General features: G+C 42.9%; 8 protein-coding genes and 1 non-coding gene across 22 annotated transcripts in view; 3 read left to right on the top strand and 6 right to left on the bottom strand.

Moving 5' to 3' along the window:
* The window catches only part of LOC139573918 (ubiquitin carboxyl-terminal hydrolase 5-like), an 11,400-nt gene extending 11,086 nt beyond the window's left edge, over positions 1–314 (bottom strand). For 2 of the 3 annotated variants that reach the window (XM_071397906.1, XM_071397908.1), the window contains exon 1: positions 24–314. In XM_071397906.1, the coding sequence (XP_071254007.1) occupies positions 24–131 (108 nt within the window). In that variant the 5' untranslated portion in view covers positions 132–314. The remainder of the gene's footprint in view (positions 1–23) is intronic. The other variant, XM_071397907.1, reaches the window with a different exon arrangement.
* Positions 315–1,121: 807 nt separating this feature from the next.
* Positions 1,122–13,139, top strand: LOC139573919 (prolyl 3-hydroxylase 3-like). The gene is made up of 16 exons (XM_071397909.1): positions 1,122–1,530; positions 1,818–2,002; positions 2,420–2,578; positions 3,108–3,300; positions 4,259–4,390; positions 4,621–4,763; positions 5,277–5,366; positions 5,541–5,593; positions 5,706–5,785; positions 6,009–6,136; positions 7,964–8,059; positions 8,172–8,322; positions 9,215–9,332; positions 10,995–11,070; positions 11,509–11,649; positions 12,512–13,139. The coding sequence occupies exons 1-16, from the start codon at positions 1,218–1,220 to the stop codon at positions 12,689–12,691; spliced, it is 2,238 nt and encodes a 745-aa protein (XP_071254010.1). The 5' UTR covers positions 1,122–1,217; the 3' UTR covers positions 12,692–13,139.
* Positions 13,140–19,420: 6,281 nt separating this feature from the next.
* LOC139573924 (guanine nucleotide-binding protein G(I)/G(S)/G(T) subunit beta-3-like) lies at positions 19,421–28,829 on the top strand. Of its 2 annotated transcripts, none has more exons than XM_071397917.1 (9): positions 19,421–19,648; positions 23,329–23,451; positions 24,705–24,850; positions 25,996–26,059; positions 26,268–26,430; positions 26,624–26,690; positions 27,192–27,393; positions 27,663–27,879; positions 28,119–28,829. In XM_071397917.1, exons 2-9 carry the CDS (start codon positions 23,395–23,397, stop codon positions 28,223–28,225), a joined length of 1,023 nt encoding a protein of 340 aa, XP_071254018.1. In that variant the 5' UTR covers positions 19,421–19,648; positions 23,329–23,394; the 3' UTR covers positions 28,226–28,829. The 2 variants fall into 2 exon arrangements, with proteins under 2 accessions (XP_071254018.1, XP_071254019.1); XM_071397918.1 differs by lacking the exon at positions 19,421–19,648 and adding an exon at positions 22,174–22,285.
* Positions 28,830–29,393: 564 nt separating this feature from the next.
* On the bottom strand, positions 29,394–43,502 carry LOC139573923 (cell division cycle-associated protein 3-like). Its single transcript, XM_071397916.1, has 6 exons — positions 43,422–43,502; positions 42,898–43,055; positions 35,036–35,153; positions 33,168–34,088; positions 32,995–33,074; positions 29,394–29,748 (listed from the first exon to the last, which is right to left on the bottom strand). The coding sequence occupies exons 2-6, from the start codon at positions 43,033–43,035 to the stop codon at positions 29,656–29,658; spliced, it is 1,350 nt and encodes a 449-aa protein (XP_071254017.1). The 5' UTR covers positions 43,036–43,055; positions 43,422–43,502; the 3' UTR covers positions 29,394–29,655.
* A 10,454-nt stretch (positions 43,503–53,956) lies between these two features.
* Positions 53,957–71,493, bottom strand: LOC139573917 (peroxisomal targeting signal 1 receptor-like). Of its 7 annotated transcripts, XM_071397905.1 has the most exons (18): positions 71,201–71,407; positions 70,297–70,413; positions 69,066–69,222; positions 67,972–68,010; positions 67,686–67,806; positions 67,279–67,428; positions 67,036–67,120; positions 66,424–66,514; positions 65,889–66,011; positions 65,027–65,140; positions 64,435–64,518; positions 63,263–63,382; positions 62,074–62,217; positions 61,836–61,906; positions 58,171–58,383; positions 57,768–57,933; positions 54,608–54,765; positions 53,957–54,323 (listed from the first exon to the last, which is right to left on the bottom strand). In XM_071397905.1, the coding sequence occupies exons 3-18, from the start codon at positions 69,177–69,179 to the stop codon at positions 54,083–54,085; spliced, it is 2,034 nt and encodes a 677-aa protein (XP_071254006.1). In that variant the 5' UTR covers positions 69,180–69,222; positions 70,297–70,413; positions 71,201–71,407; the 3' UTR covers positions 53,957–54,082. The 7 variants fall into 7 exon arrangements, with proteins under 7 accessions (XP_071254006.1, XP_071254002.1, XP_071254000.1 ...); XM_071397901.1 differs by lacking the exon at positions 65,027–65,140 and having other exon boundaries at positions 71,365–71,493; XM_071397899.1 differs by lacking the exon at positions 65,027–65,140 and having other exon boundaries at positions 71,333–71,443.
* Positions 71,494–71,945: 452 nt separating this feature from the next.
* On the bottom strand, positions 71,946–106,367 carry LOC139573916 (calsyntenin-3). Of its 3 annotated transcripts, XM_071397896.1 has the most exons (20): positions 106,139–106,367; positions 105,953–106,042; positions 104,851–104,917; positions 102,180–102,302; positions 101,061–101,271; positions 100,627–100,835; positions 99,178–99,327; positions 95,095–95,280; positions 90,168–90,467; positions 87,724–87,836; positions 86,618–86,777; positions 82,424–82,483; positions 82,158–82,306; positions 81,596–81,744; positions 79,224–79,450; positions 75,733–75,894; positions 74,960–75,105; positions 74,581–74,716; positions 74,072–74,256; positions 71,946–73,929 (listed from the first exon to the last, which is right to left on the bottom strand). In XM_071397896.1, exons 3-20 carry the CDS (start codon positions 104,915–104,917, stop codon positions 73,780–73,782), a joined length of 2,883 nt encoding a protein of 960 aa, XP_071253997.1. In that variant the 5' UTR covers positions 105,953–106,042; positions 106,139–106,367; the 3' UTR covers positions 71,946–73,779. The 3 variants fall into 3 exon arrangements, with proteins under 3 accessions (XP_071253997.1, XP_071253996.1, XP_071253998.1); XM_071397895.1 differs by having other exon boundaries at positions 105,953–106,367; XM_071397897.1 differs by having other exon boundaries at positions 90,180–90,467; positions 105,953–106,367.
* A 688-nt stretch (positions 106,368–107,055) lies between these two features.
* Positions 107,056–128,500, bottom strand: LOC139573915 (lysophospholipid acyltransferase 5-like). Of its 3 annotated transcripts, none has more exons than XM_071397892.1 (13): positions 128,359–128,500; positions 124,047–124,154; positions 114,758–114,867; positions 114,322–114,415; positions 113,939–113,976; positions 112,721–112,899; positions 112,505–112,613; positions 112,287–112,373; positions 111,841–112,007; positions 111,391–111,538; positions 110,616–110,771; positions 110,216–110,346; positions 107,056–108,932 (listed from the first exon to the last, which is right to left on the bottom strand). In XM_071397892.1, exons 1-12 carry the CDS (start codon positions 128,441–128,443, stop codon positions 110,227–110,229), a joined length of 1,401 nt encoding a protein of 466 aa, XP_071253993.1. In that variant the 5' UTR covers positions 128,444–128,500; the 3' UTR covers positions 107,056–108,932; positions 110,216–110,226. The 3 variants fall into 3 exon arrangements, with proteins under 3 accessions (XP_071253993.1, XP_071253994.1, XP_071253995.1); XM_071397893.1 differs by having other exon boundaries at positions 114,758–114,864; XM_071397894.1 differs by lacking the exons at positions 124,047–124,154; positions 128,359–128,500 and adding an exon at positions 115,057–115,165 and having other exon boundaries at positions 114,758–114,864.
* A 2,203-nt stretch (positions 128,501–130,703) lies between these two features.
* Positions 130,704–130,759, bottom strand: LOC139574883 (U7 small nuclear RNA). Its single transcript, XR_011674841.1, has one exon. It is a non-coding gene; the product is annotated as a U7 small nuclear RNA (small nuclear RNA).
* Positions 130,760–131,373: 614 nt separating this feature from the next.
* On the top strand, positions 131,374–136,117 carry LOC139573944 (triosephosphate isomerase B-like). The gene is made up of 7 exons (XM_071397949.1): positions 131,374–131,596; positions 133,461–133,584; positions 133,742–133,826; positions 134,126–134,258; positions 134,801–134,886; positions 135,150–135,237; positions 135,427–136,117. The coding sequence occupies exons 1-7, from the start codon at positions 131,488–131,490 to the stop codon at positions 135,543–135,545; spliced, it is 744 nt and encodes a 247-aa protein (XP_071254050.1). The 5' UTR covers positions 131,374–131,487; the 3' UTR covers positions 135,546–136,117.
* Positions 136,118–142,808: the final 6,691 nt, after the last annotated feature.

The following is a 142,808-nucleotide window of genomic DNA, read 5'->3' as shown; positions in this document are numbered from 1 at the left end:
CGATGAGAAGATGGGTTACTCACCGGAGAAGAAAATGACAAGGCGCATTCGTCTTTATGGACACGGTCCCCGGGCCTCGGAACTCGAATTGTGGACAGAACCGACATCAAAACCTCGCTTACCTCCGCCATCTCAAACTAACTAATTCTGCCTTCCAATCGGACACTTGTTCCTGAGTTTGGACCCCAGCTTTTGATTCCCCAGCTTTGAATATTGTCTGCTTGTATTGCTCTTCCCCTCTCTCTGTCTTCCTCCCAATGAATGGCTTGATGCCCCCCTGTTTGTGTGGACTCAAGGCCGAACGCGTATAGCACGCACCCGGTATCGTGGTAATCGTAATATATAGAGTATAACTACCGCACAATTATGCGATGTTGTGTTTGAAAGAGAAACATGAATTAAGTATGAATTCAGATCGCCAATTAATCAAATCTATATTAAAACGTTATTTAACATCTAAAAAAGACATACAATAAAACGCACAGGCAAAATACACAACATCTGCTTTATATCACACATAACCTTTTCAGTAATTACGGTCATGTTTAAGGGCTCGCCACCTCGACGATGAGAAGGCGAAAATGTCAGGGTTTTAACGCACCGAATGAACTACTGCCACCGCGTGGGTGGAAAGAGAACTTCACACAAACCCCAAATATGTAAATGAAATTGTCTATTCATTGTAATTAATAGACTATGGAAAAAGATACAGGATTTGATGTGTCATATCAGCTGCCACCTTTAATGCTGATGAACAAATTACTTTGTAGTCAAACAGGGTAAAAATGTTACATGTTGCATGTTCAGACCTGCCATGATTGATGTTTGGTGAGTGGGACGTTGGTAAAGTAGGCCTATATAGCCTAAATAGTTTGATTGAAGAAATTCTGCTATGAAAAAAATAGGAGACTATGAAGAATGGAAACAATGTTTTTTTGTGTGTAGCCTATACAGTGTTATGAATGAGTTTGTGTAGACTGTAGGCATGTACACTAAGCTAGACTATAATAATATTTTAGCATTATTTTAGTGCTTCCAAACACTGTTATTTACTGTGTCAATAAATCTCCTTTCAAGTGTACTGCCTCTCCTTTTCTCCACCCATCCCACTCCTTCTCCCCCTCTCATCACTACCTAGCACGTCTTTCCTGCCTTTCCCCACTTTACTCTGGCCCTGTTCCTCCCCCTTTCCTTCTCCAAAATAACTACGGCATGCTATGGCGCTTTTCGCAAATCACAACTCTGTCTACGTGGCGCTGCACATCTCTCTTATTCACTATCTTTTCTCATTCTTCGATTTCACCTCTCCTGTTGCAGGCATCGGGGCTTCTGTAGGATCTGCGTCCGGACTCATACCCTCTTACGATGTTTTGTATTATACCGGGGTCCGTGCATACTTTAGCGAGGAGTGGGAGAAAGCTGCGGAGCTGCTCGAAAAGTCGATGACGACCCGGGAGGCTCTGTTTCGGACACGACGGCAGTGCCATGAAGAATGTCTGCCAGCGGGACATGACAGGCTCCCAAAACTGGGTGTGTTTGTGTTTACTGTGTTGTATGTGGTCGATTCATAGGGTATGTGTGATAGAGAGTATGTCTCTCTGTCTCCACGAGTGTGCTGTGTGCATGCATGAAATATATTAAATCATAAGCTTCTGTTTGCCACTTACAATCACAGCTTGCATTAGGGCCTAGATTATCTCCCGGGAGTCAGTGATGACCCTATTTATCTATGGTCATGAGTGCAAGACAGTCCTGGTATGGTACATTCCAGTAATGTAGCATCTCTGCTGTGTGTGTGTGTGTGTGTGTGTCCTCAGACACCGAGAAAGGGAATGTGTGGGACCTATGGGCAGTGGACTGGGTCCAGCGGCGGGCTGAGTGTGTGCGGTTCTGTTTGGGACGGGCTGTCACTCCTGCAGGACAGCTTCCTGTGTCTGCCGACATCGAGTACGAGTTTAGCACCCGGAACCCCTATAACTTCCTCCAGGTCGTCTACTGGAATGTAACTATGAGTATATTCACCTGCTGTTTCATTATGTTCCTGTGCATATGCGTGGCTAACAGTTGAATTGTAGATCTGAAGTGCTAAATGCTGCATCATTGTATGCTAAAGCGATTACATTGGTTATTCCACTGGTAGTTAGTTACACTGGTAACTAGCTCACTTTACTACAATACTGTAGCAACAATACCCTACAACTACAGCTGTGGTCTTCATGCACTCTAGGTCATCTGTACTTAACTTTTCTTCCTCATCGTCTACCTCATCCTCCTGTTATTTTTTTCCTCCTCTACATCTTCTACCTCGTTCTCGCTCGCTCTCTTTCCTCTCCTCTCCGCTCTTCCTCCTTCTCTTCGTCTTTTACCTCATTCTCTATCGCTTTCAACTTTTCCTCTCCTCCCCTCGCTTCTTCCTCAGCTAGGGAAAGTACAAAAGGCGGCGTCAGCAGCCCACACATTCTTCGTGGCCAACCCCAGCCACCTGGAGATGAGGAACAACATTGAGAAGTATAGACGGATGGAGGGAGTAACAGAGGACGCATTCCAGGATAGAGAGATGGAGACAGAGAAACACTGGGTAATTTAAAAAAAGAGTGGGGGAGGGTTGTGTGTGTCTGAAAAATGGTCAAATAAATGCTAGATTGGATGCATAAATAAGTATTCATGAATCTTGTTGTAAGAAATATTCTTTGAAGATTCCCACATGTGGCCTGAGGGCTCAAATTCCTCTCTGTGTTTCACCTTAGGTACCTAACCAATCGTAAAAGCCCTTTGGGCTCACACAGTAACCTCTGCATGCCCCCACAGCATTCCTGATAACATGTTACTAATGGAGTGTACTATAATACATCATGTGAACACCACTGGACTTTTGATATCACTAAAGCCTAACAGTAAAGAAAAAATGCAGTTCATTTCACTGCTCTGTTTTGTTTGTCTCCAGCAAGTCTTCGTGCTTTCCGTACGTACTATGCCCATTGGGAGTATAGGCCATCGACGACTTCTCTCCATCGCACTCTGTTCTTGATGTTTACCAATTATAGCCAACCTTTCCAGCTAACATTCCCCCCTCTTACCCATAACCTCCATCCCTCTATTAACCACAGGCCCTGTACGACTCCGCCCTCACTTCTGAGGCCTCCTCTGATTGGACGCACGCCGTGGAGAAATGGAGGGAGTGTGTGAACGAGACATTGAGACAGACTGATGAGTGTAGGGCGCAGTGTGAAGTCGCCTCACAGCGGCTCCCTGAGAGCAGAGGAGAGGACGGAATGGACGGGGTGTTTGAGAAGGCTGCAGGTGAGAAAAACATGTTTGTTTGTTTAAAAATTGATATTTTTAAGGGTTTTATATATCCTTATTGAGATAGGACAGTGAAGAGGACAGAAAAGGTAGGAGAGATTGTGAGTCAGAAGGGCATGGGTCGGATTTGAACCCATGCTGAGATTGGAAGCTGGGCTGTACATGTGACACTAACCACTGGACCACACAGGTCACAGGAAAAACATGTTTGTGTTAATGAAGCTGGTTGTCTATGCAGGGCTATAACTCATTCATTGCTAGTAGGCTGAACCTCTAGTAGGCTGAAAATGTCTGTAAGGTAATAGTGTTATATAGCGTTATAAAGGCCTTATTATAGGGGGAGTGTTACCAGACAGCTGACTGTAAACAGTATAATGTCACGCAGTGCATATTTGGGTTGGTCCAAAACAAAGCAAAGATTGTAATTCTTATTTTTTTATGAAACTTTTTCTCCCCAATTTCGTGGTATCCAATTGGTAGTTACAGTCCTGTCTCATTGCTGCAACTCCCGTACGGCCTCGGGAGAGGCGAAGGTCGAGAGCCCTCCAAAACACAACCCAACCAAGCCGCACTGGTTCTTGACACAATGCCCACTTAACCCGGAAGCCAGCCGCACCACACCGTATACCAGCGTATAGTGTCAGCGTGCACTGCGCCCGGCCCGCCACAGGAGTCGCTAGTGCGCGATGGGACAAGGACCCTCCCCTAGCCTGGACGACGCTGGGCCAATTGTGCGTCGCCCCGTGGGTCTCCCGGTCGCGACAGAGCCTGGACTCAAACTCAGAATCTCTAGTGGCACAGCTAGCACTGCCTTAGACCACTGCGCCACTCGGGAAGCCTGTAATTAGTTTTACATGTATAGGATAGTTGTCCTACTATTTTATTCTATTGCTATTCTCTAATTTTCTAATCTTTCCTTCTCCTTATCATGTGATTTTTATCTCCCGTCCTCCAGCACTCTCCCTCTCCCTCCTGTCCTGCCATCAGGCCTGTGTGACCCAGGTGGCGACGCGACCCGGAAGGATTTCAGCCCAGGAGGACCTCCTACCCACACAGCTGGAGCATCTACACATCGCACAGTTCAAAGGTTAGACAGGGGAACGGTCATATCTGAAGTTACAGTAATGACCACATGATGACGCTAACGACAATTATGATGGTAACTCTGCTTCTACTGCAGCTGATGATACTGGCCAGGATATGGCACCTGAAATAAATGTATTATTTTAAATGGGCTCTGGTGCTTCATACAGGAGTTGACATATCTAGTGAACAACCAAAGCCCATCTCCCTCTCTCTCTCCCCTATTTCCCGCAGCGGGCGATCTAGGAGGAGCGGTGCGTTCTCTGCGGTCTCTCCTCCTGTTCTACCCCTCAGACAAAGACTCCCTCAGTAACCTGGAGCTCTACACAGAGACACTGGGAGGCGACACTGAGGCACATGGGACAAAGCCCTCCCAGGTACTACTGGTGCTCAGCCTCAAATCAACAACCCCTAGTCTGGCCCACTAGGGAGGTTTCATTTTATAAACAACACTCCTCAAATTTGACAGATACATTATTGTATCTTACTCTACTGTGAAGACCAGTATATTGGTTTTCTCTGTAGGCATCACTCTTTTAATTTAATTAAAAAACATATATATATATATATATATATTGGTCGCTTACACATATTTAGCATTTGTTATTGCGGGTGCAGAGAAATGCTTGTGCTCCTAGCTCCAACAGTGCAGTAGTATCTAACAATCCACAACAATACACACAAATCTAAAAGTAAAAGAATGGAATTAAGAAATATCTAAATATTAGGACGAGCAATGTTGGAGTGGCATTGACTAGAATACAGTAGAATACAGTATATACATATGAAATGAGTAAAACAGTATGTAAACATTATTCAAGTGACCAGTGATTCCATGTCTATGTACATAGGGCAGCAGCCTCTAAGCCTCTGTGTCTTTATGTTCTCAGGAGATAGCCAGGTATGTGAGCCGCTCACTGCAGGAGAAAAAGCTACTCTACTTCGGAATGGAAAACCTCAACTTCAATTTCACCGACCCGGTATGATAAAGTTGTTTATTGATTATCATTGGATCTGGTTTGGCCCAGAGCCATAAAGTAGCTACTGTATATCTAAGCTATATATGGCTCTGATTTGGTCACTCGCATTTACTTTCAAACTGAACGATACCGCAGTTTGTTCCTTTTGTGTTTTTTTCCCCCTCTCCCATATAGGATCTCTGGACTCCAGAGAAGGTTGTTCCTGAATTGCTAAGAGACACATGGAGGTAAGAGGATACGTGAAGGAGAAAGTTACTGCTCAAGAGGACGGGAGTGTGGAGAGAAAGGGCTTTGAAGTGCTATTGGGCGGTTGAAAGCCATTTCCTTTTTGATTTCCAGAGCAGAAAAGGAAGTGCTGAATGAGAAAATGAAGGAGGGAGAGAAAGAGGTGGAGATGGACGATAGTGGGTTCTACGCAGGTAAGCATAAACATTAGTGTTTGGCATGTTACAAGCACACATTGACGGATTGGTAATGACAACAAACATTATTGGCTCGGGTCTCTGAGGATTGGGAAACACTAATCTGATAAACATTTATTTGATTTAAATGTTTGTGCGTGTGTGTGCGTGTGTGTGTGTGTGTGTGTGTGGACCCTCTTCCTGTGTCTCACTCACACCTCCGTTCTGTTCCCTCCCCCAGGGGGTCCCGTACCTCAGGTTGGTGTCACCATCAGCATGGACGACAATTCTTTAAATGGAACTAATCGCGTCATGCTGGACGGAGTTCTAGATCAGAAGGAATGCGATACAGTACTGCGCCTAGCGACCGTAAGCTTGCATATGATTCGCTCAGGAAACAAGACTCCCTCAAACACAGGAAGAGAAGTTCAACAGAGATATGGAATTTAAATGAGCCCTGTCCCTTTGGTGTTTCCCATTGGATTGGAAATAATAACTAAAACTGCAATATAGTGATAATCACACCTAGCATATCAGGGGCCATATACAGTATATATATACAGTCAAAAGTTTGGACACACCTACTCATTCCATGGTTTGTCTTTATTTTTTACTATTTTCTACATTGTAGAATAATAGTGAAGACATCAAAACTATGAAATAACACATATGGAATCATGTAGTAACCAAAAAAGTGTTAAACAAATCAAAATATATTTTAGATTTGAGAATCTTCAAAGTAGCCACCCTTTGCCTTGATGACAGCTTTGCACACTCTTGGCATTCTCTCAACCAGCTTCACGAGAAATGCTTTTCCAACCGTCTTGAAGGAGTTCCCACATATGGTGAGCACTTGTTGGCTGCTTTTCCTTCACTCTGCGGTCCAAACCATCTCAATTGGGTTGAGGTCGGGTGATTATGGAGGCCAGGTCATCTGACGTAGCACTCCATCATTCTCCATCTTGGTCAAATAGCCCTTACACAGCCTGGAGGTGTATTTTGGGTCATTATCCTTTTGAAAAACAAATGATAGTCCCACTAAACCCAAACCAGATGGGATGGCGTATCGCTGCAGAATGCTGTGGTAGCCATGCTGGTTGAGTGTGCTTTGAATTCTAAATAAATCACAGACAGTGTCACCAGCAAAGCAACCCCACACCATCACACCTCCTCCTCCATGCTTCACGGTGGGAACCACACATGCGGAGATCATCTGTTCACCTACTCTGCGTCTCACAAAGACACGGGGGTTGGAACCAAAAATCTCAAATTTGGACTCATAAGACCAAAGGACAGATTTCCACCGGTCCATTGCTCGTGTTTCTTGGCCCAAGCAAGTCTCTTCTTCTTATTGGTGTCCTTTAGTAGTGGTTTCTTTGCAGCAATTCGACCATGAAAGCCTGATTCACGCATTCTCTTCAGTCTCTTCTGAACAGTATAACTCTTCTGAACAGTATATGTCTGTTACTTGAACTCTGTGAAGCATTTATTTGGGCTGCAATTTCTGAGGCAGGTAACTCTAATGAACTTATCCTCTGCAGCAGAGGTAACTCTGGATCTTCCATTCCTGTGGCGGTCCTCATGAGAGACAGTTTAGCCATAGCGCTTGATGGTTTTTGCGACTGCACTTGAAGAAACGTTAAAGTAATGATGGACTGTCGATTCTCTTTGCATATTTGAGCTGTTCTTGCCATAATATGGACTTGGTCTTTTACCAAATAGGGCTATCTTCTGTATACCACCACTACCTTGCCACAACACAGGTAGGGGGTGACTACCTCATGAAGCTGGTTGAGAGAATGCTAAGAGTGTGCAAAGCTGTCATTAAGGCAAAGGGTGGCTACTTTGAAGAATCTCAAATATAAAATATATTTCGATTTGTTTAACACTTTTTTGGTTTTGATTCCATGTGTTATTTCATAGTTTTGATGTCTTCACTATTATTCTACAATGTAGAAAATAGTTTAAAAAAATAAAGAAAACCCCTTGAATGAGTAGGTGTGTTCAAACTTTTGACTGGTACTATATATATATATATATATATATATTATACACTTTATGAATTTAGGCCCTGATCTTTATGGTTCTTAGGGATATGAGCCAGGGGTGGATTTGGAATTCAGCAATAGCAGAAGTATTCAAAAAGGGCTATGAGCTTATATCCTCAATGATGACTTCCTGTGTTGTTTCTGACAGGCTGCTGCATCCGCTGGGGACGGTTACCGGGGGCGACGGTCCCCACACACACCCCATGAAAAGTTTGAGGGCCTGACTGTCCTCAGAGCTGTCAAGGTGAGAACGATGGAATCTGGAGATGAAATCTATCTGTCTGTCTGTCTGTCTATCTCTCTGTCTCACATGGCCACATAGCTAATGAACAGTTAAACACTTTTCTGCTCTGCAGTTGGCTCAGGACGGCATGGTGAACCAATCAGACGCTAAGCTGCTGCATGAGATGGGGGAGAGGGTGAGAACCCTCCTGCACTCCTACTTCAGGAGCCCCTCAGGACTCCATTTCTCCGACACACATCTCGTGTGCCGCAGCGCCATCACAGGTATGGTCCGCTCAAGCAATGCCCTCTATTTCTTGAAATGATGGTTCCAAAAATGTTTGGTTTCACATCTTCATATTTCATGTTCATTTCCATCTGTTCTGTTGACCTCGTTATGTATTACATTTGTGGGTCTCAATGCAAAACGCTTTTCCCATTTCTAGTGTAACCCAATAGCTAACCCCTGACTTGTATCAGGTGCCTTATCTGCTCTGTGTCATGTCACCCGTTGTGTTACCTGGGTCGTGTTCATTAGGGCATGCAATGGAAAACTGTCTAAAACGTTTTGCAACGGAAAACTAAAATGATTGTTTATTATTGGACAACTCCAGGTTGTCCCTCTATTTCAGTCCATTTTCTTCCATTTGGTGCTGTTAGGTTCTAATTTTCAGAGTAAAAACAACTGACACTCTGAAAGCTCAAAAGTATATTCTTCCCAGAGGGTCAATACAGCTGCACTAGACAAAGACATGTTTACAATAGTTGTGGTATATGTACCCCACTTTGGGTGGAGTCTCCTCCTTCTCGCTACATTGTATCTTTATTACTAGGCAGGAAACTAAGTGATACGGGCCATAAACTTTTCTTTCTCCCTTAACGTGACCTGACCTGACCTTGACCCCCTTCATCGCTAATCCATGGCTCTCTCCCCTTATCAATGCCTGCCACATGTGATCGTTTTCCCTGCACTCAGCACATTCTAAGCTTAATTGTACACACCATATACCTTCCTCCTACAGATAACCATTCACTTCTGGTGTAGACCCTCTGAACCTAAGCACTCGATATTTCAATAGGATACCTGATAATTAACCCTATCTAAAGTTTATGAGTTAGTACCCAGAATCCATCGGTGCCTAATGACCATGGCCCTCGTGTTGTGTGTCCTGTCCAGGGGACCAGGAGGGGAGACTGGACCTGTCTCACCCTGTTCATGTGGACAACTGTCTACTGGAACCTGAGACCAGACAGTGCTGGAGAGAACCACCTGCCTTTACACACAGAGACCTGAGGTACACACACACACACACACACACACATTCATGCGCACACACGCATGCATACTGGCAAAACACATGCACCCACACAGAAGCATGCAGACGTGTGCACTGTGCATGCACAGACATGTAATTACACTTAAAATACACACACAAGACTTGGAAGTTGAGCTATATAATACCACATACACTCCCATGTGTATGCAATTGGACAGTGAAGCTAAAATTTTACATTTGGCTCTATACTCCAGCAGTTTGGATTTGAGATCAAATGTTTCATATGAGGCGACAGTACAGAATGTAACTTTTTATTTTCGGGTATTTTCATACATATCTGTTTTACCATTTACAAATGGAAACACTTTATGTATTTTGTCGTCAATTGGCAGCTTCATTAAATAGTACCCGCAAAACACTAGTCTCAACGTCAACAGTGAAGAGGCGACTCCGGGATGCTGGCCTTCTAGGCAGAGTTCCTCTGAACAGTGTCTGTGTTCTTTTACCCATCTTAATCTTTTCTTTTTATTGGCCAGTCTGAGATATGTCTTTTTCTTTGCAACTCTGCCTAGAAGGCCAGCATCCCGAAGTCACCTCTTCACTGTTGACGTTGAGACTGGTGTTTTGCGGGTACTATTTAATGAAGCTGCCAGTTGAGGACTTGAGACATCTGTTTCTCAAACTAGACACTCTATTGTACTTGTCATCTTGCTCTGTTGTGCACCGGGGCCTCCCACTCCTCTTTCTATTCTGGTTAGTGCCAGTTTGCGCTGTTCTGTGAAGGGAGTAGTACACAGTATTGTACGAGATCTTCAGTTTCTTGGCAATTTCTCGCATGTAATAGCCTTCATTTCTCAGAACAAGAATAGACTGACGAGTTTCAGAAGAAAGTCTTTGTTTCTGGTCATTTTGAGCCTGTAATCGAAACCCCAAATGCTGATGCTCCAGATACACTACCGTTCTTTAGACTAGTTGAGTATGTAAATGTGGTATTTCAGTTTTTATGTTTAATACATTTGCAAAACAAATGTGAACCTGTTTTTGCTTTGTTATTATGGGGTATTGTGTGTAGATTGATGAGGTTTTTTAGAATAAGGCTGTAACGTAATTTAAAAAAGGTTGAGGGGTCTGAATACTTTCCAAATGCACCGTATGTCCAAATACTTATGACTTCTTCAAATGGGGGGACTAGATACATACAATGCTTTTATTTCTAAACGGTAAAACAGATACGTATGAAAATACCCTCAAATAAAAGGTGACATTCTGTACTCTCGCCTCATGTGAAACATTTGATCACCAATCCAAAATGCTGGAGTGTAAAGCCACATTTGAAAACATTGCTTCACTGTCCAAATACATACGGAGTTGAGTGTATGTACATTACATGAACAAACTCAAACCAGTACGGCATGACATCTTAATCCTAACACTGTTTGATAGTCTCCTCATTCCAAGGTAAACAAACACAGCATTCAAACGAACACAGGTGCCATTCCACAGCCAGGTCTAAGATTATTGAATTTCAGGCAGGGGGGTGTGAGGAAATAATGTGATGTGCCTCTGGCAGTGTGCTATATAGTACCACAAGGTTTGTTTACTAAGCAATAAAGATGGCAACTGACAACTTTGACTAGACTTGTTAAGTGCCGACTAAGTCCATGTCTGATTCCATTCCAGCGCTGTGCTCTATCTGAACGATGACTTTGACGGTGGGGAGCTCTTCTTCACAGACAGGGATGCCAAGACTGTCACAGTAAGTCACTTGACATGATAACTCAAGTAGAACACTTTACACTGGCTGGTCTTCACATGACCTTTGACCTATGCCCCACCGTGACCCGGTCATCACTATCTGGCCATTGCTAGAAGGGATGGAAGCACAGCTTTCTAACATATGCAATTCTAACCTTAACCCGTTCAGTAACCGTACACCTAATATTATCCCTAATGCTAAATTAAGAACAAATAGTTTGTGTTGTGTGTACTTCTCAGTAAGTTCTGACAATATTGCCTCTTCTATCCATTCTAGCATGGCCCTTATAGAGGCTACCCTTTCTGACGCTCTCTCTTTTCCTCTCTCTCTTTTCCCCTCTCTTCCTCTCTTTTTCTCTCTCTCTCTCTCTCTCTCTTCCTCTCTCTCTCTCTTTTCCTCTCTCTCTCTCTTTTCCTCTCTCTCTGTCTCTGTCTGTAGGCCCGGGTGAAGCCCACCTGTGGTCGACTGGTGGGGTTCTCCTCCGGTCCTGTCAACCCCCATGGTGTGACCGCTGTGACCGCTGGCCGCAGATGTGCACTGGCCCTCTGGTTCACCAAGGAGAAGCAGCACAGGGATATGGTGAGAACTGTTATTGGATTGGTTGCTCTTTAAAAGCCTGGCCCAGATCAGATATGTTTGGCATGACAATGACCATAGGAGTTGGCAAGACAGCACAAACAGATCGGGGACCAGGCTAACGCTATAAAGTTTTTAAAAAAAGTGTTACTGTTGCCCCTAACCACTTTTTTAAATAAATATATTGTATTAATGGTTAGGTAGGCATATTCTTCCACTGCAAATCTACCATTCCAGTGTTTTACTTGCTATATTGTATTTACTTCGCCACCATGGCCTTTTTTTATAGACTTATTTTTCTACTGTATTATTGACTGTATGTTTGTTTTACTCCATGTGTAACTCTGTGTTGTTGTATGTGTCGAACTGCTTTGCTTTATCTTGGCCAGGTCGCAATTGTAAATGAGAACTTGTTCTCAACTTGCCTACCTGGTTAAATAAAGGTGAAATAAATAAATAAATAGCAACATACTGTACATAGCAACAAGATCAGCTGCAGACAAACAAACAGAACATACATGCAAATGTAATGGTTGTTGCTTTTTCATTTTCCCCATCTAGCGCTGACATCTCAGCTATTTTCCCTATGCTAATTCACTTTTTGTTTAGATATCGTTTTTGAAGAATAAGTCTACGTCAGTCAGGGTTGGCAGTCAAATAACATAGGCACTTCGATTTGACCGTTGGTCGGTTTATTAATAATCTATATTGTTAAGGTTGAACTTGAGGAAAGTTCTGGCACAATTTTCCCTGGATTTGAAAGGAGCACTTCTGTTTCTTACCCAGCTAGCCTGGATTTTGTCTGATCACGGCCGTGGCATGAACACTTCACCTCACATTACTGTACCTTCTGTGCCTCATGCAGGAGAGGGAGGAGGCCGAGGCCCTGTGGGCTGTGGATGGACAGAGTGTGACGAAAGGAGGAGAAGTAAGAGAGGAGGGAAGAGAGGGCACCGCTTCCCCTGCTCGGAGTGGTAGAAGCGGAAGCCAGTCGTCGAGGAGTAGAGGGAGGGGCAGGGTGACGGGGGGAAAGGACGAGCTGTGATGAGCTGCTGTGATGGATTTAAAGACTGAACCACCCACGCTGAACAACGGGGTAGTCCTGTTCACCTCCCCGTCCTACTTGGTGGACCGTCCCGGTCCAGCCACCAGTCCCCTTTCCCAAAAGACCATGAACTCTTCTCTATTTTTACACCAGGCTTTTCAATCCCTACCCACGCTCCTTCGCTCTCTCTACCTCTTTTCCTCTCTCTCTGTCTGTGAGACCATTTGTGAAAGAAGGTATTTTTGTCTATCTTTCTCGCTCGCTCTCTCACTCCCTCACGCTTTCTCTTTGAGACTGTGTTGCTTGCTTGTGTGGCCTTTCCACCCTCTCCATTGACAATCAGTTCATTTGTGTTACAGTGTATGCCTTAGTTTCTGCTATGTAATAATTGTTACATACCTGCTGGAGAAAAGTAAAAGAAATTGAATAAAAGGTATTCCAAATGGTGGAGAGAGTGGCAAGAGTGGGAATGAAAAAGCCATACCTGAGGTGCTTCCGAAGTGGAAAAATCTCTCATACACAACCCTGTAAAAGGTTAAAAGATCAACTCCAAACCTCCTGCATTATCAACTGTTTAACCCTTACACTCATACCCGTTTACGGGTTGAACATGGCAGATTTAGAACGTAGAGGCTGTACGGTAAAATGCTATCCGCGACGTCAGAGGTCTGGCTTTGCGCTTCACAGCGCTGTATGGGTTTTGACTGACCGCCGTTTTGGATTTGAGCACCGCGCACGACAAGAAGTTGCCCCCATCCCTCCTGGTAATTGGGCCACCTTCGCAAATGTTTTGTTGAATGAGTGAGCGAAACGCTGTAAATTACGATGGCTCAATGTATTTTGAAAGATGAGACGTTGAGGATTATATTAAATACAGCTCTGACGTCATACAAGCAAGCCAAATACCCATAGGGACCAAACGTGCACTTCACATTTCCAAATCATAAAACTCATGTCATATAGTGTCAACGTTTATGATCACTATGTTTGATGTACAGTTACAAGATGACATGGCATCATACCCTGGGTTGTTCTGAACAGAATAAGCTTACGTTTGTTTACTGTTAAGAAAATGTGCCGCGGCACACGCACCTGAATGCACTCGTGACTCCTTTCTATGCGCACCAAAATGACGATCTGTTTCTCTGAATTGCCTTGTGAAAGCCTAACACTAAGATCGTACAAAACTGGTTGGCAATAGAACACGCTTTCAAATCATGCTCGCCTGACCCAGATTGAGATTTATTGTTGGATTGCGTAAAAACAACACCAGTAATTGTGTGATGGCAGCGATGCAGGGTTGCGTTCCAAACTAAACAACCACAAGTGTGCTTGCTCTAGTTTCTCAACTGCACAGCTCGGAGAGCATTTTCCAGGAATATCTTTTCATAATACTGAATGTATCTAGATTCTTTTCTGATTTCGTTATCAGTCTTGTGTCAATTTAACTGTTGCGTACTCACTCACCTTTGGTCCAATAATTTCCCCATTATCTACAAACTTTTCCCTTTCAATTGCTACCATGGTTATGCATATGGTTTTCATATTTATTCTGGAAGAAACATTTCAATTTAGCCCTATCCATATAGGCCAATTCCCACGAGTGTAAAGGGTTAAAACATCAACTGCATGTGACTAGAGAGAGAGACTGAGGGAGAAGTGGGGGGTTGAGATAATGGGGATAGGTGTGGATTCGTAGAGTCCATTAAGTGATTACCTCAGTGCCAGGCTGCCCTTTAACTGTGTGGAGATTAAGACCATGAAACCAAGAGAGGGTTAATGTTTGAATGTCAGAGATGGAGGAGAGGTAGAGGAGGGGAAGGGAGGAGAGAGGTAGACAGATAAGAAGAAAGAGATATCACACCTGCTCAGGGATTAGATCCGGCAGTTCAGAAACACTGACATAGAAAGGGAAAGACAGAGAGGGAGGGGGAGATAGACCACGCCCTGCAATGCATTAAAAACTGATGCTTAGGGGGAAAGAGAGGGAGAAACAGAAAGAGACAGAGAGAGAGGTATGCAGAAGGGGGGAAGGATAGAAAGAGAGATTACCGTTAATCCCTCATAAATGAGTGCATTTGTTTATGAAGTTTAGGAAATCTCTCCCATTTAGAATATGGAATCATAATCCAACTAGAAATCATTTAATAATTCACATCCAGTCGGACACACTCACATCTTCTCTCCCATTAAAACACTCCCCAATTTATATCTCCCACCCTTCTCCCCCTCCTCGCATTACTGAGTCACGTTCAGTCAAGCACTGTTTACCACCCATATTAACTTTCTCACCCCCCCTCCCCCCGTGTGATAATCCGCGGGTGCTGCAGAATTGGGTCGACTGGCCTGTTAATGGACTCCTGGTTTTAACCGCTTCCCTCCCTTAGGCTACCCTCTCCAGCTGCTGTTTCCCTTAAAGGCCCAGTTAATCTGTGTTTGAGCAGGCGTACATCTATACCATGCATCTCAAGCACCCCACTTGTCTAGCGTCAAATGGTGTGTCTATACGTGGCTATGTGAACACAAGTGATGTACTGTATATCGGCTGTACTTAATCTGGTGAATATCACACGATTAGTAATAAACCCCCCCCCCCCCCAATTTTTTTAAATAAAATATAATTTAAAAGGAGTCATGGGTCAGATAGTAAACACATCACCACCATATCCTTTAAATGCGTAAAGGAACACAGCATTTAAATCAGAAGATAACCTCGCTCATCAACTCATCCTTGACCGCTGGCTACGTCCCTTCCGTCTTCAAGAGAGCGAGAGTTGCACCCCTTCTGAAAAAAACCTACACTCGATCCCTCCGATGTCAACAACTACAGACCAGTATCCCTTCTTTCTTTTCTCTCCAAAACTCTTGAACGTGCCGTCCTTGGCCAGCTCTCCTGCTATCTCTCTCAGAATGACCTTCTTGATCCAAATCAGTCAGGTTTCAAGACTAGTCATTCAACTGAGACTGCTCTTCTCTGTGTCACGGAGGCGCTCCGCACTGCTAAAGCTAACTCTCTCTCCTCTGCTCTCATCCTTCTAGACCTATCGGCTGCCTTTGATACTGTGAACCATCAGATCCTCCTCTCCACCCTCTCCGAGCTGGGCATCTCCGGCGCGGCCCACGCTTGGATTGCGTCCTACCTGACAGGTCGCTCCTACCAGGTGGCGTGGCGAGAATCTGTCTCCGCACCACGTGCTCTCACCACTGGTGTCCCCCAGGGCTCTGTTCTAGGCCCTCTCCTATTCTCGCTATACACCAAGTCACTTGGCTCTGTCATATCCTCACATGGTCTCTCCTATCATTGCTATGCAGACGACACACAATTAATCTTCTCCTTTCCCCCCTCTGATAACCAGGTGGTGAATCGCATCTCTGCATGTCTGGCAGACATATCAGTGTGGATGACGGATCACCACCTCAAGCTGAACCTCGGCAAGACGGAGCTGCTCTTCCTCCCGGGGAAGGACTGCCCGTTCCATGATCTCGCCATCACGGTTGACAACTCCATTGTGTCCTCCTCCCAGAGTGCTAAGAACCTTGGCGTGATCCTGGACAACACCCTGTCGTTCTCAACTAACATTAAGGCGGTGACCCGTTCCTGTAGGTTCATGCTCTACAACATTCGCAGAGTACGACCCTGCCTCACGCAGGAAGCGGCGCAGGTCCTAATCCAGGCACTTGTCATCTCCCGTCTGGATTACTGCAACTCGCTGTTGGCTGGGCTCCCTGCCTGTGCCATTAAACCCCTACAACTCATCCAGAACGCCGCAGCCCGTCTGGTGTTCAACTTTCCCAAGTTCTCTCACGTCACCCCGCTCCTCCGCTCTCTCCACTGGCTTCCAGTTGAAGCTCGCATCCGCTACAAGACCATGGTGCTTGCCTACGGAGCTGTGAGGGGAACGGCACCTCCGTACCTTCAGGCTCTGATCAGGCCCTACACCCAAACAAGGGCACTGCGTTCATCCACCTCTGGCCTGCTCGCCTCCCTACCTCTGAGGAAGTACAGTTCCCGCTCAGCCCAGTCAAAACTGTTCGCTGCTCTGGCACCCCAATGGTGGAACAAACTCCCTCACGACGCCAGGTCAGCGGAGTCAATCACCACCTTCCGGAGACACCTGAAACCCCACCTCTTTAAGGAATACCTAGGATAGGATAAAGTAATCCTTCTAACCCCCCCCCCTTAAAAGAGTTAGATGCACTATTGTAAAGTGGTTGTTCCACTGGATATCATAAGGTGAATGCACCAATTTGTAAGTCGCTCTGGATAAGAGCGTCTGCTAAATGACGTAAATGTAAATGTAAATGCGTAAAGGAACACATCATTTAAATGCGTAAAGGAACACATAATTTGAATGTGTTGAGTCATTTCCTTTATAGTTTGATGTGATCCACAGATATATTACTGTTCTATTTCTATGGTGTTTCCTCTAATTGACTAAGGATACACATCCATATTATATACAGTATATACACTTAAGTGTACAAAACATTAGGAACACCTCTTTCCATGACATAGGCTGACCAGGTGAATCCGGGTGAAAGTTATGATCCCTTTTCGATGTCAATCGTTAAATGCACTTCAATCAGTGTAGAGGAAGGGGAGGAGACAGGATAAAGAAGGATTTTTAAGCCTTGATCCTTGAGACATGGATTGTGTGTGTGCCATTCAGAGGGTGAATGGGCAAGACAAATTTTTGTGTATCAAAATGGTCCACCAGGAGGACATCCAGCCAACTTGACACAACTGCGGGAAGCATTGTAGTCAACATGGGCCAGCATCCTTGTGGAACGCTTTCGACACCTTGTAGTGTCCATGCCCCGACCAATTGAGGCTTTTCCTTCCTCCGTGCAACTCAATATTAAGAAGGTGTTCTTAATGTTTTGTACACTCAGTGTATATACATGTCCATATCCATATATCCTTTTCAGTATGTCCTACTAAGATTTAAGCAGACATTAGCTACTGTAAGGCCGGTTTAAATGTACCCTTTTTGATACTGTATAGTGTCAAGTCAAGTCGAGTGATCCTGTCATATCAATGTTGGTTAGTGCCGTCACACTATAGAAGCACATAGGTCAAAGGTGACAAATAAAGACAGGCAGATACAAGTATCACAACAATTGACCGAGACAGGGTAGTTTAGTATTAGGTAGGCTTTCACTTCAGTGTCTTCCCAGGTTGTTTGTCGATTGCTGATTCCTCTGGCTGTGTAATGTGACATTTAATCCCATCCCCCCCTTCCCTTTGTTTAAGACTGGGACAGTGGGGGGCTGCTAATGGCTGTACTATTAGTATTATGCTGTATAGCATCACAGAGCAACAGAAGGCTCAGTGCTCTTTCCTGGCTGTCACATCCCAACTGCAGCCAAAAGCTGCTCTGCTCTGCAGGCTCAATGCTGACGCGTGTAACTTAGCTGAATGTGCGAGACCAATAGAGACGACCACACAAAGCTTAACAGATTATAATTCTCGGCCCCCACGCTGGTTCGCTCACATTCCCCGCCATACCTCTTGCTCCCCCACTCTCTTTCTATATCCCTCTCTGTCTGTCTCCTGAATCCAGCGTCAGCGCTGTCAGAAAAAGGGGAGCGTCTCTTCGCTCAACGAGTCCTGTTGCTATTTGACCACGCGAGAGAGGGTGGAAGTACTGGGTTAATACTAACTATCAAAAAACGGGTCAACTAACTATCCACTAACCTATGATTATTTTACCATTACCTTAATGCTAACCAAACCCGAACAATCTTAGGCTACTGAGTCAGCAGTGTTAAGATACGTTCAGAAAGTCAAAGGGCAATGTGGTGAAACTTCTCTCCCTTTTTCACTCTGCCTGTCTCGCTTACTCGCTGTGTTTGTTTCCTCTCTCTCTCTCTCTCTCTCACACCCCCTGGACACTCTTTCTGTCTCGCTCCTTTTTACTGTGTCTCACTTTTAGCACGTTGCCTTTTTGATGCATATTGTGCAGTATAATGTAGCTCATCGAGACAATGAAAAGTGACACATATAAAAGTTCCGTAAATACAGCATTATGGACCACATCTATGAACCATGGTACGAGCCCGTGAAAGAGAACGTCCTTCTCAGAGGACAATAAAATCTATTCTATTCTTACACATTTGCTACAAAGCCACATGGGTATCTTCATCAGGTCATAGTCAGGCAGGTTGAGGTGCTGGCCTTAGAGGTTCATTCATGCAGTAACCTCTCTCCCCTGGTGGCCTGAGATGTGTGTGCGTGAGTTAACAACGTCGCCACTGTCCCCTCGTCTGGTCCCCATCTCTCTGTCTCTGTCTGTGCTGCTGGCTTTTCTTATATTATACTTTTCTCAAGTTTACAAAACACTGGAGCTCCCTGCCAGTCACAGGCTTTCACACCACACCATAAAAAGCCATGTCCAGGAGTGCATTTTTTACTGAATTTTTTATTAATGCAGGACCGGTTCCTGTCTTTTGACCCCATGACACGTTTGCCCACCTTGTTTGGTGTGCTTTGCTCGCCTCTCTCTCTCACTCCCTTTCTCTCTCGCAATGTCTCCCACTCTCTCTCTCTGTTCCTCCGTCTCTCTCTCTCTGTTTCTCTTTCTCTCTTCCTCTCACTCTCTCTGTCTCTCCCTCCCCCTCTCTCTTTGTCTTTCTCTTTATCTTTCTCTGTCTCCCTCTCTCACCCCCCCACCCTCTCTCTCTCTGTCCATCGCTGGATTTATCCCCTCATCCCTGATCTCTCTTCATCCGCTCCAATCCTCATCTGTTCCTCACAGGAGAGAGAGTGTGTGAGAGAGAGAGATAGAGAGAGAGAGAGAGCAAGAGGGTGGAATATCCATTCTGTGTGGGACAGGAAAACTGAATAAAAAACTGAAAGTCTAGTAACAGAAGAGGGGTAAACATATGACAACCAAACGGAGGGACCCTGAAAAGTGAGAATAGGTTAAGAAACCCACTGGAGAACTTCCTTATTTGGTGAGTGGGCAGCCATATAATTTTATTTTACACCTCAATTGTTGTTTTTGTTTGTTTGTAGTTTTTGATTGGATATGTGAATAGATGTGTAAGTGAAAACCTCTGGTCACAGTAGTGCTGTATGGAGCTCTTGGTTGAAACAGATTTGTACATTTTTGTCATTTAGCAAACACTCTTATCCAGAGCGATTTGGGTTAAGTGCCTTGCTCAAGGGCACATCAACATATTTTTTACCTATTTGGCTCGGGGATTAAAACCTGTGACCTTTCGGTTACTGGACCAATGCTCTTAACCTTTTACCGCAGTGGGCTAAATCAGGGTCACCCAGAGTGATTCTTGGTAGTCTTAAACAACTCTACTTTGAATCAAAAGTACACATCTCACACACATGGTTTAAAAAAATAAGACATCTGCACCATGTCAGATATAGAGTTGAAATGTATTACATTTAGAGTTTGCATTCCAATATTACACTTTATATACATCACAGAAGACTGAAACATAGCAGCACTGTTTGACATAGAAACACAGGATTGTCATCAGGTTTTTTAACATAATCTTTATTAATGATGAAATGATGAAAAATATTAATAACATTCCACCCACGCTTTTGGTAATTGACTGTAGGGCTACCCGCTAGGCTACCAGCTGCCTGCTGCCGCCAGATTAGTTTGGGGAGTGTAGAGGTACTTTTAGTTCTGAATTGAGTGTGTCCTGATTTTCTCATATAATCAAAGTGAGTGGGTCTGTGGGATAAGTATCAATTTCATTTGATAGCACTATGACGAGGGTGCCGTTTAATGGCGACAAAGAACAAAAATCAATACTGTAAAATCGATGAATTTTCTCTCTACAACATGGTAGGGAATTTAATTTAAGAAGTATGGAAGCATGGTCAATTCCTTTGAGATTACATGGAAAAAGAACATTAACTTGGATTGGATATATTTATTGAATGTTTTACATTTTATCATAACAAGGATTTGCATATGATGTATATATTATAATGCATGTAATATTACTATTGCACTACTAATGCGTTACTCTGCTTACAGATAGTCTTAAAGGAAAACATTCATTGTATCTTCTAAGTGGATTTTCCCATTGACAGACCGTTTACACATGCAGCTCAAATTCTCATATTTTTCCCACTAATTGGTCTTGACCAATCACATCAGACCTTTCACCTCAAATCTTTTTCAGAGCTGATGTGATTGGGCAAAAGACCAATCAGTGGGAAAACAAAATCCGAATTGGGCTAACGCAGTCCATTTGAATGATCACATCATTTGTTTAAGTGTTTTTTTTAAGAGCATTTTACAGTGTTTCCTCTGATACATCCATTTTGGAATACATTTGATTCTCTGCCAGTGGTATCACTAGTGTTGTGGGTGTCCAGCTGGCATAGGTGCTGAAACTTGGTACTTTGTGTTAGACCCTTTCATAGCACGGAAATACAGTTCAAGGCGTTTTCGTTCAAATCAAAACTAAAGTGTCTTGCTACAAATTGGAAACAGTTCTTCAGTCCCATTCTCAGAAAGGCCTGTTTTAGTGCTAAATTCTCACTAAGGGATGGCCACCGGTCACCGTTAACGTTTATCAATCTGCCTAATAGTATGTGACACAATACTAATGGCGTGTCAATAGTGAAAAGGTGAAACATTTACAGCGAGAAAACAAGATCTGACTTACACATTCCTACAATCACTAGCTCAAGTCCATTGCCCATTTAATACAGAAATCACCTATCTCACCCTATCCTGGATTTTAACAACCCCCTTCTCTCCCTTCTCCCTCCCTCTTATCCACCACCACCAGTTTGCCCCTCCCTCTCTCATCTCTCCATCACGCCCCTCTCTCTCTCTCCACCTCTTATCCAGATGCAAAGAGCAGTCAGTAATCGGATGAGAGCAGATTTGATTCAAAAGGCTTCCTTTAAAATCTCAGCCACTAGGATTTAAACTCACTCTCTCCTGCGTCGCCTCTACACCCCCCCCCCCCCCCCCCCCACCCCTCTGTGTTAATGCACTCCACTCTGCGACAAACTCTAGCAGGAATTTAATCGCATGCAACAATGGCAGGCCAGGGTCTCAGGGACAGGATGGCAAAAGGGCAATAGCACAGTTGAAACACCTTTTTTTTTTTTTTAAATGGTCCCGTTTTATTGGGTTAGTACTATTTATAAATGTCATTTTCTCAGGGAACCAAATATATGGCCTAAATCAGATGAAGGCTAGATAAGGTGACCATTGTGGATACTACTCCCTTTAGGTGAGGGAGCAGGACACCTATGAGCGCAGCTAACTTCAGATGGATGCAATCGCCTTAGGGTTAATTGTTTTAGGCATTTCTATATTTAGACGTACGATTTACAGTGTTTTCATACACGCATGTACCCTTCAGTACTAGACAGATAGGAACAGCAAGGAACAACAGAAAGTGAATATCTTTCTCTCTCTCTGAGTCACTGCCTCTTCTCTCTCCCTCTACCTTTCTCCTCAAACAAATGAGAGGCAAATTAATTTGGTAATGAGATTTGACAGAGACACTTTAGACAAATAGAGAGAGAGAGATTGCAGCAAAGAAACACGACCAAAGCCAGGGATATAGGCTATTCTTCTCCTGGTAGTTTTCAAGGTAAGATAGAGTACGATCCGAATAATTCAATCTGTCACAAATATTGTGAAAATATGTTATTAGATGTGCGGATGTTACATGATATGTTATGTTATGTGATTATCATGTTTAGAGTGTTTTAAAGTAAGGGTTATCTTCTGATTTCATAGAAAATAGTCTGATACCATTGCCAGTTTAAAAGTTCCTTATTTGATAATGTGACAGAGATACTTGAGAGAGTTGATTCCTACTGTTTGTCTTTACTGTATAGTAGGCCTAAACTTAGAATATTTTGGTCTGTGAAAAAACTATTCAGTCCTCATTGATTCAGTCGACATTACTAATTGCATCGTTAGAGCGCTGTGATGTAATATCACTGGAATCACAAAAACATAAGTGCTTTCCGGGCTGACGTAAGATTGGAAAGCTTTCCAAGTCTATGGCACTAAAGTATATTGAGATAGAAAAGGGCAGAGTAAATACTGTGTTCGCTTAGCTAGTATAAGCACGAGGAGAGATATCAAACAAGAAAAGTGTTAGCATTAAGATGACACACCATACAGGTTTGAGTTTACAATCAGGGTGGGAAAGTGTGTTCATGTATATGCAGTATGTGTCATATTAATTAGTTCATGTAGTTGCATGCTTGTATGTGTGTGTGTGTGTGTGTGTGTGTGTGTGTGTGTGTGTGTGTGTGTGTGTGTGTGTGTGTGTGTGTGTGTGTGTGTGTGTGTGTGTGTGTGTGTGTGTGTGCATATGCATATCTGTGCAAGTGAGCTTGTTTGACTATGGGTGTGGGTTTGTGAGTGTATGGGTATTAGTGTGTGTGTGTGTGTGTGTGCCTGTGTTTGTGAGGGTTTGCAAAGTAGTTGAGGGAGGTTTGAATTGCAAAACAGTAGCTAAACAACAAAGAAAAGAAAGGGTAGACCTTGATCCAAAAAGCTGGTAACATGCATAAATATATCAGGTGTTGCTGTATACAGGTAAAAGACATTGACATTACAGTGAGAAGAATGGATAATTAACTGATAAAATACAATTTTCCATTTTCCTCTCTTCCCCAGGATTACGTCTGCTCACCTGATTTCACTTCCTGTCTCCATCGGTGACAACGCCTACCAACCGTTGCCATGGGCGAAATGGAGGAGCTGCGAAAGGAGGCGGACAACCTCAAAGATCAGATCACTGTCAGTTATCAATCAATAATTAAGATCACATTATTGGTCAATTGCACACAACATCCAACCAAATTTTGACTTCCGCTTTTAAGTCAACCCTCCCAAAGACACACATACAGTACACACACATACAGTACACACACATAGAGTACACACACATACAGTAAATATACAGGTTTTGGAGAGTTGCGGGCGCTGCCACACTGGGCACCCGAGGAGCTGTTGTTGTGGGGGACTAAGTGCCTTGCTCAAGAGCACCACGGCAGGCAATAGCATTTAGGATTTGATACCAGCAACCTTCTATTTGCCAGCTCACTTCCCGCCCATTTTTCCCCGTCAGACCCAGGATTCGAACTGGCAGCCCTCCGGATGCTGAGTCTCCTTTCTAACCGCTAGGCAATAATCAATCACTAGTGTGAATATAACACCTGTCTGTGTTCCTTGGATCTCATATGCTAGTACTTTATTAAACTATTTGCATTTTACCATGATCATCAACCATAAACTGAACAAGAATCATCATCCTATAGACCACCAAAGGCCACGTATAGACCACCAAAACCCAAATTAGAACTGGGCAAAAGAGATTTTACCTCAGGGCAGTGAAGTCCTGGAACTTCTTGACAAAAAGTTTTAAAAACTTGCTAAATAGTTGTTTGAAGAGATTCATTCATAAAATGTATTGAATGACTAGAGTGGGTCTATGAAGTTCTAGTAATATGTTATGTTGTATTTAAATTCATATGTGGAAATGAGGTATGCGGGTAGGGGGAAGGGCTGGGGGGTGTTACTCGTAATATGTCTAGGTAATAGGAATGTGAAACTTTGTGTTTTTGTGCTTTAATTTCAGCTTTTGTTGTTTTTCTAATTTCTACATGTTTTTTTTACATTTCTTAAGAACTCTTGGAAACCTATCCCTTGGGCTAAAAGAGATCATAATACAATAATATAACATCCTAACTGTTCTGATTCTCTGGACCGTAAGGTGTATAGGAGTTCATAACACCACAGTCATAGTCATAACTATGACAACCGTTATGACCATACATCCCCACCCCTGTCCGCTCTGTTCGTCCAAAGGCAGGAGGAGAAGGTGTAAACAGCAGTTTGTAAAATGCAATACGTTTTCTTCTGAGACCAGGTTGCAGCAGCAGCAGCACACCTTGAAAATGACAATAGTTATGACAGTGGTTTTAGCCATATTTAAGTGGACCATAGTTATTATAACCATAACTTGACCATACACAACCATCCCTCTACAGGAGGCCCGAAAGGTAGTGCAGGACACCACCCTGCAGGAGGCGGTTGCTGGGACGACGCTGGTGGGGCGTGTCCAGCTGAAGACAAGGAAGACGCTGAGGGGTCACCTGGCCAAGATCTATGCCATGCACTGGGGCACTGACACCAAGTAAACACACATACACCATACACACGAGCACACACACACATACAAACAGGCACACATATGTACACACAGGTATGCATACACACACAAACTGGACCACTAGCTCAAAGTAGACAATGACCCTTCACAGACTTCTAGCCTGCACTCTTTTCCTGAGGATTGCTTGTCGAGTTGTTCAAGTATTCATTTAAGTATTCATTCAATCGTTCAATAATTTATGTTAGCTCTATCATTAGTCATTATAGCAATATATATATATTCATCTGTTCATCCGTTCATTCAAACAGATTGCTGTGACAAATACTGCCATAGTTTAAAACAGGCGTCACGTGGTGCTCTGCGTTTATTGGTTAATTGGATTGGTGTGACAATCCCATCCCTTGTTTTAATTGGATGAATTAGTGGAACCAGGAAACACTTAACTGACTGTATGGCAACACTTTAAACCAACATTACCCCTGAATCAATTAATTATTGCTGACACTATAACTTGAATGTGCACTAACCAACCTTTTACCCTTCATTTTGTCCTCTCTCCTTCTTACCTCTCCCTATATTCTCATTTCATCTTATCTCTTCTCTTTCTCAGTTGTAGCAAGTTAGTAAGCTTATTAGCCTTTCCTGGGTTTACAATACTTGGGGTGTCCTACATTTAGTGGGTCTAAAAGATAGCTTTTACTAACTGAACCAGTGCTGGGCTAAGAGGTTCTGTTACAATGCCTCTCTGTCTTAACACAGTACAATCCAATACAACTTTATTGTCCCTCAAAGGGGAACTCATTTGGCAACTGTGAACACTGAACAGACAACATATTCACACATACTCCTCCATAGTGGCTAGACATAACTACATAGTACACTTTATCATCATTATCATCACCAGCATCATCATCCCCATCATCATTTGTGCTGGAAACACCTGGCAATAGGAAAAAGTGCAGTAGCATTAGTCAATTACTATGTCATGGCTTTTTAGGTCAGTCATAGTAAAGACAAGTTGCCGTTGGGACAAAATAGTCTCTGTATCTATTATCGATCTGTCTGTCTATTTATCTTGAGCTGCTGCAGGTCCTTGGATCTTTTACTATACGCTGTCTCTCTCTTTGTCTGTTTCTATCGCTCTACTCCTGTCTTGTTCTCTCTACCAGGTTGTGTGTCAGTGCCTCTCAAGATGGAAAGCTGATAGTGTGGGACACCTTGACCACCAACAAGGTATGGCGGACTGCGTCTGGGTTTACAGTCTGGGTCTGGGGAGTTTTGGTCATGGGACAGTGTTTTTGCTTGAATACGGCATGTAATGACGATATACTGTAATATCAACAATATACTGTAATATCAAGTGCTCATATAAGTGCTCACATGAGCGTTCACACACATACACACTGGTCCACGTGAGGAATCAGTGTCCTTCTCCGCTCAGGTGAACGCCATCCCTCTGAAGTCCTCGTGGGTGATGACGTGTGCCTACGCGCCCTCAGGGAACATGGTGGCGTGTGGCGGTCTCGACAACATGTGCTCCATCTACAACCTCAAGGGCAAGGACGGCAACGTCAAGGTTATGCGTGAGCTGGCCGCACACACAGGTACCACACTCGACACTTACCCCGCTATTTGCACTCAGTAAGACAGCATTACTGGCAACACGTTTAACGATGAGTCATTTCGATCAAACTCAACCTAAGAACATACGAGGTAGTATTTATATAGTCTATCCAATACAGCAATCTCTCATGCTTGTGTTGTGTCTATCTGATGGTGTTCTCTCTTATTGCCCAGGTTACCTGTCCTGCTGTCGTTTCCTTAGCGACAGTGAGATCATCACCAGCTCTGGCGACTGCACCTGGTAAGATCATAGAGATGGGAGTCTATGAGTCTTGTGTGCAATAAGGGGTTACAATGACTGACCAGAGATCAGTCCAATCTGTTAATGCTACCGTATCATTCTAATTCTATGGCTTATACTGTACCCTTCATTTGATCGGCATAGTCTTATCTATTACTTTTCTGCAATGGTGTCCTAAACATTGTCCTAAACATTGGGGCGGCAGGTAGCCTAGTGGTTAGAGCGTTGGGCCAGTAACCAAAAAGGTTGCTAGATCGAATCCCCGAGTTGACAAGGTAAAAATCTGTCGTTCTGCCCCTAACAAGGCAGTTAACCGACTCTTCCTAGGCCGTCATTGTAAATAAGAATTTGTTCTTAACGGACTTGCCTGGGCAAATTATATATATATATTTTTTAATTCTCCCTTCTTTTGCAACCCTCTCTTCTTTGGCCATGTCCCTGCTGTCTTCTTTGCCCACCTCTATATCCATCCTCTCCTCCTATTCCATCCAAACTTTATAGTATTCTATGGGACATTGAGACAGGGACAGAGAAGACCATCTTCGCGGGCCACTTGGGTGACTGCATGTCCCTGGCCGTGTCCCCCGACTTCAAGATGTTCATCTCGGGGGCGTGTGACTTCACAGCCAAACTGTGGGACATCAGGGAAGCCACCTGCAGACAGACGTTCAGTGGCCACGAGAGTGACATCAACGCCATCGGGGTGAGAAACCCCAGCATTTATTAGTTTATTGATAGTTTAGTATTCTGATAGTCAGATGCATTGCACCCAGCAGTTCACGTGGAGAAAGACTTCCAAGTTTTTACAAATTTAAGGAACTTAATTTTATCTTAAAAAATGAATTTGATGCAACTGTTTGCACAAACAGTTGATTTGTTTAATGAGGTGAACAAAAGCCTACGCCCGCTCTGTAGCTCTCCAGACCACCAGAGAGACCACTGCTCTGACCACGTCCTCTCCACTCTGTCCAGTTCTTCCCCAATGGTAATGCGGTTATAACGGGCTCAGACGATGCCACCTGTAAGCTGTACGACCTGAGGGCAGACCAGGAGCTCATCACCTACCAGGACTCGGGCATCATGTGTGGGGTGACCTCCCTCGCCCCGTCCCTCTCCGGCCGACTTCTACTGGCCGGATACGATGACTTCAACGTCAACATCTGGGACATGCTTAAAGCCGAGAGAGTGGGTGAGTACGGAGAGAGAGAGAGAAAGGGAGATAAAGAGAGAGTGGGTGAGTACGCAGGGGGAGAGAGGAGAGAAAGAGGGTGACTGGAGGCAGAAAGAGAGGGAGACAGTGTGGGTAAGTAGAGGGGATGGTGAGAGGAGAAAGAATGCGAGTGGGACGAAGGGAGAGAATGTGGATGCAATGTAGGCAAACAATATTTGCATCCATTCTATACTGATGTAATTCTCTTCATGGCTCAGGAGTGCTGGCTGGTCATGACAACAGGGTGAGCTGCATCGGAGTATCCTCGGACGGAATGGCATGCTGCACAGGATCCTGGGACAGCTTCCTGAAGATATGGAACTGAGCCAGTCCTCTAGAGAACCGAGAACGAAGGACTAAGAGAAGGAGAGGGGATAGAGGAAGGGTATCATGAAAAACTGGTAGATTGAAGGGGAATGGGGGGGAGACTAGGAAGCCATGGGTTAAAGAGGTTATTTTTATTGTGCCAAGTCTTATTCGATTTGAGAGAAGGATTATGATGAGAAAGAAGTAGGAAGAGACGAGACTAACTCAAGTTTAGAGTTGGGCGGGTGAGGGGACTTTTGTAGAAAAACATGATCGTTGTATCAATGAATAACTGATTTGTCAAGGTTCAAAACTGAATTCTAGCGTTATAGGGTATGCAGGAAAATATTCATGTCATAAGAGCAGTTGCCAAATGGAAACGGTAGAGACTTGGATGAAATAACAAAATAAATGACCACTGATAGACTGTAGGTTTACAATAACTAGGTTGTTACATGCTTTTATATTCGAGGCGAGTTAAAATGTTTGTCAGAGGATGAATATGTAAGCATTAAATTTGTTTCAAGCGGATGTTTGGGTGTTGGTTAGAATTCCCTTGTTAGTTCCGGTTTTTCTATTTTTATGGTCACATTTGAATAAATTGTTTAGCTTGCAGAGTTCTACATTAGTGTGTGTCTGAAAGTTTACGTATGTACGTGTTTAATAGGATATGTTAACCATGAGTTGGGGTCCAATCTTTTGGCCTACTTCCCAATGGCTAGTCACAAAAAGGCATAAGTGCTCTCAGTAAAACTGTTGGCTGGACAGATGGGATGATATAATAGATCTTATGGTTCACTGACAACAACAAAAAGGCAGCTGTACAAAACCACAATATTTCACATTTGTCAGAGGACTGGAGGAGTTTAAACCTTGCCTGGTTGTGTAGATCTAAGTGACAGTAACGGCTACACACGTGGTTGGTTTTACCACTGTTGTGCAAGCGAAACATAACAGCAACTCTGTACAGCACGATATCTCAATGCGAAGTGGTTTCTTTTCAATGGCATCACACACGTGACAAGCTGGACAGCCTTTCTACCATCAGAACAGACTGTTCATATAGTAAATAATTCACTTAATTTGTAAAGCCCTTTTCTTAAAGGTGCTAAGTAAAGCCATACCTTACGACTAATAAACATGTACCCCCCCCCCCCCTTATAGGTGTATTCCAGTTAACACAAAAAGAGATTTAAAGCAAATTTATTTACATAAAAGGACAGGATAGCAAAAACACTGACATGGACACTTGAAATAAAAGACAAATCATATCGATGGCACATCCAAAAACAACGTACACAAATTATAATTGGTTAGCAGTCTGAAAAAGTCAGTTAAAAAGAGGCTGTACACTTTAAAAAAGGCTTGTTATTCGACAGATATAGAAAAATGGCAAGATTCTATACACTGGCCAGTTAGTGTTTGCGCATGTTCTTCTGCAACATCCATCTATCGGTTCTCCTTGTCCATGGACACAGTCAGGACTCTCCGGTCTATCTGACCCAGCCTCTGTCTGTCTGGGGTGGACACCTTCAGCTTCATCTGATGGGCAGGGAGGGAAGAGAGACAGAGCCTTTCAGGTTTAAAAACTGTTGATTGTTCATTTTTCCTCTGACCCACCAAATAGAGCAATCCTGTTCCTTAGGCTTTAGTGTGCAGACATGAAAGAATGAGATGGCAAGAGTGAGATAAATGCAAGTACATGTGCAGATAGTTCCCTGAGGGAAAAGTGTGTGTATATTAGGGCTGGCACAATTACCGTATAACAGACCGTTATGATGACGAGTCATGAAAATAAAATACGTTTCTCTTCAAAAAACATTTATTTGTATTATCTTGAAACTAATAGCTGTCTGAAGATGGGACTGCCAAGCAGTTGAGTCAGTTTCCGAAGTAACATGGGCTCTTTACAACGTGATGAGCAAGGTCTTGTAGCACAGAGAATGGGCTTGCAACCTCTGCTCTGACCCTGGCAATTTGACTGTTAAACCGATTGGTACACACAATGGCTGCCTGGTATTGTGATGCAATAATTTCCATGGTAATGTAGAATGATCATTCAAATTATGTTAACAGATGTCACCATTTAGTTGAATGTATTTGTGTGTTATGTCAGTTGATTCAACAAGTCACAGCACATATTGATGGGTACACTCGCAATAAGGTTCCCAGTAGCAAAGTCAAAATTGTTTAAAAAAAATGAAAACAAGATTTTGCATTTTGGACTTAGTTTAGCGTTAAGGCCAGGCACCACAGGCAAACATTGTGATTTTGCTTCCATCTGTCAAAGTTTCTGTTTGTGATATTTTACAACTTCCATAAAATGTACAAAAATAAATGTATACAAATAAAGTATCATTTTATCCCAACTCCGTCAACTACACGGAACTATAAATGTCGTTCTTGATAGCATGTTTCATGCAGAACTTCAACCATTTAAAAAAATAAATATTTTTTTTACTTTCCATGTTGAATCATATCATTCAAAAGCTTGTTTGTTTTCCAGAGCATATCGTTAGCCATGTATGGAATAGCTATATCCTTTGTAGACGTAGTGCTTCGTGCTGAAAGATTAGTAATTTCCTGACATGCGATTGGTTACTGGTATTTAAAAAGGCCCTTTCCGGCTACCTGATTAGTTAAAATGTCTCAATACATTTTCAAACAAAATCTCTGGCGAATAATCAATTTAAAGCGAGACAAAATGAGAATCTCGAAGAATAGACCTACAGTATGTGAATAAAAATAGGCGTACTCAGTCGCGAGAAAAGTGGTGAATGAAAGAAAATAATTGCGTGAGCCGCCGATCGAGGCAGTACCCCGCAGCAGCGCGTTGAGACACAAATTAGTTGAGATGAAGATAACTGTAGCAGCGATCAGACAGCAGCGGCTTTTATTTCACGTCTCAAATAAACCAACTTGTACATTACTTGATTTGCACTAAGTGTCTAAACACTGGACTGAAAATCCCCATAGACTTCACCAACCAGTGATTGTGATCTTGATGCATTTAGGAGGTGTGTTTACACTTCCTCCAGGGGAGATGTGGCATTTGTTATAAAATGTGGGGCTGGTTCTTCTAGCTGTGTAAAAATAATATTTATTTCCTTGCCCCAAGCAAATGTATTCCAAGTTGACAGAGTGATAGGAATACACAACTATACAATGAGACGGTCACATAGGCCTAGGGCGTCATAGGGCTGTAGCCTAATGTGATTAGTGAGAAATTAGCTTTACATAAAGTAAATACATGCTGATATTTACATAGGGTCACATGCTCATATTTTGTCCTGCAGTTGTGTCTAATGTCAGACAAGTACACCCCCCCCCCCCCCACACACACTTTAGTTGCAGAGAGGGCTACAGTCAATGGAGAGTGCTGCAAAGATAATTAGAAGAGCATACGCAGATACAGACCCAGACATAGTAGAGTTGCTGAAGGAGGATGCCATCATAGACATTAATGTATTCTTCAATGGCACAAGAGAGGATTCACTTTCAACTGCAGGATAGGTGTGTGCATTGGTGCTGGTGCCAGCGAGCCATAGAAAATGGTGAAGAGCCACCCGGTCACAAAAACCTTGAGGCCATAAATATATATATTTTTTAAATAGAGGTTGCACAGAAAATGGTACCTGTATATCATAGGATGTCAAATGATAACGTCCTCAAAAGAATGTAGCACGGAGGAACCCAGAACGCAAATTTAAAAAATGTCTGAACTCTAATATAGTCGCGATGCCCCAAAACGGTCTTCGTGGGCAAAAGCCGCATTGACGGCGCAGCCAGTAGCCGCATTCAATGAGGGAGCCACTGCTATAACAAACGTGATGAACAAATTGTGGCTTGTCAGCACTTTGGTGACACTGGAGCAATCAGAGAGGAGGTGTGAGAGCTGATGCTGCTTCAACGTGTGCCAAGAGTAGACACAGGTCCCATGACAATCAAGAAAGTAAAGCGTCACCAGCAACAACTCAGAGGGCCTTACATATGGGGCAGGCATAGCTGATAATGTGCAGAACATTTCAACAGCCATACAAAATCCTTGTATGTGACAAATTGAGCAAAGTGATATGAGAATTTGCCCAGAACTGCATATTTACCCAACAGACCAGTATGCAAAGCATATGCTCTATTGCTTGAAACAAATGTATTAAACATGCTAATGTATTTGTAAAAAGTATATTTGATGTTTACTGGTCAGTTTAGAAGTGATCTATGAATAAGAGTTTAATTAATGTGACAAATGGTCATATTTATGGAAAGTACATTTTAACTGCATTAGCCCAACTTTATCGTCCATTTTCTTAAAATGACACGTTCCCGGTGCGCCAATTAATTTCTCTGTCTTCAACTTACATTCCCATTACTCCACACACAGGTTCTTAGGTCTTAGACTTCTACAGAGGCTTTTTAAAATATCTTGTCATTTTGATTTTAAGTGTCATTTTATGTGTAAATATATACAATAATATATTGTATTTATGTTTACTTTCAGCTGGTAAAGTTTGTCAGAAGTAAAGAAAGAAAATAATCCCTATTAAACTGTGGTGCCTAGCCTTAAGGTAAGCAGTGTGGTTAAAGGTTTGGTTTAAAATAAGAGACCATTTTGAAAACCGCTTGCCCAGATAGTGACGATCTCACAACGGCCGCATCCAACCATTATGTCATCATTGACTTGAATGGGGACTCCCACAATGGTCCTATTCAAATGATTATAACGGTGACCAATAACCAGCATCTGAAATTCCATGACTGTCACAGCCCTAGTGTATACCAGCTATATACCTGTGTAGTTTGCTCCCGGGGGGAGTTGGTCTCCTTGAGCATCTGTAGAGGGGAGCGGCCTTCAGCCATGAGTGCCTTGTCTGCCACACGGGAGAGGAGAGAGAGTTAAAAATAAAAAATACATTTAAAAAAGGGACTTTGCTAAAAAATGATAGACAAAGACACCCACGTACCTCTCTGCTTCTGTTTGACCGACTGCCCCTTGTTCTCGTTGGCTGTATTCTTGTTTCCAACCTGGACGGAGAGTGGTGAAGTGGACGAGCCCCCCTTGCCTCCTCTCCCTCTGGCCCTCACCCCGGTGGCCCCGAAGCCCTTCCCAAGCCACTGGGGCTTGAACACCACTTGACTGGGGCTCTTGGTGTCGAAGGTGGGGCAGCGGATCCCAGTGGCTTGGGACTGCTGCTGGCTCACGCTGGGACTTGGGCCAGTGGTTGTGGTGGATGGTACAACAGGCGACACTGTTACAGGCATCATTGGCTCCACCACTGGTGTTGGGACCTCCACTTTAAGCATCTCTGTAGTAACCGTGACCTCAGTTAACTCTGTAACGGTGGGGATGGATGGTTCAGCCATGGGAGTCAGAGGTTGTGCGGGGTCAGAGGTGACTGAGGGAAGGGCATACGCGTGGTCAGGTTCCTCCTTGTGGAGTTCAGCAGCAGCGTTTTCAGGGAGAGGAGACGCAGGACTGTCGTAGTGCACCTCGGCGAAGGTTGGTGATGGGGCGACACCATCGTGGCAGGTGATCAAGCTCATACTCAGGCGCTTGTGTAGTGAAGATTCCTTGGCCTCTTCGGCTTCCTCCAGAGTGAAATCGGCTTCGACTTCTATCTGGGCCTCCGCCACGAGAACGAAGGGGCTCTGGATGAGAAGCGTATGACTAGTCACGCTCTGGGGAGAGGGCTGGATCATGTCACCTGAGACCTGTGATGGCTGAGGGGAGAGAAGGGGCTCACTGGAACCTAACTCTCCCTCTACCACTGCCTCTTCCTCCACGTTGAGGTTGGGAAACTTGTTAAAGGGCACAGGGGCAACTCTTTCTACAGAGTCACTGTGGAGGAGCATGCTGAGGCTGCGGGCGAAGGAGCTAACTGTCACTGGAGGAACAAAAAAAAATAAGGTAAGTTTAAAATAACAACTTTGACAAAAAGCTTTTTGAAATACACCGAAAGGGCAATGCTGCATCTACAGTTCTGGGCAGGGGTAGCCTCTGCAGAGTCCCCAACAATGTTCCGGTTTTCAAGGGAAATGGAAAGACTACCACTTTGGACATTAACAAGGCGACACGCCATCTTAACTCCCCCACATTTACTGGATTGGTTGAACAGTGCAGAGGAGCACATCCCCCCCAAAAATGTTATCCTTCTCATCAAGACCAGTAGGTTGGGTTGGGGGGGGTCTAGTTTCAGGCGTTTCTTCTATGCCTGCTACGTTAGGGGTGGGAAAACTACATATCTGACCAGCAAGCTCATTCAATCAAGTTCTTTGTTGAATTTCCATGTCCCAATATGCCCCTCAGACCAAAAGGTTTACCCACCCCTGGACCTAAAGGCGTGCGCATGCGTCTAATCCGAAACAGTTTTGGCATATATTACGCCGCGGAAGTTTGTCTTCGGCAAGGGTTTTTTCAGCTGTTTGTACACACACAAATTCCTGAGGCGAGCTGAAGTTCGGTAGCCGAAGTCCACACCCCATCGTCAGCGATACGTCAACAGTAAGGATTCTTCAATTAAGTTAAGTGTTTGTCATTCAAGAGACAACTTGTTTTCATGTACTTGAAAAATACTGCAAACATAATATGTAAAATTGTGCGACTAAGATCTCCTCTGCAAAAACTTCAAAACGTATTACAATTGAGTTCATAGATTAATTCTGACTATTGAGGAATTTATACTAGCTACGGTTTCTCAAAAAGGGACAAACAGTACTATCGCAGGCTTGTTTTTCAAGCTAAGATTTTTTTCAAGGGAGTATGTGAGCCACAGACGTTCACGGCCTTCCACTGCTTGACTGGATAGCTTTGCCACTTGGTTAAGATAGTTACCTCTCATTGAGTCCTTCATTGGGGTGCGGGTGACACCGACTGAGGGTGACCGAGGGTCGCTGGCTAGAATGGAGCATTCACTCTCCACAACTGGGACACAGGAGACAGTTCCACCCACCTGAAAGATTAATACATTCTTGTTGTATGTATGTGCAAAGCTGTCAAGGCAAAGGGTGGCTACTTTGAAGAATCTCAAATATATTTTTGGGTTACTACATGATTCCATGGGTGTTATTTCACAGTTGTCTTCACTATTATTCTACAATGTAGAAAATAGTAAAAATTAAGAATAATCCTGGAATGAGTAGGTGTCCAAACGTTTGATTGGGACAGACATTACATACACATATAGTACCAGATTAATCACATTTTACCATCTGGCAGTCCGACTTACGAATCTGGGTTTGGCGGATGCCAGGAGAACGCTACCGGCCCCAATGCATAGTGCCAACTAGAGTTAGGTGAAGGACAAAATGGTCTGGGGCTGTTTTCATGGTTCGGGTTAGGCCCCTTAGTTCCAACGAAGAGAAATCTTGACATTACAGCATACAATGACATTCTAGACAATTCTGTGCTTCCAGCTTTGTGGCAACAGTTTGGTAAAGGCCCATTCCTGTTAAACCCAGACCAGAAACGGCCTCGACGCCCTGGAGCCAGAGGTTCCGGCACCATCTTCCGATTAGAGATTGGATCCGGAGGTACCTGCGCCGTCGCCCTCTGTTCTGTCTTCCACTCCAGTGGCTTCTACCTCGGGCTCAGATCAGAGCTACCACCCTCAGACAGTGAGGCTGCCTGAGACCAGCCCATTCATCATCTACGATGGATACTACAGCTGGCTCGGGTCCATCGGGCCCCACCGCCGTTCGGTCCCCGAGGGGGTTTAAGAAACCACTCGAGGCGAAAGAACAGCAGGACCTCCATAGCCATTGCACCAGCAGCTCTATTGTAAGAAACATCTTGGTTCCCGCAGCAAAACCCTTGTGCTATCCTGGAGCACCAGTACAGGACATTACAAGTCTGCTTCCTACCGATGCCGGGAGCTGACGCTGTCGTAATCCATGTGGCGTGAAACGACATTAGGAAGGCTAACTCGGAACTTCCGAAAATTGATAAAAAAAAAAAAAGGAAAAACAACTTATTTTAGCACTGAAAGATTCCCCAAAAATATTTTTTTTAAAGCAGGTGTGAAAGATTCACTCAGCAGGCTACTGGCATTACACACCTGGCTAAAAGATAACTGTAGCTCTGTTGGATTAACTTTTATAGATAATGTCGACACCTCGTGGAAACAGAAGATGCTTTACAGCAGTGTTTCCCCAACTATCTATAGTCCCGACGTACCCCTTCAGACATTCAACCTCAAGCTGCCTAGCACCAGGGTCAGCGCACTCTCAAAAATGTTTTTTTTTGTGTGCCATCATTGTAAGTCTGCCACACACACTATACATTTATTAAACATAAGAGTGAGTTTGTCACTTCCCACAAGCCGGGTTGTGACAAACAGCTCTTACAGGACCAGGGCACAAATAATAATTTTGCTCTTTAGCCATCTTACATATAAAACCTTATTTGTTCATTGAACATTGTGAATAATTCACCACAGGTTAATGAGAAGGGTGTGCTTGCAGAGTTATGTGCATCCTTTCAATGTTGGGTTGTATTGGAGAGGGTCTCAGTCTTAATTTTCCACACAAAGTATGTGCCTCTATTTAGTTTTCATGCTAGTGAGGGCTGAGAATCCACTCACATAGGTACTTGGTTGCAAAGGGCATCAGTCTTAACAGTGCAATTTGCCAAGGCAAGAAACTGAGCGCAGCCCTATCCAGAAATATCGCCGTGGCTTGTGATTTAAATTCAATTTTTACAGAACCGCTTGTTACAATTTCGATGAGGCTCTCTTGTTCAGATATCAGTAAGTGGACTGGAGGCAGGGCATGAAAGGGATAATGAATCCAGTTGTTTGTGTCATCCGTTTCGGGACAGTACCTGCGTAATTGCGCACCCAACTCACTCAGGTGCTTCACTATATCACATTTGACATTGTCCAAAAAGCTTGAGTTCATTTGCGCACAAAAAATATATATATAAAAAAAAAATCATACAATGATGGAAAGTGGTGTCCTTGTTAATGCAGACAGAAGAGCTCCAACTTCTTAATCATTGCCTCAATTTTGTCCCGCTCATTGAATATAGTTGGAGTCCCTGCAATTCTAGATTCAGATCATGCAGGCGAGGGGAGAATTTTGTTGTTGCCCAGATGGGTTTCTCACACGACTGGCCTATCATCATGCAAGAGGTCAGACAAGTGAAAGTGGTCAGTAAAGCTCATTCGCAATTCATTGTTCATCGTTTTCATTGTTCCGACTTCTCTCCATGCCTGATCCGTGCGTATGTTGACCAGACTCTGCTCAAAGGTTGTTGCCTGAGAGTCCAAAATCATCTTCCACTAGATCAACAGAGGCTCCCTCATGAATAATGCAGGACAAGCGTGCCATGAAAAAGTTGAGGGATGAGAACTTGACAGTCTGCCTGTTGGCAATGTCAGCAACCACTGCATGCTGGAGGAGCACATCTCTAAATGGAAATGTCAGCAACATGTAGTCTACTGCAGAAGAATATACATTTCTGACTTCTGCATAGGTCTTCAGATCCAACTTGCCTTGGCCCCCAAGTTTAGTCTATAGTAGAGGAATGCTTGTTACCTGACAAGTATTGGCTTTTTTAGACACGGTTCCCAATCAACACTAAATGCAAAATCACATCGACCCAGACCGCAAACTGGCTACACAAAGCTTAAGTAGGCTACCGTAAAGGGAATCTGGACAATGTTCGCTAGAAGAGTCCGGTGTTTCAGCCTATGTAAAAGGGGCCCATTTACATAGTATTTCTTTGCAGCACATACAGCATTTCAGATTTAACAAAAAAAAAAACTCAAATCTAGTGCAAAGGCATTGCCTTTATAGCCAATACTGGACACGCATTCATTCATCGCGCAGTCTTCTAAACTCCCGACTCCATTTAAATGCCAAGATGTTTATATTTATTAGACTTTTGTAATGCTTTTTGTTTCGTGGATCATAATTAGAGTCTCAGGTTGCGTGATCCTCGTAATGTGACGTAGAAAATATCACAAATGCAACCAGTTATTTTTCATATAATTTCTTTCACTAGCAAATGCGAGTGAACTGCTGGCACTTTAGAGCCCACCGAATATCCATCTTATGTTCTCTAACATTAGATTGAAACAATTAGTGTTTCCCTTTCCACAACACACAGAGCCGAAGGGATTTGTCTATGTGCTTACGTACAGCTGACTGTCGGCAAACTCAGCATCACAACAGGAGGGGCAGACACGGGGTAGCTACGTCGAATAATGATGTATTAATCTCCATGTCTGTTGACACAAACTCCGTACATGTCTGTGCTGCAGCGCAATAAACGGGATGTTAGATTTGCGCAGTGAATTTTATTAAAATATATATATAAAAAATAAATACTAATTTCTGCGTACTTTTAACTCCGATCTCTGTACATGAACAGAGAATCGCGTAGTTGGTACGCAACATGCGTGCATGTTGGCAGGTCTGATTACCCCAGGGGTGTTGGCAGACAATGTAAGTAACTTAAAATGTACGTCCCTGGTAATTGCCCTGAATAGCTATTGATCCTACAGCTAGTGTATGCAATAATCATGTGCCTATGAACCAGAGTTATACTGTTAGCACTGAGGTGGAGTCCCATAGAAGGAAGTCCACTGTGTGCAGCTCCAATATAAGTAACATGCGCAAGTCTACTTCTGATAAGTTTCCCAGTAAATTATTAAAAACAACCAAGCATCCCATAAGTGCTAAAAAAAGTACAAATTAACATATTAAACATAAGAAACAAGGTTCATTAGGTCAATAACTTGCCAACAGAGGAAGAGGACATCAATATTCTGACTATTTCTGAAAAACTCACTTGGATAATACAGCGGTAGCAATACATGGTTATAACATCTACCCGAAAAGACAAAATGCCAATGGGGGCGATGTTGCGGCCTATATTCAGAACCACATTCCTGTAAAGCTTATAGAGGATCTTAGGTTAAATACTGTTGAAGTAATATAGCCTCAGGTTCCTCTGCATCACCTAAAGCCCATTCTTGTGGGAAGCTGCTATAGCCCAACTGCTAAAAGTCAGCATCTGGAAAACATGTGCAAAATGCATGTGATAGAGGTATATTTTCTGGGTGATTTAAATATTGACTGGCTTTCAAGCTGCCCACTCAAGAAAATGCACTAAACTAACCAGTGCCTGCAACCTGGTTCAGCACAGGAATGAAATTAACATGTGATCTATACATCTTTAATACTGCTGCAGAAATTTGCTTTAAAGCAGTATCGAAATCCATAGGATGTAGTGGTCACAACATAGAAGCCATATCTAGGAAAACCAAAGTTCCAAAGGCTGGGTCTAATATTGTGTAGATGTGATCATACAATAAGTTATGTAGTGATTCTTACAGCAATGTCAATAATATTTGCTGGTATATGGTTTGTAACGAGGAACAACCAGACATGCACACATTTATGAAATTGCTTATTCCAGTTACTAATAAGCATGCACCCATTAAGAAAATGGTGACAATTTTAAACCCCTTTGGATTGATGAGGATTTTTTTATATTTTATTTTAATTTTATTATTGGATGGTTGAGAGGGACGAGGCAAAATAAATGGAAAATAGGTCCCTGCTGTACAACCAATTGGCAAACGTACTACAAATTGAGAAATCATGTGACTAAACAAAAATAAGATATACTATGAAACAAAAAGAAATGATAGTAAAAAGTGTTGGAGCACCTTACATGAAATGTTGGGCAAAAAGGCACACTCATTGAATCAGATGGCTCATTCATCAAAACCCACTGATATTGCCAACTCCTTTAATGATTTTTTTTTCATTGGCAAGATTAGCAAAGTTAGGCATGCCAGCAACAAACACTGTCACTACACATCAAGTATATCTGACAAAATTATGAAAGACAAGCGCTGTACTAAAGTAAATGGCAAGCCACTGAGGTCTGACAACTTCAATGGAAAATTACTGAGGATAATAGCTGACGATATTGCCACTCCTTTTTTCCATATCTTCTATTTAAATCCTACGAGAAAGTGTTTGCCCTCAGGCCTGGAGGGAAACAAAAGTAATACCACTACCCAAGAATAGTAACCTCCTTTACTGGCTCAAATAGCTGACCAATCAGCTTGTTACCAACCCAGTCTGCTGATGGAAAAAAGTATGTGTTATGGCTTTACACCCCCTGCTATATTGTAGATAAAGAGTTACTTGTCTAACAGAACACAGTGTGTTCTTTAATTGAAGCCTCAACATAAATCAGGAATTCCCCAGGGCAGCTGTCTAGGCCTCTTACTTTTATTTTTCCCTCCTTCCACTTTTATTTTTTCCCCCTTCCATTCTTTACTAACGACATGCCACTGGCTTGGAGTAAAGCCAATGTGTCCATGTATGCAGATGACTCAACACTATACACTTCAGCTACTGAAATGACTAACACTTAACAGTTTCAGAATGTGTGGCAAGGAATAAGTTCTAAATATTTTTAAAACAAACAGTATTGTATTTGGGACAAAATTCACTAAACAAACTAAATCTTGTAATGAATAACATGGAAATTAAGCAAGTTGCGGTGACTAAACTGCTTGGTGTAACCCTGGATTGTAAACTGTCATAGTCAAAACATATTGATACAACAGTAGCTAAGACAGGGAGAAACAACAAAGCGCTGCTCTGCCTTCTTAACACTATCAACAAGGCAGGTTCTACAGGCCCAAGTTGTCGCACCTGGACTACTGTTCAGTTGTGTGGTCAGGTGCCACAAAGAGGGACCTTGGAAAATTACAATTGGCTCAGAACAGGGCAGCATGGCTGGCCCTTAAAAGTACATGGGGAGCTAACACCGATAAAATACATGTCAATCTTTCATTGCTCAAAGTGGAGGAGAGATTGACTTTATCACCACATGTTTTTGTAAGTGTTGACAAGCCTAATGCACCGAACGGTCTGTTTAAACTACTAGCACACAGCTCGGATACCCATGTATACCCCATAAAACATCTATTCACAATCCCCAAGTCCAGAACAGACTATGGGTAGGTGCACAGTACTACATAGCGCCAAGACTACATGGAACTCTATTCCACATTAGGTGACCAACACAAGCAGTAGAATCAGATTTTTTTTAATTTAAACAGATAAAAATATACTTTATGGAACACTGGGTACTGTGAAGAGACGCACACAAAAGATAGACACGCACACTCTACACACACATTGCAATATTGTTGTATAGTGGCATTATACTATTTGTATTGTGGATATGTAGCGGTGTAATAACATTATATGATGTACTGTTTTATGTGTAATGTAAGTGCGTTAATGTGCTTGAAATCTAGGAAAAGTAGATGCTGCCTTGGCTGCAGCTAATGGGGAACCCTAACAAATACAAATGCCCACATGCACAAAGCGAGGTCCATAGAGAAGTGGTTTGTTCGAAACCGGTGTGGAAGAACTTGACTGGCCTTCAGAGCCTTGAGCTCAACCCCATTGAAACCCTTTGGGATGAATTGGAATGCCAACTGTGAGCCAGGCTTAAATTGCCTAAGATCAGTGCCAGACCTCACTAGCTCTTGTGGCTGAATGGAAGCAAGTACCGCAGCAATATTCCAACATCTAGTGAAAAGCCTTCCCAGAAGAGTGGCGGCTGTTAAAGCAGCACCAAAGCCATATTAATGCCCATGATTTTGTTATGAGATGTTGGATGAAAAAGTATCTTCACACTACATTACCAAAAGTATCTCTGCCCTATCGTCTCTAGTAATGTTGGCACAGATGGGGAAAAAAGTGTATTTGATGTACAATCAATTCAGGAAGTTAATCAGAAATCACTTTTATATAGAGCCCCACAGTGGTGGTGTCATAATACCCATAAAACCTAGGGGTAAAACAAATTGGTTCCAATCGCTTTTCCACCTATATTTTCCTCCCCTATAGGGGATTTTAGAAACCCTTTAAAATATGGGCTGTGTTTCATGTAAGCTTATCCTAGAGTGACATTTTGATACCCATGTAACTCTTGCATAAGGAAACTTATCAATATAGTCAGCTCTATTTACTCAGATTCTAAAATGCTAATTAGAATCAAAGTGGACATCATGCAAAACTACAAATCCCCACAAGGCATCTAACTGACACCTTTGCTAACAGGTATTGTAAATTTAAAACTTGCACAAGACACTTCACATAATTGTCCCTTTAAAGAAATGTTGCCAAATTGTTCATTAGCTATTAGATTTAACCAAATTAGATAATTAATCCATAAACTATTTCCTTTGCCTATATTCAGCAGTCTATTCAGGTAATCAAGGCATTTGTAGTTCTTTATGATAGTCAAATTAGCATTTTGGGGGGGGGGGGGTTAAATTAATTGATTTGTCACCTTGTCCTAGAGAGATTGCAAGGTTATCAAAACATCACCCCAGGGTAAGCATACATGAAACACAGACCTTCATTTGAATGGTTCCTAAAATGAATGGTGTTAAAACGATTGGAACTATTTCCCTGCTTGACTGGGAGGTTTTATGGGTATTATGACACCACTATGGGGCTATATTCACCAAGTACATTTACCCAGAATTAGACTTGGTGAAATGGTGCTGCCAGTTATAGACAAAATATACAGCCAGAACAGACACAGAACAATTACACATGATAGGAGTATTCAAATTGAATTCAAATGTATGAGTTAAAAGTTAGTAAATAAACAATTTTCAAATGCTGGCCCTTGTCAGTTAACGTTACCTGAATGGGTGTGCGGTCAATGGCTACAGATGGAGACCGTGGGTCGACAAGCTGAGAGAGACGGTCGTGTTTGATGCGATGTCTTGGGTCATGCTTGGGCGTTGAGGCCACAGCAACCTTGCTCTCGCTGGATCCCATGACGATAGATGACTAATGTCCTGAGACAGAAGTTAGACAAAAGTTTACATTAAAGTTAAAGCGAGTCTGTTGTGTCCTTCATTGTCTTCTTTAACTATCTTAACTAAAAACGCGTTATTTTTCGAGCCAGATATATAAAAAAAAATACAAATTTAGGCTATTTACAATTATTGTGGATAGGTTGGTAAAAAGTTAGATTGGTTCGGCAAACTTGCTCAGTCTAACAAGTCACCTTAGCTAAACTAAAGCCTTCGAGTGGCTAAACTCAGTTAACAATGTTATATTAAAACTAGCTGCAAAATATGGTTCTTGCTCTTCGATTATTTCTATGTGATTCACATGAATCTGCTAGGTAATAAAGTAGCTTTCAGCAACCAATGACTTACCTTGCACGTTTAGCTAGAAGTGAGTGTCCTTCCACTTTTTCGCAGCAAAACTAGGATTTAAATTGCGAAAATAATGTATTTAGCTATTTTCAAACCAGCCAATCAGTGAAGTTGGTGCCTCCGCCTTCCCAACAGAGATTGGCTGACTGCAACTACGACGTCTAAAATGGGCGTGGTTTGCTACTGAAAACAAATTTAAAACCTACACAAACTCTGGCCTTGCATTGCCGATTTGAACTTGAGCCTCTTGAATGGTGTGCAATGCATCATTATTTGAAAGCCGCATTCTTATCTCGTGAATGGAAATACGTCTGTGAAGGAGCATGTTTGGTTGTGCTATACCCATAGAAAGAGCCCATAGCAAAATACTGTATATGTGCAAAACCTATAGATAAGTCAAGTTCAATGATGTATATAAACCCATAACGTTCTATACAAAGTAGTCCTTGCAGCAGATAATAGTAACTGAATTTACCATTTGCTGTTTTGTGCTGTAAAAGCAGCCATATCCTGGGTATTTTTGTCCTATTTGGGTCTACTCTACAGCAACTGGCCAAGAAAAATATTCATTTGGGAAATACTGTCAATAAGCACGTTTCCATACAGTTTTTATGTGAGTAGAGTCATACCGAATAAAAAATATCAAGACAGCTGTGATGGAAACAGGAGTTTCGATAGAATTATAAATGCATTTCCTGCTGACAGAATTTCTTAGTTTGACATGATATGGTGGGATCTTGAAATGGTGGTGGAAACGCCTTTATGCGCAAATATTGATATAATAACCATCATATCGAGTCACACGATATGTTGTGTGGTCCTCCCACTATGACGAAGGAAGGCATGCAGTTTATTAGGCTACAGATGAAACGTTATGATGAATTTCACAGGGTGTTGAAAGTGCATGGTGATCTTGATACTCCTTTCCAATAAATGTCGAGGGTCTTATTCTGGTGACATGAGCGATGCTTGACTGCATTCGACAACACACACATACACTCGCTGTTATCCATAATCATCTCATCATGTAGCCTATATTGCCTACTGCATCTGCAAACTGTTGTCTGGAGTCCACATGCCAAGAGTAGGCACATTTGCTGCTTTTCCCAGAACTCCACATTGCTGACACAGAGTCTGCGTTTCAAACTCACAGGCTCCGATTCAAACTCATAAAAGACACCCTCCTCCACTTACCTTCCCTCCCCTTATGCCCTTGGGGGAATCCCCGCAGCCATCTTTTTCGTTGGTTCCTAAGCAACGGAAGTTGACGACGTAAGCCCCTCAACCCTTTTTGATCGAGTTTGCCAGTGTATGTTCACTTCGGGGCTGAAACGCCCCATAATTTAATTTGCGATGATTGTACATCCGCTAAGAAAAGTACGCCAAAACTTAAAAATAACATTAATATGGTATTATTTAGAGTATTGAAATCTAAAACCTCAAGACCTCCTTGTTCTTGGGTATTACTGAGAATATCTTTCCGTAGATAGTGAGGCTCGTTCCTCCAAATAAAATGAGAAAGAATCTTATCTAAGTCCCTTTACAATTTTAGGGGGTAAGTCAAGTGATAACGAGACATAAACCGATCTGGATAACCCTTCAGCTTTGGACAATAAAACCTGAACATATAATTAAATATCTCTCAGTAACCAGAGGTTCAATTTCTTCTTTGTTTTCTCAATAATGGGGTTAAAACTTAATTCACTCCTTGCATATATGCAATCCTTGCATATAACAATTCCAAGATAAGTTACCTTATCTTTAATTGGGATTCCATATACTTCCTGTAAAACACAGTCCTTGAGTGGAAATAAGACTGCCTTATTGATATTAATTTTCAAACCTGAAACTAAGGAAATGTCTTCAATACAGGAAACTGCTTTAGAAACCTCATTCATGTCTCTCAAAAATATGGTGGTATCATCAGCCAGTTGACATCATTTAAATTCCTTGCCAAGTGCTGAAACACCTTGAAAATTACATTTTTTGAGGAGCCATAATTGGGCAGCCCGGCCTAATGCCACGCCCAATATCATATCTTTGGGATGTCCCGTGAGCTAATTTCACAGAGCTAGTACAACCACTATAAAGTTTGGACTGCTTTAAAAAAAGCCACCAAACCCCCCAAAAATGTATTGCTTTGAACATAAACTCATGTTCTACAGTGTCAAAAGCTTTATAAAAATCAACAAACATAAGAAAACTATCATCAAGGATGAGGTCATTATAGTCAATTATATCTAAGTTCAACCTGATGTTATTACTAATGTGTTGACCTGTAACGGCAGCCTTCCTCCTCTTCACGAGAAGAGGAGGTGTAGCAGGGATCGGACCAAGACGCAGCGTAGGTGCTCAACATATTTAATAATACGAACTGTGAACACTACAACAATACAAAAATAACAAAATGTGGCAAACCGATACAGTCCTAGCTGGTGCAGAGAAAACACAGAGACAGGAAACAACCACCCACAAACCCCAACACAAAACAAGCCACCTATATATGATTCCCAATCAGAGACAACACAAAACACCTGCCTCTGATTGAGAACCATATTAGGCCAAACATAGAAACAGACAAACTAGACACACAACATAGAATGCCCACCCAGCTCACGTCCTGACCAACACTAAAACAAGCAAAACACACAAGAACTATGGTCAGAACGTGACAGTACCCCCCTCCTGAGGTGCGGACTCCGAACGCACCCCCTAAAACTCTAGGGGGGGGTCTGGGTGGGCATCTGTCCGCGGTGGTGGCTCCGGCGCTGGACGAGGACACCACTCCACCATTGTCTTTGTCCCCCTCCTTAGCGTCCTTTGAGTGGCGACCCTCGCCGCCGACCTTGGCCTAGGAACCCTCACAAAGGGCCCCATCAGACTGAGGAGACAGCTCCGAACCGAGAGGTAGCTCAGGTAGCTCAGGACAGAGAGGTAGCTCCGGACAGAGAGGTAGCTCCGGACTGAATGGCAGCTCCGGACTGAATGGCAGCTCCGGACTGAATGGCAGCTCATGACTGGAGGGCAGCTCATGACTGGAGGGCAGCTCATGACTGGCGGGCAGCTCTGGCAGCTCCTGACTGACTGGCGGCTCTGGCAGCTCCTGACTGACTGGCGGCTCTGGCAGCTCCTGACTGACTGGCGGCTCTGGCAGCTCCTGACTGACTGGCGGCTCTGGCGGCTCCTGACTGACTGGCGGCTCTGGCAGCTCCTGACTGACTGGCGGCTCTGGCGGCTCCTGACTGACTGGCGGCTCTGGCGGCTCCTGACTGACTGGCGGCTCTGGCGGCTCCTGACTGACTGGCGGCTCTGGCGGCTCCTGACTGGCTGGCGGCTCTGGCGGCTCTGGCGGCTCCTGACTGGCTGGCGGCTCTGGCGGCTCCTGACTGGCTGGCGGCTCTGGCGGCTCCTGACTGGCTGGCGGCTCTGGCGGCTCCTGACTGACGGACGGCTCTGGCGGCTCCTGACTGACGGACGGCTCTGGCGGCTCCTGACTGACGGACGGCTCTAGCGGCTCCTGACTGACGGACGGCTCTAGCGTCTCGGGACAGACGGACGGCTCTAGCGGCTCGGGACAGACGGGCGGCTCTAGCGTCTCGGGACAGACGGACGGCTCTAGCGGCTCGGGACAGACGGGCGGCTCTAGCGGCTCGGGACAGACGGGGGGCTCTAGCGGCTCGGGACAGACGGATGGCTCAGATGGCGCTGGGCAGACGGATGGCTCAGATGGCGCTGGGCAGGCAGGCAGCTTAGACAGCGCTGTGCAGTCAGGCAGCTCAGACAGCGCTGTGCAGTCAGGCAGCTCAGACCTGCTGAGGCGCACAGTAGGCCTGGTGCGTGTTGCCGGAACTGGTGGTACCGGTTTGTAGACACGCACTTCACGGCTAGTGCGGGGAGCAGGAACAGAGCACACTGGACTCTCGAGGCGCACTATACACCTGGTGTGTGGTACCGGCACTGGTGGTACCGGGCTGAGGGCACGCACCTCAGGGCGAGTGCAGGGAGAAGGAACAGTGCGTACAGGGCTCTGGACACAAAACACCTGCCTCTGATTGAGAACCATATTAGGCCAAACATAGAAACAGACAAACTAGACACACAACATAGAATGCCCACCCAGCTCACGTCCTGACCAACACTAAAACAAGCAAAACACACAAGAACTATGGTCAGAACGTGACATGACCATGCATAAAACCAGATTGTTCTTCATCAATTATATGATGTAAGCCTTGTTTCAACCTCTTAGCAAATACAAGGGCAAATAATTTCCATCATTATTCAACAGGCTTATGGGCCTCCAGTTGTCTATATAAAGACTATCCTTATTAGGTTTGGGAATCAAAGTAATTACACCTTGCTTTAAGGAAGCCGGTAACTCCCCTTTCTCTATTGATTCTTGGAACATAGCAAGAATGAAAGGAATCAATTGATCATTGAATGTTTTATAGAACTCGCTTATTAAACCATAATTTTGTATTTCTCTCTCCCTCTTCCATCCATTTTTCATACAAACGCTCCCTGGCATTTTCCTCGTAGATACAGTCTAACTGCATTTGCAGTGATGATAGCTCCAGTAATTTCTGATTAGTTAGATCAGTTTTTAAGTATAATCCATTATTCTCTTTATGGTGTCATATTCTTTCTCTCTCTTGGCACGAGCAATTTCTTTCCCCATTGAAATAGCCAAAATGTCATTAGCTCCCAGTAACTTCCAAACGTATTCATAACACACGCACAATTCCAATATTTATCAATAATTCCTGCTACTTCCTTCTTAAATACTTCATTCTCTAGTAAAGTCTTATTCATTTTCTAAAATATTCTCTGCAGCCAGAAATCAATACAGGATTGTATAGATAAATCTTTGGTACTCCATGTAAACATAATCTTATCTGGGTTCTTATGTTTTCAAATATCTCGAACACCTAACCTTAGACATATATTCCTTATCTCACAAACATAATTGCTATCCTTAGGAGGCCATCTATCTAGATTATCATGTAATACTGTATTAAAATCTCCCCATATTATTTTGGCCAATGGAAATTTAGCCTAATCTACCAATAGCCTAATCCATCTCCCTGTATATATGTCACGCCCTGACCTTAGAGAGCCTTTTTATTTCTCTATTTGGTTAGGTCAGGGTGTGATTTGGGTGGGCATTCTAGTTTGTCTATTTCTTTGTTGGCCTAGTATGGTTCCCAATCAGAGGCAGCTGTTTATCGTTGTCTCTGATTGGGGATCATACTTAGGCAGCCCTTTTTCCCAACTTCAGTTGTGGGATCTTGTTTGTGTGTAGTTGCTTTCTGCACTGCATATAGCTTTATGTTCGTTTTTGTATTTTGTTGTTTTTCGGTGTCATTTTAATAAAATAAAAATGTACACCTACCACGCTGCACGTTGGTCTCATTCTACCAACGAGCGTAACAATATAACCCTTAATATTTACTTTTAAAATAACTGATGACCGATTGGTACCAAATGAAAGCCAAATATAATTTCCCCATTGACACTTCCAAAACGCAGTATCTGTGGAACAGGCATGCGTTTCTTAAATTAAATAAAAGTCGGCACTCTTACAATACAAAAACAAAGATTTCCTTTTCAAAATATTACGGAATCCCCTGGCATTAATAGAAAAAACAGAAATTGACATTTACTATCACAGTGACTATAAGAAGAATTTTAAACTTGTATACGTTCACATGAACCGGGTTCTCACAAAATTAAACATTCTTACTAGGTGCAAATAAAACAGTCCTTTGCACCACGCAGGTGGCAGACCTAAAGTATATTTTTATACAATTGCAAATAACATTGCGCCATATAAATTGGTAAAACGAATCGCCATCAAACTAATATTAAGTGTCAGTGCGAATTTACCTGCCGTAAAAAAAGAAGCTCACACAAATAATGCTCTTTCCCCAAGAAATAAATGTTATCAGTTGCAAAGGGGAGTACCCCAAGGTTCAACCCGCTCTTCTCAATTTACATCAACATAGCTCACAGGCTGACTACACCGCTCACGTCTCGTGCGCGAGTGTTGCAAAATAAATTTAGAGATCTATATTATTCAATTATTGCACCCACACTGCTCGCTCGCGCGCGCCAACGAGTGTCTACGTTGCCAAGGGCTAAAATAGAAGTCAGTTCTATTTGTGACGCAGTTCGCGCTGCAAGTCTTTCCTCTCCCATCTCCTCATTGGTTTATAGAAGCAGGTACCCATGTACCATCTCTTCATTGGTTATACCCACGTGGGTGATTGAAAGACGAACGAGGTCAGTGGCGGTAATGCACCTAATTTATGAAAGTTGCCAATCGCAATATAAAGTCAAGAGAAGAAAAAGCCTGGAAGGAGGAGAGATGACTAGAAACGATTCGGTTTCACAAACCGGTGCGCCTGGCTCCCCGTTATATACCATACCCAGTTCAGAGGTACTTAAATCTTTTGTCTTGACCATTCACCTACTGAATGGCACACATAGAAATTCCATTTATTCCTTCATCTACACTGATTGAAGTGGATTTAACAAGTGACATCAATAAGAGATCAGAGCATTCGCCTGGATTCACCTGGTCAGTCTATGTCATGGAAAGAGCAGGTGTTTCTAATGTTCTGTACACTCAGTGTAGTACATGTAAAGAGCTTAAATAGTATGTTTGGGCCTATGCTGGATTTATTCTTGATCGATACTATGTGTAAAATGTTCATATTTTATTGTCCTGTATTATCTCCTATATTCCTGGTGTATCTCTCTTACCTCCACAGCAGCATTAGCTTGCTGGAAATCTGAACCTACCCACAATTCCGCAGACTCCACTGAGATCTGACCAGGAAGGAAGGAAGAGGTAGCAATGGCAGACGTGGACACCAAGTTGTCCATAACAACACAAAGTGGGACTAACAGATGTTGAGGTTGTGACTGTAAAGGAGGAGCAGAAAAAGATGGGGAAGAGGGATGAAAGAGGAAGACAAGGAATGGGAAGAAGCAAAACACAGAACTACACCCATTCTCCCACTCCCTTTCTCCCCTACAATCTACACAACTCTAGCGCAGGTCGTCTTTCCTACTTTTCTAAAAGGATTTGCTTTAATCGAAATGCAAGTTGAATCAGCGAAAACGATTTGCTTATGCATACGGTATCTTCCTGGGGTTTGTACAAAGAAACAACATAAAAACTACAAGGGAGGGGTGAGAGTTTTAATTTGGTTACAAATGAATGGGGGTTGTTAATGGAAGGTGAAAGGCAAGTGTTCACGTTAGGGTCAAAGGGGGAAAAGTAGATGTCACAGTCAAAGGGCAACCATGAGAACTCCTATGACTACATACTCAATGGTAAACACCAGGTCTGGGGTCTAATTCAAGAAGTGACTTGGAATTCAAATCATGATAATAAAAACAAAACACACACAAAAAATGATTATATTTCATCCCCTACCTAAATTGAAAATGTATTTGCCCCAACTGTTAAAAACATACTGTATGACTTCACTTCACAAGGGGAACTGGAAGTCTGATTCAAGAGAACAGCTATGATGATTTTCATTGGCAGATAGAAATCGTAGGCATACATTTGAACTTTTGTTTGATAATTGTCAATGTTGGGCAATGCAACATACACTACATGACCAAAAGCTCGTTGAACATCTCATTCCAAAATCATGGGCATTAATATGGAGTTAGTCCCCCTTTGCTGCTATAACAGCCTCACTCTGCTAGGAAGGCTTTCCACTAGATGTTGGAACATTGCTGCAGGGACTCCATTCAGCCACAAGAGCATTAGTGAGGTTGGGCACTGATGTTAGGCGATTAAGCCTGGCTGGCAGTCGGCATTCCAATTCATCCCAAAGGTGTTCGATGGGGTTGAGGTCAGGGCTTTGTGCAGGCCAGTTAAGTTACTCCACACCGATCTCAACAAACCATTTCTGTATGGACCTCGCTTTTTCCACGAGGGCATTGTCATGCTGAAACAGGAAAGGGCCTTCCCCAAACTGTTGCCACAAAGTTGGAAGCACATTGTATGCTGTAGCGTTAAGATTTCCTTTCACTAAGGGGCCTAGCCCAAAACCAAAAAACAGCCTCAGACCATTGTTCCTCCGACACCAAACTTTACAGTGGGCACTATGCATTGAGGCAGGTAGCTTTGTTTTGGCATCCATCAAACCCAGATTCGTCCGACGTACTGCCAGATGGTGAAGCGTGATTCATCACTCCAGAGAACGCGTTTCCATTGCTCCAGAGTCCAATGGCGGTGAGTTTTACGCCACTCCAGCCGATGCTTGGCCTTGCATACAGTGATCTTAGGCTTGTGTGTGGCTGCTCAGCCATGGAAACCCATTTCATGAAGCTCCAGACGAACAGTTATTTTGCTGACGTTGCTTCCAGAGGCAGTTTGGAACACTGTAGTGAGTGTTGCAACCGAGGAGACGATTTTTACACAATAAGCACGCTTCAGCGGTCCCGTTCTGAGCTTGTGTGGCCTACCACCTCCTGGCACCTCCTGAGACGTTGTTGCTCCTAGACATTTCCACGTCACAATAACAGCACTTACAGTTGACAGAGACAGGTCTAGCAGGGCAGAAATTTGACAAACTGACTTGTTGGAAAGGTGGCATCCTATGACAGTGCCACATTGAATGTCACTGAGCTCTTCAGTAAGGCCATTCTACTACCAATATTTGTATATGGAGATTGCATGGCTGTGTGCTCGAGTTTTTCACCCATCAGCAACGAGTGTGGCTTAAATAGCCAAATCCACTAATTTGAAAGGGTGTCCACATACTTTTGTATATATAGTGTATTTAAAAGCCGAATACTTACCTTGTGAATACATATGTGAATGTACATGCCCCGCCCAAACCCCCTTGTACTTACAAGTACTTGTCAACTTGTTGTATGCTACTTACTATTCATAGAAAGAGCTGGATACGTGCAAAACAAAGTAGTCCCTGTAGCAGATACCCTTGGCAGAATTAACAAACTGTATTGACCATTTGCTTTTTCATGCTGTAAAAGCAGCCTAATCCTGGGTCATTTTGGTCTATTTGGGTCTGCTATCCTGCAACTGGCCAAGGAAAATACAAATATGGGAAATTACTGCACTTTCAAACATGAAAAGTAGACCTAATCAATGAGTCAGAGCTTTATTGCTGAATATCACATTAATAATCATTACAGTATGGTTAACTATTTGGAAAACAGTACAATAATTATAGTACAGACAATATGGCAAAAAAGCATTATTTTACAATTAAGCTAATTATTTTACAACAAGGGCATTTGTTTGAAGAAATAAGGGTTGAGGGAAGGAAGAAGTCCAAAGACACCTCTTTCAGTATACCATCACCTTTACACTGATGTCATCCTCTGTCCAAAGCTGAGTCATTCATTATTGCACACTGTAGCAACAGAAAATGAAAACTAGCGCTTCTTGTCGGACAAATTCAGGTATGTCCCTCCCCGTTCGCTTCCATTGGGTTCCTACTAGTGAATACGACTCTGGTGTGTACAACTCATGTCAGCAGTCTTTCATTTCTCTCAAGTACTTCATTGATTGATATGTCATTGATTGGACTGAGTACGAGTATAATCCATTCTCTGATCTCTATAAAATAACGGGGGGAAAAACTAAAGACACTGTGGCCCTCAAGGACCGGAGTTCAGCACCCCTGCTCCAAAGCCAGATATCTATATTACTGTAATGATCTCTTTTCTACCTTCAGCAATTGATTCGGGAATCAGTAAGCCAGCTTTACAACGTTTGAACTTCCTATTTTCAAGGGGGAATAAAAAAAGAAAAACAAAGATCCTCCAAACAAACAAGATCCTATCTTTTCTTTACATTACAGGAACATTCATCTCAACTTGATATTTTGCTCTATCATGTCTGTTTTATTCCCTCTGGAAAACCTAAGGTGCAAACTTTTCACTAGTATCCAATGTATACATCCATGGATCATAGGGCTGAATGAAACTAAGGGAGTCAAGTGGCTCCTCAGTTTCAATAGGCATGACGATGCCTCTGATTATGAGGGACACAACAAGAACATCCCTGCGCCCGTTGCTGAGGACCGAGGGGAGTGAACCAGACATCTATGAACTAGTCTGGGTGCCAGTCTGTTTCTGCTTTGTGTCAAACATGATAATGAAAAAAGTAGGAACCAACTGGCAACCAGGCGATGTCAGAGTGATCAGGGGAGGAAATAGTATGTATTCAATACACCTGGTGTACACTGTGCATTTCCCTTGGTTGCTGAAAGACACATCAAATGTCCTTCTCACCTCTCCTCCCTTTCGGCCTACTCTCCCCTTGTCACAGTTCTTCATCCCTCTCTTCCTGAAAGGATTGGATAGGTATCAGGGTTGGAGTCAGTTCCATTTCAATTCAGGAAGTAAACTGACCCAAACCCTGGTAGTTATAAGATGGCAGAAATGCTACGAAAGGAGCTACTTCCATGTTGTTTATACTTATCCAATCATTTCTGGTTTATATGAAGTGCCTATAGGGTTAGGGGGTTGTTTGTGGACAGGACCTCTCTCTCTCTCTCCTCCTTTTCTCTCTCTACCTCTCCCAGACACCTTCCTCCCCTAAGTGCGCACTCACACACTATCAACTCTCCTCCTGCCCCTCTCCCTCCCTCGGCCCTCCCACACCTTCATTCCCCCCCCGCCTGACAGAAGTAGGAGAGCAGCGTGTCGAGGTCTCGCCGGTCGGCCGCCGCGTATAGCGAGCTCTCTCCCATCATGCTTAAGGCCATGCGCAGGGTGGACCAGATGTTGTCGGACATCATGGTGGCTGCGGTGCTCCCCGGGCCCCGGCTGGCACTGACCTTCTCGCCCTCCCCCGACGCCTGACGCTGCAGGGACAGGGCTTCCAGGAAGTGCTCCACGGCCTCTCTGTAAACCAGGAAGAGAATAGGAGTCAAATTGAAATTGTCATTGTGGTGCATTCAATAGATTTTTATTAAGGCAAAAATAATTATATTGTGAACAAAGTCAATACATTATATAAAGTCCATTTCTACTCCTGGTATGACCTGAATCTACAACTTAACTTTGACAAACATAAGAAAGTACAGTGTTTTAAGTGGTTTTGATCAAATATTTTAAAAATAAACATAGTGTGAAATTTTTTGGGACAAAGCGGTGCATCTCTGGCCACAAAAGGCTCTTCATCTCACCTGTGGGCTCCTAGGTTGACGCAGCTGATTCCCAGGTTGTACCGACTGCGGATGAAGCCTGGCTGCAGTTCAAGCGCCCTCCTATAGGCGGCAACAGCCTCCTCTGAGCGGCTTCCATTGGCAAGCGTGGCGCCCAGTTTATTCCACAGCAAATAGTCCTGAGAGAGAGGGAGACAGACAGAGAGATCATGAGCTCCTGAATTAGTGTTGGATACATTTGGAGTTTTTCCACATAGACTTATACAGAAAACTACCCTCTGCATTACCTAAACATCAAATAGAAAAATTCTAACTTACAACCTTGATTTTGGACAAAATGACTTACTGCCATGAATTATCCAGCAAACTTTCTAGCAAACCAACAATCAGCATAAGAAGCTCCGGAGAAACCTGAAAACACCACCCAACCTGCAACTGAGCGAGTAGATGTTCAGTCTGAAGCTACTTCTAAAGCCAAGAAGTAAAATACATTATAGTAATCTATATCTTACTATACAGACTCAGGACAGATGTCCCGGCTGCAACGGCATTTGCACACTGTGGTGTGAAGTGAAAGGTGTGAAAGCCAACAATGACAGCAGACCATCACAGCTTCCCCCACCCCTGTGCAGAGGCAATCACAAAACAGTACCCCCCGGGAAATTAAACATGAGAATGCACGGAAACAGTACAAACAGAAGCTCCTTAAGGACAATCCAGAGACACTATTTGCTGACTCTTACAAACTGGGGATCATACACTTATTTTTCCTCACATACATGGCACAGTTATTCTTCTGTTAAGAAAGAGGGTACGAGCAAAGGGTGGAAACTAAGAATAATGGACAATGAAGACCCTGACACTGACAAAGGTTATGTCAACCTGTACAGATCTGGAACAGTATTGGTGCACTATTGTTGCAGGGCAGCCTCAAACCGTTTTCAGCAGGACTTCTACAAGATCAAAGAGAGAGCACAGCTTAAGAAGCTCATCCTTGGACCACGCCCCCACCCCATAGGCGAGCAGCCCCAATAGGAGTGTCCCCTCCCCTAGACCTGAGAAAACCCAGGTCCCACAAATGCACTGCTCCTACATTGATCTGAGGGAGAAATGGACCAAGCTGGAGATAAAGCTGGCGCAGCTCAAGGAGCTGTTCAGAACACTTGAGACAGCAAAGACCCAGACAACAATACCCCCTCAACAAGACCCAGAAGGAGGAGAGAGACAACTGTCTGGATGAGGGAGACCAGTCTACCTCAGACCCACAGCACAGAAGGTAAAGACAAGAGTGAGAAAGAGAGAGTACATCAGTTAATTGAAACAAAAGGTGAGCTGAGTAAAGTTGTTCAAGAGGGGGTAGTTGGTGTCTGTGAAAAAGGAAGGGCAATCACAGAAGCAGAAGGGGGTAACTGCTACATGTGACATGGGATGGGTAGTTTCAGAGAGAAAAAGAGTTTGAATAGGGAAAGAAAGTTAAAAAGGGGGGGTGTGGTTAGACATACTGTTTGAAGAGGAGGAAAGTAATAGACCCTTTTGGAATACCTAAAAATGCATTCCCCGGTCTCCTTCCTTTAAGTATATGACAGTCTATGATTAAAACAATGAGGTATGGTCCACAGATCTAATTGAATCTGAACAACCCTTTAACTGGAACAGAATATGAAACAGAATAATATACTGTATATATATATGAACTTTTGTTACTTTCTTTGCGTTCAGGCCCACAGGGAAAGGGTGGTACGGAGGGGTCTCTTGTCGTCTTAGGGAGAGCTTGCAGAGATTTATCAGGAATGTAAGGGGTGACTCGGGATGGATAGGTGGGAGGGGGACTGATAGACAACTTCGGTTGCTGGATGGGAAGGGGTTGGAAACATGGTTTCCCGGGTGGGGAGGGTGGATGGGGACCGGGTTGGGGTTATCTATGTATGCATTTCTTTTATCGTTTTTGTACCCGTGACCCACCGTCTGAAAATTTAAAAAAAGGTTGATCACAATATTTTTTTACAATGAGATGGACCCAATTGCTTTCAGGTAACCATTTAGCATACAGATCAGAAATGACTTCAAGGAAGCAAGCAAGGAAGGATGCATTCGGACACGTTTGAATTGATCAACTTTATGCTGTTTAAATAAAATTAAGCTAATTATAATCAAGTGTGTTTATTCTCCAAACACACATGAACCACAGATTGTGGATAACCTACTAGTGTACCTGTGGTGTGACAGAGAGGGCCGCGGTGAAGTGGATAACCTGCTAGCGTACCTGTGGTGTGACAGAGAGGGCCGCGGTGAAGTGGATAACCTACTAGTGTACCTGTGGTGTGACAGAGAGGGCTGCTGTGAAGTGGATAACCTACTAGTGTACCTGTGGTGTGACAGAGAGGGCCGCGGTGAAGTGGATAACCTACTAGTGTACCTGTGGTGTGACAGAGAGAGCCGCGGTGAAGTGGATAACCTGCTAGTGTACCTGTGGTGTGACAGAGAGGGCCGCGATGAAGTGGATAACCTACTAGTGTACCTGTGGTGTGACAGAGAGGGCTGCTGTGAAGTGGATAACCTACTAGTGTACCTGTGGTGTGACAGAGAGGGCCGCGGTGAAGTGGATAGCCTACTAGTGTACCTGTGGTGTGACAGGGAGGGCTGCTGTGAAGTGGATAACCTGCTAGTGTACCTGTGGTGTGACAGAGAGGGCTGCTGTGAAGTGGATAACCTGCTAGCGTACCTGTGGTGTGACAGAGAGGGCCGCGGTGAAGTGGATAACCTACTAGTGTACCTGTGGTGTGACAGAGAGGGCTGCTGTGAAGTGGATAACCTACTAGCGTACCTGTGGTGTGACAGAGAGGGCTGCTGTGAAGTGGATAACCTACTAGCGTACCTGTGGTGTGACAGAGAGGGCCGCAGTGAAGTGGATAACCTGCTAGTGTACCTGTGGTGTGACAGAGAGGGCTGCTGTGAAGTGGATAACCTGCTAGCGTACCTGTGGTGTGACAGAGAGGGCCGCGGTGAAGTGGATAACCTACTAGTGTACCTGTGGTGTGACAGGAAGGGCTGCTGTGAAGTGGATAACCTACTAGCGTACCTGTGGTGTGACAGAGAGTGCCGCGGTGAAGTGGATAACCTGCTAGCGTACCTGTGGTGTGACAGAGAGTGCCGCGGTGAAGTGGATAACCTGCTAGCGTACCTGTGGTGTGACGGAGAGGGCTGCGGTGAAACAGTCCACGGCCTTGTCATACTCCCCGCTCAGATTGAAGAGGACTCCCAGGCCACACTGTAGCTGGGGGTCGACGCGGGCGGGGTCAGAGTTCGCCGCACTGAGGAACAGGGACTGCACCTCGGTAAACAAAGATCTGAGAGTGGGGGAGGAAGGAGGGAGGCACAGAGATAGGAAAAAAGGAGGAGGGAGATGATTTAACAATTGTGATATTTTAAGCCAACAGGTAGAATCCATGTTTCGGAACATAAACATGAGAAAATACAGAAGAATGTCCTGTATTTCATTTTGTGTTATATTGATTAGCAGTTATAAGTATATTCTGAATATACACGCACACCACATTCGTAGACAATGAAATAGGTCCACTCACTCCGGAAGCAGTGAGCCAAATCTCTCCCGCTCTCTGGTCCCTCCATCCTTCTCACGCTCCCGTTCACTCTGCTCCAGGACTGGCCGGTACGCCGGGTTGTGCCTCAGCCAATCGCGAAGGGTCTCACAGGCCTGCCTGTGCAGCGATTCGTTGGTGAAACTGACGGCCAGTGCCATCAGAGCGGTCAGGTTGTCCTTCTTCAACTCTATGCATCTAACGGCGAGAGAAAAGGAGAGAGCAAGAGACAGAGAGAAAAAAAAGAGAGAGCAAGGTGAGAGAACCCGAGAAAATGTTGCGTCAGCCAACACTGAGGCAACAAGTCGTCACAGGCATCATGTAACTTCGAGGACTTCCTATTTCGCACCCAAGTTCCTGCTTATCACAGCATCTTTGTATTCGAGCCACACATAAAACATGTATTCATAAATCAAATAAGTACACACTTCATGACATACTCCTAATGTCACATAGGAGCTGCGTCCCAAAAGGCACCCTTATTCTCTATATCAGGGTTGTCAAACATGCAAGCCAATTCAATGTGGCTCAAGGGTGGTTTAACAAAAAATAACAAAATAATAATAATTATATATCCCTGTATATATATATACACGCATACATACACACACACAGTACCAGTCAAAATTTTGGACACACCTACTCATTCAAGGGTTTTTCTTTATTTTTACTATTTTCTACATTGTAGAATAATAGTGAAGACATCAAAACTATGAAATAAGACATATGGAATCATTTAGTAACCCAAAAAGTTTTAAACAAATCAAAATATATATTATATTTGAGATTCTTCAAAGTAGCCACCCTTTGCCTTGATGACAGCTTTGCGAACACACAAACACACACACAGTTGAAGTCGGAAGTTTACATACACTTAGGTTGGAGTCATTAAAACTCGTTTTTCAACCACTCCACAAATTTCTTGTTAACAAACTATAGTTTTGGCATCTACTTTGTGCATGACACAAGTAATTTTCCCAACAATTATTTACAGACAGATCAATTATCTTATAATTCACTGTATCACAATTCCAGTGGGTCAGAAGTTTACATTCACTAAGATGACTGTGCCTTCAAACAGCTTGAAAAATTCCAGAAAATGATGTCATGGCGTTAGAAGCTTCTGATAGGCTAATTGACATCATTCGAGTCAATTGGAGGTGTATCTGTGGATGTATTTCAAGGCCTACCTTCAAACTCTGTGCCTCTTTGCTTGACATCATGCGAAAATCAAAAGAAAGCAGCCAAGATCTCAGATTTTTTTTTTTTAGACCTCCACAAGTCTGTTTCATCCTTGGGAGCAATTTCCAAACGCCTGAAGGTACCACGTTCATCTGTACAAACAATAGTAGGCAAGTATAAACACCATGGGACCACGCAGCCGTCATACCGCTCAGGAAGGAGACGTGTTCTGTCTCCTAGAGATGAACGTACTTTGGTGCAAAAAGTGCAAATCAATCCCAGTACAACAGCAAAGGACCTTGTGAAGATGCTAGAGGAAACAGGTACAAAAGTATCTATATCCACAGTAAAACGAGTCCTATATCGACATAACCTGAATGGCCGCTCAGCAAGGAAGAAGCCACTGCTCCAAAACTGCCATAAAAAAGCCAGACTACAGTTTGCAAATGCACATGGGGACAAAGATCGTACTTTTTGGAGAAATGTCCTCTGGTCTGATGAATCAAAAATAGAACTATTTGGCCATAATGACCATCGTTATGTTTGGAGGAAAAAGGGGGAGGTTTGCAAGCCGAAGAACACCATCCCAACCGTAAAGCACCGGGGTGGCAGCGTCATGTTGTGGGGGTGCTTTACTGCAGGAAGGACTGGTGCACTTCACAAAATAGATGGCATCATGAGGGAGGAAAATTATGTGGATATAATATTGAAGCAGCATCTCAAGACATCAGTCAGGAAGTTAAAGCTTGGTCGCAAATGGGTCTTCCAAATGGACAATGACCCAAAGCATACTTCCAAAGTTGTGGCAAAATGGCTTAAGGACAACAATGTCAAGGTATTAGAGTGGCCATAACAAAGCCCTGACCTCAGTCAAATAGACAATTTGTGGGTAGGACTGAAAAAGCGTGTGCGAGCAAGGAGGCCTACAAACCTGACTCAATTACACCAGCTCTGTCAGGAGGAATGGGCCAAAATTCATCCAACTTATTGTGGGAAGCTTGTGGAAGGCTACCTGAAACGTTTAACCCAAGTTAAACAATTTAAAGGCAATGCTACAAAATACTAATTGAGTGTATGTAAACTTCTGACCCACTGGGAATGTGATGAAAGAAATAAAAGCTGACTAAATAATTCTCTCTACTATTATTCTGACATTTCACATTCTTAAAATAAACCTAAGACAGACCTAAGACCTTAACTAGGATTAAATGTCAGGAATTGTGAAAAACTGAGTTTAAATGTATTTGGCTAAGGTGTATGTAAACTTCCGACTTCAACTGCACATATACTTTAAAATGACTCAAACCAAATCGAAATGGTGTAGAAATTATACAGAACAAAATAAAAATGCAACATGTAAAGTGTTGGTCCCATGTTTCATTTTATACTTTAACTTTTGATACTGAAGTACATTTTAGCAATTTCATTGATACTTGAGTATATTTCAAACCAAATACTTTTACTCAAGTAGAATTTTACTGGGTGACTCACTTTTACTTGTAATTTTCTATTATGGTATCTTTACTTTTACTCAAGTATGACAATTGGGTACTTTTTCCACTACTGATCATTACACAGGTGCATGTTGTGCTGGGGACAATAAAAGGCCACTCTAAAATGTGCAGTTTTGTCACACAACACCACACATGTCTCAAGTTTTGAGGGAGCATGCAATTTGCATACTGACAGCAGGAATGTCCACCAGAGCTTTTGCCAGAGAATTGAATGTTCATTTCTCAACCATGAGCTGCCTCCAATGTTGTTTTATAGAATTTGGCAGTATGTCCAACCTGCCTCACAACCGCAGCTCATGTGTAACCAATCCCAGCCCAGGACCTCCACATCCGGCTTCTTCACCTGTGGGATTTCTGAGACCAAACTGATGAAACTGAGTATTTTTATCTGTAATAAAGCCCTTTTGTGGGTAAAACTAGTTCTGATTGGCAGGGCCTGGCTCCCAAGTGGGTGGGCCTATGCCCTCCTAGGCCCACACCCCTGCACAGTTATGTGAAATCCATAGATTGGGGCCTAATGGATTTTTTTCAATTGACTGATTTCCTTATATGAACTGTAACTCAGTAAAACTGTTGAAATTGTTGCATGTTGCGTTTATATATTTGTTCAGTATATAATGGACCTACATTCATACAGTTTCCTCACTCTGTCCAGCTTGCTAACAATCACCGAAACAAAAGCTAGAATCAGGGAGCATAAAAAAACTCAAAACGATGAACAGAGGAAATATTTTTGCACATTTTGACAGCAAGGAAATAACACATTTTCAGTGTGGCCCTCCGAACCTTGTTGAAGACAGAATGCGGGTCAACATGAGTTTGACACCCCTGCTCTATATAGTGCACTACTTTTGGCCAAAGCCCTATGGGTGCCCTATATAGGGAATAGGGTGCCACTTGGGACACACTAGGGACTTCTCTCCAGTTAGTGAGGCTGCTATTCAAACTCTTTACCTGCGGAGGGCACTGATGGCTGCAAACTCTTGTTCATTCTCTGCCTGACAGGTTCCCAGATATTGCCATGCCTAAAAAAAAGAAGCAGGAAAAAAGTGTGAGAGTGCTTAGTTCTCTTTACCCACATAATGCTAACAGGGTAGGAAAGAACCCCCTTAGTCGCCAGCGCTTGTTAGCCAGAAATAATTTCACCTTGAGATATTATTATATCAGAGTTATTAATTACTGAGTGTCTCACCAGCTGGTTGTCTGGTTCTCTCTGTACGGCGCTCTCAAACAGACGCACGGCCCCAGGGATGTCCCCTGCCTCCATCCTCCTCACCCCCTCAGCAAGGGGGTCCTGGTGGGATAGGTATGGGTTGTCCTCCTCAAACTGGTACCCCTGGAGGGGGTGAGAGAGCGAGGGAGGGAAAGAGAAAGGGAGGAAAAAATAGAGAGAGAGAGTTAAATCATGAACAGCAACTTAGCAAACAAGACAAGGCAGATTTCCTTTAGCCTGGACAGGTAGGAATGCTGAACATATTCATTGTGATCTAGAAGGCTAAACTTATCCTTAACTAAAAACAAACCCTTATTTTAACCAGGTAAGGTGACTGAGAACACATTCTCATTTACAGCAACAACCTGGGGAAGAGTTAGAGGGGAGAGGAGGGGGATGAATGAGCCAGTTGGAAGCTGGGGTTGATTAGGTGGCCATGGACACCGGGGTTAACATCCCTACTCATTTTTTAAATTCTTTTTTTTTACCCCTTTTTCTCACCAATTTCGTGGTATCCAATTGGTAGTTACAGTCTTGTCTCATCGCTGCAACTCCTGTACGGACTCTGGAGAGCTGAAGGTCGAGAGCCGTGCGTCCTCCGAAACACAACCCAACCAAGCCGAACTGCTTCTTAACACAATACCCACTTAACCTGGAAGCCAGCCGCACCAATGTGTCAGAGGAAACACTGTACACATGGCGAACGTGTCAGCGTGCACTGCGCCCAGCCCACCACAGGAGTTGCTAGTGCGCGATGGGACAAGGACATCCCTGCTGGCCAAACCCTCCCCCAACCCGTACGACGCTGTGCCAATTGTGCGTCGCCCCATGGGTCTCTCGGTCGTGGCCGGCTGCGACAGAGCCTGGACTCAAACCCAGAATCTCTAGTGGCACAGCTAGCACTGCGATGCAGTGCCTTAGACCACTGTGCCACTCTGGAGGCCAACATCCTTACTCTTATGATAAGTGCCATGGGATCTTTAGTGACCACAGAGTCAGAACACCTGTTTAACGTCCCATCCAAAAGACCGCACCATACACTGAGTAATGTCCCCAATCACTGCCCTGGGGCATTGGGATATATTTTTTTTTAGACCAGAGTACAGAGTGCCTCCTACTGGCCCTCCAACACCACGTCCACAGGTGGATAGGAAGCTATGTCAAGTACCTTGTCGTAGGAGCTGCTGAGCATCTGGTCAAAATCGGAGAGCCAGGGGTGACTTTCTGCATCTCTCTTGGCCATCTCCTCCCACTCCTGCTGCAGCTTCTCCCAGAAGTCCACGTCGCTCTGATACAGAGGAACAATCACAATGTCAAAGTCAGGGGTCAAATGATGGGGGTGCTGGGCATCATCATCATACCAGTTGCTGTGGGAATCCCCCTAATGTTAACATTGGCATCCAATAAAAATAGTGGTTTGGACCAAAGGGCCAATGTGAACTTTGATAAAGGTTCTATATACACAGTGTACTTTAAGCCAATGATACATGGTAATTACCTGATGTGTGAAGTGAAAATGTGCAATGGCATTATTAGTACATGTAAAGAGCTTAATATATACTGAACAAAAATATAAACGCAACATGTAGTGTTGGTCCCATGTTTCATGATGCTGAAATAAAAGATCCCAGAAACGTTCCATACGCACAAAAGGCTTATTTCTTTCAAACGTTGTGCAAAAATGTGTTTACATCCCTGTTAGTGAGCATGTCTCCCTCCTTTGCCAAGAAAATCCATCCACCTGACAGGTGTGGCTTATCAAGATGCTGATTAAACAGCATGATCATTACACAGGTGCACCTTGTGCTGGGGACAATAAAAGGCCACTAAAATGTGCAGTTGTGTCACACAATACAACAGATGTCTCAAGTTGAGGGAGCGTGCAATTTGCATGCTGACTGCAGGAATGTCCACCAGAGCTGTTGCCAGATAATTGAATGTTCATTTCTCTACCATAAGCCTTCTCTAACGTAATTTTAGAGAATTTAGCAGTGCGTCCAACCGGCCTCACAACCGCTGACCACGTGTACCCACGCCAGACTAGGACCTCCACATTCGGCTTCTCCACCTGCGGGATCGTCTGAGGGGGTGCTTTGGAGTATTTCTGTTTGTAATAGAAGCCCTTTTGTGGGGAAAAACACATTTTTATTGGCTGGGTCTGGCTCCTAAGAGGGTGGGCCTATGCCCTCCCAGGCCCACCCATAGCTGCACCCTTGCCCAGTTATGTGAATGTTAGGCCATAGGCTGGAATTATTCTTGATAGATACAATTTGGAAGATGTTTAAAAATACTTATGGTCATTATTCTGTTATCTTACCTATTGTATCGTATCTCTCTTACCTCCACAGCAGCTTTAGCTTGCTGGAAATCTGGACCTGCTGTGGCGAACTCATCTACCCATGATTCCGCTGACTCCACTGAGACCTGAACAGGAAGGAAGAGGTAGCAATGGCAGATGTGGACACCAAGTTGTCCATAACTCTATAACAACACTTAAAGTGGGATGTTGAGGTTGTGACAGTAAAGGAGAAGCAGAACAAGATGGCGAAGAGGGGTGAAAGAGGAAGACAAGATAAAGGAATGGAAAGCAAAACAAATCAGAGAACCACACCCATTCTCCCACTCCCTTTCTCCCCTACAATCTATACACCTCTAGTGCAGGTCGTCTTTACTACTTTTCTAAAAGTAATTGCTATAATCTAAATGCAAGTTTAAAATCAGCAAAAACAGTGCATCGTCCTTGGGTTTATACAAAGTGCTAAGAAACTACGGGAAAACCTACATGGGGCACAACATTCTGCCACTAAAAACAGCCATCAAACTACAGTAAAAAAGGGCTGATGAAAAATATAATCAGCTCAACACAACTTTCTTGACAGAAAGCCGGTGGCGGAGCCACTGGGCAGTGTTGCCGTGGCGTCAGGGGTCCTACCTGCCTGACGACAGAAGCCCATTGATGTGCCTGTTTAGCCTTAGCTTTGGCAAGCTTCTGATCCCACTCTTGGGTTGTCAAGGGTAAAGTCCCTCCCCCAGTCTCCTCCAGGAACTATGGCAACCAGGGAGCGGAGAACGGGGGGAGGCATGATTGTTTTGTCGCAGGTGTGAGGCGTTGGGGGTGGATTTTTGTTTTGGGAGGGGTGAGGACGGAGGAGTTTTCATTTGATACAAATGAATGGGGGTTGTTAATCGAAGGAGGGGAAAGCCAAGAGTTCACGGCAGGGTCAAAGGGGGAAAAGTAGATGTCACAGTTAATGAGAACTCCTATGACTACATACTCAATGGTAAACACCAGGGCTGGGGTCTAATTCAGGAAGTGACTTGGAATTCAATTCATGATGAAAACAATACAAAAATGCCTATTATTATTTTTCAATCCCCTACCTGAATTGAAAAATGATTTGCCCCAACCCTGTCAACATACGACTTCACTTCACAAGGGGAACTGGAAGTCTGATTCAAGACGGGAACAGCTATGATCATTTTCATTGGCAGAAGTCGGCATATAGAAATCGCATGTATAGAAAGGACAATGCGCTCTTTTCCACAATAAATTATTTCTACATATACCTTTTCCAAATTATACATTGTACAGCTTAGTGCAAGGCTCACATACAGAAAAGTTCATGGCCATAACTTGGTTATGTAGTTAGTAACAGTTGCAGGGGTCTGCACCAAATACTGGGACGTGAGGGGGGTCATGAGGCACAAAATGAGGAAGTTTGAGCCAAGATGGCTCCCTGTAGGTTGACAGTTGCACCCTTCCCCTTGTGTCTTCAATGGAAGTTGGCTCCTACCTGGTTGAGGTTGGAGGCCCAGTTCTGAGCCTCCTTGGCCTGAGCTCTATCTGTGTGCTGTTTGCCTGCTCTGTCCTCCACTGTGACACTGCCCTCGCCAATCTGCCTAATGAACCGCAGGAACTACAGTGCAACACAACAACAACAACATAACAATGACACAATAACCATTATGGCTATGGCTAATGGACCTAGACTGGTCATTAAATCAGTTTGTGCTTTAGCCAAATCCCAAATAATGACAGGGGAGTTGGATACCACACAAACAGTTCTGAAGACCAGGTTGTAAAGAGTCACTATGCTACTACGGTCCATCACTGCAAAATGCTTTCCCATGGAACATTTTGATGTCTAATTGACTACAAAGAAGTGTGTCTCACTAAACACTTCAAAAGAAACGGCTACAACTACAATGATCCTGTTATTACAAAGCTACATTACTTCGATGGGCAAAGAATGGGGAAAGGGTATGGGGATAGATATGTAGAAAAGAAAAAAAAAGTATGAAACACACGCGACACGGAAACACACACACCTCAGTGTTCTGTAACTTGGGGTCATTGACCTTTGCGACCAGCTCATTGGCTGTTTGCTTCAGTTCGTCTCCTGGTAGGTACTCTTTCGTCCTATTGGATTAACAAACATTAACATCAAAGGGTTAATTTAAACAGCTAACTGAGTCTCAAACAGTGATCATTTTAAAGAACAAGTGGGTTAAAGAGACAATGTACATTTTACATAATCACACTGTATCCTTGTAAATATATTGTACTTAAAATGCATTGTATCTTTTCACAATACACATCCAACAAGGATGGAATCAAAAGACGCTTTTGAATACCTAATTAAATGACTGCTACTTATTGGGTCAACGCATTACATACACAAACTAAAAGACTGTGTGCGGGATTAACTGGTTTTCATTTTTTTTCTTGGCTTAGAGCTGTTATGGCCAAAGCCCTTATAAAGTGAACGCAATAACACAGAGTTCTGAGAGGACGACATCAAAGATTTTAAGACACACTTAGTGGCTCAACATCACAATGGCACCATCTTCTCTGGAACGTTCTCAAGGTTTCTCAGAAGTTCACTGTATCCATCTACGTGTCCCTTGCTCTCCTCTTTTTCTCTGTCTCTCCATTATTACCATTCTTGCTCCCTCTCTCCCAGGTCTCCGAGCCATAGCTTCTCCTCTGACTGTTCCAGATACTCCTCTGCCCAACGCCCGGGATCTGAGAGCGAGAGAGAAGAAAGAGAAGAGAAAGAGGGGAGAAAGGGAAAGAGAGTAAGATACCAATTATTTCTCTACCTGCTAGAAATAGTGGCCACAAAGTACATTCAAACAAATGGTTGGCAATTGTGCCTACCATTGACATTCAAAATTTTTTACCTGTGCCATCGGTGATGAACTCTCTGGTCCAATCAGCGTCAGCCGGGTCTCCAAGTCCCGCCTGCCCTGAAGAGGCGGTGGCGGCATCTGCTCCCGACAGAAACTCAGACGTCCAATCACCAGACAGGGCCAACGCAGCCACACCCGGAGCTACGGACAGGACAGGAGGGAAAGGATGTTGTTTTCTTCACACATTGGCAAAAAAGTGTGTTTTTCAGTCCAAGTACTTGGATGGAAGGTACAGGAAAACGTAATAAAGGTGTCTTGAAGTGTCAACATATGTTCTAAAGCCTGTGGGGTAACAATATGGAAGTGCTGCCGGGCAGGCACACTGCATATCTATAATGGTGTTGCTTCTGCTGCGTTGGAGAGTATAATATGGTATTCTATTACTGCTGTGTGTGTACCTTTCTGTGGAGCCTGTCTGTAGCTCTGCTGATCGATCTGCTGCATTTCCTCCAGTAACTGGCCCATGTCAAAGCTGTGAGGGGGCCGTGGAGGCGCCTGCTGCATGAACTCATTCACCAACTGGACACACACACATGCAGAACAGGACATCAAACGCAAGCCTATTCAATGACGATTAACAAACCTCACATGAATGAAATGTGTTTTCATATTCCTTTTTTAGAATATGCAGACAAAGCACAACAGTTCGAATCAATAGGACTGGGAAAGTAATATGAGACTGACCTCTTCTTCTGTTGCAATTTCAATGGGTGTAGGGGGAATCTAGGAGAAAAAGAGGGATGAAAGTGATACTGTGAGATATATTTGTGAAAGCTATAGTACAACTAAGTTGTATGGTCCAAACAAACTATGATGTATGAACTCGTTCAAGTATGGGTAGATGGTTCCAGGGCTCTAAAGTGCGACAAAGTTTGTGTGCGAGACCAAGAGTTTTATTTTGGGAGCTCTACGCGACTAGGAAAGAAAGCTCCAAGATAATAGTTGTGGCAATAAGGCTTCGCTGTACTGTTGTTTCAGAGTGCCTAAGAGGAAAGAAAACGAGTGCAGATTCGATCATGTCATGGTTTCTCCGTTACTACAGCTTGTTCATAGTCCAACCGAGTCAAAAGATCTGACCCATATTACAGGCACAACATTTTTATCTTCCTGTAGCGAATCGCCGGGACCACATTTTACATTCATAAACCATGTTGTGGGCCGTTCAAAAACTACTCGCGTGTCGTTAACCATTTGTTTACACTTTGTTCATTCATGTTACCTCATTGGCTAGCTAGCTAACAAACCGGTAACTTTACCAATATCTCCAAATATTTGGGGGCACAGAAAGAAAGGAAAAGGCATAGCTTCTTCAGGAGATCAATGATCATAGAAATCACAGACCTGATGTTTTTAAAGAGAAAGGGTACAATTTTAAATGTAATGCATCTCAATATGAAAATAGTGCTTTTACACAATGTAGAAGCCTAATATTCTGCAAATGACTTGGTAATTTCAATTGAACTTTTATAATAAACAAATGTATTTTACAGTGTTACATATTACTTTATAGGGCACAACATGTGCTTAAAGTAGACAGAATTCATAAAGACTTAATCTCAATATTTTTTTCATGGTGCGCATAAATTTCATGTCATGCTCCTAAATGAAAAAAAAATTGGGAGCACCAATTTAAACTGGATGGGCCCCACCGTTGACCAGGGAAAATAGCTATCAATGCAACACGGCCAATAACAAACTAAGAATATAACAAACAGAACATGGATTACTTTACATATTCCATACGTTCTTTATTCTAATTTCTACCGGTGACTACTCACAGTTGGTGTTGACCTGTGCCTCCAAGCACCTCCCTCCTGGGTCATGTGACCCGTCAGCTTCATGAGGGGATTGGCTCCCCCGCACTCTCCCTCCACCAGCTCCCGCATCGCCATGGCAACACCGGGCAGCGGTGTATCCAATCAGACCACCTTAGAGCTGAAGAGAGGAATAAGTGAAATAAAACATTGACTTATCGATTAGACGATGGATGGAATTATTTGTACATTTCAAACATTTCAAATCTAATTAACTCAGTTTGATAATGTCACATTCAGGATCCTGCCTGGGTGCCAGACTCTTTCTGCATTCATTGAGGTGCCTAACAAGACAACAAATGTGAGCTATTAAGCAAAGATAGACCGGCACCAACACTATTCATGGTCCCATGCAAGACAGCTCAAGATAAACCATTTGAATACAAAGACGGTGTACCAGTACCAAGAAAAACATAAGAAAAAAATGTGGATGTCCGCTCACTGTTGGGAAGTCATTTACCTTCCTACTACAGCTAGGCTATCCTTTTCTCCAGCTCCTGTGCTGTGTTTGGGTGTGCGTCATCACTCTCTTTTCAACCTTTTACATCAATCAAAGCAACATGAGAGAGCTGTTTGAGAGATATGGAGATCTATTTGAGGATGAGAGGGCTAGCCAGGCCAAATTGAAATCTCATCCCAAGTGCCCAATGTCTCATAGTCCTCTCCTAATCTAACATGCTCTATCGGTTGCCTTTTAACACACACACACACACACCGAGGATACCAAGAATGGCTCCACAACAGGACTGAGTGAGAATAGCCTAGAGCTTCACTTTCCCTCTTCCGACTGGCTTTCAGTCTTTAACTCACTCTTTAAATACACACCTGGCCCTTTAAGTGAAAGAAAACATTCACGGGTGACAACCAACAGTCAAAGCAACTCCCTCTACTGCAAAGCTGTAGTAATATTCCCCAATCCACAGTCCTCTCCCCCACAACAGTGTGTCAATGCAATCAAATGTCGGAGAGAGAGACGAACCTGCTGTTCACATAGCTGACCTACTATCTAGGCCAACAACAGACGAGCACAGATAGTGGCTTACTCAACTTCACTAAACCTCTCAGACAAATACAATAATGACAATTTCTATAATGCAGTCAGCCCTGGAGCTGAGAAGTTAAGACATGCCCATTTCCACCATCTTACTACAATACAAAAAGTAACAGCACCACACACAACTGCAGGTAATCTTACCGAAAATAAGGGGAGACAACACTGTACCCTGTCCACAGGTGGTCCAGTAGCTATACTAGGGTTTAGATTTAAGGATTTCTTTCCGCTGACCCAAACAGATGCTGTACGATTAGGGCCCTGTTAAGAGGATTATAGACAGATATTAATAAACACTGTCTCACACACACACACTGTGCAATACCGTGGATAGAAGAGACAGTCTTAATGAATATGCATGGTCCCAAAATGAGTGAATGTGTCTGGGTTTAATTCAGTTACAGCATGCTGTAGCTATATTGGCTCTACAGAAAAATATAGGTTGCCTACTCAAGTTGAGACTGACAGCATGAAAATGTTATTTAGGTATGATGCTTTCTCAAGTTGAAAAGATAAGGTTAGTATTGCAATTCTTTTACCTGAAAACCTTCAGTTGAGAATTCAAAGAGCACCATAAAACTAACCATTGCCATCATATAGGCAGTAGGTACTATAGCTACTATATACTATACTAACTAGCTACTATACTGCAAACATCCTACTACACCATGTCAATAGTTCATGCACAGAAGTTAAGGGTGAGGCATGTCCTAGCCAAGTTTAGATGTATATGGTCACATTACATAAATGAATGTCCTCCCAACTAGCACTGTAACGTTAAACATTGACTTTACATAATATATGTACTGTATGCTAGCTAGCTAGCTAACGTATCTACAGTGTGTAGTGGCTGTAGCTAGCTAATTATGGTTAGTTAGAGAGCGTTGAGCTTGCAAAATACATTCAGTAAAAGATTGAAAGCTAACTAGCTACGTGGCTAGCTAGCTACCTGTTTGCCACAATGCATGTTGATGACCAAATGCTAGCAAGTTAGCTACAAAAAATGTGACAGACCATTATTCGATTGATAGCATAATGTTCTACTCACCAGCACCTACTACTACTACTGACTGTAGACCTTCCTACTATCCTCTTCTCCTAATTGTCTGCTTACAATATAATAAATAGCTGGCAATTCAAGCATCCAGCGAAGCTACTGAGTGTTAAAGTAAATCTTTACCCGTGTTTATTAACGCGTGTCTCTTTATTTACCTCTTGCTCTTTCCCCCATGACCCACAAAAAACCTACACAGACGCACAGCTAATCCTGCAAGTCGTATTCTCAAACAGCATCGACGTAGACCTTAAATGACAGACAATACGGAATGTGCGCAGAACGAGTTTATGCGTGTGTAAACGCTGCAAATCGATGTTGCCATTTATGCCTACGAATATTGTAACATTCTAAAAAAATTCGATTAAGTTGCAATCTTTGGCTACATTTGGTGAAACAATGTAACGAAAGGGGCGTAACATTGACCTTGATTGACAGTGGGTGAAGTACGCAAAGGGACAGCAAGGTTTGCGTATTTTATTGCGCAAGGTATGAATGAATTACAAAGTCCAACAAATTTGTTCTGCTTTGTGGCAACATAATTTTCCGTCTCAAACTCAAAACCTCTAATTCTCATGATCTCAGGAAAGGAACGAAAATATTATCTGGTTATTCCTGATATATGTAGGCTTTTACCAAGGAATTTATCTATTCTCTCAAACCATCCAAAAAGTGCTCAGAAGATGGTGAGTGAAATATTTTCAAATGGATTATTTACTTTAAAAAAAAACAGGCAGCATTTAGACGTCAGAGTGTTTTATTATGAACGTTGAAATGTTTTCAGACAGTTATCAATAATCGTCTTAATCCATGTTATCATTGTATCAATAATTACAGTTAATGTCCCAATAGTAACCATAGTAATAATATAAGTAATTCATGAAATTTGTATTCCATTTTTAATATTACACTGAAAAACAGGCTTTATTTACTGACAGGTTTATCACTGCACATTGAAACACAGACAGACAGCAATAAACACAAAGGGAGGAAGTGAGGGAGGGTGAAGGAGGGATGGAGGGAGGAGGTACATTCAATAGACCAAAGAGATGGTGGGGACCGGTGTGAAAAGAAAAAGATGAGGGGGAGAGAGGAGATAAGGAAGAGAGAACGATTTGAGAATATTCTAAAGGAGGTGTGAAAGAAGGAAGGAGTGAGAGCGAGAGGGGTGACATAGTAGGTATTTATCACAATGTCCCCTCCATTTACTGTGATTCAGATATGAACAAGATTTTAAATTACAACAATTCAACACACAAATGAATACACTCATCAAGCCAGGAATCATCATCCTTATTACTACTACTATTATTATTACTCTGTATGCTGATGGTGTAACCTTTAAAAATATACAACAGCTGGTCAAATGATAAAACATTGTAATTGGTAATAAATAATATGTATATGCAGCTCCCTCTTTAAGAGTACAGACAGAGAGCAAGCATTGACTGCAATAATAATAACAATAATTGTATGTACAGAAAATGTAATACAATCAAAACTGCCCAAGCTGAGCTGACATTCTGGATACAGCGGGTGTTGTGTGTGTCGTTGTTATAGTGAGGTTGTTACGAGAGCGGTGGGTGGTGAAAGTGCAATGGGCTGGGGTCGCTCAGTCGAGTCACTGGGGTTGTGGTAAGGGTCAGAGGTTACTCTATGCCCGTATCGGCAGCCTGTTTGGTTGTCTTGCAAAAACATACAATGAAAGGGATCTACCAACCAATACAATTTAACATTTAAAAGTATACCCTGACAAAAGGAAAGTCCTGAAAATGTACACTTTTGCATGTACAATTTATTTGATCTAATTTAGCACATCACATACAGCATGTGAAGCACATAGTATATAGTATGTAAAAGTCTGTTAGAACCCTATAATTGTACGTTTTTCTATATTAGGGTTACTATAAATGTGGATCTGATCTGGAGTCAGATCTGGTGGGGAGGGGGTTCGTGTTTTTGGAAGTTGAGGAATGTATAGAGAGAGAAAGAGCGAGAGAGAGAGAGATTGTGCAGCAAAAAGACGACTAGATTAAATCTAGAGGTGTGTGGGATAGCGTCAGGATCAGGGCTTGTGTCTATGTGTGAGGGGCCGACACGAGGCTGTGTGTGAATCGATTGCTTCAATATTCATTTTGTGTGGTGGGCAAAGGTGTCTGAAGTGTGATATAGAGATAATAAAACATATACAATCTTAACTTTACAACTAAGTTATGTAGCCTCGGTCCGGCCTGTGTCACACAGACTTCCCGGACAATGTCAATTCCCTGTGAGTTAGGAATTAGTGCACCACATACAATTTTTGTAGGTTGTTTTGGTCAGGCGGTTAGAGTATACTGTATATATTGTGCCGTAAAGAACATTTACGTGGTGAAACATTCAATGCACTGTTATTGGCTATGATGTTGTGATGTTGCGGTAATACAGTGTTTGTTGCTGTACGTTTACATTCCATAGACTAGAGGTGTCAGCAGTTTTCAATATTTAAAAGCGTTGAGAAGAGTGTGTGAGTGGCGAGCCGTTTTGTGGTTTCCATAGAAATGGGTGCGTCCAGAGAGAGAAAGACGATTGGCTTAGTAGCGACGGGGGTTGCCGTCTCTGCCCTCTTTCTTGATGATGATTCGCTGGTCGTCGTTGGCGTCATCAGGCGACTCCACCACTTCCTCGTCCTCCTCCCCCTCACCTTCAGTGTCAGCTGAGATGCCCATACGAGACTCATAGGACTGAGAGAGACAGAGGAAGAGAAAGAAGTGATCAAATAATCATTAAAATCGTCTCTACTCTTACACCAAACTCAAAACTTCCACACTGAAATGAATAAATAAAAATATATTCTATTCCGCAAAAACACAGTTAGATCTTTACCTCCATGGGGTTGACAATGATGGTGAGGGCAGAGTCATCCCATTGGCCGCTGTCCTCCTTAGACCCTCCCCTGGCGCCCTCGCCACGAAGGTGGATGGAGCGGATTCGAAACACTCCCAGGATCACCATGACAACCAGGAAGCCCACACACACCATGATGATGACTGTGGCTGCTCCTGGCACCACTGTCAGAGGAAAATAAGAGTTTTATATGAACATTTCAGCCACCATCCTGTCATTAATGTCAGTGACACTGACATCTTGTGGTGAAAATTAACCTGAGATTTTTTGTATTTTGAATCTCTATTTTGAGAGTGGATAGGGGATTTCCCAATAGAAACAAAAGGGGATGGTATAGAGATACCTTCTTCTATCTGTTTTTATGTGTCTGGATTTAACATTGAGCAAAACACACATACTCAGGAATATAGAGCATAGTTCTCCTGTAAAAGGTAAATCAAGCGAAAAAGGTCAACATTAATACTGAGGTAAATAAAGTGTGTATAAACCTGAGTTGCGGTGGGTGTTAGGCAGGGTGTGTCCGCTCAGCTCCCCAGAGTGATGAGACGGGTGAAGGAACTGCTGCTGGGAGGCCAGGAGGTGAGACGGGTGGTACAGACTGTCCAGGGAGTGCAGGAAGTTCACCTGAGAGCAAGAATGGATGAATATTTGGATGGACAGAGTGAGTAAAAGAGAGATAAAAAAAGAAAAAGAAGCCTCATCACAGAACCTCTGCCTAACTGAGCTAATGTGGTGCTCTCTCTCTACCCACTAAATGCTAGTTTAAAAACACTTAGCTAGTGCCCTGGTATTGTACACCCCTTTGAAGCTTATTTGCTAACCCATTTTGGGTTAATTACAGCCTCCATTGTCAGTTAGATTAGTTACCTCCAGTGTGAGCTCGTTGCTGGTGTATCTGCCATTCATCTCGGAGCAGGACAGACGGAACCGCCTCTCAAAGCGGGCCGAGCCTTTAGCCAGCCGGTAACGGACAGACCGAAGGACATCCTCATACACGGAGATGGACTCCGCTCCTAACACAGAGAGAGAGAGAGAGAGAGAGAAAGAGAGAGATGATGAGATGTGGAGAGTAGGAAGTTTAGTGGCAGTTCAACACTCAGGAAACAATAAGACAAAAAGATAATGCTACAGTTTGTGAACGTGAAACAGAGGTGCGATGCAATATGCAACATAGTGTCACTTCAAAATCCCAACTAATCGCACCATGCTGAATGTCACTGTGGGAAGTAAATGAAGCGCTTCAGCACACAGACTATCCATCTGGTGCAGTTTTCCCAAACTTCTGTTTGAGAGATTTTCTTAGTTTTTCTTTGGAATTAAAGACCATACTCCAGCCTCACTAGCATTGAATTTATCAAAAGGTGCATTTCAGTAGCTGGTGCAGGGTTCCTCACTCCATGGCACAAGTGGGGGGGTGAGCCTTTCCTTTTTAGTCCTCTATTGCTCCTATATTGTTCCCGCAAGCAAGGGGGAGGCTGATGACATCAGAGTGCACCCATCAGACCAACTCCTTGATTTACATTTTTTTTTTTTTTACCCTTACGTATTTATAACTGGGATATCGTTTTTCAACGGGAACAGTTTAATCACAGCTAAAGTGGGTCTTTAAAATAAAAGCAAATAGGGGAAATGAGCGGTACCTGTGATGGCGATGTAAGCAGTGGTGTTGATTATCTCCAACCCCCTCTCTCTCAGGGCATCCATGTCCACCAGGAGCTCCTCCCTCTCTGGGTTTAGCTCCTCCCCCAGGGGCTGGACCTCACAGCCGTCCAGAGTGTGGGCCACGGCATCTGACATCAGAGCTGGGGGTCCAGGGGTAAGAGAGATGAATGGAGGAGAGAATGAGGTGAGAGAGGGAGAACAAAAGATGGAAAGAGTGGAAAGGCAGAGTACAAAGCATTAGAAAAAAGGAAGGGAGAGCGACAGAAAGCAGACAGTTAAAAGGAACAATTTTGTGGAGACAGAATAAAGTACAGTTGAAGTCAGAAGTTTAGCCAAATAAACTGAGTTTTTAAATGTTTCACAATTCCTGACATTTAATCAGAGTACAAATTCCCTCTTAGGTAAGTTAGGATCACCACTTTATTTTAAGAAGGTGAAATGGCAGAGTATTAGTAGAGAGAATGATTTATTTCAGCTTTTATTTTCTTTAATCACATTCCCAGTGGGTCAGAAGTTTACATAGACTCAATTAGTATTTGGTAGCATTGCCTTTAAATTGCTTAACTTGGGTCAAATGTTTCAGGTAGTCTTCCACAAGCTTCCCACAATAAGTTGGGTGAATTTTGGCCCATTCCTCCTGACAGATCTGGTGTAACTGAGTCAGGTTTGTGGGCCTCCTTGATCGCACACGCTTTTTCAGTTCTGCCCACAAATTTTCAATAGGATTGAGGTCAGGGCTTTGTGATGGCCACTCCAATACATTACATTTACATTTAAGTCATTTAGCAGACGCTCTTATCCAGAGCGACTTACAAATTGGTGCATTCACCTTATGACATCCAGTGGAACAGCCACTTTACAATAGTGCATCTAAATCTTTTAAGGGGGGGGGGGGGGGTGAGAAGGATTACTTTATCCTATCCTAGGTATTCCTTAAAGAGGTGGGGTTTCAGGTGTCTCCGGAAGGTGGTGATTGACTCCGCTGTCCTGGCGTCGTGAGGGAGTTTGTTCCACCATTGGGGGGCCAGAGCAGCGAACAGTTTTGACTGGGCTGAGCGGGAACTGTACTTCCTCAGTGGTAGGGAGGCAATACCTTGACTTTGTTGTCCTTAAGCCATTTTGCCACAACTTTGGAAGTATGCTTGGGGTCATTGTCTATTTGGAAGACCCATTTGTGACCAAGCTTTAACTTCCTGACTGATGTCTTGAGACGTTGCTTCAATATATCCACAAAATGTTCCTTCAACATGCCATCTATTTTGTGAAGTGCACCAGTCTCTCCTGCAGCAAAGCACACCCACAACATGATGCTGCCACCCCCGTGCTTCACAGTTGGGATGGTGTTCTTCGGCTTGCAAGCCTCCCCCTTTTTCCTCCAAACATAACGATGGTCATTATGGCCAAACAGTTCTATTTTTGTTTCATCAGACCAGAGGACATTTCTCCAAAAAGTACAATCTTTGTCCCCATGTGTAGTTGCAAACCGTAGTCTGGCTTTTTTGGAGCAGTGGCTTCTTCCTTGCTGAGTGGCTTTCCAGGTTATGGATATAGATACTTTTGTACCTGTTTCCTCCAGCATCTTCACAAGGTCCTTTGCTATTGTTCTGGGATTGATTTGCACTTTTCGCACCAAAGTACGTTCATCTCTAGGAGAGAGAACGCGTCTCCTTCCTGAGCGGTATGACGGCTGCATGGTTCCATTGTGTTTATACTTGCGTACTATTGTTTGTACAGATGAACGTGGTACCTTGAGGCATTTGGAAATTGCTCCCAAGGATGAACCAGACTTGTGGAGGTCTACCATTTTTTTCTGAGGTCTTGGCTAATTTCCCCATGATGTCAAGCAAAGAGGCACAGAGTTTGAAGGTAGGCCTTGAAATACATCCACAGGTACACCTCCAATTGACTCAAATTATGTCAATGAGCCTATCAGAAGCTTCTAAAGCCATGACATCATTTTCTGGAAATTTCCAAGCTGTTTAAAGGCACAGTCATCTTAGTGTATGTAAACTTCTGACCCACTGGAATTGTGATAGTGAATTATAATTGAAATAATCTGTCTGTAAACAATTGTGGGAAAACGTACTTGTGTCATGCACAAAGTAGATTTCCTAACCGACTTGCCAAAACTATAGTTTGTTAACAAGAAATTTGTGGAGTGGTTGAAAAACGAGTTTTAATGACTCCAACCTAAGTGTATGTAAACTTCCGACTTCAACTGTACATAATAGATTAGGTAGTGAGCCACAGATAAAGCATTGGCAGAGACTATTTTCTCTGTTGCTACACAGCTTTATCAACTATGTCCTGACCTGAACAGACCCCATGCAGGAAGAAAGAGGTTCTTGTACATAACCATCATCATAACAGATACACTCATAATGGATGACAAACATAACCATCATCATCCTCATAACGGATGACAAACACAGATGTGGTGTGCTTCCTCTCCAATATACAGCCATTGCACACATACATAGGATTCTCACTTGGAGATGCACAAGGCACATCTAATAATAGTACTGGGTTTGTGTGGTCCTAATTACTATTCAAGCACACAATCATTGGGGAAAGTTGATGGGTGGACGGGGGTTGGGTCAGTGACGAATATATGTAGATGGATGTGCACGATTCAATGGGGCTGAAGTCCGTGAGGGGTTGTGATTCTGGATGGCCAGATAACCAACAATGACAAGAAACTGCCTTGTGTGGAATCGTAAGTGACTCTTGTTCTTGATGTCTTGTTTTGAGGTGTTTTGAGTGATTTCATGTCAATGCTAATATGGCAAAAATCTGCTAGCTAGCTAGCTAACCAACAACCTCTAACGACGTATTTGAGAGACAACAAGTGCTCATTGGGCAAATGTATTCAATAAACACTGGAGACGGAATATAGTTTACATGTTGTCAACAATCTAAATCAACCCAGTCTGCACGTGCGTCAGTTTTGCTGCTAAACAAACAACCCAACTATATGACTGGGAACATAGTTTCTCAGGGTTAGAAAACATGCACCCCAATTCAAAATCTGATTTAGAAGAAAGACAGATCTTACTTCACATTCTTTGTCCGCAGACATATAATTAAGTAGCACTGCTAGTAAGTGGAAATGGAGGCAGGTGTAAGAAAAATAAGTGATTTATAAGTTTGCGATCCAGGCCTCAGCCCTGAATGACTATTAAAAACAGGCTGAGATCAGGGGTGGAATCTAAGTAAAATATGCACAGTTTGATTGATGATTTAATGTGTTCCGACGCATTGTTCACACAAAGACCAGACAATGGTCCATATGTAATCAGTCGTGCTCACATAATTATTTTTAGAAGCATCAATCCGTGTACAGTAGGTTTCCTTCCTACATAAAATGCTGGCAAAATGCTCTCAAAATTATTAGATTGATGTGATTGGAATGCACTAGTCTCTACCCCCGCATTGTCGTATTCGTGGAAGGGCTCTTTTTCTGGCTCACCTCCTCCTTCCATGCCCTGAGCGGCTGTGTTAACAGCATGAGACAGGGAGCACACAATCCTCAGCTCTGGGAAGAGGGGTACACCACGGGGGCCCTCGAATTCAGGCGCGGGGCGGGCCAGATGGGGGCCGACCCCAGACAGGGAGATCTGAGGGGCGTCAGGCTGAAGGACCACCAGGTAGCCCTCCAACTGCCTGAGCGTAAGACAACTCTCCTCATTGAAACACCTAGAGGGAAGAGAGGAGAGAGAAAGAGAGAGAATGGGGGGGGTCAAATAGGGCACCAGTTATTTCTCTATAAGTAAACAGTTTTAGGACTTGATGATTAGGCAAATCAGGTGTGTTAATGTTGGTCTAGGACAAAAGCCTGCACACCCTGTGGATTTCCAGGATTGAAAAACCCTTGACTATAATGATATTGTTTGTATTGTCTGATACTAATTGTGCCACTTTTCAGAAGCACTTTGAAATTGTGTTATTATTTGGCGATTCGGCACTTGATTTATGATTCAAGTGGTGCTCTGAGTTGTTTAGTGTGTGAGTGTTGGAACTATCTATCTCTCGTAATACTGTCTCTCTCTCTCTTTCAGTGAGCAGCTGCTATATCTGACTCTCCACAAGGGCCTGCTGTTCAGCCATCTGGAAGAACTGCTGACCTGAAATTAGTCTTATCTTTAAAAACTATTAAAAAACATGCCCTCCAACTACTAACTGATAAATCAGACTGAAGAACACACTGGAAAAGCAAATAACCTCCTGACCTGGAATCAGACTAATCTTAAAAACACAAACAAAGAAACAGATCTCAAAACAAGCGTAAAAACATATCACTGTTGTACCTTAAATCCGACTAATCTAAAAACATAACAATAAGCGCAGCCATTTAAAAAAATAAACTCTACAGGGTTAGATAATGAGGACTTCCTGTTGTTGCATCACTTCCTGCGATGGGTCAGATACTAAAGTACATAGATAGGTAGGACCAACATGCACTTCAAAGTACATAAATATTTAAATCAACAAAGTGGATAAAAAAGGCCCGTGTAGGCCTATGCGGTGCATTAACCCAAAAATAGAACACATTTTTCTGGTCATCCATGAACTTAATACAATGTGCGATACACTGTGTCATAAAAAAATATACTGTTTCAAGATTATACGCTTCAACCGTGCTTCCTCTTACCCAAGGCTAGATTACCTAGTTGAGCAAAAGCCGGGACTCATATCAGCTGCAAATCAAGCTCCACTCCTTGCACAGGGATGCTATCATTCAACATAACAGTATATCCTTGTGCTCTGATACAATTGCAGAGTAAAAGTTTCACATGCACACACATGCACTCATTTCAGCTTTTATTTATAACCTGAGGGGGAAGAGGCACTGTCGCATCTTCTTCACGAATGTGTACGGGCCATTTTAAGTCCTTAGTGACTTGGACACACAGGAATTTGAAGCTCTCGACCCGCTCCACTGCAGTCCTGTCGATGTGGAAGGGTCCACAATCAGCTCCTTGGTCTTACTGACGTTGAGGGAGAGGTTGTTGTCCCGGCACCACAATGCTAGGCCACTGACCTCCTCCCTGTAGGCTTTCTCATCGTAGTCGGTGCTCAGGCCTACCACCGTTATGTTGTTAGCAAACTTGATAATGGTGTTTGAGTTGTGCATGGCCACACAGTCGTGGGTGAAGAGGGAGTACAGGAGGGGACTAAGCACGCACCCCTGAGGGGCCCCTGTGTTGAGGGTCAGTGTGGCGGAGGTGATGTTGCCTACCCTCACCACCTGGGGTCGGCCCGTCAGGAAGTCCAGGATCCAGTTGCAGAAGGAGGCGTTCAGTCCCAGGGTCCTAAGATTGGTTTTGAGCTTGGAGGGGAAAATGGTGTTGAATGCTGAGCTGTAGTCAATGAGCAGCATTCCCACATAGGCATTCCTCTTAGGTGGGTCAGAGCAGTGTGGATTGAAAATGAGATCGGATCTGTTGGGGCGGTATGCAAATTGGAGTGTCTGGGATGATGTTCATGTGTGCCATAACCAGCCTTTCAAAGCCCTTCACGATGACAGATGTGAGTGCTACAGGGTGGTAGACATTGTGGCATGAAGCTTCAGAGTTTCTTGGGAACAGGAATGATGGTGATCAGCTTAAAACATGTGGGGATTAGAGACTGGGACAAGGAGGTTGAAAATGACAGTGAATATGCCTGTCATTTGTTCTGCGCCTGGACTGAGAACACGCTGTGGAACTGTCCAGCCCCGCGGCCTTACGAGTGTTGACCTGATTAAAGACCTTACTCACGTCGGCCTCGGAGAGCGAGATCACTTAGTCCTCTCTGTGTGTGTTGGTGTGTGTGTGTGTGTGTGTACATGTAAGCGTGTACCTGAGGGAGGTGGTCAGTTTGAGTGGCCTGACTCCAGGGGTGGCGAAGCGGAGAGAGTTCCTGTAGGTGACCTGTTGCACGGCCCTGTTGAAGCTCTCAATGTCATCACCCTCCAGAACCAGCACAGACTGACTGGGGTTCACATGCACCTAAAAAGGTCAAAGTTCAAGAGTTCATGCTCCGAGGTCGCACACCCCTCATAGTCACACACATAGTTAATTCTGGCTATGTATTCTCTTTATATATATATATATTTCATCGGTACCACCATTTTGGGACTTCAGTTTTGATTGACAGTATGTTGCATGTGCACAGATATATATTATGCACTAGACACCAAATATGATGCAGTAGACTCCATATCCATCAGGGGGAAATTAACCCTTTTGTACACAACAATCTGAGTAGGACATATAGCAGAGGTTAACAAAACGTTGGGTGCCCTGACCTATCAAACCCTGTAGATGAAGGGGGAAAAAATGCTGGTCGTCAAAGCCCACTCTAAGCGTTAGCCAAGTGAGGCAGTGACCAATAGGACTCCTCTACAGTAGGGTGAGGTTACCTTCATGCCTGAGCCCAAGGTCTCCAGGTCCCCAAAGTCCAGCCCCTCCCTGCAGGCGTACAGACACTCCACCACACTGTGGGGCTCCACACTCCCTGGACGCACCGTCACCCCTGACAACAGGCCACGGTAACCACCCACATACTTCCCTAAGAACCAGAAACAAAATGAACACAGTCAACACAGACAAAAAGATGAACACCCACACACATATATGCGCTTGCACGGACACACACACACACACTTGTAAAAACAAATTAAGTCACCTGTGTCTTTCCCCTCAGGGATGGTGTTGTTAAGGATGTCCTTCTGTTTATCTTCTGTCTCTGTGGGGAGAAGAAAGGGTAAAGGCAGTTGTTTTTATATAAAATAATTTATGGGTAACAATTAGACATAGATTTCCATTAAAATGGGGATTTTTTTTTTTTTAAACAAGAATTTTGCTAGGACTGCCTGGGAGTGTGTCACGGCCGTTGAAAGAACTGGACAAAAGTGCAGCGTGGTAAGCGTACATAATCTTTTATTATTTATGATGCCGACAAAAACAATAAACAATATCAAACAACCGTGAAGCTTAAGGCTAAGTGCCACAAACAAAGTTAACTTCCCACAAAGACAGGTGGGAAAAAGGACTACCTAAGTATGGTTCTCAATCAGAGACAACGATAGACAGCTGTCCCTGATTGAGAACCCTACCAGGCCAAAACATAGAAATACAAATAATAGAACATAGAATAACCACCCCAACTCACACCCTGACCAAACCAAAATAGAGACATAAAAAGGATCTCTAAGGTCAGGGCGTGACAGAGTGGTCTAAGTGGGGAGGGGAATACTGAATACTTTACTCTGTTCCATCTGACTGCGCAATCCACTGTCTCATCAGCCCAGCCAAGCAATTTATAAACTTGATCTCCACTATAAAAAGCATCTAGACATGATCTAACATTTATTTTAAGATAACATTTAGTTTTCAACAGCGGAGATTTGTATAAACCTTGCTACCTGTCTCTCAGACATTTGCAACATTGTTTCAATATTCAAATTCGTTCTCCAGCTGTCCCCTAGTAATGAACGTGTCGGGAGTCTGGATGAGACATACAGGCAGGCAGCTTTTCTCAGCCAGTCGAAATCATGAATCAGCTGGCACCATTTTTATGGATATATACAAAGAAATGTCAATTGAAAAAAGTACAAAGTGAAGTGTAGCTAGTTTGCAGTCTTTCCAGCTTCAGTTTGAAGTGATCGTGTTAGCTGTGTTGTTGGCTAGCTCCTCTGAACAACAGTGTCCTGACCAGTGAGCACATTTTCTGTGCCAGGTGAAATCGCGCCTCATTAGCTAATTTCTATGGATGTATGTAAATAAATGCCACTAGAAAAAAGCTTAAACAAATGCAAATGCGGCTACTTTGCTGTTATTCTGGCTGCACTTTTTGACGTGACTGTAAGTTAGCCGTAGTTGGCTAGCTAGCAAGCAAGGGATAAGAACGTTTAGAACAAACGTCCATAGATACAGAACAAAAAGACAATGACTGGGTCGCGTCTCTAGCAACCGAACCGATAGAACGAACGACCAGCTGGCTTGGGTAGCAATCCTAGATTTTTGTCGGGACTATATATTGTGGAAGGATGAAATAGTATGAATATTTAATAAAAATATGTCAATCATTATTTGAATATGTTGGTAACCCGTTGTATAAAAGTGATAATGCCCCCGAAGCCGGTGTTTGGACGATATATAACACCTGTGCCAATATATCCTCCAAACACAGTCTTCTCGGGTATTATCACTTAAATAAAGCACAGAAAAAAATAATTTTGACTGCACTGGGCCTTTAAAGACAGAGAAGGGGTAGAGGATGACAGAAAGAAGTGAGAAAGACAGGTGTGAGAGGAGAAATAAAAGGATAGTAAAAGCAAGAGAGGAGTGGAAAAAGAGAAGGAGAGAGAAGAGTGAAAAAACAGAATAAGAAGGAAGATAGAAAATAAACGTGCAAATCTGACAAAGGTGTGTCATACCCTCATTATCTCCCAGCAGCTGACTGCCACACAGGCAGTAGCCATGAATGTGTGTGTGACTGTATTTCCAGTGCTAATTGGCAGACAATGTGTCCCATTTTAGCTATTAGCACTGGTGTAACTGGCAGGCTAACCGTCTGGCCTGCCTGTTGTTCTGTTAGCCTAAATAATTGATAAGTCAGTGATATTAATAGAGTATGGAGAGGCAGTCAGAGCATCTCACACAAATATAATTAGGTGAATGAGGAGGGAAATGCCATGCTTTTCTGTGTCAGATGACGTGTGTGTATGTGTATGTACAATGCCGTGCAAAAGTATTCAGACCCATTGGATTGTGTCACATTTAATTGTGCTACAAAGTGGGATTAAAATGAATTGTAATTTTTCATCTACAATCTACACAAAATAACCTAATGCGAAAGTGGAAGAAATGTATTTTTATTTTTTTGATATATTTTTATTTATTTAACTAAAATATAGTTGTTGCATAAGTATTCAGCCCCTTAGCCTAATTAGTTAAGGAGTACAATGTGGCTTAACAAATCACATAATACGTTACATGGACTGTGAAATAATAGGGTTCGACATGATTCTTGAATGACTAACTCTTCCTCTGTCCCACATACATACAGTTGAAGTCAGAAGTTCACATACACCTTAGCCAAATATATTTAAACTCCGTTTTTCAATTCTACAATTATTTTTCTGAGGCCTTGGTTGATTTCTTTTGATTTTCCCATGATGTCAAGCAAAGAGGCACTGAGTTTGAAGGTAGGCCTTGAAATACATCCACAGGTACACCTCCAATTGACTCAAATGATGTCAATTAGCCTATCAGAAGCTTCTAAAGCTATGACGACATTTTCTGGAATTTTCCAAGCTGTTTAAAGGCACAGTCAACTTAGTGTATGTAAACTTCTGACCCACTGGAATTGTGATACAGTGAATAATAAGTGAAATAATCTGTCTGTAAACAATTGTGGGAAAACTTACTTGTGTCATGCACAAAGTAGATGTCCTAACCGACTTGCCAAAACTATAGTTTGTTAACAAGAAATTTGTGGAGTGGTTGAAAAATGACTTTTAATGACTCCAACCTAAGTATGTAAGCTTCCGACTTCAACTGTACATCTGTATGGTCCCTCAGCCAAGTATTGTCTTTCAAACACAGATTCAACTACAAAGACCAGGGAGCTTTCAAAAGCCTCAAAGAATGGCAGTGATTGGTATCAAACATTGAATATCTCTTTAAGCATGGTCAAGTTAATAATTATGCTATGGTTTATACACTGATTATACCAAACATTAGGAACTCAAGGAGCTGAATACTTAAGCAACAACTATATATTTAAAATATTTGAATTTTTCTTCCAATTTAACATTACAATATTTTGTGTAGACTTTTGAGGCTTTTGAAAGCTTGATAATTACAAACATTTGAATTCCACTTTGTAGCACAATAAAATTTGAAGAAATCCAAGGGGCCTGAATAAGGCACTGTATGTGTGTGTGTGTGTGTACACGTGTGTGTGTGTGTTTTGTGCGTTGCTTTCATTGGTGTATTGGAACATTTGGTTCTATGAACTGTTTCATTAGCAGAAGAACGTGAACTGTGACAACTCCCAAAGATCTATTTTTGGGGCAGGCGTTGCTCTTTTGTAATCTTGTAACCTATTCAAGAAATGTATTGCCAAAGCAATATATTCCATTGTCTATTGTGGTATATTAATGTGATCTTTTCCAAGCCATGTTCTCATCAACTACCACTCATTAGCAACACTTTACATAGCCACCATTCCAGGGTATCTATATTTTTATGTAATTAAAAGTGACATTTCTAATTTATTCTTGTTAACTAGCTTGTTATAGAAAAATAGGTTATTAGTTATCCAACTGGTAATTACACTAGTACAGGACCTCTGCAATGTAAAGTGTGACCCACTTTGGCATCCTTCATTTGCTGACAGGTGTTCTATGCAGTAAAGTTGAACCAGTCTATGTAGTGTAAGGTTTAACCACAGAGTTTCTAAACCCAGAGGTGTAACACCGCGACACTTCCGGTAACTCTTGCGAAACAGACCAGGCCGGGGTTTGTGAAGTCAATGAGAGAAGTAAAAAAAGTATTCCTTAGTTGTTCATTTTCTGGAAATCTAAAGACAAACCTAGATTCGAGCCAATATCTTAAGTAGATGAACATCTTATTACTCCAACCTTGTTAAAGTGACAAACTGAAACTTTTGAATTTTTGTGAAAAACAACTTCATATCGAAGGAGTGCGTTTCATTGGCGCAGTTCGGCGCCAGACGACTGTTAGACACCATAACGCGTTTCTACGCATGAGCTTAGCTAGCCAACGTCGCCATGACATCGCCTACAAGTGTGATTGGGGATTTCTATTGGAGAAGCAGTTTCAGCCTGTCTTTGGTTTAACCAATCGTTACCCCAGCAGGCGCCAATGACCAGTCGCTGTCGTGGGGCAGGGTTGGGTATGGCTCCGTTGTCGTGGATGAGGGCGGGGTCGAAGGTGACTCCATCCACATACAGTGTCACAGAGGGGAACTGGACACTGAGGGACAGGTGATGCCACTCGCTGTCACACACCTAGAGAGGAAAGAAGGACATGGAGACACGATAGGTCAGAGGTCAAGAAACAGCTGAACACTTGGATTGTGTACAGCAGACAACAGGAGAACAAAGAAAAATCTACTCGGTGCTACATGAACTTACCCCATATAATATCAGAATGTTTCTAAATGTTTTATCCCTTGTTTCTACTGAACACTACCCATGACACCAGACTGAGCACAGTAACAGTTCTTGTCGCAGGAGAGAGACAGATAAAGAAGTAGAGAGAGACAGAGGGATTTGCCAAATGTCATCTGTATCAGCTTGGCCCCTATAATCCTACCCATTTTAAGCGGTCTGCGACCAGTAACCCGAGCAAAAACCACTTAGGCCCCCCCCCTTCCAACCTCATCCCAAAACCGCACAACCCCAGCATCCCCTTATCCCCTCTGCCCCTGCCTCTCATCCAAATCCTATCTTTCCCAATCCCTTGCTTCTTGTCCATATCTACAAACCGCCAAGGAAAATATCCTAGCCTAGCGGTTAGAGCATTGCGACAATAACCAAAAGGTTGCTTGTTTGAATCCCCAAGCCAGCAAGGTGGAAAAATCTGCTGTTCTGCCCTTAAGCAAGACACTTAACCCCCACAACAACTGCTCCCCGGGTACCGATGGTGTCGATTAAGGTAGCGCCCCGCACCGCTCTGATTCAGAGGTGTAGGGTTAAACGCGGAAGACACATTTCGGTTGAATCCATTCAGTTGCGCAACTGACTAGGTCTTCCCTTTCCCTTGTAGCTAGCGAGTCTGCCTTGCGATCAGGTGCCCTGGGTTGTAACCCTACTTAATGCAGTCGTCTTAAAAATAAATCAATACAATTGCAACTGGCATTAAGTGAGCATTGGCCTTTTTGAATGGCTCTTTCACTCATAGCGCTCCAACTTGCAACTGTTCCACCCTCATCCAGCAGCATTCCCATAGTACCTGCTCCAGTTTCCAGAGGAATTTCACGGGCCGCGCAGCGGAGACGTCGGGCCAGTAGAAAAGAGAAAGACGGCAACCGTGAACGGAGAGAGAGTAGTGGGAGAAGGAGTCGTCTGAGGAACATAGAGAGGAGACTGACAGTCAGTAGACAGAAAACAGCATTTGAGACCAAACTTGCAGAAGGAATATGAGACACAAGCAGTGCATCTCACAACAAAAGGATTTTCATATTTCCTCGCCATAGACTTCATAGAATTAGACTGAAGCAGAGCCATTTAGATACAGTATACATAGCCAGGGGAAGTAGGGTTAGTGAGGATGCTATAGCACCCTTGGAAAAATCTGAAGAAAAAAAATATATATATACAGTACCAGTTAAACGTTTGGACACACCTACTCATTCCAGGGTTTCTCTTTATTTTGACTATTTTCTACATTGTAGAATAATAGTAAAGACATCAAAACTATGAAATAACACATTTGGAATCATGTAGTAACCAAAAAAGTGATTATTCAAAGAAGCCACCCTTTGCCTTGATGACAGCTTTGCACTCTCTCAACCAGCTTCATGAGGTAGTCACCTGGAATGCATTTCAATTAACAGGTGTGGCTTGTTAAAAGTTAATTTCCTTCTTAATGCGTTTGAGCCAATCAGTTGTGTTGTGACAAGGTAGGGGTGGTATACAGAAGATCGCCCTATTTGGTAAAAGACCTAGTCCATATTATGGCAAGAACAGCTCAAATAAGGAAAGAGAAATGACAGGCCATTATTACTTTAAGAAATTAAGGTCAGTCACTTCAGAAAATTTCAAGTACTTTTCAAGTTTCTTCAAGTTCAGTCGCAAAAAAACATCAAGCGCTATGATTAAACTGTCTCTCATGAGGACCGCCACAGGAAAGGAAAACCCAGAGTTACCTCTGCTGCAGAGGATAAGTTCATTAGAGTTACCAGCCTCAGAAACTGCAGCCCAAAAAATACTTCAGAGTTCAAGCAACAGACACATCTCATAGGAGACTGCGTGAATCAGGCTTTCATGGTCGAATTGCTGCAAAGAAACCACTACTAAAGGACACCAATAAGAAGAAGAGACTTGCTTGGGCCAAGAAACACGAGCAATGGACATTAGACCGGTGGAAATCTGTCCTTTGGTCTGATGAGTCCAAATTTTAGATTTTTGGTTCCAACCGCCGTGTCTTTGTGAGACGCAGAGTAGGTGAACGAATGATCTCTGCATGTGTGGTTCCCACCGTGAAGCATGGAGGAGGAGGTGTGATGGTGCTATGCTGGTGACACGGTCTGTGATGTATTTAGAATTCAAGGCACGCTCAACCAGCATGGCTATCACAGCATTCTGCAGCGATATGCCATCCCATCTGGTTTGGGCTTAGTGGGACTATCATTTGTTTTCAACAGGACAATGACCCAAAACACACCTCCAGGCTGTGAAAGGGCTATTTGACCAAGGAGAGTCATGGAGTGCTGCGTCAGATGACCTGGCCTCCACAATCACCCGACCTTAACCATATTGAGATGGTTTGGGATGAGTTGGACCGCAGAATGAAGGAAAAGCAGCCAACAAGTGCTCAGCATTGGTGGGAACTCATTCAAGACTGTTGGAAAAGCATTCCTCATGAAGCTGGTTGAGAGAATGCCAAGAGTGTACAAAGCTGTCATCAGCTTTGAATCTCAAATATATTTTGATTTGTTTAACAATTTTCTGGGGCTACTACATGATTCCATATGTGTTATTTCATAGTTTTGATGTCTTCACTACTATTCTACAATGTAGAAAATAGTAAAAATAAAGAAAAACCCTGGAATGAGTAGGTGTCCAAACTTGACTGGTACATAGCGGTGGAAAAAGTACCCAATTGTCATACTTGAGTTAAAGTAAAGATACATTAATAGAAAATGACTGAAGTAAAAGTGAGTCAGGTGTAAAATACTACTTGAGTAAAAGTCTTAAAGTATTTGCTTTTTAATATACTTAAGTATCAAAAGTAAATATAATTGCAAATATATACTTCAGTATCAAAAGTAAAAGTATAAATCAAATTGCTTATATAAATTATACACCATTTTTGTGTTTTTGTTCTTTTACGGATAGCCAGGGGCACACTCCAACACTCAGACATAATTTGCAAATGAAGCATGTGTTTAGTGAGTCCGCTAGATCAGCGGCAGTAGGGATGTTCTCTTGATAAGTGAGTGAATTGGGCCATTTTCCTGTCCTGCTAAGCATTAAAAATGTAATGAATACTTTTGGGTGTCAGAAAGAATGTATGGAGTCAAAATACATTATTTTCTTTAGGAATGTAGTGAAGTAAAAGTAGTCAAAAATATAAATAGTAATGTACAGATACCCAAAAATATCAGATACCCCAAAAAACTACTTAAGTAGTGCTTTCAAGTATTTTTACTTTAACTGACAGTTGTGACTGACCATTTGACTGACCATTCTTGACGGTACTGCAGACGATAGTCTCCTCCTCCCTGCGGGTTCCTCTGGCCTGATTAGTCGGAGGCTGGGTGTTGATCCCACCCCTTCGCATCCACAGCTGGAGTGTGAAATGGTCTCCGGATACGGCCGCGGCAACGGAGTCGGGTACCACAGCCACATGGGTGGAGCCATTGAAGGAGAACACCAGGGACGAATCAGAAGAAGGGAGGGTGGGCAAGGCTGAGGTCCAATTGGCTGCTGGGGACGGGGGCGGGAGTAAGTCCACTTCACCTCTCACAGCACCTGGTGAGACAAGAGACAGGAGTGAAATCATGAATGACATACTGTACAACCCTAGACTTGGTAAAGGCCTTAGCAGCATTAACTCTTTTGGGACTGTCTGTGGTTAATGTGCTTGTTTCAGGTTGGGAGTTCAAACCCCCTTTTGACTCACTCCAATGTTGCTGCATCACTCTACTTACTTACTATAAACACGTTAATGCCTTAACGAGCTGACTTTTGGACTCATTAAATGTAAACTTGGCTCTCTGGATTGTATTTTCGAATTGTTATCACAGACTGTCAATTCTGAGTTTGTCCTGATGGGTGATCTGAATCAGGACTGGTTAACATCTAGCTCTAATCATCTCAAAATTCTATGCAATACCTATAATCTCACTCAGATTATCAACAGTGTAACTAGGTCCTCTGAAATTTGATCGTAACCAATACTCATCGTTTTAATGCTTCTGGTATTTTTGCAAATGACATAAGTGATCACTGTGCTATTGCCTGTGTGAGAGATGGTAAAATTCCTAAAAAATCTCCACGTGTCATTACAAAAAGAAACTGGAAGTGGTTTGATATTCAAGGTTTTTTACATGATGTAGCATTGAATGGAATAAATCCCTGATGTTGAACTAGCCTTGTCTTACTTCCACAACGCATTCCAGGATGTATGCAATAGGCATGCCCCTTTTAAAAAATTCAGGATTAAGGGCAGAGAGAACCCTTGGTTTGCTAAGGAACTTACAAAAATCATAAGGGAACGAAATGCTATGTGGGCTAAAGCAAGAGGGACTGGTTTGGCAGATGATTGGATGGCGATTGGATGGCTTTTAAACGTCTTCGAAATATGGGTGTGGCTATGATCCGTAAATTGAAAGCAGACCACTACCTGAAATCTACTTCACATATTTTAAATAATCAATCCAAATTTTGGCAAGTAAGGTTTGGAGTGCAAAAAAGATACAGCTTCCCAAACATTTGTTGGTAGACACACAGATTGTAACTGAGAGAACCTCCATTCTGAAAGCCTTGAATCAGCATTTTGTTTTTAGATGCAGGCAGTTTATTTGAAAAGGTCAAAGGTATAATTGAGCTCCCTAAAAATGTACCTGACACCCCTGTATACTCTTTCATCAGGTTCTCCTTTTCATCCTTCTCTGTTTCAGAGGTGTGTAAAGCCCTGAAAGAAATTGATGGGGAAAAAATCCCCTGGCCCTGATGAACTAGACCCCCACTTCCTACACATAGCTGCAGACATCATTGCTCCCCCTTAACATGTATTTTTAACCTCACGCTTGATGTTAAGGAAATCCCCAAGTTATGGAAATCTGCTTTTGTACAAAAGCCTCTCCTGAAAGGTGGAGATCCTTAGCTACTTGACAACTATTGACCCATATCAAAATTGTCTGTACCGCCAAAGGTACTGGAGTCCTTATTTAGTAGGCAGCTAAAGGCCTACTTCCAAGAAAACAACATCATAAATGGAATGCAATCAGGTTTTAGGTCTGGCCACATCACTGTTTCAGCAACATTGAAGGTTTTAAATGACATCCACTGTGTTCTTGATAAGAAGAAACATTGTGTGTCTGTCTTTATTGATTTGTCGAAGGCTTTTGACACTGTGGACCATGCTGTGTTAGTGCAAAGGTTAAAATGTTGTGGAATTACTGGTCATGCTCTAGATTGGTTTATAAATTACCTATCAAATCGTACACAATGTGTAATGGTGGATGGTTGTAAATCTGAGTCCATAGAGGTGTGCTCAGGTGTTCCGCAAGGTTCTATTTTGGGCCCACTGTTGTTCATTTTGTATATCAACAACATTGGGGATCTTACTGAAACAGCAGATGTTCATTTTTATGCAGATGATACTGTTCTTTATTCAAGTGGTAGTAGTTTATCTTTAGCTTTTGAAAATGCCCAAAGAGCATTTAACATCATACAATAGAATCTGTATGATTTAAAGCTGGTTCTAAATTTGGGTAAAACAAAATGCATGGTATTTTTAAATGCCAGGCATGTTACTAATCATGTCATTTCTACATTGGCTGGACATACTGTAGAGCAAGCTAAAGTGTACACATATTTGGGTGTGTGGGTTGATGATAAACTGAGCTACACAGTACATGTAAAGAACTTGATAAGGTTTTTATACCGGCGTAAGGCTTGTTTTTCTTTGGTGGGCAGGAAGGAGCGGGTACGATGTACATTACTGGCGGTTTTAGATTTTAGTGATGTTATACAGTTGAAGTCAGAAGTTTACATAGACTTAGGTTGGAGTCATTAAAACTTGTTTTAGAACCCCTCCACAAATTTCTTGTTAACAAACTATAGTTTTGGCAAGTTTGTCAGTACATCTAATTTGTGCATGACACCAGTAAATTTTCCAACAATTGTTTACAGACAGATTATTTCACTGTATCACAATTCCAGTGGGTCAAAACTTTACATAAACTAAGTTGACAGTGCCTTTACACAGCTTGGAAAATTTCAGAAAATTATGTCATGGCTTTAGAAGCTTCTGATAGGCTAATTGACATCATTTGAGTCAATTGGAAGTGTACCTGTGGATGTATTTCAAGGCCTACCTTCAAACTCAGTACCCCATTGGGAAAATCAAAAGAAATCAGCCAAGACCTCAGAAAAAAAATTGTTGACCTCCACAAGTCTAGTTCATCCTTGGGAGCAATTTCCAAACACCTGTCTCCTAGAGATGAATGTACTTTGGTGCGAAAAGTGCAAATCAATCCCAGAACAACAGCAAAGGACCTTGTGAAGATGCTGGAGGAAACTGGTACAAAAGTATCTATATCCACAGTAAAACAAGTCCTATATCGACATAACCTGAAAGGCCGCTCAGCAAGGAAGAAGCCACTGCTCCAAAACTGCCATAAAAAAGCCAGATTACGTTTTGGAACTGCACATGGGGACAAAGATCATACTTTTTGGAGAAATGTCCTCTGGTCTGAAATCAAAAATAGAACTGTTTGGCCATAATGACCATCGTTATGTTTGGAGGAAAAAGGGGGAGGCTTGCAAGCCAAAGAACACCATCCCAACCGTGAAGCACGGGGGTGGCAGCATCATGTTGTGGGGGTGCTTTGCTGCAGGAGGGACTGGTGCACTTCACAAAATGGATGGCATCATGAGGAAGGAAAACTATGTGGACATATTGAAGCAAAATCTCAAAACATCATTCAGGAAGTTAAAGCTTGGTCGCAAATGGGTCTTCCAAATGGACAATGACCCCACGCATACTTCCAAAGTGGTGGCAAAATGGCTTAAGGACAACAAAGTCAAGGTATTGGAGTGGCCATCACCAAGCCCTGACCTCACACCTATAGAAAATTTGTGGGCAGAGCTGAAAAAGCATGTGCGAGCAAGGAGGCCCACAAACCTGACTCAATTACACCAGCTCTGTCAGGAGGAATGGGCCAAAATTCACCCAACTTATTGTGGGACGCTTGTGGAAGACTACCCAAAACATTTGACCCAAGTTAAACAATTTAAAGGCAATGCTACAAAATACTAATTGAGTGTTAACTTCTGACCCCCTGGGAATGTGATGAAAGAAATAAAAGCTGAAATAAATAATTCTCTCTACTATTATTCTAACATTTCACATTCTTAAAATAAAGTGGTGATCCTAACTTACCTAAGACAGGGCATTTTTACTAGGATTAAATGTCAGGAATTGTGAAAAACTGAGTTTAGATGTATTTGGCTAAGGTATATGTAAACTTCCGACTTCAACTGTGTATATGCAGGCCTCAACCACTACCCTGAGAGAACTTGATTCAGTGTATCATGCAGCCCTCAGGTTCATTTCAAATCAAAAACGTCTAATACATCATTGCGATCTCTACAGAGCTGTTGGCTGGTCGTCATTGACCATGTGTAGGCTTAAACACTGGTATACACTGATTTATAAGGCCATATTGGGTAAAATGCCATTTTATCTCTTCTTTTTAGTCAGGTCGGTAACTAAATATCAATTACGGTCTCATTCTCATTTGCTTCTAACAATACCAAAAATTAGAACAGGTCATGGTAGAAATAGTTTTAGTTACTTAGCTCCGTGGTCCTGGAATTCCCTCCTAAACATTTAAAAATTTGATGATCTAGTTTCGTTGGTGGAGTTTAAACACTTGATCGATGTATATATCATAGAAGAGTGTAATTGTCTTTAGGACAGCTGTTTTTAGTTAAGACTTTCGTGTTTTTAACGTAAAATGTAATTGTTGTACTGTATGTGTGTTTATAGTTTTGTTTAATGTTGTGTTAGTGTAAGTAAGCTGTTTTGGCTGAAACGTTGTTCCCCCTGCTGCTATTGGATCAGGTCTCTCTTGGGAAAATAGATGTTATCTCAATGAGAAAAACCTGTATAAATATAGGTAAAATAAAAAAATAAAAGATGATATTGTGAGCTCTATGAATATTAGGGCCTATACTCTCCCGAAATGCATGACTTCATTTAATTTATGCACACACCACAAATACAAGGTATTTTTATGCTTATGTGGCAAATAGGGCTAAAACCTATGTGGCTTGAGCATGGTCCATTCCAATCTTCGGATAGTCACAAATTATTATCCCAAACATTGAATCCATCATGAATAGCCCAGACTCAAGCAGCACTCACCACAGAGTCTGCGCACTGATCGGTCTGAGTAGCTGTCCCTGTCACAGCCCTTCCCAATATGGCCAGTCTGCAGCTCTACGGTGGCCTGGATGTTCCACACAGTCTCTTCGCAGGTCTCCAGGTGCAAACTGGGGAACAGGGGAATGCTGCCTGAACCGGGGGTATACTCCACCCGCTTCGACCAACCTGAAAACCAACAAAGAAAATAAACCATCAAAATACAGTGCATTCGGAAAGTATTCAGACCCCTTGACCTTTTCCACATTTTGTTACGTTTCAGCCTTATTAAAAAACGTATTCCATTATAATTTTCCTCAATCTACACACAATACCCCATAATGACAAAGCGAAAACAGTTTCTATTTTATTTATTCAAAAATATATAAAAATAAAAACAGAAATACCTTTATGTAAGTATTCAGACCATTTGCTATGAGACTTGAAACTGAGCTCAGGTGCATCCTGTTTCCCGGGATCATTCTTGAGATGTTTCGACAACTTGATTGGAGTCCACCTGTGGTTAATTCAATTGATTGAACATGATTTGGAAAGGCACACACCTGTCTGTGTAAGGTCCCACAGTTGACAGTGCATTTCAGAGCAAAAACCAAGCAATGAGGTCGAAGGAATTGTTCGTAGAACTCCGAGACAGGATTGTGTCGAGGCACAGATCTGCGGAAGTGTACCAAAACATTTCTGCAGCATTGAAGGTCCCCAAGAACACAGTGGCATCATTCTTAAACGGAAGTTTGGAACCACCAATACTCTTCCTAGAACTGGCTGCCCGGCCATACTGATTAATCAGGGGAGAAGGGCCTTGGTCAGGGAAGTGACCAAGAACCCGATGGTCACTCTGACAGAGCTCCAGAGTCCTTCTTGAAGGACAACCATCTCTGCAGCACTCCACCAAATAGGCATTTCTGGTAGAGTGTCCAGACAGAAGCCAATCCTCGGTAAAAGGCACATGACAGCGTGCTTGGAGTTTTCCAAAAACCACCTAAAGGACTCTAAGACCATGATAAACAACATAGTCTGGTCTGATGAAACCAACATCCTCAGTCTGGAGGAAACCTGGCACCATCCCTGCGGGGAAGCATGGTGGTGACAGCATCATGCTGTGGGGATGTTTTTCAGCGACAGGGACTGGGAGACTAGTCAGTATCGAGGGAAAGATGAACGGAGCAAAGTCCAGAAAGATCCTTGATGAAAACTTGTCAAAGCACACAGCTAAGACAACGCAGGAGTGCCTTCGGGTCTCTGGATGTCCTTGAGGGTCCCAACCAGAGTCCGGACTTGAACCCAATAGAACAACTCTGGAGAGACCTGAAAATAGTTGTGCAGCAACGCTTCCCATCCAACCTGACAGAGATTGAGAGGATCTGCAGAGAAGAATGGGAGAAACTCCCCAAATAAAAGGTGTGCCAAGCTTGTGGCATCATACCCAAGAAGCAGTGGCCACCCGTCATTCAGGGCAGCTTTGTTGCCTGTTTTGCATGTTATTTTGGCATTAATACATGTCACATATCAGTTTGCAAAAAAATATGTTTTTATAAAGCCACATACAAACATTGTCTCTTTTTTGCTTTCTTGAGTAAGGCAGCGCCAAAATGCAGGTGTTTCAGACTAGCTCAGTGCTTTCTGTGGTGGAGGTGCAGCCAGCGGAAAGTACAGATGGTAGGGGTTGGTAATGCTTTCTAGTTGCGCCGTGATTGGCTCAGTGTTCCGTCACTCATGGGGACACTACGTCACCACAAAATCTATGGGAGAGCTTGAACATTCAAGCCCTTTGGGTGGTGCTTATAGATGTATATTAGAAGTGCCCATCCAAGAAGGCACAAGGTCATTGGCCACAAATGTCAAATCACATTATATCTACCGTTGCTTTGATTGGACTGATCATGTCAACATCATACTTCCAAATCTTAGCTAGCAAGCTAGACAAGCAGTCATCGTCCTGAATCAAGTCGACAATCTACTGGCAAATTATTTTCAATCCTTGTCATATGAAGAGAAGTTATAGATAAAACGTATCGGTGCTCATCTGTCATTGGAAGTAAACATAACTTGGAAATTGAAAATTCAACAATGAGTGGTTTGGAAGGAATCAGTGGCTAACTGCAAGCGTTGCAAAGCAATCATTAGCCTGCTATTCAGTGTAAAGGGTGTGTGGTCCAAGTCTGGGTTTAACGGTCTCTTTTCCAAGCTTAAAATGATAAACATTCACATGCAACACCATGGGCCAGAAAAGGTTGAATACATTGGCCATGCTGTCAATCCTGCATGACCTCTGACGCATTCAAAACATCTGAAAACTCTGAAATCTTCAGTGAGTTCAAGACAACTGGGATCTCTTGAAAAAAATGAGCTCCGACTGGGAAAATACATTTTGAACGGTCATCCAACTCAGAATTTGCAAGTCGGGAATTCGGGCCTCTTTCTAGAGCTCAGACCTGTAAATCACTAACGTCATGATTCAACCTTTTTTCCCCAGAGTTTCCAGTTGTCTGGAAAGCACCATAAATCCAGAGAATGCCAGACTTTGATGACAAAGTTTGATGACAAACTTTGCCAACCAGAAGGACTGCTGCGCCACCTTCCTGTTCAAGTGAGCACAGAAGGCCAGCATCCTGGAGTCACCTCTTCAATGTTGATGTTGAGACTGGTGTTTTGCGGGTACTATTTAATGAAGCTGCCAGTTGAGGACTTGAGAGGCGTCTGTTTCTCAAACTAGACACTCTAATGTACTTGTCCTCTTGCTCAGTTGTGCACCAGGGCCTCCCACTCCTCTTTCTATTCTGGTTAGAGACAGTTTGCGCTGTTCTGTGAAGGGAGTAGTACACAGTGTTGTACGAGATCTTCAGTTCCTTGGAAATTTCTTGCATGGAATAGACTTCATTTCTCAGAACAAGAATAGACTGATGAGTTTCAGAAGAAAGGTCTTTGTTTCTGGCCATTTGGAGCCTGTAATCGAACCCGCAAATGCTGATGCTCCAGATACTCAACTAGTCTAAAGGCCAGTTTTTTTGCTTCTTTAAATCAGAACAGTTTTCAGCTGTGCTAACATAATTGCAAAAGGGTTTTCTAATGATCAATTAGCTTTTTAAAATGATAAACTTGGATTAGCTAACACAACGTGCCATTTGAACACAGGAGTGATGGTTGCTGATAATGGGCCTCTGTACGCCTATGTAGATATTCCATAAAAAAATCATCCGATCCAGCTACAATAGTCATTTACAACATTAACAATGTCTACACTGTATTTCTGATCAATTTGATGTTATTTTAAATGGACAGAAAATTTGCTTTTCTTTCAAAAACATTTCTAAGTGGCACCAAACCTTTGAATGGTAGTGTATGCCCCGCCCCCTTCATTTAAACAATTTTGGGGGAGTTTGCCACACCAAGATTTACATGCTAAAATCGCCACTGCTAAGAAGACTCCAGGCTGTAATCGCTTCCAAAGGTGCTTCAATAAAGTACTGAGTAAAGGGTCTGAACACTTAAATGTAAATGTGATATTTCAGTTTATAATTTATTTTTTTAACCTGTTTTTGCTATGTCATTATGGGGTATTGTGTGTAGATTGATGAGGGGAAAAATCGATTTAATCCATTTTAGAATAAGGGTGTAACATAACAAAATGTGGAAAAAGTTAAGAGGTCTGAATTCTTTCCAAAAGCACTGTACAAAAATGCTGTGTTAAGTCATTCATGTTATGATAATTATGCTCTAAAGGCAAAGGTAAGTTGTGTCCCTCGACCATTCACACCAATTAAGATATCTTTCGTTATCACCATTTTCTCAATTGAAGTCTGCAAAACACAACCCAACAACGTCCATTCTATATGCTACAGTATAATTTCAGACACTAATGTAGTTCCCACAAAGATACATCCTGCGTCCCAAATTACACCCTATTCTCTATATACTGTAGTGCATTACTTTTGACCACGGGCCAAACGGCTCTGTCCAAAAGTAGTGCACTATATAGGGAATAGGTCCATTCCACACTACCACTGAGGAGGCAGATGAGGAAGTCATGAATAATGAAGGGGTGAAGCGTTTAGTGTTATTGATTACCGATCCAGCCGGGTTTGCAGGACGGTTTGACCGTGACGACGACCTGGGCGTCGGCCTGAGCGCGGTTCTTGCCACAGTCAAACGCGGTCACCCAGAAGGTGTGGACACGCTGGCGCTTCGAATCCAATGGCTCTGTGTTCTTAATGTTACCTAGGAGATGGGAGGAGAGGGAAGGAGAGAGAGTTATGTACAGTACAATACAAACAGTCATTCACTCACTCACTCAAAAGCACAGCATGAAAAGTACGCACTCTTATACACAGACTCTCAGACACACCAAAATTGTTCAGTGGCGTATATTCAAATGGAAAAGGCAACGACAGGGGAGGGAGAGAGAAGAGAGAACGATATGAATGAATAAAGACAGCTTCTTCTTACAGTATATCTAGAGACGAAGAGAGAATGTCACAAAGATATGGTTGACGGAACCTGCACGACAGGCGCCAGACAATGAGAGACAGGGGAGAAAGAAAGACTGTGCAAAAAGGGAGGGATGAAAGAGAAAAAGAGAGCGGGAGAGAAGGGGGGAGAGAATGAGAGAGACAGTGACAATACTAGGGCATTTAAACTGCCAGGGCTGAAACAAAAAGTCTCTGTGCTTCATCTGGGCCCAGCAGCCTGACCCATATATTAAAGGAACTTCTCATCCCCTGCAACCTCCTCCCCAGTCACTGCCAATTGTGCAAAGTCACGGTAAAAACCTAACTCCTGAGAAAATCTGCCTCCCCCTATGCCGTTGTCATATTACAAAATGCCCACTATCGATCTCCCACCAGTAGCCCGTCAATGGGAGTCTTGCAGACTGAAATCAAAGCCTTCTCCTCAGAGGAAGCATGCCTACAAGATCAACAGAAACACTAGACTAAGGCCTAACCCCCTGAACCGACTGTCCTCTGGGCTCTGTTCAAAGAAACCTACCCTAGCAATGTTGACGCGGTAGCTTTGCTTACACAACTACTACCTACGCACATGTATGTTCTTCTGAAAGCTAGGACTATCTACCTGTGAAGGCGGGAGTCAACCTGCATTTCTTACAGCAAAAACATGCTGCAAATCTATTCATTGCAGTACAAAAGGAATGCTATAGCATAGAAATTGCAATGTGGGTGAGCAAGATACTTGGAAATGGCTTAGGTCACTCTCTAGCAATGTACATAGCAACAAGACCAGCTGGAGACAACCAAAATAGAACAGGGAAATTAACTCGTATTTTTACAGATTGGTAGTCATCACCATGCTAACTGTTGTTTTCATTGGGGACAAGATGTCAACTCACACATTATATTCACTTTTATAGTATATGAATCAAATAAAGAAATTGTAAAGACCAGAGCCATATATTTAGATAAACATTTTCTAAATGGCTCTGGTAAAGACTAGGCAGACCCTCATTTATTTGTGGGAAACTAATGTAAAGCCCAGCTCAATTGTCGTAGCTGTAGTTCTCACCATCGTTATCGATGACAAAGGGAACGTTGGGGGTGATGATGTCGTAGAAGCAGATCTGGCTGTACTGCGGGGAGCAGTCTGCGTCGAGGGCCTCAACGCGCACGATGCGGTCGAACAGACGGCCTTCGGGGACGGAGGCCTCATAGCGACGCTCCACGAACACTGGGGAGAACTCGTTTACGTCATTCACACGTACATGCACCGTGGCCCTGAAAGAGAGAGAGAGATAGAAATAAGAGAAAAGTAAAGAGCATGATAAAGATGACGAAAGAGGTCATAACTGCATTGTAATATAGTCATGTATTGATCAAGCATAGCACTGACAAATACCCAAGGGTTAATCATTCTCCAAACTACAACAACCAGCATAACCTCTGACAACAACCCTATCCATTAAACCTATTTGTCCTTCAGGGTAATGTAGTGTATCTCACTTGTGGGACTTCTTGCTGTTGGCTCCATCGGGGCCCTCTCCACAGTCATAGGCCTGGATGGTGAAGCTGTGCTCCCGCTGGCTCTCACAGTCCAGGGGCTCTTTAGAGCGGATCAGGCCCTCCCCTGTCGAGCGGTCCAGAACCACCGCCTCAAACTGTACCGAACTGGATCCCGTGGGCCCACTGTGCACCCGGAAGCCACAGATCTCACCTGGAGGAGAGAGAGAGAGGGGAAGGAGAGAGAAAGGGAGGGCCCAACTCATTTTAGTACCAATTTAACTTCTAGTGACTCTCTGTGCATCTCAAGGACCCAGTAGGCTTACATTTTGATGATTTACATTGACAGATTTACTCAAATAGAGTCTTCAATGGCTAAAAAAATAACTAATGAAATTCAGTGATCTATTTCAATGAACCCCATGTGATGTTACATGATCCAATCGATCACTTTATTGTCCCAGTTGGGAAATGTGTACCCTAATGATTTCTGTGAGCACAGGGCATATAATGTTCCCAATGAATACAAATAATTGAATTTCACTTGGCTGTGGAGGACCAGCGTAGTACCCAGGAATAGATTTACACAGACTATTGGGGCTGCCCTAAAAATAGAGGACTGGACAGACATGATTATTTTCCATGTTAATATTTGTAATGCTTATGGGAGTGCCCAGCAAAATCCTTTCGGTAGCGCTTGATTTACCTGGAATTTACTGAATTGTGTGGTAACAATGTGAACTTTCTGGCACAAATGATGGTGAGATTGGTTATTATTGTGTAATTACAATTTTACTCTGTTCATTCTAATTTTAGGGCGGCATAACATAAAAAAAATGTCTAACAATTTCCCCTCTACAAAATGCTTACTCACTGTAGGGGTATTGTGGGACTCGGTTTTCAATAGCCCAGTGAGATAGTGAACTAACCGTGGCCATTGTAATCAATAGCAAATATGTTCCAAATGGCAATATGTTTTGTGTTTATACTCAGTGTTAATTAGTAAACACCCGGTAATATTTGTACCGTAAAATACATTGCTACCATACTTTGAATGCTTAATATTATATGGGGGAGCCCTGATTTGTTATAGGACTGCCAAGTTCCCCCGATCATTCTAACCTGCATAGTGCAGTGGAGCGTCTTTATCCAGGGCGAACAGTGGTGGGTTGAGGAGAACGGTGTTGTCGTTCTCCATGACGATACCCTGGTACTCCGTCTCGATCCATGGCTTGTGCTTATTGGCTGAACGGCAACACAGGAGACAAAAGGAGGCTTGGGTTAAATGGAGCAATCAGAAGGGGAGGGAAAAACATGGCTATTTGTAACACCCCATTACATGATAGGATGTGTGTGTGTGTCCCTGCAGATACACACAGACAAATAAAGACACACACACACAGAAATGCACACACTCAAACCCCACCCCCTAACACACCCGTCAAGTGTCACTCCACACCTTGCGTCAGTTGGCAACATAATTACACCTAGGCCGATTTCACCTTATCACACAGGGAGAGGTATACTGCACATATCAATCAGAACAGCCCAAGCAGCCTGCCCACAGGCACACCTCACTCACTGGCAAACATGGACGTCCAAATTAAACAGTGAAAGTTTGCTCTGAATCCACCCTCTAATTGCCAATTAATTATTCATTTCTCTCCAGAATGTTCACCCATATCAATCAAAGGCTGAGCTAACAAGCTGGAACGGTGACGATTTTACACTCAAATAATCAAAGACCAAAACAAAAGCCTGAGGGCTTTTATTTTAGACATGTCTCCCTCACTAGACCCTGAAATGATGACGTTAGACTCAGACAGCCGATGACAGAGCCACAGGACATGTTGTGTAGCAACCGCTCTGCCGTTTCAACATCAAAACACTCTGGCAAATTATAACAATTAAAATGCCAGTCTGGTCTGAATCAACGTGAGATAAGAGTTCTACAGAGGAGTGTCTTCCGTCTGGCCACTCTACCATAAAGGCCTAATTGATGGAGTGCTGCAGAGACGGTTGTCGTTCTGGAAGGTTCTCCAATCTCCACAGAGCAACTCTGGAGCTCTGTCAGAGTGACCACCGGGTTCTTTGTCACCTCCCTGACCAAGGCCCTTCTCCCCCGATTGCTCAGTTTGGCCGGGCGGCCAGCTCTAGGAAGAGTATTGGTGGTTCCAATCTTCTTCTATTTAAGAATGGAGGCCACTGTGTTCTTGGGGACCTTCAATGCTCGACACAATCCTGTCTCTGAGCTCTACGGACAATTCCTTCAACCTCATGGCTTGGTTTTTGCTCTGACATGCAGAGTCAACTGTGTGACCTTATATAGACAGGTGTGTCTTTCCAAATCATGTCTAATCAATTGAATTAACCACAGGTGGACTCCAATCAAGTTGTAGAAACATCTCAAGGATCATCAATGGAAACAGGATGCACCTGTGCTCAATTTCGAGTCTCATAGCAAAGGGTCTGAATACTTATGTAAATAAGGTATTTCGGTAAAAAATTGGATTTAAAAAAATGGGAAATTCGCTTACGTTGATTACTTTTTTCCTAATCCAATCAGTTTTGCTACATTGATTTTTTTGTTGTTGAAATGACATGGAAACAACATTGATTCATCCAGTTTTTATCCCAGTGGGACATATGTTTGGTTGTTGAGTCAATTAGACCATGCCCATTTCAAGCTTATTTCTAAAAACGAAAATGTTTTTTTCTGAATATTCAGGCAAGTTAGCTGGCTAACACCATCTTGCTTTGTAGCATACCCCTTTGGTCATGTGACCAGGCTAGTGAGTGATGCCCAGGCTAGTATTCACCATCCTCAATGGTTAATCTGATACGAACACTGCCTGTCCTCAAGCTTCTGCTCTGTCCCTCCTTTTGTAATTTATCTCTAACCCTCTCTCCCTGCCTGTCTCTCTTTCCCATCCCCTCCTTCCCTAGTTCTCTCTCTGCAATACAGCATTAAATCTGAACATCAGGGCCGTGGATTACACCCAGGATTACAGATTGAGAGACATCTCTTTCCATCCCTCTCTCTCCATCTCTGGCACTCTTCCTCTCTCTGTCACTTTCCCTCTCCACACAACATCCCCTCGTTCTCTGCCCTCACACACTTCTACCTCTCTCTTTATTTCAATCCGTCACTTGATTTAACATACCATCTCTCTCTCTCTCCCCTCCCACCCTTCCTAACTATCTGTCGGTTTCTCTGTCCCACACGCGGCGTCTCTGTATCCCTTCACTTCTACCGTCTCCTTTTGCTCCCCTTCTCTCCTCTCCACTTCTGTCTTCCAACGTCACTCCCTTCCTCCCTCCCTCCCTCGCCCTCTGACGTTCCTCGCCCCACTCCAGTTTCACTTCAAGTCTCCAGCATGATAATCATTGGAACAACGTTGGTAAATCAAGAGTCATGGCTATCCACGGTGATCTGAGAGAAGAAGATTGATCCTCCTTTGAAAGTCAAGCTATCAATTACACACAGAATCACATACACCAACATCCCCACATTGATCAAAATACATACATACATACAGGCTACATGAAGGACAACACTCTATAATGGTGATGTGTATGCAATCATACATTACAGACATATCATTTAATATATTATGACTTTGAGCACAGTGAGTGGGTATATGATTGAATTCCCTCTAGAGTTCAGGGGACAGCGACAAAAGGGCCCTGGCCATGAGCGTGACTACAGGTATGTGTGCTCCCATGGCAATAGAAGAAGAAAAAAAACGTATTTCAGCAGTACAATTAACATTCAAAAGGAAAGGAAACTGACCTTTGTTGCCATTGGCAACCGAAGTCAAGCAAAGGAGGAGGAATGAGAGAGAACTCATTCTGTCCATCTGAGGGAGGATGGAAGAGGAATACAGTACATGCATTAAACCAGGGGTGTCAAACTCATTCCACGGAGGGCCGAGTGGGCTGGTTTTTGGTTTCTCCTTTTAATTTGTCCAATTAAGACCTACACAACCAGGTGAGGTGAGTTCCTAACTAATCAGTGACCTTAATTAAATCAACTAAGTGCAAGGGAGGAGTGAAAACCTGCAGACACTCGGCCGCCTCAGAATGAGCTTGACACATTCAACCGATCAGCACTGGAAGATAGACTGAGGTGTAGAGAACATAGACTAGACAGGACAGGACAGACAAACACACATAGGTAAAAATTCTAATACATTAAGCCTACATCCAACGGAATCTTCCGGCGCTATACTGTCACCTCATACAGAACACAGATGAATAACGCATAATAACAAAAGCACAGTAAAACGACAGCACATGGGTCCAGGTCATGGTAGAGTTAAGTGAACTGTAATAAATAGCCTCGTAGTGTCTAGTTATGCTGCATTCATTTTGAGATGGTCAATTATACAGTGATGTTATAGCCTATACAGGCCAATATGCTGACTATGCACACACCTACTCACTTGACTGTGTGGGTGTGTTTTAAGGGTTTGGTGTCCGTGCCAGTTAATTGACACAGTGTTCAAAATTATTCCATGGGGTATTGAGCCGTTATTGGTATCACGATACCACACAGTCTACCATTCACTGCCATGCGTAAAATCGAAGCCCATCTAGGCCTATCCCTATATATTTAATCAAAACGAAAAACTTGAACGAGACTGTGTAGAGGGCCGTACAATATATATTCTGCTCAAAATTAATAGTTAGCACATGTTGTTCAAGGCTACACAGAGGTGATGGAGACATGCGACAATAACTAATCGATTGTATACCCCATATTGATGGATAGGTGCATCAATTGGCACTATACGCCAGCGGATCTATAATTTGGCCCCTTAAAAATATTGTATTAGACATAGATGCTGGTTACAATCAAAAACAGAAGAAAGCCGCTGTCAATTTTACATTACCGTGGTGAGTGTGAGATGTTTTGGTACCCAACGCTACCCTCGTAGCATCCGCGCCTCCGCAGCTCAGCTATCCTCCGACGCAAAAAAAATCTAAAACGCAGGTAACGGAATTTCATACACAGATCTATTGAATATGCTCAAATGTGCACGCTTCAGTTTGATTTAAGACTGATAGTATCTCAATACCTATGTCCTTGTTTTCGGCAGACGTCGCATGAAGGGGCAAAAACGATGGGAATATAACGCTGACGTCCCCTCCCTCTACGTGTTTCTTAACCCGCCCACACTGCGTCCTCTTCTCTCTCAGCTCCAATTCTATCTCCCTGCCAAATTGCGTTGTTCTCTCTGTTTATTGAATTCTCTATGAGGGTGTCCGGGACAACGCATGATATTACTCATTTCGGCGCAACATAATTTTTTTTTTTTTAATCTACATGTAGTGACAAAGCTGGGGGCACGCTCTCTTAACAGTCACTACCTTTCCCCGCCCTGACTGCAAAATGACGTCATATCACCCCTTCTGCCAGATAGCGTGTACACACACAAGTGGTGGACAAAGTACCTAATTGTCATACTTGAGTAAAAGTATAGACACCTTAAAAGTTACTCAAGTAAAAGTCACCCAGTAAAATACTACTGGATTAAAAGTCGAAAAGTATTTGGTTCTAAATAAGTATCAAAAGTAAAATGTACTGCTAAAATATACTTAAGTATCAAAAGTATAAATAATTTCAAATTCCCTAATATAAAACAAGACACCACCCTTTTCTTGTTTTTAAAATGTACAGACAGCCAGCCACACTAACACTCAGACATAATTTTCAAACGATGCATGTGTTTAGTGAGTCTGCCAGATCAGAGGCAATAGGAATGACCATGTGTGTTCTCTTGATAAGTGTGTAAATTGGACCGTTTTCCTGTCCTGCTAAGCACTCAACATTTAACGAGTACTTTTGGGTGTCAGGGAAAATGTATGGAGTAAAAAGTACGTTTTCTTTAGGAATGTAGTGAAGTAAAAGTAGTCAAAAATATAAAGTACAAATACCTCCAAAAAATACTTGAGTAAAAATACTTGAAAGTACTACACACCACTGACACACCTCTTTGGTTTTTAAAATCCAGCATTTTAATGAACATTACAAAAAGTTTGTTTAAAATTATTTTTTTCCCCCCATTTCTCTTTTCCTTTGTACATTTGGTAGCAATAAGGCAAAAAAGTAGTCTCTGGAATAACAATTAATTCACATCAATTAATTATTACCACAAGTATAAATATTATTAAAATCTGGGTTGTTGCTACAGTGAGTCACTGCTCTCCCAATGTGTCTCTGCATTGGAAAAGGATAGTGGTAGAAGTTGCCTCTTAACACAGATGTAGGAACAGAGTAGCTGACAGGTCAAACATTCTAGATCTGACCTTGGCGCCAGTGGTTAGGGAGAATTTTTACCAAGTCCTAAGAAAGATAGAGGAAGGTGCTAGATCTCACTGGAGACCACTGGTGATGCTGTTGACATTGGTATGGCGATGTCACTCAATGTAAAAGTGGTGGTTTTGGTTACCTGTTGTGAGTTTGTTTTCCAGTTTGTTCAGAGACAGCCAGGAAGGGTGTGGGGTGGCAATGGAGTGAGAGGAGGATGGTGAATGGCAGACAAAGCCATGAGGAGAGGGGGATGGGGGAGGAGGAAAAAGTCATGAGGAGAGGGGGATGGGGAAGAGGAAAGCATTGAAATCCCTTCATGGAATCTTATCCAAAGCTACAAAAATGGTCTATCATAAAACCCTCCTAAAAGAGCTATAAAATCCAGTCTCATCACGAAATAACGGAAACAAAATCTGAATTGAAACCAGAATAAATGTAAAAACATTCGTTGATAATACAAGGCCATTTTTGAGTCACGTGTTAGTGTGTACAGTGTTTTACAGTGCTTCTTGTGAGTGTTGGCCAACGGATCAATGAAAACACTCCTCCCCAAAAATATATAATTCCCATCAGAGCAGCAATCCTTGTTTTTTTTGTTCTCTCAACAAAATGCATGTTAACATAAAATCTGAAAGTGCCAAATACATTTCTGTTGTGCCTGAACCATAGCCATGTCTGTGCAGGTTCTTTCTACACCGAGTAGAGAAAACATTAAGAATACCTGCTCTTTCCATGGCAGACTGACAAGGTGAATCAGGCGAAGCTAAGATCCCTTATTTATGTCACTTGTTAAATTCACTTCAAAATCAGTGTAGATGAAGGGGAGGAGACAGGACAAAGAATGATTTTTAAGCCTTGAGACATGCATTGTGTATGTGTGCCATTCAGACGGTGAATGGGCAAGACAAAATATTTAAGTGCCTTTGAACGGGGTATGGTAGTAGGTGCCAGGTGCACCGGCTTGTGTCAAGAACTGCAACGCTGCTGGGTTTTTCACACAACAGTTTAGCGTGTGTATCAAGAATGGTCCACCAACCAAAGGACATCCAGTCAACTTGACACAACTGTGGGAAGCACTGGAGTCAACATGGGCCAGCATCCCTGTGGAACGCTTTCAACACCTTGTAGAGTCCATGCCCGACGAATTGATGCTGTGGGGGGGTGCAACTCAATATTAGGATGTTTTGTATACTCAGTCTATATGGACTTGAGGGGAGGGTTGAAACAAGAGAGATCATAAAAACAGAGCCGTCTACAACCCCAGAGCCCGTGAGTGGCGAGTGCAATATTCTGTGTATACAAGACGTCAGTCTCTCAAGTTCTCTCAAATCAAGAACACCCCCTGATTGGCTCACAATTGTGGCACAAAGGTTATTTCCTGTACCCTCATCTCCCTTGTCCCAAAAAAACGTGCGTCCCGTCCAAAACACTAAAATAAATAGAAAGAAAAAAAGTGTACACAAATAATATTAAAGGCTTTAAAATATTTTCTGATCTGCTCCTAGTTAAAAGTCACAGTTCCCTTCAGTCACATCCTGGGTGGAGATTCAGCCAGAGACCTGAGAGAGAGAGAGAAAAGAGGTGAGAGATTAGTTGAGGTGACTTTCCCCCCCCTTACAAAAAGCGCTTTGAGCATGTGGCAGAAAAGCACTATAGAAATCCAATCCAACATCATAAATATTATCCTATATCCACAAGTAACATAAGCTACAACAACATTTCTACCTCAGTTTCTGTCTATTCATAAAGATGTTGTGAAGATCCCTCTATATGCATTAGGAGACATTTGAAAAGCCTAAATCTAACAAATTGGAAAAATTGGCAGCATTTGCTTTGGATCAGAATCTTTCCCATTCATTCTAGATCTGCATATTTTGAATTCATACCATATGAGGTATGAAAATATCTGTCAAAAGTCAATTTTGGGGTGAACTATGCCTTTAAGTTTAATTAATTATCTGGAAACTACCTTTTGCCAATATGGAGACCATAATGAGTAACTGAAACTTAGGGAATGTTTTGACAAGGTTTTAAGTCTAAACTAGAGCTGGGACAAAAATGGTATAAAATCGATAATTATGAATAATAATTGTTTTAATACATTTTTTAGGACTTTCAACTTCATTTTAAGTAGATCATTTACCCAATAGCATTTTTTCATTTTTACATGAAGAGGGTAAAGTTGGTAATGTCTCAACGAGTGCAGAAATCATTTTACGGGCAGTACAGCACTGTTGGGAGGGGACGCTTCATTTCCAAGTAGTCAAAATCATACATTTGAGATGTAGTTGTCGCCAAAGCTGTGTTGTACACATTAGGTATGTCGCATTATGATACATTACAAGCTCAGTTTTTTTCTCTCAGTTAAAAAAATTATAATAATATAATTGTCAGTTTTAGGGCTAGTTCACCCAAGTTACAAAATGGCATATTGGCTTCCTTATTCTGTAAGCAGTCTTTGGACAAGGTATGAAAGCAACCAATGCTTTTGTTTACCTGGCCACGGTTTCAAATGCTTTTCATCTATAAGTAACTTACATTTTTTTTTTATATGTTATGTTGATTTGGACATTAAGTGCAAAAAATGCTAATACAGCTACCATTGACTTGCATTGTATTTGTGCCACAATTGCTAAAACGTTAGCATTTGAAACAGAGGCCAGGTAAACAAAACCAAAGCATGGATTTATGTCATACCTTGTCCATAGATAGCTTACAGGGTAAGGAAACCAATATGTAATTTTGTACTATCCCTTTAATCATTATCCAAAATTCCATAATCGCCACAGCCTTACTGTAAACACAGAAAAGTCTGGGAGAACTATACAGAAGCTTGCATTACCTAACATAGTTCTAGTCCTCCTTTTTCTCGCTCCGTTCTTTTCTAGGTACCAGCAGCTTGCGGAGATATGGGATGCCTAGATACAATGTGAAGAAGAATATGTGGCCGCAGAAATAAATGGATGAATACACCTGCAAAACAGAAACCGAGCAGATTAAATCCCCATCCAGACATCCATTTCCCCAACCCAAGTCAAGAGTTTAAACATATGCCAGACAACTGCATTTAGCACACAGTAATCTATGATCCGAGTTCTAACATGTTTATGGCATTACGACCTGCCAGCTACCTTTAGCCACTTCAAAAAAAGTAAATAAAGAGTCTGAACATTTATAATGTGTTGCGATGTGCTTATGACAACATTACGAAGGCTTATTACGCGTTCTAAGCTGCTTATTACCCTGAGCCACTTGTCGTAGGTGAAGAGGCAGAAGGGCACCAAAGGATAGCCCATGAAGAGCCAGTGGATGAACTGCTGAACCAGGTAGATGAGGGGGTAGAGAGGACTGTTGGCCAGGCGGGTCAGCAGGGGACTGTCCCTCACCAGCGCTTGGGCCTGAGACAAACAGGGATAGGCATACAGCAGAAAGATATAGTTATGGACACGGACACACACAGTAATCCAGTAACGCATACAGGGCAGAGAGTTTGAGAATCCGCCAACAGCTTAAATGGAGATCTTGACCCTTTGTTGTAGACCCGCTTGAGGATAGATTAGCAATGACAGGGTGTCTCCTCTTGAGGCTTAAAATTCACAGGTCCAGAGTTAGGAAAACATCACAAAGATGAAAAGCCATGCACACTGTTTTTATGCTCCCAATGTTAGATGCAACTATGTTGACTACTGAGGGTCAGGTCGCCCTCGCAAAAAAAGGTTTCTTAACCTTACTTGCTTAAATAAAAAAGTTAAATAAATACGGTACATTCCCACCGTGGTCAAGACATTGCCGTGTACAACTTTGAAAGCATCCAAAATAAGCGAGGAGGCATCTCTCTCTGTCTCTGGTGCTTGTTTCCATAGAAATATAACTAGACCAGCCATTCCTAATCAAGTCACTCTTCTGTGATAAGTGGACAAGCAGCAATATTGAGTGTACCCATAAGAGTAAAGCAGGAAGTTCAGTAATCAAGTAGTGCTTTATTAAAATTCTATTAATTCCATTATTTACTCATACCTGTCTCTCCACATTTACGATGATGAACTCCATGGAGAAGCAGAGGAGGTATCCAGAGTGCGTGCCATGCCAGATGGCCAGGAACGCAAGCGCGGTCACCTGAGACAGGAGCTTATTACCCAGGAACTTCAACCGCTTAAACACGTGCCTAGAGGAATGTTACAAACCACCAAATATTGTTAGATGTATAATTTGGATCACTTTGTCAGGCACTAACCTGGCCCTACATAGTTTGTTTCAGTCAGGTACTATCCTAGCCATGTATAATTTTAGTCAGGTACTAACCATGTATAATTTTAGTCAGGTACTAAGGTCCTTGCTATCCAAGATCCCTGGGACGTCCTTACCCAATTAAAGTGTAATTTATAATGGTGACAGTAAGGATGCCCCAAGGATCCCAGAAAGCACTAACCTGGCCATAAATAGTTTGAGTTTTAGTCAGCCACTAACCTGGCCACCCAGGCATTGGTGTTTATGTTGAAGGAGGCGATGGTGCCTGTGAAAAGGGGTGTGGTCTCAAACGTCCACACCTTCATATTTGCGCAGGCGTCCCATTGGTGCTCGCCATTCTGACCCAGCCCATTATAGCCGAGCCCAGAGAGTATACAGACGCCCTCCTGAGTCACAAAAAAAACAAAAAAACATTCCTTTTACAAAACACTTAAATAACTTCTTCCTGAAAAACCTAAATACAGGGTCCCGCTGATATACTGGGCTCCCAGACCAATTTCTTCTCACCTGATCTGACGTAGGTGTGCGCCAGTGGAACTATTCTGTGTGACAATGACAGGTATGTGGAGACAGGTGTGTCTGTAAAGGTTTTATTTGGAAGCGGGTGCAGCCTGGAAATGAGATGTTTTACGTACCAAGTGCTGCTACATAGTGCTACTACTCACCGCTATGACCCAGCAGCTAACATATTTGTACAGGATGACTTTGGCCCAAAGGAGGATGAAGACACAGCGGTACCAGAACGGCTGCGCCTGGAGAGACACGCATTTGACTAAGGACGGTTACATTTGTCAAACAGAACCACGTATGGAAATGTGGCTTTGGGTTCAAATCTGATGTTAAAAGCGTCAGGAATGCTGGTGCAAAAGCAAGGCTTTCTTACGTCGTACTCATCTGTTAGGTAATAGCTATCTGGGTAGTGCGGACTAAATATTGCGTAGATCACCAGGCAGAGGAGGCCGAGGGAGAACCGCTTCATAGCAGGTATAACACTGAGAAAAAGAAAAAGATTGTTAAGTAAACCCATGTATCCATCCCCCCCGCGTCCTACCTCCCGGTCTGCCCTTCCCTCCATCAATTCCTGCCTCCCTTCCTCTACCTGTTAGGTGGCTGCCCGGGGCAGTCGGTGAGCTCCCCTTTGACTAGCCTCTGGTAGCTGCGCAGTGTGAACTGGGGGCCCACCAGAAAGCCTCCGTAGAAGTAGGAGAAGCCGATAACCTCCAGCAGAGAGGGAACATTGGCCAGGGCTGACCTCTTCTGCTCCTCATTCAACTTGGACTGGTGGGGTGGAGGGGGAGAGAGAGAGAGGGAGGAGTGTGAGAATAGTGGTTGAGCCGGGGAGAGGGAGAAAGAAGGGGGAGGGTTAGGAGGATTTAGAGTAAAAGGGGAAAGGTTGGGTAAAAGAGAACAGAGAAAGCAAAGAGGGGGACAGGGTAGAATGAATGTGAAAGAAACGACAGGAAATAGAGAAGCATTTTTTAACAGTGCACAAAGTCACTGGCTGAGAAAGAATAAGCTCCCTGCATATCCAGTTACCCAGGGTTCTTATTGAAAGCTGCCCACGGTTGGACCGCAAACTCAATTGAACCAAATAGGACTACTTAACAGGCATTTAACTAGGGGGCATAAAACTGCTGGGTTTCCAAGTGCAAACCCGTGGCATGTTTCCAAAATACTACAAAAGATAATAGTCCAACAGTCAATAGTCAGCAACAACAAGGTATTCTCTGACACGGATAGAATGGTAAACAAAAATACAGAAACGACATTGTGCAACGAATGACAGAGACAGAGAGATGGTGATGATATCGTAGACATACAACAGGACCTCATGCCTGCCTTTTGTAGGCCTTTTTGACTAGGCAAAACAAGACACAGCACAGTAACCAGACTATGGGGATGGGGTCCCAAATCGCACCCTATTCCCTACATAGTGCTCTACTTTCGTCCAGAGCCCTATAGGCGGTTGTCGAAAGTTGTGCCATTTAGGAGGCCCCCTACATAAACAGAACAGGTGAGCAGCAACTGTAACATTGTAATGAGTGATGACCACTAGATATTTGCCTGTTTGTAAATGGACAACTTCCTCAATGCAAACACACACACGCTACCTCAACTCATCTCTGACTGATGTGTGGACAAAGTCTCTCACCCAAACAGTCTCACTTGCGAGTACACACGAGAAAGAGAACTTGGAAGAGGTTGAAGCAAAGACAAGTACAATGAGAGCAAAATAATAAATAGAACAGAAGGGAGAAAAAAATTCACAGAATTGACCAATAATCAAATGGCAAATTAGAGAGATCAAGCAACTCACTGGTTCCTGGCCACCGTCATAGTAATCAAATGACAAACCTGAAATCAAAGAGAACGCAATTGGCATCAGTCACTATGTTATGAAAGCTCCTAGGATTGCCATGATCATTGGAATTAATACTTTTTAGACTGTAGATGTTCCTCAGCTGCACAGACGTAAAGCCATGACAGATTTTAGTAGGATTTTTAGTATACTACGCAAAATATGATCCATGTTATCTCCGAGGCTAATGAACAACTACTACAAGTTGTCAACAAGAAAAGAAAAGGATATAGGACAAATTATCATTCAGCAACGGGTGTTACACAAAATTAAAAAAAGTGGGAAACAGAGGTGTTGTACAGAGCAGTGGAGAGAGGGTGTTAGTGATGAGGTGAGCATACCGATAAGTTTGAGTGCAAGGACACATTGGGGCATGGTCCATTTGATATCGTATTCTTCTGTAGCTGTGTAGTAGTAGCCTGACAGCAGGTATGCCTACAGAGAGAGAAGTGGATGAAGAAAAAGAAAGACAGACTTGATCAAAAACAAACATACAAAACAATTATCACAATCACACTTAAAAAAGAGGGAGGGAGAGAGAGTGCATTACGTCATACAGTGGCAGTGCTCTACGGCGCTTCAGTACTCCAGTAAAAGCAAAAAGGACAAGAGGAAGAGGATATCCTAACATGAACAGCAGAAATCACACACACAGTGCAGCTCTTCAACTACTGTACCAAGGGAGGGGCAGCAAGCAAGAGAGAGCAAGAGAACACAGGAAGAGATTGAGAGAAAAGGAGAAAAATAAAGAGCGAGAGATTGAGAGAGAAATCTCACCATTTGAAAAATAAAGCTGGCCAGGACAGTTGTTATCGTCCTTCCCATAAGCCTCATCATCAGGAACTGGACAAGGACGCATAATGCAGAGTGATAGAGCTGTGTGCCTGAAAGAGACAGAAAGTTGAAATGATAGAGGGGCAGAGAGATGGATATTAGCACAGAGAGAAAGAGAAACAGAGGAAGAAAAAGTGCATTCTTGCAAGTTGAAGATGAGCAAGTCACAGGTTATGTGAAGAGGAAAAAATAAATAAAAAATTAAAGACAGATTCCACAAAGACAGGGAAAGTGCAACAGACCTGCTGTAAAATCCAAGTGCAGCAGAGAACAAGGGGAAAAAAAGGTTGTGTTATTAATCCCCTACCATTATGTAAACCTCAAACCATCCCTCTCTAGACTCACTCAGTCAGTCTCTTTACTTCTTCACAATTACTCATGACTTGGTGGTTACTGGTTAGGCTAGCTATAGCGTACAAATTTAATGATTGACACGCCTGGACTAGCTCAAGGTCTAACATACAGCCGACTCAATGCGGCCCCTGGGGTGTTTTGAGCAAAATACTTTTAATTAATATATATATATATATACATACACACACACACATTGAGGGGGGAAAGTATTTGATCCCCTGCTGATTTTGTATGTTTTCCCACTGACAAAGAAATGATCAGTCTATCATTTTAATGGTAGGTTTATTTGAACAGTGAGAGACAGAATAACAACAAAAAAATCCAGAAAAACGCATGTCAAAAATGTTAAATTGATTTGCATTTTAATGAGGGAAATAAGTATTTGAACCCCTCTCAATCAGAAAGATCTTGCTCCCAGGTGTCTTTTATACAGGTAATGAGCTGAGATTAGGAGCACACTCTTAAAGGGAGTGCTCCTAGTCTCAGTATAAAAGAAACCTGTCCACAGAAGCAATCAATCAGATTCCAAACTCTCCACCATGGCCAAGACCAAAGAGCTCTCCAAGGATGTCAGGGACAAGATTGTAGACCTACACAAGGCTGGAATGGGCTACAAGACCATCACCAAGCAGCTTGGTGAGAAGGTGACAACAGTTGGTGCAATTATTCGCAAAAGGAAGAAACACAAAAGAACTGCCAATCTCCCTCGGCATGGGGCTCCATGCAATAGCTCACCTCGTGGAGTTGCAATGATCATGAAAACGGTGAGGAATCAGCCCAGAACTACACGGGAGGATCTTGTCAATGATCTCAAGGCAGCTGGGACCATAGTCACCAATAAAACAATTGGTAACGCACTACGCCGTGAAGGACTGAAATCCTGCAGCGCCCGCAAGGTCCCCCTGCTCAAGAAAGCACATATACATGCCCGTCTGAAGTTTGCCAATGAACATCTGAATGACTCAGAGGACAACTGGGTGAAAGTGTTGTGGTCAGATGAGACCAAAATGGAGCTCTTCGGCATCAACTCAATGTGTTTGGAGGAGGAGGAATGCTGCCTATGACCCCAAGAACACCATACCCACCGTCAAACATGGAGGTGGAAACATTATGCTTTGGGGGTGTTTTCTGCTAAGGGGACAGGACAACTTCACCGCATCAAAGGGTCGATGGACGGGGCCACGCACCGTCAAATCTTGGGTGAGAACCTCCGTCCCTCGGCCAGGGCATTGAAAATGGGTCGTGGATGGGTTTTCAATACATGACAATGACCCAAAACACACGGCCAAGGCAATAAAGGAGTGGCTCAAGAAGAGGCACATTAAGGTCCTGGAGTGGCCTAGCCAGTCTCCAGACCTTAATCCCATAGAAAATCTGGAGGGAGCTGAAGGTTCGAGTTGCTAAACGTCAGCCTCGAAACCTTAATGACTTGGAGAAGATCTGCAAAGAGGAGTGGGACAAAATCCCTCCTGAGATGTGCAAACCTGGGGCCAACTACAAGAAACGTCTGACCTCTGATTGCCAACAAGGGTTTTGCCACCAAGTACTAAGTCATGTTCTACAGAGGGGTCAAATACTTATTTCCCTCATAAAAATGCAAATCAATTTATTACATTTTTGACATGCGTTTTTCTGGATTTTTTTCTAATACATTTTAGAATGAGGCTGTAACGTAACAGAATGTGGAAAAGGTCACAGTGTCTCACTGTTCAAATAAACCATCAATTAGAATTAGACTGATCACTTCTTTGTTAGTGGGCAAACATACAAAATCAGCAGGGGATCAAATACTTTTCCCCCCTCACTGTGTGTGTGTGTGTGTGTGTGTGTGTGTGTGTGTGTGTGTGTGTGTGTATATATATATATATATATATTTAAAAAAGTGGGGGGGCATCAGAAACTTTCTGGAATTTTCTATGGGAATTTAAGCCTGGGAAATTTGGCCATTTTGCTTAAATTCGTTTAAAAAAAAGTTACCTTATAACAGTGAACCTTTTTTGTGGGATGGACATAAGGCAATTCTAGGTCTTGTGGCATATTTTGGTTAAACTATCCTCAATTCAATGGAATTGCAACCCTCTGCATGCACAGTGCACTCTTCCATCACATGTACAGCTGATCCTCAAGATCTCACACACTAATGAGATGCTATTGAGCCCACACTACTACACTGTCTGAGCCAAGGACTACATGCTTTCTGGTAAGTTTTGATTACAATACTGGGTGGGGTGAATATATTTTATGACATATAGTTGAAGTTGGAAGTTGACATACCCTTAGGTTGGAGTCATTAAAACTCGTTTTTCAACCACTCCACAAATTTCCTGTTAACAAACTATAGTTTGGGTAAGTCGGTTAGGACATCTACTTTGTGCATGACAAGTCATTACAGACAGATTATTTCACTTAATCACAATTCCAGTGGGTCAGAAGTCTAGATACACTAAGTTGACTGTGCCTTTAAACAGCTTGGAAAAATCCAGAAAATGATGTCATGCTTTAGAAGCTTCTGATAGGCTAATTGACATCATTAGAGTCAATTGCATGTGTACCTGTGGATGTATTTCAAGGCCTAACTTCAAACTCAGTGCCTCTTTGCTTGACATCATGGGAAAATCAAAAGAAGAAAAAATAAAATAAAATAGACCTCCACGAGTCTGGTTCATCCTTGGGAGCAATTTCCAAACGCCTGAAGGTACCACGTTCATCTGTGCAAACAATAGTACGCAAGTATAAACACCATGGGACCACGCAGCCATCATACCGCTGAGGAAGGAGACGTGTTCTGTCTCCTAGAGATGAACGTACTTTGGTGCGAAAAGTGCAAATCAAACCCAGAACAGCAAAGTGAAGATGCTGGAGGAAACAGGTACAAAAGTATCTATATCCACAGTAAAACGAGTCCTATATCGACATAACCTGAAAGGCCGCTCAGCAAGGAAGAAGCCACTGCTCCAAAAATCGCCACAAAAAAGCCAGACTACGGTTTGCAACTGCACATGGGGACAAAGATTGTACTTTTTGGAGAAATGTCCTCTGTTCTGATGAATCAAAAATAGAACTATTTGGCCATAATGACCATCGTTATGTTTGGAGGAAAAAGGGGGAGGCTTGCAAACCAAAGAACACCATCCCAACCGTGAAGCACAGGGGTGGCAGCATCATGTTGTGGGGGTGCTTTGCTGCAGGAGGGACTGGTGCACTTCACAAAATAGATGGCTTCACGAGGAAGGAAAATTATGTGGATATATTGAAGCAACATCTCCAGACATCAGTCAGGAAGTTAAAGCGTGGTCGCAAATGGGTCTTCCAAATGGACAATGACCCCAAGCATACTTCCAAAGTTGTGGCAAAATGGCTTAAGGACAACAAAGTCAAGGTTTTGGAGTGGCCATTACAAAGCAATGACCTCAATCCTATAGAAAATTTGTGGGCAGAACTGAAAAAGCGTGTGCGATCAAGGAGGCCCACAAACCTGACTCAGTTACACCAGCTCTGTCAGGAGGAATGGGCCAAAATTCACCCAACCTATTGTGGGAAGCTTGTGGAAGACTACCCAAAACATTTGACCCAAGTTAAACATTTTAAAGGCAATGCTACCAAATACTAATTGAGTATGTAAACTTCTGACCCACTGGGAATGTGATGAAAGAAATAAAAGCTGAAATAAATCACTACTATTATTCTGACATTTCACATTCTTATTTTTTGTTAACAAGTAAATAGTAGCCTACAGCAAAGTGTGTTTAAATCCTTTCTAACTTGTTAACAATTTCTGCTAGTTTGTTTTTGCTACCATGTGGGTTTTAGCTTACTTGATCCTGCTAACTGAGGAGTGTTATTTCACCTGTTTCCATACATGTTTCATCTTAAAACATTTCTTACAAAAGGAGTTGTTTAATCTAACTGCTTAACTATTTAGCTCTACATGGAATTGCATTGATTTTAAAAACTTTTTTCTAATCTTTACCACGGGCACCATCTGATGTGTGGCGACATTTCACTGCAGCTAATGTTGAAGGAAAAGCTATGTAAATTTGCAAATACTGTGCCAAATCATATATGAAGAATGCAAAGATGCAGAATCATCTGGTCAAGTGCATAAAGTTCAGCAACCTCTGACAAGTCCCTCTACGTCTATTCGAGGTGAAAATTATGAATCAGACACCTTATCGATTGCAACAGCTCAAGGTCTTCGTGGAATCAGAAGTTTTTTTTGAATCTGTGGAGGAACGTAGTCAGAGAAATGCTGATGAATATCTTGCTCGAGCGGTGTATGCAACTGGTTCACCTCTGATGCTCACAGGTATTGGAAGAGATTTCTGAATGTTCTTCGCTCAGCATACACCCCTCCAACCAGACATGCTTAATCTACTCATTGACTGGTTGCAGAGTTCAACAGAGTTCAAGTGAAGGTCAAGCAAATCATAGAGAAAGCCGACTGTATTGCAATCATCTCTGATTGGTGGTTGAATGTTCGTGGGCAAGGAATAATTAACTACATCATCTCAACCAGTATTCTACAAGAGCACAGACACAAGGGACAACAGACACACCGGTCTCTACATTGCAGATGAGCTGAAGGCAGTCATTAAGTTATAGCAGCAATCTACCTCACCAAGCAGCAAGAAGAATAAGAGCACCACATTGAAGCTGCCCAGCAACACCCGTTGGGGTGGTGTTGTCATCATGTTTGACAGTCTCCTGGAGGGGAAGGAATCTCTCCAAGAAATGGCCCTATCACAGTATGCTGATATGGATAGCCCCATCAAGAGGATCCTCCTGGATGATGTATTTTGGGAGAGAGTGGTAAGCAGCCTGAAACCTATAGCAGTAGCCATTGCACAGATTGAGGGATACAATGCCATCCTGTCTGATGTTCAGACTCTGCTTGCAGATGTAAGAGGAGAAATCCATACTGCCCTGCCCACTTCACTGTTGCTCCAAGCAGAGGGAACTGCAGTTCTGAAATACATCAAAAAGCGTGAAGACTTCTGCCTGAAGACCATACACGCCGCAGTGTACATGTTGGACCCCAAATATGCTGGCAAGAGCATCCTGTCTGGTGCAAAGATCAACAAGGCCTATGGTGTCATCACTACCGTGTCTCGCCACCTTGGCCTGGATGAGGGCAAGGTTCTTGGCAGTCTGGCGATGTACAGTCGTGGCCAAAAGTTGAGAATGACACAAATATTAATTTTCACAAAGTCTGCTCGCTCAGTTTGTATGATGGCAATATACTCCAGAATGTTATGAAGAGTGATCAGATGAATTGCAAAGTCCCTCTTTGCCATGCAAATGAACCGAATCCCCCAAAAACATTTCCACTGCATTTCAACCCTGCCACAAAAGGACCAGCTGACAGTGATTCTCTCGTTAACACAGGTGTGAGTGTTGACGAGGACAAGGCTGGAGATCACTCTGTCAGTTCGAATCACAAACTGGAAGCTTCAAAAGGAGGGTGGTGCTTGGAATCATTGTTCTACCTCTGTCAACCATGGTTACCTGCAAGGAAACATGTGCAGTCATCATTGCTTTGCACAAAAAGGGCTTCACAGGCAAGGATATTGCTGCCAGTAAGATTGCACCTAAATCAACCATTTATCTGATCATCAAGAACTTCAACGAGAGCGGTTCAATTGTTGTGAAGAAGGCTTCAGGGCGCCCAAGAAAGTCCAGCAAGCGCCAGGACCGTCTCCTAAAGGTGATTCAGCTGCGGGATTGGGGCACCACCAGGACAGAGCTTGCTCAGGAATGGCAGCAGGCAGGTGTGAGTGAATCTGCACGCACAGTGAGGTGAAGACTTTGAGGATGGCCTGTGTCAAGGGCAGCAAAGAAGCCACTTCTCTCCAGGAAAAACATCAGGGACAGACTGATATTCTGCAAAAGGTACAGGGATTGGACTGCTGAGGACTGGGGTAAAGTCATTTTCTCTGATGAATCCCTTTTCTGATTGTTTGGGGCATCCGGAAAAAAAGCTTGTCCGGAGAAGACAAGGTGAGCTCTACCATCAGTCCTGTGTCATGCCAACAGTAAAGCATCCTGAGACCATTCATGTATGGGGTTGCTTCTCAGCCAAGGGAGTGGGCTCACTCACAATTTTGCCTAAGAACACAGCCATGAATAAAGAATGGTACCAACACATCCTCTGAGAGCAACTTCTCCCAACCATCCAGGAACAGTTTGGTGACGAACAATGCCTTTTCCAGCATGATGGAGCTCCTTGCCATACGGCAAAAGTGATAACTAAGTGGCTCGGGGAACAAAACATCGATATTTTGGGTCCATGGACAGACTCCTTAAGAGGCGGGTGGACAAACAAAAACCTACAGATTCTGACAAACTCCAAGCATTGATTATGCAAGAATGGGCTGCCATCAGTCAGGATGTGGCCCAGAAGTTAATTGACAGCATGCCAGGGCGGATTGCAGAGGTCTTGATAAAGAAGGGTCAACACTGCAAATATCAAACAAAAATATCAACTACATGTAATTGTCAATAAAAGCCTTTGACACTTGTAATTATAATTCAGTAGTCAGTAATAAATAATAACATCTGACAAAAATATCTAAAGACACTGAAGCAGCAAACTTTGTGGAAATGAATATTTGTGTCATTCTCAACTTTTGGCCACAACTGTACACTTCCAAGCAAGGGCTTTGGGATGGAGATGCAATATGGCAGTCGTGCCAACATATCTCATCAGCCACCTGGTGGAAGGGACTTTGTGGATCTGAGGCTCTTTCCCATGTTACCTCCATCATCCTCCAAATCCCACCAACATCAGCCGCCTCAGAGCGCAACTGGTCCTTGTTTGGGAACACACACACAAAAGCACGCAACAGGCTTACCAATACAAGGGTTGATAAATTGGTGGCCATCCAGGCAAATTTGAGGCTTTTTGAGCCTGACAATGAGCCATCCTCAACAAGGTTGGAAAGTAACAGTGAAGATGAGGCCTCAAAGACTGATGTTCAAGAGGTGGACATTGAGGAGGTCCGGGGAGAAGACATGGAAGCCTGAGAAGAAGACAACCAAAGCTTTAGTTTCTAGACTATCATTTTACAGATGTATGTTGAAAACGTTTTGGGAGATGCGATGGATCATTCAATATTCCCTTTCTTTTGTTGTTCAGTGAAATTATCCCATGTGAAGAGCCAACTCATTTAAAAGTAACATTCATAACTAAATAGTTTTTTACAATTTCTATTGGAAGGATTTAATAATTTGCAATTATGTCTACTTATGATAAGGTAAAAGGTTTGTTTGTCTCTCCATATATTGTAAATATATCCAATGCAAAAAACATCTACATTTATAATGGTATTAATATTAATTTGCATACATTTCTGTTAATTCCCCATATATTCCTGTTAATTCCCACGGAAAGTTTCCACCTCTGAATATTCCCCAAAATATGCAACCCTAAGCTGAACCAAATCGAAAGTGTAGAAATTATAAAGTACCTACATTTATAGTCTCTTCACTCTGTCCAGATTTCTAACAATCAGTGAAACGAAAGCTAGAAAGTCAGGGAGCATGGTAAATTCCCCAAATTATGGATAGAGGACTGTATTTTGGTAATTTTGACGGTGAGGAAATATAACAAATTGTGTGTGCAGCCCTCCGGACCTCGGTGAAGACTGAGTCAGGCCCGCGGGTCAAAACGAGTTTGACATCCTTGAGCTATACAAATCCCACCCTTAAGATACTGTCCTGTTCTAGGCCGTTCCCTTGCAGCGTTACACACTAGGGTTTTTTGTTAGTATGGCATGGATGCAATAATCAAAGCTACAAAACACCAAAATATTTAATTTGAAACAAGAGGGCACATTTCTTTGGGGTGGGGGGGGGAAATCAACAGAGCTGGGGAGGAGGGATGCTTCCACATATTTATTGAAATATACTTCCCTGGTTTTCCCAGAAATCCCGGTTGGCGAGTAGCCAGAATCATGAAGGAACCAGGATTTCTGGAAGACCAGGAAATTTACTTAAAGTTTCCAGAATTTTCCAACCCTACTCCCACCGCTGCAAAGTAATGGTGAGACAAACACTGTTTTCAGAACTTTCATTCCCCCCTCCCCCTCTGGAGTTAACGGCAAGAAAATAGGTCCCCATCCCAACTCCGCAACAGTTTCCCTGCCAACATCACCACCATAAGGAAATCATTACCCATTCCCCACTACTCATTCCCCAGCCACTTGGCTGAACTTACATTAGACTCCTGAACAGCTAATCAAATGGCTACCAAGACTATTTGCATTGCCCCCCCGCTGCTACTCTGTTATTATCTATGCATAGCCACTTTAATAACTACCTAAATGTACATAATTACCTCGATACCGGTGCCCTCCCCCCACATTGACACATTGTACCGTTACCCCCTGTATATATCCCCGCTATTGTCATTTACTGCTGCTCTTTAATTATTTGCTATTCTTATCTCTTTTTTAAGGGATTGTCTTAACTCCATTGTTGGCTAAGGGCTTGTAAGTAAGCATTTCACTGCAAGGTCTACTACACCTGTTGTAGTCGGCGCATATGACAAATACAATTTGATTGTTTTCTCAACAACCCACCTGCTCTCTCACCTCCCCCTGAAGTTGTGATGTTCCAATATTGTTATAAGTTATTGATGACACTATTTAGCTATTTCATGTAGCACTGCTCAAAAATAAGCTCCTGGTCATAGCAAACTTCTCAATCCTTTTAACAAATGTATAGGCATGAGCTGAAATACCTACCAACTTCCACCTTCATTAATTTCCTCTCCCCATCCCCCACACCACTTCCCCACCTCCTTTCTCTCTGCCTCCCTCCTCCTCAATTTGCCTCTCTGCCTCCCTCCGTCCCCTCCCTCCGTCCCTTTGCATCTCACCAAAGTTGAAAGCTGCCAGAGACAGTCCGGAGATGGCGTGGTATAAGTGAATGACAGTGGGTGGCTGGTGGAAGAAGAATTGCCGGTACAGCAGGGCACAGGGGTACCCTGAAGGAACGACAGAAAGGAGGAGACAGTTAACATGTGAAATCAACACGAGTGAATCATTCTAGACAAGAGCCCTTAGTGCTGACAGCAAAATTATGACCTTGTAGTTCAGTGCTACAACCTCAAGATAAAACTGAGACGTTTATCAGTGCACACCCAGGGATGCAATTGGTCTGGGGCCCGCCAGGGCTGAGGTTCTGTACCTTAGACACAATTCATACAACAAGATCTAATAAAAATCAAAAAAAATGGTTGTGCCGTGTTTCCCGCCCAATGTAGTCAACGCATACGAGACTGTGCACGCACTTTTCTGACTGCTCGCACAGGCTGCGCAACTGCTATATAATGGTTGCCTACACACCCCCCAAAAAATGTGTAACAGAAAAAAATGCTTCTGCCGAGACACACTTTGAAGATGCTGCTGTCCACATGTACTTTTCCTCAGCCAACATGAGTAGCCTAACACCAAAATCAGACAACCCCATAGTTGAATATGGGAACCTTTTCAATTGGCTTGTCACATTCTATGCAAGAAAATAATACACTTTCAAATTGTGTGTACCACAGGGGAAAACAACATGTATGCCTTTGCCCAGACATTGCACCATCACAACACACATTTGAAAGGGGTTAATGGCCACTTAAAGAGGATCCCAGCTTTCCATTACTACTACATGTATTATTTCTCAACTCCTAAAAATGTGTGAACTGAACCATTTTCAAACCGGAGTATGAGCAGAATGGTTTAGGTGCTTTTAGCGCTTGCTGTTTACGAGAAGAGATAAGGGCAGAGAGGAGATCAGGGCCAAATGTAACAGGTAGGCCTACACTTAAAAAAAGTATGTTGCTTTTACGGTCACTTACTGGCGGCCAGTTACAGTTGAAGTCGGAAGTTTACATACACCTTAGACAAATACATTTAAACTCAGGTTTTTCACAATTCCTGACATTTAATACTAGTAAAACTTCCCTGTCTTAGGTCAGTTAGGATCACCACTTTATTTTAAGAATGTGAAATGTCAGAATAATAGTAGAGAGAATGATTTCAGATTTTATTTCTTTCATCACGTTCCCAGGGGGTCAGAATTTTACATACCAAATACTAATTGAGTGTAGCATTGCCTTTTAAATTGTTTAACTTGGGTCAAATGTTTCAGGTAGCCTTCCACCACCTTCCCACAATAAGTTGGGTGAATTTTGGCCCATTCCTCCTGACAGGGCTGGTGTAAATGAGTCAGGTTTGTAGGCCTCCTTGCTCGCACGTGATTTTTCAGTTCTGCCCACACAATTTCTATAGGATTGAGGTCAGGGCTTTGTGATGGCCACTCCAATACCTTGACTTCGTTGTCCTTAAGCCCTTTTGCCACAACTTTTGAAGTATGCTTGGGGTCCTTGTCCATTTGTAAGACCCATTTGCGACCAAGCTTTAACTTCCTGACTGATGTCTTGAGATGCTGCTTCAATATATCCACATATTTTTCCTGCCTCATGATGCCATCTATTTTGTGAAGTGCACCAGTCCCTCCTGCAGCAAAGCACCCCCACAACATGATGCTGCCACCCCCGTGCTTCACGGTTGGGATGGTGTTCTTTGGCTTACAAGCCTCCCCCTTTTTCCTCCAAACATAACAATGGTCATTATGGCCAAACAGTTCTATTTTTGTTTCATCAGACCAGAGGACATTTCTCCAAAAAGTACGATCTTTGTCTGGCTTTTTTAATGGCGCTTTTGGAGCAGTGGCTTCTTCCTTGCTGAGCGGCCCTTCAGGTTATATCGATGTAGTTCTCGTTTTACAGTGGCTATAGATACTTTTGTAACGGTTTCCTCCAGCATCTTCACAAGGTCCTTTGCTGTTGTTCTGGGATTGATTTGCACTTTTCGCACCAAAGTATGTTCATCTCTAGGAGACACAATGCATCTCCTTCCTGAGCGGTATGCCAGCTGCGTGGTCCCATGGTGTTTATATTTGCGCACTATTGTTTGTACAGATGAACATGGTACCTTCAGGTGTTTGGAAACTGCTCCCAAGGATGAACCAGACTGATTTCTTTAGATTTTCCCATGATGTCAAGCAAAGAGGCACTGAGTTTGAAGGTAGGCCTTGAAATACATCCACAGGTACTCCTCCAATCGACTCAAATGACGTCAATTAGCCTATCAGAAGCTTCTACAGCCAAGACATCATTTACTGGAATTTTCCAAGCTGTTTAAAGGCACAGTCAACTTAGTGTATGTAAACTTCTGACCCACCGGAATTGTGATACAGTGAATTATAAGTGTCTATAAATGTCAGATTATAAATAATCTGTCTGTAAACAATTGTTGGAAAAATTACTTGTGTCATGCACAAAGTAGATGTCCTAACCAACTTGCCAAAACTATAGTTTGTTAACAAGAAATTTGTGGAGTGCTTGAAAATCGAGTTAATGACTCCAACCTAAGTGTATGTAAACTTCCAACTTCAACTGTACCTGTAAATTCTAAATAAACTGGTTTAACAATACATTGCTGTAAAGTTTACTGTAATGTAATACTGCTAAACAAAAGTTTATTTTGAATTTACGGTAACATACTGTACAGTGTATTTTTGGGACATTCAAGTCATCAATATGATGCTAACTAGCAACAAGATCATGTTCAGAGTTTGCAATGTAGCTAATTCTTAGCCCAATGGGGTAAATGCAGAAGGAAAACCCCATTCTTTAGGCCATTTATTAGCCACCATGATGCATCAGTTGGGCTACAGCCAGGTGATAGCATAATGCTTTTAGCTAAATAGCACACCTGCCAGATCATGATGATATGGACCAATATGTTTTGGGCTGGAAGGGCAAATTATATTTTAGATGGTGTTAGCATAATTTTATTCCATTAATATTGTAGTGGAATGTCCTTTTAAAAAGTCACCAGAACTGACATTCTCACAGTCATTCTACAAAAATGTTAAAGGTCCATCTGTGACCTTTGCCACCAAAGTTAAAAAAATAATAATCTGGAAACACTGACCAATCGTTTATGTTTTGGATCCCTGGACACTTCAAATTAATTGAGAGCTTCTGTTCAATTTGTATGCCTAAAGCAGAGTGACTTTTCATGTTCGAATATGAAAAGTCACTCCACTGGAATGTCATTATCTGAGCATTACAGAGAAAATCACATGCTATTTGGTTGTGGAGAAATGGGGTTAACAGCTGCCAACGACAGCAGTTGGTTAATTAAGAGCATGTAGTTTTGCAGTCATATGTGCATATTGTTTAGGTCAGTGCACTATAGAAAGAAAAAAAAACACCTCCCAATTTAACCACTCTGCACACACCCCCACACTCACAGTTTTCTGGTGTGTGTAACTGACAAGGGTATACATTGGCAGTAGAATTAACAGCTGGTAATCACATTTAATTTACTTCCATAAAGTATAGAGGTCGGGAGGTCTTGCAATCTGATACCTTCAATGTGTCACAATCACAATGATGACTGGTAAAGGCAGTATTGTAGTTTCTATACATTTACAAGATTGTAAACATGGGGCCTACTGTTATACAACATGAGCCAAAGGCAAGAGATGTACAATTATAGGCTACAGCAAGAACAAACAATATCAGGGTAACAGAAGCTGAAAAGCAACAGCAATTAATTTAAGACAATGAACTGAAATACTGCACTATTTGTTAGTCAATCCCAGCAAATGTGACTTCAGAAGAAAGAAAAGGTTAATGTGTCAGAGCAAAGATCAGAGATAACAAGACACACAGCTACCTGGGATACACCGACCATGTAAAGTAAACCTGTCCGTACTGTATGTTACAAACGCTTGTAGTAACCTCTTCTACCATAATCGCTAGCTAACGTTAGCTAAAATATGAAATAATATGTTTTCTGACAATCAGCAGAGCAGATAATGTGTTCTGCTTATTCTTGTGCCCGATCAACCTTGCAGCCCGTCTGGTCAGCTTGTCAAAACAAGGCTAGCTAAATACATTTAGCTATTGTATTATCGTTCGGCTTGCCAGCGGGTCTACTCGCTAGCTAGCTAACGTTAGTCTGGCTAGTCACTGCAGCTGAGCAAGAGACATCATTAACGTTACCTGGTTTAGCAGAGTGTGTTGTTACACAGTTTTAAAGGTGTAAATCAATATTACATTGACACATGGTTATGTCAGAGAGTCTACTGAAATATATCAGAGATGACTGAATTGAACTCACCGACTAAAACGGACAGAATCAGTCGAACCGCAGGTTCTGGGGAACCTAAAGATTCCGACAATTTCTCCATCAAGGGAGCCGCCATCTTTCGTGTGGGCGGAAGTGGCTCTGGTGATTCCGTAGATGTGTACCTTCGTGAGCGTTCCACTCTCTCCTTTATCTGCCCTTGTCGATTTAGCGCTCTCCACCCCTTTCCCCTCCCCTTTCTTTCATGTTAATTCTTCGCCTTTCTCACCACATCGACCTTCAAATCTCTTTTGCCCCCAAATTTCTCAACATCTGTTCAATCTACTGCAACCTCTCTCACTTAATTAAAATTATATGCAACCTACTGGTGTTGTAATATAGAGCATGTTGATCTTAAATTGTTACGAAAATCATCAAACTTTTTTTGTGGGCAAAAATACATTAGGTTGTATCTACACACCTCCATCAATATCAATATCAAGCTTTTCCTCCATCCACTACCTAATATCATATTACATTCTGTTGTCAGTGCTGCTCAACAGTGGTGTAAAATCCCCCCCGTGTGGCATTAGTTGGGAATTACGTGTTTGCCGAGGCAAGTGCATGCACCACCAGTTTCGTTTTCCCCAATGGTTAAAGGCCCACTCTTTAATTTGAAAAACAACAAAACGTTATCCCGCCACTTGGTTTTCTGTAAAGGCCTAAACTGAGGGATAGGGCTGGACACTTAAATTCATAGATTGAGCAATGTATGGTACATGTCAGTCCATGACAAGAGGTCAACAACATGACAGTTTTAACTTGCATTTGAAGATTTACTTTGAGGCATTTATAAGTGCTATTCTTCAAGAATTAGTGGCCATTATAATTATAGATTAACACCACAGCTGTGTCAGAAGTAGGATAGGGATGACCTGTAAGGGCCATCGAAAGCACGGACGGGCGTGCTTGGGCCCTGAAAGATGGCGAAGCACAAGGACTTGCTTCCCATTCAGTTGAGGTAGGTAACAAACTTGACCTTTCTAAAAACCGATTAACGCTCCCCAAACCGTAACCTTTGGAAGCCTGTTCGTGCCTCGACACGGAACCTCGCTCTGCCCCCAGAAACATTACAATATTATTCATTTAATGATCAGAAATGGCTGTAAATATCACAAAATGGGCCTAGAATTTGGGGAAGGTAAACTGATCAAGATCAGTCATGTAAAGAGTGACGCAGTTAAATAAACATTGACATGGAAAACTGAAAACTGCTGCTGACTAAATAAGTAGATCATCTTTATCCTCCCTTTCATTTTTTGTGCATGTGAATAAATCCCACTGTAGACAATATGCACCCACCATGTTGCTTTCACCTGTCCTGTGATTTCAGATCATCAGTGCAGAAGATGAGCAGGGAGGACCGGTAGAGAAGCCAATTCAGACTATTATTGTACCGACACTGAATTTTTCAGCATCAGTAAATTTACAAAATGAAAGTAGGCCTATTGTATTGTTGTATCTATCATACAGTGATGACCTTAACCCAATACCTAGCCACTTCCTCAAGAGGGCAGGTGTTAGGTTGACAGTTGGTTTAAGCCCCGGGTCTGGACTACAATCTTACTTCGCTACACTGGTGTCAGAAGTGGGATGCCCCCCAGTTGTGGCCATCGAGAGCACATCCCAAGGGTGCCGGTGTGAGGAATTTACGGGAGTAAAGCGCAAGGACGCAAACTCCGAAGAAAGGGGGCGAACTTAACCCAATAATAGCAACCTCGTCAATGGGTTCTGATCTCCCTGGCGTAACTAATAGCTAAAGTATTGGGTTGACATCATTGAGTGTTCAAACCTACATCAGGATTACTACCCTATGATTTTTTAAATTGTATTTAACCTTTATTTAACTAGGCAAGTCAGTTAAGAACAAATTATTATTTACAATGGCCTAACCGTCCAAACACTCCCCTAACGACGCTGGGGCAATTGTGCGCCGCCCTATGGGACTCCTGATCACGGCCGGTTGTGATACAGCCCTGGATCGAAACCGGGTCTGTAGTGACGTCTCTAGCACGGCGATGCAGTGCCTTAGACCGCTGCACCACTCAGGATTTCATAACATACAGTGAGTGATTGATTCCAAATTATAAACCTGGTGGTTCGAGCCCTGAATGCTGATTGGCTGACAGCCTTGGCACGTATACCAGGGGTATGACAAAACATTTAGTTGTACTACTCGAATTATGTTGGTAACCAGTTTCCAATAGCAATAAGGCACCTCTGAGGTTTGTTGTATATGACCACTTTCCCACAACCCCTCGGGCCTTATTACGTAAATCTACACTCTGCTTCAATCTGTAACAGAATGGACAGACGTATCACTTTTTTCTACAGGGTTCTGGGGCTTCTTCAATTGAAGATGCCTACTTGACAAATACTAAAAGAGCAAGTTTTCCATAATCTTTTCAAGGTCACAAGCCTTCTTGTAGGTTTTACAGTCAGTGTATATGTCAGAGTTGGCTCCTATCAGGCGTACAAAAAATATGTTTCAGAATGATTGAAATATAATGTGGCAAACATGTTGTAATGTTACACAAGATGGCTTGTTTTGTTGTCTAAACAAAGTTATTTTAAGACAAATTGCGGTAAATATAACGCGAAATGCATGCTGGGTATACAAATTATAAAATCGAATGCTAGCCAATCAATGCGCTGAATTCTCTCAGCTTTCTTGAGTGAGAATGGGTTGTTCGATTTAGCAGGCCCCGCTCGCCGTCTGATCGGAATAGCCATTTTATTTGATATAACCGAACATTTTCAGTGGGTGCTCTGTAGGAATGTTCGATATGTTTTTAATGTATTTCATCCCCATATACTGAAACATCAATATTATTTTCACGCTTAAAACAAAGATAGCCTAATTTGAAGAACATCCATTTTTGTGAAAATGTAGCCTGTACTCTTTATTCTACTGAAATAAAAGGCTACCATTGTACATAAGGAAACGCTATTCTGGGCGTGTCTCTGTAAACCAATAGAACAAACTGAGAGGTTGGGTTACGTAGCCCATGATGATAAATACAGTGATTTGCGCCGGGGTCGTTGCTCTTCTCCCCGAAGTAGATCCGCCTTATAAGAATCCAGCTCAGTTCGAAGGCCGAGAAACAACCTTAAACTGCAAATATGTCCAGAAAATTCTTCGTTGGTGGTAACTGGAAGATGAATGGAGACAAGGCAAGTCTTGGCGAACTCATCAAAACCCTGAACTCTGCCAAGCTCGACCCCAACACCGGTGCGTGGTTCTGTGTGGCTTCTGTGCTTTAATGTCTGACTCGTGTAGTAGTCTTAGAGTTGATCTTTGAAATTGTGTAACTTGTCGCATTGGGTTCCTGGTGTAGCCTATCCAGTTGAAATGACAGTCGCACGGCACACTTTCATTGTGAAATTAGACTTTTGTAAGGTAAATTGTTTCAGCTCTCCAAGAGAAGGAAAAAGCGTGAAACAAAGGTTAGGGAAGGTCATTTATTGGTATCAGTGCACGAATCAATGGGTGGCAAACCAAGCTATACTCCGGAAGGTCCCTTTTCATTGCCATTTTCACAATGCTTTTAAATTATAGGATACCCTGACACTAATTTTTACGTAATTATGATGCGATCTGTGCGATGGTGACAATTTGTGGAGAATACAGAATACAATGCAGAATACATAGGCATATGCCTATTTTGGTACTGAAGCGCCCTATAATCCTTTGTAACCGGAGAAATCCATTGTGTCAGGGGATTTTTAACCAGTATTCCTAAACTGAACTAGGATAGAAGAACATGACTTGCTAAATGGATTGTCTATGACAGTGGGCGTACGTTCCGAACAACACGTAGCCACAACAGTCTGTCTGGCGCAAGCGAGGGGCGGAATGTCTGTTTTGTTCTTTGATGCATTATAATGATCCATCCGATCGCGAGCCCTGTTTCATATAACTACCAGGAGGACCAAATGTCGGATATCATTGCACCATCACAATAATTTAATTTAGAAATACATATTCTACCGTTAGACCCGAACTAATTTATGCACAACATACTCATTTTGTTAACCAATAAGATAGAGTTCCCCATTCCGCCATGGAGATGTCGGTGTTTCCGCCATTCTCTATCGTGCATTTCCAAACTGCCACAGAGGCGTATATGCAGTCTGCCCCGATCGCATGTTTGCATTTGAACACACAATTTCAAGAACAGGCTACACGTACTTAGTCAGGTTTTGTGTCGTTTTTGTACGATACATGGGCGATATCTGCTGCTCCACGGAGTGCGCCAAAGGACACGTTATGTCCGTGTAGTAACCTACATCTGTCTACAGCCACGGACTTTACACCACAGAAAGCGCCACCCCTCACAGTATTTAACATTTTTTTTAAATCCTGTGGTTGACCTTTGAATTTAAGGTCCTGTTCGACCCCAGCAGAATGTGACCATGTGAGCGACTTTTGTGAGCTGAGTTCTAGTGACCTTTTGGAGGTTGAACTAGGACCTTTTTGCAGCGGGGGACTGACTCTTGGCAGGGATAAATGACATTTACAGCGGGATTAGTGACTGTAGAGGTTTAATATAGACACACTTAACCCCAAGATACAGTTACATTGCTAATGTCAGTGTCTGGCCTACTGTACCCCACAACACTGGGGATATCCCAGTTGTACAGTGTGTACTAATGCTGCAAACTCTGGTATTGGACTGTATAACCAACACTGGCCCAAATAGGCCTAATCATTTTGATAGATAGACCTTGTTTTGTACACTTAAGGGAATAGTAGAGTGAGCCACTACATGGAGTTGTCACCACTCTCAAAGGAAAGCCTTTGCCACTAATACTAGATGTCACCAACAATTACTGTGTACACTTCCTATTTCAGTTTCAGAAAATATTACTGTAACGTTGGCGTCCATGTAAACATCAAGGGGCAAATCTTAACTTCTACTTAGAATTTTCACTTAGTCTCACACATTGACATCAGAGCATGACTAAGTGAAAAATGAAACTGAAGTGGAATTTAGGATTCACCTCTTAAGAATATTAACTGGTCAGTCTGTTATTCCAACCCTGAGAATAGTGGTCAGTGCATGACCGTGTTGGTTCTCTCTCTCTACTTGCAGAGGTGGTCTGTGGCGCCCCGTCAATCTACCTTGAGTTCGCCAGGGCCAAGCTGGACCCAAAGATCGGAGTGGCCGCACAGAACTGCTACAAGGTCAAGGGGGGTGCCTTCACCGGGGAGATCAGGTAATGGACATGCTCTGTAACTGCGGATGCTAGTGTCTTCAGGACTCTAGTGCTTTACTGAACCAACACTGTAGGCTGACTGTACTTTGGGTGCTAATCTCTCTTCTTTCTCACATGCTCTTTCTTTTTCCGTCCCCTCTCTTTCTCTCCTTCTCAGCCCTGCGATGATCAAGGACGTTGGCGTGCACTGGGTGATCCTGGGCCACTCTGAGAGGCGCTGGGTCTTTGGAGAGACTGATGAGGTAAATGGCTTATTTGGTCGAGTGATGGTGTTCATGAATGTGTAGTCTCGGGAGGAGTCTCTGGAGGTGGCAGCAGACTATCACAAGAACAGGGCTGTGACACAGAATTGGATTATGTCTCTTTCAACAGTGAATTGACCTTGAACATGACAGGATTTGATGAGCAGTGACAAATCTATGGATCATCATTTTAATCTCCATTTTACACTCCAGGTGTTCCTCAAGTAGAGGAAATGTGAAAAATATGACAATAAATGAACAACCTGTCTGATTGGATAATTGTTTGTGTGTCCTGACAGCTTATTGGTCAGAAGTGCGCCCACGCCCTGGAGAATGGCCTGGGTGTCATTGCCTGCATCGGTGAGAAGCTGGACGAGAGGGAGGCTGGCATCACGGAGAAGGTCATCAACGCACAGACGAAGCACTTCGCAGGTATTGTCACTGAAATCACTGATTCATAATGAGTGTGTTACACAAAACCACAGATTCTGCTCAGGTGTACACATATATTATCAGAGCCTGTAATCAGTGTATCAGAGTGCTGATCTAGCATCAGTTTTGCATTTTATATATTTGAAAATGAGCCCTGAACTTTACAATGCACAGAGAAGAGTTAAACATGTCAAGAGCCATGCCAATTATATATAACCATCGTATAAACTGCAAAGGCCTCTTTGTATCTGGAAAGTAAGCAATAAATTCCAATTACTGTATGTACCCTGTATTACTTTGTAGCGATTCTAACATTGTTGAATGTAGTAATACTACTGCTGCGTGAATACATCCTATTGGCAAACGGATAGTGTGCCCGCCACAGACGTGATTGGGACTTTCAGTGTAATTAATACGTTTTCCTTTTCGTTAACAACTTGGTTATATCCAGCGTGTCCATGATGGCACTGTGTCCATTTTGAGTTCTTCATTTGATTCATGTGAATGCAGTACTGTATTCATTATGTCAATTCTGTTTGCAGACAACATTAAGGACTGGTCCAAGGTTGTTCTGGCCTATGAGCCCGTGTGGGCCATCGGCACCGGAAAGACCGCATCCCCCGCCCAGGTAAGTGTTTCTTCTAGTGTCATCCATTACTATTGTATGACCTCAATGGAAAGAACCTGGGACAGATGGGAACATGTGACTAAAAGCCTGAATCTCTGTATACTGTATATATTCAGTCTAGACTAGAGCAGAATGTGTTGTCCATTTGAGATTCATCACTAAATTGAAGGCTAAAGTCAGAACTTACTGGATTTTGGAACCCATATTCATGGTTTTATTTGAATCTCCCTTTTTTCTTATCTTTTCTCATCTTTCTCTCTCAGGCCCAGGACGTTCATGACAAACTGAGGCAGTGGGTCAAGGCCAATGTGTCTGAGGCAGTAGCCAACTCTGTCAGGATAATCTATGGAGGTGAGACCAAACTCCTATGCTTCACGTTTAAACACACTTAAGCTGTTAACGCCACAACCACAAGTGGGGATGAATAGGTTTTGCCATTGCATAGCTAATCTAACTCAAGTCAGGGGCATGCAGTGGTTCCCCTCCACTCTGTCCCTCATCACTCCATTCCTCACTCATATCTGTCTGTTCTCTCCTCAGGTTCCGTGACTGGTGGCACCTGCAAGGAGCTGGGAGGCATGAAGGATGTGGACGGTTTCCTGGTTGGTGGCGCTGCACTCAAGCCAGAGTTCGTTGACATCATCAACGCCAAGCAATAAAAACCCTGAAGTGGTCAGACCATGTCCATATTTGAGGCTAACTCCATTCAGACGGAACCTGAACCATTATCCTCAAAACTCGGCACTTAGAACCCCCTTCCCTTACCCTTTTTTTAAATTCAATGTATTTGTGTGATGTCTTCACCTCTTTTTTTTTCTTTTTTTTTGGTTTAATCTTTCAAAGAAAAGGGACAGATTGACACGCATACTATACAGCACTGAAAGGTGTTAGTTCCACTGAGATAGTGTTTTTTTTGTACTGGCCTCCACTACTGTTTTTTGAAGGGACTGCGCTTGACAACACTATCCTGGATGGAACAACAACTCATGCCTTTACTTGAAAGTTTACAAACTTTTATGTATACAGTGTCAAAACTAGCAATCAGATTCACTTGTCTTTGTACTATAGCTGACTCTTTGTGTAATTATGTTTTGTGTCTTATCCCTTCCCGTAGAACACATGAGCCGCTCTCTCATTGGCTACTCGGTCAAGAGGGAGGCGTCCATTACATGTCCATCATGTTTTGTTAGGGGGGGGCTGACTGTTGTTGTAATAAAAGGTTTAGAGACTAGTTGTGTCCTGTTTTTATTGTATTTTTGACACACGGCACAATCTTTCACAGCATGATCTTGAATACTAGCAGGCTGCATGTTATGCTGGTGAATGAGGACCCAAAAGCGACGTAATAGAAACAGAGTCTTTATTCCAGTATCAAACAAACAATGATTCTCCTGGATATATCAAAGGTAAATCCAAAACAGGAAACTGAAATCCTCTCGTCAGTAGAGAGGAACGACTGGAGACGCGACCACAGACTGCAGGTCGCTTCAGGAAGGCACAGGCCGTAGCTGACATAGACACCTGCTCACACGCAGCATCTGAAGAAGGCAAAAACACGACAGGGCGGAACAAGGACACAGGACAGCAAACATCAAACAAGAATCCGACAAGGACAGAAGCGGAAAACAGAGGGAGAAATAGGGACTCTAATCAGAGGGCAAAATAGGGGACAGGTGTGAAAGAGTAAATGAGGTCGTTAGGAGAATGAGAAACAGCTGGGAGCAGGAACGGAACGATAGAGAGAGAGAGCGGGAGAGGGAGAGAGGGAGGAGGAGAGAGAGAGAGAGAAAGAGGGAAAGAACCTAATAAGACCAGCAGAGGGAAGCACAGGGACAAGACATGATGATCAAAGACAAAACATGACACTGCATTCCTACCTCTGTGTAAAGCCAATCAGACTACAGTATTTGGTGGTGGTACTTTGGTAATGTGATGCCAAATTGTTTCAAAAGGTCAAACGCTATCCTCTTTTCCCTTGTGGCTTCTTCTCTCCTTACCTTGAACTGTGAAGCTGTCAAATGAGGTAAAGTCACAGGGTAAGGAAAAAAGCATAGAATAGGAACACAGCCTTCTTCAGCATTCCCTACACAATGTTGAACTCCTTATAACAATCCCACCATGTACAAATCTGGCAACAGAGGCATGAATTAATCTACTTAATAAATATTGATGATTTGATTAGTGGGAAGTAAGGTTAGCAGACAGAACAGCATAGGAGGCTGCTGAGGGGAGGCTGCAATGGAGCAAATGGAATGGCATCAAACACTTACAAGCCATGTGTTTGATGTATTTGATACCATTCCACTGATTCCACCCCAGTCATTACCAAGAGCCCCTTCTCCCAAATTAAGGTGCCACCAACCTCCTGTGCACAAGGGGCCTCAACGGTAGGTGGGGCAGGAGGTCCTGTATAAACACAAACTCACTTCCTTCACAACAGATTTGCTCAACAGTTCTGCGCTGCTCCATGAAGCGCAAGAAGTATGAATGCCCTGACTTCTGCAGAGGCTGTATTAACCGTCAATGTTGCACGACCAATATAGACATTGGATTGCCCATGCAGCGCCTGGATTGACGCATGCTGTAATGCAATTTGTATGATAAAATGAGACGTTTGCTTTGCGTTGAACCCAGCCATGCATGCGGTAATACGAAGTGATAGGGACACGTATCTGCCTCAATGCCTGCCTGATGAGTGCCTCGCATTGTTACACATAAAAAATATATAATAATGAATGATTGCCACCGCTATATGCATGCGTGTTATTGGAAACTCGCCAACTAATGTAGCTATTGATAGCTATGGTAAAATGACCATTTTGCTGAGACGATTGCCAGTTGATTGGGCATAACATATGAGGTGTAGGCAAAGCATGACCAACGACTTAGTTGCTGCAGGGTGAGGGTGGAATTATACCTAGTGTGGCTGCTGTGGTTGCAGCTCTAGTTCATATTACTTGAAAAAAGAGAGAAGTGAAACAGAATTTGGACAAGGGTTGGTCCAAATTATAGTAATATTTTTTTGAACAGAAGTTTAAAACAGCATGCACACACAGGAGGAAATCAAAATCCAAAACCAAACCATAAAAAAAGCATCTCTGCATAGTCTAAAAAATATTTTTTTATAAAATAGTATGGTATTATAACAACACATACAGAACTCACATTTTATTAATTCAGTCTGAGCAGCACATCTGTCCAGTGAGGAAAAAATTATGAGGAGCAGAGCTTTCTGTGGTGGTGGGGCAGCCAGCGGAAAATACGGAATGTATGAGTTGGTAATGTTCTCTAGTTGCACCGTAATTGGCTCAGTGTTCTGTCACTCATGGGGACACTACGTCACTGCAAAATCTACGGGAGAGCTCAAAAATTCAAGACCCTTGGGTGCTGCCATAGAGTTACATTAGAAGGTCATTGGCCACAGATAAAATTACGTCAAATCACGTTATATCTACAGTAGCTTTGATTGGACTGATCATGTCAACATCATACTTTCAAAATTTTTGCTAGCAAGCTAGCAGTTATCATCATGATTCACAAGTCAACTATCTAATGGCAAATCCTTTTCATATGAAGAGAAATGATAGAGAAAACGTATCGGTGCTCATTGAACATAGACATTACACAACAAGTTGTAAATCGCAAATTCAACAATGAGTGGTTTGGAAGTTCAAGAGAACTGTGAATTCGGAAAAAAGCGATATCCGATTTGGAAAATACATTTTGAACGGTCATTCAACTCGTAATTCCATGTCGGGAACTCAGGCCTCTTTCTAGAGGTCCGACCTGAAGATCACTAACATCATGATGCAACTTTGTTTTTTTCGGAGTTCCCAGTTGTCTTGGAAGCACCATAAATCCAGAGAATGCCAGACTTTGATGAAAAAGTTTGATGACAAGATTTGCCCATTTAGGACCGCCGCGCCACCTTCCTGTTCAAGTGAGCACAGCACAAATGCATAAATGATGCAATATGCCAGGGAGATATGTATACTGTAGCTAAGAAAGTAATACTAAGTGTATGTTGTGTAGTAAGCTGTTAGTAGCTTCACCGTAATAATTTGGTCCCTTTTCCCCTCATAGTTTAGCATACTGTTCTGACTTGGTGGTGCACATGTAGCCTATAGCCTGTTTTAGAGAAATGTCATCATTGAATATTGTAAGAGCTTTCATTGTCTGTTTATATGCCCCCTTTATTTACCCCACGGTTCTGACTTGGTGTACAGGGAGAATACTATAAGACTGGCTCATGTTCTGAATTCTGTCGCTGTACATTTCAAAAGTGCTGAACAAATAGTTACATTGACTGTGTCAGTCCTAGCTTGCTCATTAATGTCTTAATCTAAATTACGGATTGCCTCTTATCCACTCGTCGTCCCCTTATGCCATAGATACATCTCAATTGTCAGTAGAAACCACATTTGTTTAAGCAAGTCAGCCATATCAGCTATGTTTTTTTAAAAGGCAGTAAATTAGGCTGAATGAACTGTTTCGCAGTGGAAGGTGTTGGGACAGCTTTATGTAGGCCCTATCAGTTTGTGGGCACCGTTTGTCACCGTTATAGTCCAATTAATGTATTGTTTAGTGTTGTGTAGTGGCTTTGCTGGCATGCATCTAAACCATTTTTTGGAGTTTGCTCCACCAAGATTTACAGTTGAAGTCGGAAGTTTACATACACCTTAGCCAAATACATTTAAACTCAGTTTTTCACAATTCCTGACATTTAATCCTAGTAAAAAGTCCCTGTCTTAGGTCAGTTAGGATCACCACTTTATTTTAAGAATGTGAAATGTCCGAATAATAGCAGAGAGAATGATTTATTTCAGCTTTTATTTATTTCATCACATTCCCAGTGGGTCAGAAGTTTACATACACTCAATTAGTATTTGGTAGCATTGCCTTTAAAATGTTTAACTTGGGTCAAACTTTTCGGGTAGCTTTCCACAAGCTTCCCACAGTAATTTGGGTGAATTTTGGCCCATTCCTCCTGACACACCTGGTGTAACAGAGTCAGGGTTGTAGGCCTCCTTGCTCCACACGCTTTTTCAGTTCTGCCCACAAATGTTCCCCTTTTTCCTCCAAACATAGCGATGGTCATTATGGCCAAACAGTTATATTTTTGTTTCATCAGACCAGAGGACATTTCACCAAAAAGTATGATCTTTGTCCCCATGTGCAGTTGCAAACCATAGTCTGGCTTTTTTTATGGCTTCTTCCTTGCTGAGCGGCCTTTCAGGTTATGTCGATATATGACTTGTTTTACTGTGGATATAGATACTTTTGTACCTGTTTTCTCCAGCATCTTCACAAGGTCCTTTGATGTTGTTCTGGGATTGATTTGCACTTTTCGCACCAAAGAACGCATCTCCTGCCTGAGTGGTGAGATGGCTGCGTGGTCCCATGGTGTTTATATTTGCGTACTATTGTTTGTACAGATGAACGTGGTACCTTCAGGCATTTGGAAATTGCTCCCAAGGATGAACCATACTTGTGGAGGTCTACAAGTTAGTTTGTTAACAAGAAATTTGTGGAGTGGTTGAAAAACGAGTTTTAATGACTCCAACCTAAGTGAATGTAAACTTCCGACTTCAACTGTACATGCTGAAATCGCTACTGATTATAATCAATGCGGAATGGCGCAAATCTTAGAGATGTAATTATGAAGCGCTCTTCTCCAGAGGGGAAACATGGAGCAAAAAAAATTGCGTTAAATTACAAATGTAACCACAAACTTTGTGATGGAAAAGATATGCTGTATCCGGGGAACAGAGGTTTTAAAGACGGTTGTTACATCTTCACAAGTCATGACCCTCCTGTCACACTTGTGGGAGGGCAGCAAGATGCTGACGTCTTTCCCTTGAAGGATCTTGGTCTTCAGGCAGGTAGACAATATGTATCAACCCTCATAACGAGCCGTGCATCAACAGAGCCCAAGGTGCCAAGGAGGGACTGGATAGCCGCCAACACTGGGTCGCGCAGCGGCAGCAGGAGCCCGGTGTAGACGGTGGACGTAGCCGGAGCGGCGGTGTTGCAGCGGAGGAATAAGGACCAGCCTGATGTGTAGAATTGCAGGAAATAAACTTTAAACCTGCTAAATGTTCTCTCCGCCAACAAGAGGGGTGTGAACAGTTTGGGTCATGAACAGTGCCTGTGCAGGATGTTCCCCAATGCTGGATGGGTGACCTGGGTGAAAAAGTTTGGGAATCCCTGCTATATCGCACAGTAATAGGCTCCTGTAGCCTACTCATACTGTCAAATATTTTACATAAGCTACCGGTCTATTTACTGTGTTCTGTAATCTTTTGCAGTAATGCTGTATCTGGCAAAGGGCTGTGTCAGTTTCTGAAAGAGAAAATAATGGCAAATGGTTGTGCACCTGTTAGCGAATGTTTAAATTCAACATTGCATCGGCTTTCTCCCAAATCTAAATATGATGGAATGCCCGCGAATTCTTGAACATTGTCCAGGGCAAACTACATTTTTTTTGTAAATTACTGTACTTACAGTAGCATACATAGATGCCTACTTCACTGTTCACCTTTTAAATTCGACTGTATATTGTGCCATTGGCTTCCCTGAAAACAGGTACTGACAGGAGGAGCAATATGATTCTGTCAGGGGTAGTCACACTGGATGGGGATGGTGATGGAAGCTTTGGCGGTCCACACAATGAAGAAGCAGGTGTCCCTTCCAGTGATGTGGACCTGACCTTGTACCTGGTGCCAGCAAGACCCTCCCTCCCTGATATAGAAATCCTTCGACTTCACGGCCTCTTCAATGGTAAGATCCCTTGCACCATAGGGACACTTGACCTCCACCACTACTTTGACCCTCCAGTGAGGCACCCAGGGTCCCAGACCCCGTGACCTAAAGCCCCGACTCCTGCATATCCATCCCTGTAGTCATTTGAATGCCTTGATGCCCTCCTCTTCGTTATCTGTGGCCCACCTTACAGACAATATCCCATCCAACGACTGATCTGAGGACCTTTTTTAGCAGCAACGGAGTTAAGCGCTTGGCCCTAACCACTGCTCCATAATTGCTGGCCGTCAACCTCCCTCTCCTCATGGTGTGCCAGTTGGGGTTGGTGCGCTGTCCAACTGTTGCCTGCCGTATAGCCTCCTGCTGCTCCGCTGACAGCGCCATGACAGCCAGGGTACCTGCATGCCCCAGGTGCCCTTGTTTTTTAACAATGTTCGGTACAGACAGTGTGACAGGGAGGGTAGCTGTTGTTCTGGCTCAGGTTCCACGAGACATGCCGTCCCACTGAACCTGCCCCGGAGACGGTTCCTTGGCCACTGAAGATCCTCCTCTGTGAGCTCTCGGGACAGAGGGTTGTTGTCTTCAACCGGGTTACAGGTCCTCCACTGACTGCACCTGGTTGGGCACGGCTGGCTTCCTCAACTCGCATTCCACATCTGTACGGCCGTTATTGTGAACCACCAAAATAGGCTGCATGGCTAGGGCTGTTGCGGTGACCATATCACCGCCACACCGGTGGTCACGAGTCATGAAGGCAGTCAAATTCCATGTGACCATTTAGTCATGGTAATTAGGATTCTCTAAGCTCTGATGCTGTTGATGATCATTAGTAGCATACCAAACAAATGTAACCAATCTACACTCGTACATTAATCTTCTGTAATGTATTATTTTTTATTTAACTAGGCAGGTCAGTTAAGAACAAATTCTTATTTACAATGACGGCCTATACCCCGGCCAAACTCTAACCCGGACGACGCTGGGCCAATTGTGCACCACCCTATGGGACTCCCAATCATGGCCAGTTGTGATACAGCCTGGAATCAAACCAGGGTCTGTCGTGACGCCTCTAGCACAGAGATGCTGTTCCTTAGACCGCTGCGCCAATCTATCAATAGATTTATAAGTTTTCTCAAAATATGTTACATAGCATAGCCTAT

The sequence above is a fragment of the Salvelinus alpinus genome, chromosome 4 (assembly GCF_045679555.1).
Source record: "Salvelinus alpinus chromosome 4, SLU_Salpinus.1, whole genome shotgun sequence".
Lineage (NCBI taxonomy): Eukaryota > Metazoa > Chordata > Actinopteri > Salmoniformes > Salmonidae > Salvelinus > Salvelinus alpinus.
Note: the sequence above shows the minus strand (reverse complement) of the source record. Positions and strands in the feature narration are given on the sequence as shown.

Coding starts and splice junctions, on each gene's coding strand:
- LOC139573919 (XM_071397909.1), top strand. CDS start 1,218: ATGGCGCTTTTCGCAAATCACAACTCTGTCTACGTGGCGCTGCACATC. Junction 3,301..4,258: donor GGTGTTTGAGAAGGCTGCAG/GTGAGAAAAACA, acceptor CCCGTCCTCCAG/CACTCTCCCTCTCCCTCCTG. Junction 8,060..8,171: donor CTGTCCTCAGAGCTGTCAAG/GTGAGAACGATG, acceptor TCTGCTCTGCAG/TTGGCTCAGGACGGCATGGT.
- LOC139573924 (XM_071397917.1), top strand. CDS start 23,395: ATGGGCGAAATGGAGGAGCTGCGAAAGGAGGCGGACAACCTCAAAGAT. Junction 26,691..27,191: donor AGCTCTGGCGACTGCACCTG/GTAAGATCATAG, acceptor CAAACTTTATAG/TATTCTATGGGACATTGAGA. Junction 27,394..27,662: donor GTGACATCAACGCCATCGGG/GTGAGAAACCCC, acceptor CACTCTGTCCAG/TTCTTCCCCAATGGTAATGC.
- LOC139573923 (XM_071397916.1), bottom strand. CDS start 43,035: ATGGGATCCAGCGAGAGCAAGGTTGCTGTGGCCTCAACGCCCAAGCAT. Junction 35,154..42,897: donor TTGACCGCACACCCATTCAG/GTAACGTTAACT, acceptor TTAATCTTTCAG/GTGGGTGGAACTGTCTCCTG. Junction 29,749..32,994: donor CCCGGGAGCAAACTACACAG/GTATATAGCTGG, acceptor CCTGCCCATCAG/ATGAAGCTGAAGGTGTCCAC.
- LOC139573917 (XM_071397905.1), bottom strand. CDS start 69,179: ATGGCGATGCGGGAGCTGGTGGAGGGAGAGTGCGGGGGAGCCAATCCC. Junction 66,515..67,035: donor GGAGAGAGGGAGCAAGAATG/GTAATAATGGAG, acceptor TTAATCCAATAG/GACGAAAGAGTACCTACCAG. Junction 65,141..65,888: donor GGGCCTCCAACCTCAACCAG/GTAGGAGCCAAC, acceptor TGGTTGCCATAG/TTCCTGGAGGAGACTGGGGG.
- LOC139573916 (XM_071397895.1), bottom strand. CDS start 104,917: ATGGACAGAATGAGTTCTCTCTCATTCCTCCTCCTTTGCTTGACTTCG. Junction 90,468..95,094: donor ATCAGTGCGCAGACTCTGTG/GTGAGTGCTGCT, acceptor TTGTCTCACCAG/GTGCTGTGAGAGGTGAAGTG. Junction 73,930..74,071: donor TCATTGTCAACCCCATGGAG/GTAAAGATCTAA, acceptor TGTCTCTCTCAG/TCCTATGAGTCTCGTATGGG.
- LOC139573915 (XM_071397892.1), bottom strand. CDS start 128,443: ATGGCGGCTCCCTTGATGGAGAAATTGTCGGAATCTTTAGGTTCCCCA. Junction 111,539..111,840: donor ACCAATGCCTGGGTGGCCAG/GTTAGTGGCTGA, acceptor ACATTCCTCTAG/GCACGTGTTTAAGCGGTTGA. Junction 110,772..111,390: donor TCGTAAATGTGGAGAGACAG/GTATGAGTAAAT, acceptor TGTTTGTCTCAG/GCCCAAGCGCTGGTGAGGGA.
- LOC139573944 (XM_071397949.1), top strand. CDS start 131,488: ATGTCCAGAAAATTCTTCGTTGGTGGTAACTGGAAGATGAATGGAGAC. Junction 131,597..133,460: donor CAAGCTCGACCCCAACACCG/GTGCGTGGTTCT, acceptor CTCTACTTGCAG/AGGTGGTCTGTGGCGCCCCG. Junction 135,238..135,426: donor TGTCAGGATAATCTATGGAG/GTGAGACCAAAC, acceptor TTCTCTCCTCAG/GTTCCGTGACTGGTGGCACC.